The sequence below is a fragment of the Marmota monax genome, unplaced genomic scaffold, assembly GCF_021218885.2.
Source record: "Marmota monax isolate L192 unplaced genomic scaffold, Marmota_monax_Labrador192_F-V1.1 WCK01_AAM20220418_F8-fsc00097, whole genome shotgun sequence".
NCBI lineage: Eukaryota > Metazoa > Chordata > Mammalia > Rodentia > Sciuridae > Marmota > Marmota monax.
Genome location: NW_026694162.1, coordinates 453,676 through 597,854, shown reverse-complemented (window position 1 = coordinate 597,854; position 144,179 = coordinate 453,676).

The window sequence follows — 144,179 nt, the reverse complement described above, 5'->3', positions numbered from 1 at the left end:
TGACTCTGCCAATAAAATAAAGCTCTTGAAAATCAGCAAGGAAAGACAAGTAAGTCAATAGAAACTAAAGGGGACAATGCACATGAATGGTAGTTAATGAAATTAAAATTAAAATGATTAATAAATGCAGAAGTAGTTTCAATAACTTTCATATCCCCCAAGTAAAACGAATTGAGACAGTAACACAGGCCTCAGCAAGGTCATGTCCTCCTGTGTGCTCCCTCTGTCACCAGTGCATCAAACTTTAGGCAGCTGGTTGGTTGTCTTCCTTGCCTGTATGTTGTAGATTCTTTAAGGTCATAGATCACATTTATTTGTTGTTGTTCTTGTTTGTTTAGCCCTGACATCTTCTACAGGTACCTGATAAAAAGTGGAATATTTATTGAATTACTTTTGAATCAATTAACAAATGCCTTTTTTTCTGTCAATTTTATGAAACAAATGGAAAAAAAATGAAAGGTACAATTTCTTTAGAGAATGTTATTACACAAGAAAAGATCCACAATATTGCAAACTATGATGAATACATAAAAACCATGTAAAACATAAAATACCATATTTTAGGAAGCCAAAGTTATACTGCTACTTGTTCAGAGCTCTTCTGTATGATTAAATAACCATATTATTATGAGCACTTTTTTTTCCTCCATAGACTGTGAGGTCCTCAATAGCTAGATCTTACTAGTTTCCATATTATCAGTGTCAACTAAAACAACTACCAAATAATAGACATACATTTATATTTACTAAATTGAAATTAATTATATAAAAAGCTCTGAAGTTCAAGCAAGCCAACAAAAGCATTAATGCAATGTTTATTTAACTAGACAGCTCAATAGCATAGCAATTTTAAACAAATTTTATGATGAGAAATAGTTGCATGTCTCATGTATATCTGTATTATAAAATTTTAAGTTATTATACTGTATTATGAAGGAAATCATGACAATAAAAACATTCGTATGTGTTCAGTACAAATGCAAGCTTTTTAAAAAATATTTTTGATTCATAGTTGGTTGAATCCACTGATATAGAATAACAAACATTTATGTAACTATTAATATCATTGGACAGGTATTTTTAAGTACTTTATTATCTCCATATTACAAGTGAGGAAACTGAGTCAAAAGAGGCTCAGTAACTAGCCAAAGTTCATAGAGCTAGTTAAGTGGCAGAATTCATATTTGAATCTAGGGAATTTTACTCTGGAGTTCATACTCTTAAGTACTATACCACTTCCCTTCATAAAAAACTAAGCAGAAAGAAAATCTGATGGCAGGAATAGGTGGCATGTACACATTACACAAAGTTTTAAATTGGCTACATTAGACAAATTGTCAGTTAATAATATATATATATATATATATATATATACACACACACACACACACACACACACACACAAACACACACACAAAGAGATATGCCCACATTCATTCTTTCATGATTAATCAAGTCAAGACTGTACAATATGTTAGCAAGAGCAATAAATATGCTTTTTTTTTTCTGCGTGCATCATAGAGAGAGAGAAGGAGGAGAGGGTGTCTTGCTGTTTCCTGGGCTGGCCTCCGTTTCCTGGGCTCAAGCAACCCTCCTGCTTGTGCCTCCCTGTGCTGGAACTACAGGCTTGTGCCACCATGTCCAGCTTGGGGAACTTCTTAGCAATGAAGAATCTCAGGCCCAATCCCACTCCTCCTGAATCAGAATTTTCTCAAGTTTTACTGAAAGGTGGCATTGACATCACTTGTTTTCAAGCATAATAAATACTCATAGCAGAAAAAAGATAGTATCTCATTTCAGAGCAGAGGACAGATCTGTTTGCTGGCCAAACTAATAAAGATAGTCTTCTGAAGCAAAAAGTAAAGAAGATTTGCTAACAACTGTTTTAAATATTGGAGTTTTCTATGTCAGGAGTTCCTTGGTAGTGATGGAAACTCAGTGCATGTGCAATCTCCCCATGGGCCACGCAGTTTCCTTGTGGGACCTGAAGAGCAAGGGAGACCAATGGAAACAATCCTTATGCTGCTTGGTGTGTCACAAGGAGTAAGTTCTTTTGTGTCTGGATCACATCTTCATGACTCTTGCTAACATACATAAAACTGTAGGAGGCTCACTTATTAGTTTGCAGGTCTGCATTCTTGTTGACAAGTAGGTGATTTGTATGCATGTTAAAATTTGAGAAGCCCTCTGGCTACTTTATTTCAAATTAGTAGATAAATGAGTATGAGAGAGACACACTTGAATACAAACCCATATAGGCACTGTTTTAAAAAAGGCTTCCACATGTTTGGCATATCTGACAAAACAAAGTGGAAAAGCTCAGATTCTCCAAGTCAACTTGTTCAAGTGGGAGAAAAAAAATGATTTGAAAAGGAAGGAAGAAAAGGGATGAAGAAAGAAATAAAAGCAATATCTTATATTTCAACTTTGCCAATAAGCAAATTTCACAACTCAAAAACTATATGACCCATAATTTTCTGGATTCAGATACTTAGCACATGGTTCAAAGCTGGAATTGTGCCATAAGAGGTCCCATTCATGTACTGCATGCAGTCCCCATTCACAAGAATACACAATGATGGCCTTGTATACTTGCCTCATTTACATCTTCCTAGAAAAGATAGATTTGGACAAGATGAACAATTAATAAAGACAAATTTATTTTCATACCAAATTATTTAGTCTTGCAACACATTTTATTGTCTTGTTATAATTTATCCTAAAGAAGAAATCACCTGTCAAAATGCAATTTGAACCACCATTTGATTAAGATGTACATGCAAGTCTGAGGCTGTCCTTCCACCTTCATGGGATAGGTTTATACTCATACAACAATTGGGTCTTTTAGGTCTAGCCTCTTAATTCCACAGCTCTGATGAAATATTTTTTTTCTCAATGTGTTTTATTTCTCTAGAGTTTACATAATAAAAATAAAAGTTATGTTGATTATATCAAAGAATTCAATATAAAAATATTTGTCTTCATTTAAAAATACATCTTATTTTATTCTTCTGGTGCTAAAATATATGGGAAATTTTTAAAAAGCCTGATGCTGCCCAGCTCACACGGCCAAATAGCTATATCAGAATTTATTGACATGTAAACCAAGCATCAGAATTTTTTGTAAATGTTGTCTCAGTGATTCCAATATTGTTGTCATTAAAAACTACTCAGATACAAGCTTTTGAAGAACAAGTAATTGTCTGTTTTTTGTTATTGTTTGTTTTTTATTTTGTGTTATATTGTTTTTCTGTTTGTTTGGTCATTGCTTTTTTCTTGCTAATATGTCCCTTATCCCTATGATAGTGCTTAGCATTCAATAAGTACTTATGAACATAAATAGTGTGTTTTGAATTTATTACTTTAGAATCTTCTGAACTCATTAACTCCAACATCAGGAAGTAATGTTTATATATATGTGTATATATATATATATATATATATATATATATATATATATATATATATATATATATTTTGTAGATGGACACAATACCTTTATTTGATGTATTTATTTTTACATAATGCCAAGGATTGAACCCAGTGCCTCACACATGCTAGGCAAGTGCTCTACCCCTGAGCTACAACTACAGCCCTAGGAAGTCATATTTTTGAGGAAAATACACAAATAGAAATTAAAAAATACCCAGGACTGTTTCATTAGTAAAATCAAAAGGATTTTATAAAACTCTGAACTAGACAAAGTGTATGTATGTTCATTTGTAGACAAAAATCTGCTATCAAATTAAATAAGAAAACTAGAGGGTGAATATTTATTTAGATGAATTCAATGACTTTAAAGGAAATAAGTTTTCCCTATACAGCTATGTAAGTCTAATAACTACCTTTTAAAACTACACACACAAAAAAAACCCAGAAGAACATATTGTCCTTGTCCTCTGTCTCCTTTTTGTATCTCTCATTATTTTGATTTGTTTCTCAACTCTGTTGATGAGTTGTATTTTGTGTTTGTTTTGAAATAGGGTAAAATATTAACTAATGCATAGAACTTTAAAAGGAAGTGTCGAAAAATTACTTAAATTTTGTGAGAAACAAGCTTACCTGCCCAAACTCAAAAAGCAGACAAAGAGACATGAGGTATAGTAAAAAGCAAGGCTTTTTAGTGTGTGATCAGGTGTCTGGGAGAACAGGCACACCCAGAGCAGTTATAATCAGTATTTTATTCCCTAGTGTACAGGTCCCTCCCCTGGTCCCTCCCTGGCTGAAGTCTTCCTGAATATTGACCAGGTTTTACTGTCTCCAATTAGTTTATTGAAAGAAATGTACCTTTAGCTGTCTCCTGCTCCCTTTGTTCTCTGTGGCAAGAAAGCCTCCCTGGGTTGTGGGTACATTTTGTCACTCTATTTGTCTCTGTTGGTCAGGTCAGTCCCTTCCTTCTCACCTCCTGCTTTTCAAGGGGCTGTGGATTTTTACACTTCAGTGTCAAGTGCTTGTAACTTTCCATTCTAATCTCTGCTCCAGCTGTCTTTCTGACATCCCAATTTTACATTTAGGCTAAATACTGTGTTCTGAAAATGGACCACATGATTTTCTATTTCTCACAACTTGAAGGACAAATTTAGGAAGATTTATTGACTTTTCATCTATATTATACTTTATAGACCCCTAAATGTAACTTAGAATAATTAATTTTTCCAAATGTCATCATTACTAGTTTTACACTAGTGGGTTCTTCCTTCCTGCATCCCTTGGACACCTGGCCACTCCAGGGAAGTGAAGAATGATGGCCAGTAGAAGAGAAGGCTAGAAAACCATATTTTCCCTCAAGGATATGATAAAAGGAATGACCACATCTCTGGGAATGTAGGATATTCACTTCTTATGTCTCTTTCAAGTAATTCTTGAGATTCTCTTGAGACTTTTTTCTTTTCTTAACTTTTGTATGGATTTGGTTATTAGCAAAAGAATTGCCTGAAGGCCTATGTATCACATGAATGAAATCAAGTTAAGTCTACCAGTGTCTAAATGAACACTTCATCTGCCTCAAAAAGTGCTTAGAGTAAAAAATGCTTATCTAAGAAATGAAGTCGAAATTTAATGGTGCTAAAATTCAAATATCCAGCCTTAAATAATATATTTTAATATTTAATATGCAGTTGTTTGGGAAATGCATTTCAGGTGCACTTCAATGATAACCCCGTGAGGTCATCTGTCCCCATTCTCACCACTACTCTTGGCTGAGCCAAATAATCCCCACCTGCTGACCCAGTTCTGACTCAGACCTCAGGATGGATTTTGTTCCTAAACAAGGAAAATCCAGGCCAGGAGCTCAGGATACACCATAACAACAGCACAGCTGCAGTTCTATCCTAGCTGTGAACCCAATTTCCACAGCCAAGTTATTCTCTCAAAAGCAAGGCCAAGTAGCTCCATATAGGTTAAATTCTCTGTTGTCTAACATTCCTGAGTAAATCTCCTTTAATAAGCAACCAGCACTTCCCCACACCTGGAATTCCTTCTGTGAGATGAAGCTTCCCTCCCTAAGCCCAGTCACTTGACTGGCCTCTGTTTGCAAGGTTACCCTCATAATGTTTTTAAATGTATCATGTACAATTTTATAAATTTTCAATCCAAGTATTTTCATATGGCAACTTCCTTTATTTTTACTTTCATAAACTGCTGCATCAAAAAATAAGATTTAGGTGAATTCAGTTAAATATAGAAATATCCTCATTTCGAGATTCTCCCTCCTTGCCTTCTCTCTAGGGTGATATTTAAATTCTAGGTGTTAGGTGCAGGGAAGGCTGAACTAAGTTGTCTGCAGGGTGGGCTGAGCGAATGTTAGCTGCAGGATAACCCACACACTCAAACCCCCCTCTGTCTGGTCCTTTATCACCTGTTTGTTTCAAATCTGAACACTCAACCCTACTCAAGGCTGAACACTAGACCCTCACCAGTCTTGTGCAACCGAAACCCACATCTGACCCCTGCCCCATCTGCCTGAAGGCAGAAGATGACACCCTTAGCAACTATTGTATGATCCAATCACTGTATGCCAACAAGGCAGCTTGTAGACCCAAGACCCCATTAAATTTTGACAATAAAAACTCCTTCCTGCCAGGTCCCTCTCTGGATCTCTGTTTCTTCTCTTGCTTTTGCTCTCTCTTGCTCTCTCTTTCCTCCCCCACCCCCTCTCTCCTTTTTCTCCCTGCTGTAATAAAGACCTCTTGGTCGCTCCAGGTGTTGTGGTCAATTTCCTTTCACTAGGAGCTTTTGTAAAGACCTGGATTGTGGTGGGGAGCATTTTGGGGAAGAGTGTGAATTCTTCCATCACACTATTTTATAAATTTATTGATAGGACTAAATGAGATTAAGTCTATAAAACACTAGCAATATTTCTGGTACATGATAGCTATTCAAGATATTTTTCCTCTTAACTTTGGCTGTTATTAATTAATATTTACAGCTCCCCTCCACCCTGTTTTAGATTTCCTTCCATATACCTGATTCCACACATAAATAGGAAAATCCACCATTATATCTCACCACTCTGGAAGTACTCAAAATAAATCTATTATTTCCTACTCTGTCCCTTACTTCTTCCTCCTGAGAGGAGAAACTTCTATTATAAGGAAAACTGAATGGAGCCTCCCTCCTGTTGGCGTACATTTGTGGATGGGACAGGTCTCCGGGTTTTCTACCCTTCTCCTGGTTCCCTCAGATGTCACAGGACACTTGTATGACTTGTAACTCCGATTTCTAAATAATCATTTTCTTCCCAGCTTGGAGGGAATTGTACTTTTCAGAGAAGGTAAGACCAATTCAAGGAGGTGGAAAGTGGCTCCATGAGTAATTTCTGGGCTTTGGAAAAGTACCACCAAATGCCCATCTGTTAAAGACTTAGTTGCCACACTATAGCACTACTGGGAGGTGGTAGATTGACACTTTCAAAACTATTATTGCAAATAAACCTTTTCTCTTTTTAAGCTTATTTTCTCATGTATTTTGTTACACTAAGTTGCCTAACACACTATTCTATCTAGTCATTAATAATTATGATGCATTTAAACTCCAGATTCTAGTTAGGTCCCTTGTTCTGCTCAGCAAGTATGATTTATCACACCAAGTATTCTACATTATTATGAGTTTGCTTTTATTGTTAATTATTCATATCATATGTTCATGATAATCCAGAAATTGAATTACCAACTAAGAATTTAAAAGGAAAATCATAAAGAGAAAAGAATCTAAAAATAAATACTACTTATTTTTTTATTTTTTGTTCTTTCTTAGATATGCATGACAGTAGAGTGTATTTTGACATACATACATAAGTATATCATATTCTAATTAGGATCCCATTCTTGAAGTTGTACATGATGTTCAGTTTCACTGGTGGTGTATTCATATATGTACATAGGAAAGTTATGTCAGATTCATTCTACTGTCTTTTCCTATTTCTACACCCCTCCCTTCTCTTCATTCCTCTTTGTCTAATCCACTCATTTTCTTTTTATCTGCTAAAGATGCTGAGGAGTGCCTCCTGTGAAAAGATGAACTACAGTTTCTAATTCACAGAAGTGACAAAGTTCTAAGATAAGTCAGGCTGTTCCTGTCCAAAATTCCAATAAGGAGAATTTATAGCCTGACTAGTTTGCCCTGAGAACAGATTTCAGATAAACCTTCAAGAACAGATACAACAGAAAAAAGGAAAACAAAACGATGGCTGGAAAAATAGATGTTAGAGGCCTACAGAAGTAATGAAGCTGTTAAGTCAATGGTGAATGGAAGCCACAAAGTGTCAACAGAGCCCAGGGTGGGCCTGGTGCACACACAGAAAGAATCAGACTCTCCATACATGCACCCAGAGACCAGAAAAAAGGCAATGTCGTATATCCCCTTAGATGTTGAGGGGAAAGTGGGAGAGACTAAATGCTAAGAAATCATCAGGGGTACAGGGTATTGGAAAAGAGGGCTGGACTGGAAATCCAGAGACCTGACTCTTAAGACCTGACTCTGATGCTCCATCTGTGTGTAGATGAGAGTGGAGGGCTCATCTCTCCATCTCTACAATGAAAGGAGGTTGCCTTGATTATGTTTCAGGTTCTGTCAAGCGCTAGCATTCTGTAATTCCATGAAGAAATTGATAGCTTTAAATCTAAGTTATTAGAAGTTGATAGCTTTAAATCTAAGTTATTATCTTTGGTAATGGGGTGAAGAGAACCTTTAAATCTAAGTCATCTGCCTGAGTAAAATACACTGAGAGCTAAAAGTACACTGATAGGGCTTCCAAAATTCTCCCCTCTAATGCCAAACGACGGCTGTGAGCTCAGATCCTGTTTGAGTTGAGCATAGTTAAAGCAGGAGAAAGGTGCAATCGATGCCCCCCATCCCCCCCACACACAAAGAGAAAATAGTTGCCAAAGATATGGTTTATAATATATGCACATACCTTTCTTAAAAGAAAATATTTTCTATAAAAAGGGAATTTACACTTCTATATAGAGAACAGAAAAATAGGAGGAAGCGGAGGAAGTTGGCAGCGCCATAGTCAGTAACTGACACTACAGTACTAGTGAAAATTTGTATGAACTTCTGAAACAACTATGAAAAAAATTCTGTGGTCAGAGTCAGCCAGGTTGACTATAAAGGTGAGTTGTTTGTATATTTGTTTTTAACTCTTTCAGAAGTCTCAGAGTCTACTAAAAAATTTATACTGGATCACACTAGAATAGAGAAAATATTCCACTGTAACTCAAGTATATCCTACAATTGCTTAGAGATGGAACATAGTTTGCTTTTTCTGAGGTGAAAAGAATCTTCAGTCAAAATATCAGGAAATATCTATATGGAAGTTGTGCTAGGAATATTTGACTTAGCAACGTGCCCATGAAACACAGAAACAAAAGTAAACAAGCAAACACAATACCTTCTTGAAAGTTTCTCTCAAGAAACAGCAAAAGATACTTGTAATATCATTTGGCATGTCCTTGCTTCATGAATATGCATAGGTTTACCACTAAATCAAAACTAACTCTTTACTAATATTTTTGTTGCTGCTGTTTTTGTTTGTGGTACTGTAGATGGAATCCAGGGTGCATTCCACTGAGCTACATCCCCAGTCCTTTTTTTTATATTTTTTATCTTGAGACAGGGTCTCCCTAAGACCCTCACTAAGTGTCCAAGGCTGGTTTCAAACTGGCAATCCCCGTGCCTCAGCTTCCTGAGTCATTTGGATCACCGGTATGCACCACGACACCTAGCTGTACTATTTGAAAGCTCTCTGTTTTATGAGGCTGGGAATTTTTTTTTCCTGCAAAAGAGCTAAGCGATGACATGTGTATGTTATGTCCATGCTATTCAATGCATAGTTTTGAGGGATATTTTTAAAATGTCAATTCTTCTTTTTTGTCTTTCTCTGGCACATCCTATTTAGTATCTCAAAAAAGAAAAGAGAGAAAAAAAACCAAGTGATTAAAACCACATAGTGTTGAGTATCAGCTTCCTTTCTGGGCATGAGATTCTAAGCTTTCATAGTTAAAATGTCTTCAATTATTACTTCTTTTGCATAAATTACAAACCTACACAGTGTAATTGCTCTGTAATTAAGTTATGGGGCTAGAAAAGCATAGAAGAGCTAGTCCATGTGGCTGTATGTCGTACCATCCCTACTGATGGCTAAGCAGGAGTCACAGAGTCATCTAAACTTCTCTTGCATATCTTCATTGCTCCACAGTACATTTCCTAAGATTTATATAAAAACAGACACTTATATTTCACTTGATCAAGAGTTGAATATTTTTGATTATTTTTTCTGAGCCCACTGCCAACTTTCACGAACATGCTCATTTACTAGACATAATTATGTGTGATTTTCTTCTTTAATGAAAGATAAATAATTTGGCAGTCTTGCTTCAAGTCTTTTTCTATTTCAATGCAATTCATTGTTTGGTGGGGTGTCCTTTATTCTTGTATGAGTTAGGACACATACTCAAAGAGATTTCTTTAGATCAATTGTGTTGCTTTTCTGTATGGCACCGCTATTCATACCACAGGTTTATAAAAGACCATTAAAGGCTGATATTACATTACTTTCTCCTCATAATGATGTAGTTCTTTGTTTACAACTTACATAATTTGCTGTAGTGGCAAAGCTTCATCAAACTGGGACAAAAGAAAGAGAAAGTACATTTCTGAATCTCTAAACAGCACAAACAAGCTTTGACCAGCTCTTCTTTACATTGTATTTCTTTAAATTAATGCAGAAGCCACATTCTGATGCCTCAATGTAGGAAGAACAGTGATTTGTCGTTTCATCACACAACATGGCACATATGCTTGTTTACTTGATATTTTAAAAATTTTAAAACCCATGTAGGAGAAATGTAGGAACACCAAGGAATAATCCCAACCATAATCTCTCCATTAAATCTGGATTCAGACTTGATTCCACACAATGAAACATTTACATTTAGTTTCAGTAGATAAAGTTTGAACTAAAAGACAGAAATAAGCTGGTCCTCTTATCTTTTTTTTTTATCTACATGTCAGACCTGTCCGAAAAGAACTTTCTCTGGTCATAGTAGTCTGTTTTTACCTAATCCAATGTTAGTCACTAGTTTCAAGTGAGCACTTGAAATACAGCTGGCACTATTGAACTACTAAATTAACAACATTATTTACTTTTGATATTAATTTAAATTTAGATCACCATCTGTGGTTAGTGGCTACCTTATTGGACAACATAGCTTTATGCTAATCAGAGGGGTAGAAATAGGCAACTCTAAGGAGCCCCAAGCAGCTCTCTCTGTGTACATCACTCTGTGCATATACAATCTATAGCCTTCCCTGCTGCTATGTAGGGGAGGTATGTTATTGGAAAGAGAGGGAAGGATATCTCATCACCAGGAAATCAGGACCAACTTAATTTGGCCAACAAGCAACATTTTGGGAAATATTTCTATCTGCCCCACCTCACTCCACTATTAAATTTAAGTTATACTTGGGAATTTTCACTATTACTACATTGCTTCCTTATACCACCTCCTACTTTAAGCCTATACATTTAAATCACACTTGGACTAAAAATCACACTTGGTTACTAAAAAAGTAGGGTGGAATTCAGGAGTACCTCTGCAAAATTTTCTTCTATGTCAAAGGCAAAGAGAGATTTTCAAAATACAAGACATGCTCAAATCCAGCATCATAATAAAATCTATGCTAGGATGCCTCCTGTATAGAGTACCCCAAACATAATAGAACACTTCATTTCCCCTCAGACACACTCTTCTCCCTATCTTCTCCACCTCAGCATATACTAGCCCCATCCACCCAATCGCACAGGCCCAGAACAAGTTTAGTTTTGCTCTCCATCTTATTTCCACCAATAATTGTATTTCTAATCCATAAGCAAGTCTTTGTCAGTTCTATCTTCAGAATCTATATAGAATCAGGTGCTCCCCAACAAATCACTCCTTTCACTTGCCTACTGCAACACCCATCTAACCCTCTGTATCTATCCTTATGGTATTCTCTGCTCTCTGTAATCTCTTAAATGTACTTTATGGTGGGAATACACAAGTAAATATACCAATAGATCTTGAGATCTAAGCCCTGCTGTTTACCTTTCTTCATTTGGTTTTTTTTTGGTACTAGGGATTGAACTTAGGGGCACTTGACCACTGAGCCACATTTCCAACCCCATTTTGTATTTTATTTAGAGACAGGGTTTCATTGAGTGGCTTAGTGCCTCTCTTTTGCTGAAGTGGGCTTTGAACTCTGGATCCTCCTCCTTAGTCTTCTGAGCCACTAGAATTATAGTCATGCACCATCGTGCCCAGCCTGTCTACCTTTCTTAACTCATCTCAACTCATGTGCTATCCCAGCCCCTTTCATAGCCCCTGTACTGTTCCTCAAACATGAACTTGTTAGCTTCTTTTCACAGAGTGCAAAATCTTTCCCACATCTTTCCATAGCTCATTCCCTAACTTCAGTTTCCCCTAATCACTGTTACTTCATTATCTACCTTCTTAGAATAAGCAAGTATTCTTCCACATAGCATCATGTTATTACATGAAATTATATTATTTCACTACTTGACTTTCTGGGTTTGCTTCTTATATTTTTCCATAAAAATATTCTATGAAATAAAACTGTCATATATCTTAGATACAGTCTCATCTCAGTACCTAGAAAAGTACACAGAATTTAATAGTTACTCAAGGATTTGGTGATAGGCTTAATAAAAATCGAATGTGTCACTCACCCAAACATAAACACAGAGGGATCACAGGTGCAGGCAGAGACACATGCTACTGAGGCAAAGATACCACATAGATAATGCTCAGACATGCACACCACATGAAGAGACCCACTGTTTTACTCCTCAAACCTATCAGAGACTTCTCCTTTTTTGGTGGTATACCTCTGACGTGGGTAAAAGGGCTTTATACAGTATGGTTTTTACCTGTCTCCTCAACTTCCTCTCCAATCTCACTCCCCTGACCCCCGGCCTCTTCACACCACCTACCTTCTTTCTGTTCCTTGTATTCAACAGGTTCCTTACATTAAAATTTTTAGTATATCCCCTACTTAAAGGACTTTTCTCTTTCCTCTTATCCAACTTAATTCCCACTGACCCATTCATATATTAGAAAAAGAGTTCCTTCTCTATGAAACAATTTGCTGATCCTCCTGAAAATGCCAAATCTTTTTTTTTTTTTTTAAGCAGGAGACTCCTATCAGTGAATAAAGAGGTAAATAAATATCGATGATGTAGCTTACAATTATTGGGCCTCTGAGTACATCTGAGTATTGAAACTTTACTTGCTGCTGTGGCATTTGAAAATAATTAAAACTCATGTGTAGTTAGACATTATTCACATTCCCCCAACTGCTGGGGAAGCAGTCAGGGAGATGGAACGGACCAGCAGGCTCCGCATGCTTTCCATCACCATAATGATGACAGAGATGAAGTTGACATTGCAGAAGTTACCAGTGCTTCTATTTACCTACTGATATTTACTGTGTTCCCCCAGGACAGCCAGTAACATCATTTACTTCAGATAAGGTAGGTTTGACAATGCACTGAACATTAAAAGGAAAAGTGCCTGGATAAAATGGAAACAACCCTGTGTCCCAGCAAAGGGAGGAGATAGATGGGCTCTCCGTAAACGTGTGTTCATTAAACAGCAGGAGTGACGACTACAACAGGTTTGGCATGAAGTGCACTGTGATGTTTCCATGGGTGGATCTTCTAAATAAATGTAATAATATAGATTACCCAGAGTATCAATTACTTAAATAGTCATTAGTATATAACTTGAGAAATTAACCATCAGATCACTGAGGACCTAATGGCAGGTCACAGAACAAAATCCTACAGGTCCCCCTCCTCATTCAGTGGAGAACTCTGAGTGGATTCAGAGTTCTCTAAGAAGGTTGAGCATGAGGAACAATACTCACAATATTCAAAGTTTTCATAGGATTAATCTTCACTCAGACCCTGCTTTTCATTAATTGTATGAGACTCTGTGTACTTAAATGTGAAAATCTAAACGTCCACAAGTAAAAGGGTGCCAGCCTGTAGCCAAAGTGTCTGGCACAGAGCACAGGAAGGCCAGTACCATGTGACACACACTGATTCAGTTCATATCTATTCTGTCCTTAATTAACTGTGATTGAATCCACCTCACACCCATGAAGCATTTATTTCCATTTCTGTCATCAGCTTTACTTTTGAATTCTCCCATAGTGACAGCTCTACTGTCTTTTCTATAGCCAGATGGCTACATGTCCATTCATCCATGCCTCTCACTCAAACGTGGTTGTGTCTTCACTCATGAGCACACCAGCACTCAGTGCTCATCAGAAAACTGACACTGACATTCCCTGAGCATCTCATGAGTTGGGTACTTACAGCTTATCAGCAGTTTTCAAACAGAGCCAAACAATAATAGTATTAAAGTTCCCCTGCATAAAAAAGCACCATATCATATGTCCTATAAAATGTGATATGATAAAACAGATTAGATTTGCATTAACCATAACAAAACCTATACTGAATCTTAAAATGGCAATTCAAAGCTTAGTTTTGTAGAATATCTGGCTATTTAAAAATCCATAAGCTTCCTTTTCAAAACAATTAATTTCAGTTCTCTTTAACATAGAAATGGTTTATTTGATAAGTATTTATTGTAAAATTTTCTAGGTATATGGATTTAGCAGTGAAGAAGATCATTTCTGCTTTTAAGAATTTTACAGTGCAGTGTTAAGTATAGAAAATGTGAATATCTTCTTATATTGCAAATTAATGAGTATTCTTACAGGAGCAAATACAGGGCTTATGGAAATAAATGCAAGGCACTGGGCTCTGACCACACAATCACAAAATCATTGTTTGAAATCTAAAGTTTCAGGCTGGGGCTGTAACTCAGCGGCAGAGTGCTTGCCTAGCACGTGTGAGGCACTGGGTTCAATCCTCAGCACCATATAAAAAATAAACATATAAAATAAAGATATTCTGTCCATCTACAACTACAAAAAAACTTTTTTTAAAAAATTGTGAAGTTTCAACTGAGATCTGAACAAAGCCTATGAATTAAGCAGGCAATGGAGGGTAGCTGTGAAGGAATCAGACAGGAAAAGATCACAACAGAGGGAGCAATATGTCATCTTGCATCATTAGTATCAATATTAAACAATGTTCTAAAACCCTGGGAATCATCAGGATAAAAAGTAGATTAAAGAGACTCAAGATTGTCTTTTCCACATGGGAACAGAGATAAACATACACATAATGTTCTTCAGTGGGAACAACTGTCATGTAGGTGAGGTTTGTAGTGAGTTGAGGTTAATTTTGACTTGCTAGATCATATTTAGATTGCCTCCTGAGCAGAGCTAGACCAGGGAATATTAATATGTTATACTTCATATGTTGAATTTAGACCACAGATATTCAACAAGAACATAAAAACAAAATATGTATCACAGGCAGGGAAATGATTTTCCTCCAGACTCAAATAATTTGGCAAGTGAAATAGGGTCTACATCAAAGATAATTGAAGTGAAAGAAGATAAGTGTTAATTTGTTATAGTCTTTCTTCTTTACTGCATGTAAACACTTATTCCTTAAATCTACATTTATTTCCTATAAGATACTTGGATACGAACAAAGATTTTTAAATGAGCAAAATTGCCGCAGCCCGGCTGGCTGGGCAAACTAACCAGGGGGGTGACGAATAACTTGTGTACATTGATACAGCAGGAGTAGGAGCCATTTATTGTAGGACAGGAGCAGTATTTGTACATTCCACACAGCTTATCTAATTAGCATAAACTAGATACATCAGTCAACCAATAAGGAATCTCCACACTTAATGGCTCGCTGGTGTTACTTCACAAACCACTCCCTCTGGCATTTTGCCAGGCACCATCCAGACTTGTTTACAGACTTTAACATTAACCACTCCCTCTGGCAAAATGCCAGGCGCCATCCAGACTTGTTTACAGACTCTAACACAAAATAAAGTTGTTTTTCCAAGGGAAGAAGGGATGAGAAAAACAATAATTTTAATGCCCTCTGACAGTTTCTTTTAATAAAGGAGGACACAGGGAATGAGAACAAGCACTAAAGTAGCCCGATTGAGACAGAGAGGAGTATTTTCCAAAGTTTTTATTAGTGCATTGTAGTTTTACATAATAGTGAGATTCATTCTAACATAATCATATATTCATGGAATATTTGCTCCATTCCAGTCCCCAGTCCTTCCTCCCCCATCCCCCTGGACCCCTTCCTCTCCTATAGGGTCTCTATTCTATTTATTTGTTATTTAATTAGTGCTTTATAGATATGCATAAGGGTGGAATTCATTGTGGTATTTTCATACATGTATGTAGTATAATTTGATCAATTTCATTCTATAGTTCTTCAAGATACCAACGAGAGTTCACAGTTTGACTTTCTTAAATAATACTTGAAAATTTCCAGGGGACTAGCTGGGGATTACTTTGGGCCAGGAAAGATGATGGGCAAACACATAGAGGAATGAAAACACAGAATTTTGTGGATCACTCAAGCGTAATGGAAGAATTTAAACAGGATGATTCAGAGGGCAAACAGATGTACAAGTTCAGGTCCTCAATTTTTACCTTAGGGTATTTCAATACCTTTCTGAGGCAACATCATTTTGGGAAGGAAAGGAGAGTAAAAATTTAAGTCATGCTTAGAAGGTACAATTAACGCAGCTTGTTGAAAACGGGCAATGGTGAAAGTAAACTCTCGCCCACAATTCAGGACTCTCTCACACTCTGACAAGTAGAAATACATTCTTCAGAAAAATGGAATAATGTATTTAAAATAATTACTGCTGACATGTGGCTACTGTAAACAAAAAATTACTAGAGTCTTAAGTGGCTGTTAATTATATGGTGCTACTTCTCTTTAGAGAACTAAGAAGAGATGAAAACACACACACACCCTTACAGAATAAGAGATCTGTGTCAAGGTTGGAGGGACAACAAATTCTTTACACTGTTTAGAGATTTATAGGATTTTATGTACACTACTTGGTAAGTTATCATTTTAAATCTCAATAAATTAAATAGGAAAAAATTCTGAAAACACAAATGATTGCAAGTAAAGAAAATTGCTTAAAATAAAATGAACGTTCTTCACTGGCCGAAATCTAGTTAATAATTTTGGCTGAAGGCTGTAATGCTTAGCAATGGGAGGAGGTAGCTTAACATTTCTGCCAGGCAAAAAGAAACAATTCAGCAAGCAACAGGGAACTGAGACGCAGCTAAATAAACAACCGGACAGAAACACCACTGTGCAAGGACTTTTTATATCGCTAACCCAAGCTGGGTGGCTAGAAGTTGGAGAAAGAAGCGCTAAATATGTAACAGCCTGGGGCCTTGCTGGACCCAAATAGTAGTTATTTCTGAGTAGGTCAAGTAAGAGTCAATAAAAAAGAAAGCAGGCATAGTGTTCAGTTCATAGCAGGCTAATAATGCCCTTCTGGGATAAACTTGGGTTTTGAATAGCCAAAATCAAATACTTACATTTCAAATACTTTATTATAGACTACCAGTTTCAGATATATCATTCAGTAGCTAGAAAATTGATAAATTCTGCAAACCAGGATCATCTTTAATGTAGATTCCCTAGGCCAGTGTTTTTCAACATGGGTAGAAGACTCATTTACAAGAGAAATATGAAAGCTTATTAAAATACAGATTCCTGGAAACCACCTCAAACCTGCCAGTGAGAATTTATAAGAGAGAAGACTAGCCATTTAATTTTGTAAACAAATTTCACAGTGACTCTTCTGTCTTCTAAAGCAGAATAAATTATTTTTTATTTTTGTATTTTAAAATGCCATAGTTCCTGGGTGAAATGTGTATGCCCATACTCAAGTATTCATATAGATACAGATAAAGGTGAAAAGATAAATATGAATATGGATAGAGATAAATTGATATGGGATGGATGGATGGATAGATAGATAGATAAATAGATAGATAAACATGAGCTAGTGACATAACCAATTCCAGAACAAATTATTTTCTTCTTTGATAGAAAGCAAGGGTGTAATTGATACCATATTAAGGATAAGACTCTTTAAAAAGCAGTCTTTTGAGATAGAAGAAAGAGTGCATGTGTAACAATTAGACAATATGAAAAGTAGTTTATAATCAAGTGCCAAATTGGTGCAGAACATGCCTACCAAAATAAATCAAAAGGTGGATTTTTCCATAATTACTTCCATTGTAGGACCTCAAGACCCAGGCCCAGCATTAGGTGACCAAACCCCTAGGCCTCAAAGCTGCAAGACGCTTCCTCACCCAACCCCCATGTCAAAACCCCTCCAGCAGCACGTAGCACCTCAGGTGTTGCACAATGTTACCACAAGATGTTTCATGTAGATAACCCTAACGGGCCCCCTACCACAAGATGTTCCTCTTAGACAGCCCTACTGGTTAAACTTGAGAACTAGGTTTAAAAACAGAAACTGAAAAGACAGGATGTAATTTTAGGGTTTTTCCAAGAGCATAAAGTGAAAAAACAAGTTTACCCCCTAGGTGACCCAATGGCTGGATTCAGAGGAACCAATAGAAAGGCTGTTGCTGTGCTAAGCTAAGAACTAACCCGCTTGTTTCCTATAAAAAAAATCTGTACCCCAAAGCCCGGTGTGCCAGTTCACCGAAGCTCTGGCTGAGGTTTTGCTGTGCACCCGCAGGCACCTGTGTGAGAATAAACGCCTCCTGCTTTTTGCAGCCAGTGTCTCGTGTGGTTCATTCCGGGTTTGGGATCTGTGGATCTTTCACCATTTTTGAGGTTACCTGCGCCCCTTCCAGTAGTTAATATTTCTATTCAACCATCTGCCAGTAACTTATTATCATTTAATAAATCTTTTAAAAATCATACAGTAAAGCATTTATTGAACAGTTTGAAGTAGTATCATTCATAATTTTTTTTGAGAAGATAAATATTTTTTTTCCTCATGGGAGTAAAAGCAAGACAGCATTAAACAGACTTAGTAAAATTTTATAGTAAACAGCCTCTTTCTTCTCTTCAGACAACTATGAATCTATTTAGAGACACCTTGGTAAAAAAGTGTAATCAAAACACACTGTGCTTCATGTTTTTATAGGGTTTCTGATGGAGGGCACAGATAAATGAAGATAGGTATGTGGGAAATAGCTGTGAGCAATTAAACAATTCAGAATTTCATAGGCCCAGGAATATATGTGTGTTTTCAAATGCTGAAACCATAAACTCACTTAACTATTGTGAAATCTATCTCTGCAGACCATAAATCCAGGGTGAAATTGAACCTGAAGATCTATGTATTAAAATCTATGAAATAAGTTTGTAAAGACATATCATTAATTTACCAATCTGCTCTAACTTATATTGACAAATCATTCCCTTCAAATGGGCACTGTTGAGAGTAAAATGAATGAAAACTTCACTATAATCTAAAATGAATGAAAACTTCACTATTATCTACTATTTCTTCCACAAAATGTTCTAAGATCTGGCATATAGGTGTATGAAAACTTTTTATATTATCAACAGTATTTACTTATTTAATGCTTCTAGTAGAAGAACCAATTTTGATCTGGATTATTATGAGAGTTATTTAGAAATGACAAATTATAAATTTTGAAATTAAAAATTGCCTTAAAATAATTAAATAATCAGACTCATATCTTAGATATTAGAGTTGCTTCTAGACCTCAAACTTCTACCTACCAGAGAACCCTATTTCTGAAAAAGACTCAGATGCTGCTGTACATTATACTATTTAGAAATTACCCAACTTTGTACCCATGTGACGCTGCCAAGTTTCAGCTTGTGGAGTGAACACATTTTCTCCCTATATGTGACTACCAAGTACAAAATCATTCAAACAGCTGACCTCAGAGTCTGACTGTAAACAGGACAGCAAGTAAGAAGACTGGGACCAGTGCTCAATGCTTCCATTCAAACTTCCTTGAACAGCTGTAGAAGTTATGTTAGAATATGGCTATTTTCTTTAAGATTTGTTAAAATGAGAAGCTCAAAAAAAATGGATGACTTAGAAAATACTTGAACTCATGCTGCCCTCAGCAATTTGTATGTTGTTTGAATACAATATGAAATAACACCTTCTTAATTCTGAAAAAATGGAGAATTTTCCTCAGAGAGTATTTTTGGTTACCAGTGATAAATTACCCCTGTGAATGAATTATGAGAAAGAAACACCAATATTATGAGTCCAGGAAAGACTATTCATCTTTCTTTTTCACTAGTACATCTCCTTAAGAAAAAAAAAAGATAGTTACAAGCTAAGTGGGAAAAATCTACAACAAAAAAATTTTTTTCGTAAAGCTTTGTATCAAAAAGAAATCACATTCCAAAAAATGCACCCCGTAATTGGCCCACATTTTCTGTTTCCTTTTCTGTCCTTAAAAGATATTTGCATTTTTTACATAAAAATTGTTTAAGAAGTGGTATTAAACAATTGGTGTAGTATTAAGTTGTGCTCCATTCCTCTGCCAGGGGCTCAAAACATTTTGATGCATAGGCAAAGTCCACATCCAAATGCAGGTTTGCTTAAGTTCACTTTCATTGTAATGCAGCTCTTTATATTACTTCAGAGCTTTTATTAGGATACTGGATGTGGAAACTTTCTTTTCCTTCTTCTTTCTTCCTTTATTTTTTCTAGCAGATCTCAGGGCATATACGGAATGCTTTGTAGACCCAGAGCATACTGTGGAAGATGGCTTTTGCTGTTTTTGTATGGCTAAGCTGAAGCCCTTCTCTACAAGCACATCACCTGTCAGCATCAGGTTGCTGCACAGATTTTCAGTTCTATGTAGCTACCTTCATTTACTGCACCATTGGGATGTATTCAACCCATGGCATAACATGTTTTGCTCTTTCAAATACCTCTTCTTATTCTCATCCTAAAGGCTAAAATTTTTCATTCCGGGATATAGCACTGTCTTATTCTGAGGATTAGGTTGATTCAGTAGTTGTAGTTACTTGGTGATTATTATCCATATTTTTAAAATACATTTATTTATGTATGTATTTATAAATTTTATGTGGTGCTGAGGATAGAACCCAGTGCCTCACACGTGCCAGGCAAGTGCTCTACCACTGAGCCACATCTCCAGCTCCATATTATCCATATTTTTAAGTAGTATGTAAAATAGAGATTTGTAGCACACAGATTCAACTCTTAACAAGATCATCCAGATTTGAAGCAGGTGTTAAATTCATACCTGTCAAACAATGGCAGCTCCATTTTAAAATTCAATTCTTTTTGTTAGAAGACTTAACCCAATAAAATACACTTTATTACAGTTGGAAGATGAAATCCTGTCATAGTTATTTTGATGTCTTGATTTCTCAGGCACATGTCTTATGCCAGTACAATATGCCTCCCCACTAAAGATAACACCATGAGTTGTATCTTTGCATTTGTCCCTTTGAGGTGAGGGCCAGGATCTCTCCTCTTTCCCTCCCAGTGTTGCTAGCTCTCTCCAAAAGCTCTCTTCATAAATTTCTCCCCTCCTCTGAGTCTTTTAGGTCCTTGATGTTGATTGAAATTCCACTCATTCTCGACTACAACTGTCCATACTAAAATTAACTTTAGAGTATAATGCCTTTTGTCTTATTTCCCCAATCAAAACTGAAACCAATTAAATCTTTTGAAAACATTCTATTGTATTTCACTCAAAATGTCCACCAAATATTTAATTTCATAATATCCAGAAAGCTAATGACTTATGTCTCTATCTTAGAATGTCATAGTCTGAATCTTCATTAGTTTCCCTCTTAATATATTTTTATAATATTAAGACAAAAGGAAGTCAAAATAAGGAATTACGTTTTAAACTGAGTTATCCTCAACCTTACTTAATTGATTGAGCTGCCTGTCCAAATTCAGTCAAACCTTTCAAATCCTTCTTACTACTGTCAGCTTTGAGTAAGCCTTGCTTCATCTTATGCTTTGGCCTTCAGGATTCAACCATTTGAGTTTTGAACCTTTCTCATATGTTTTTCCAGTCATCATTTTTACCTGCTGTTTTAAGTCCAAATTCAATTGTTTTAGGGTCCACACTTGATTCTTCACTATGTTCATATTTTCTTGTTCATTGAAACGTTTTTCTGTATAATCAACATTACAGTTTTGCAAGCCTTTAACATTTTTTTCCCAGAATCTCATGGTATATAATGATAGCTATACCTTTTCAAAAGTGTTTAAAACCCAACTTCCTTACAGTCATTTATTATTGAGGACTGCAAAACAAGATACTAAAATCCTTAATTATATTACATTCATTTATAACACTTTAGCTGAAAAATTATAGTTGATCAATGAACTTTCACTTTTATTTTAATTTCATGTTAAACATATTACTTAATGTTATAGAAAACATTACAATGTAGTTCATCTGCTGTGAAAGACTGAATTGAGACATATTAATTTTAATATTCTCAGAAGAAAATATATTTATTGATATTTATGAAAGGACCAAGCACAAATGGGCTTTAAAAAAATTATTGTATAATGTCTATTTGGGAGGACTCATGTTTGTTTGGAGGGTTATTTTTTACTGTCTTTTTTGTTTTAGTTTTCTTTTTTCTTTTTTTTTTTAACTAAGTATTGAACATAGTGGCATTGTAACACTACCCATTTTATTTTGGATATAGGGTCTCACTAAGTTGCATAGCCCTCACTAAATTGCTGATGCTAACCTCAAAAGCTTCTCCAGTCACTGGGATTACAGGTGTATGCCACTATACCCTTCAGGGAACACATTCTTTATCAGCATTTTCATTATTATAATTTGACTTTAAAGTTATGCAGGAAATTAAATGAACATCTTTCTAAAATTTAATTTATCCTGAGTAACTTTATTTGTGAGCCTCAGAAAAGAGATGTATTAATAAAGACTCTTTTGCAATAAATCTTCATTATCCTCATATGCAAATATCACTGCTTGGTTTAGTTAGTTCACTTAGAAGATTAATGATAATAAATAAGCTCCATATCTCATAAAACTAACTGATACATCTATTTCCAGATTATTAGGTGAATGCAGCTATTATATGTCATGTTTTCATGAATTTCTTGATATACATATCAGCACTGTAAGTATAATGGCCTTATACATTTTGTAAATCAGTGAAGTTATGTGTAGGGACTGTAAACCATTAGGTATATTTTAAATGTGATGATGGTTGATTTATTTTTGTATCTACAGGAAGTCTCTGTTCCTTTTTATATTGTCAAAAAACAGGAACTACTAAAAAATATTCAGCATGTTGGCTCTGTGTGGGTAATGACACTGTGGCATTCAAGGGAGGGACTTAAACAGAAGGCCTTGGAGCAGAGTCAGATACATGTAAAGGCCTCACCCAATACCAGATCTCATTGCAATTTCTAGTAGTGTGTGACATGGAAGGTCACAGAAGAAAACTTCATAACAAATATTCCTATTCAGAAAACAGGCTTCTGAGTAATCTATTCCCAGAAATACCAAGCTAATTGAAAATAACATTACTAAATTTATAGGTTCCAGTACATTATTGCTATCTAATTGGTAGCTAAATATTTGTTTATTATAAATAAATATGATAATGGATGGTATCTGCAAACATGTTACAACCTTTATTTACTGAGTAGTTTCAGTTGCTTATTTTAAAATTTGAGCTATCCCCCAAGGAATCCAAATTAACACTTTAAGATGACATTCATTTTCTTTTCTGAGATTAAGTTCTGCTAACATGTTATAAAACATCTAAAAGAAAGAAAAAAATAAAGAAACATGGACTTAAGAAAATTAAATTGTCATGATTTGAAAAGGTTGAATATATATATATATATATATATATATATATATATATATATATATATGTTATACAAAGTTTCTATGATAATACTAAAACAGTTTACAGTGCTCCCTAAAGAAAAACATTGCTAATTAACTAAAACTATGATAATTCAAAACTCCACTTGCATAATTGATCCTAGAAATCATTTGCCATCTCCAAACAGTAAAACAATAGAAATGAGGTGGATTAAAAAAAAAGTAATGGATAAGGGTTAAATATAATCACAAAACAATTTCCCCATAAAGTAATTTACTTTGTTTAGTTCAATTAAAAAGTAATAGTTTTTTTTTTTTTTTAATGGCCATTGACCCTATTGTTTTATTCACAATACATTAAAAAGTTCTAGTCAGCTTACATGACTAGAAAACTATGGAACCTGGATTAAATGGCAAAAGCAAACCTTAAATAATTGTAGATGGTGTCTTCAAATTCATTTTTGGATATTTGCTCATCAGGTGTCTCCTCTCCAGGTCTTACCTGTAGCTGAAGAATCATGCCTATATTTGGACTGAGAAGATGTTTTAAAAGAAAAGAATACTTAAGAATGTAAAAAATCTGTAAAGGTCTAAAATTAAAAATTTTGCATTCATTAAAATGTATCTCCCTGCATCAAATTTATTTTTGCCCTATCCTAGGTACAAACCTTGTTTCCTTTCTGTTTACCATCCACCATGAACTATCATTTTATTTATTGAATCAGGAAAGTTTGGTTCACTCTATAACTCTTCTCACTTTATCTTCTACTACCATTATAAATAACACATTTTTCATCTATATTTTCCCAAATATCTGACCTTTATGCAAAAATGAAAGTCAAGAAAGTAAAATTAACTCAGTAGCAACACTGATATAAATCCCAGGCTGAGTTTTAGATTTAAGTGTCTCTCTTAACAGTGAGTACAGTACAGTCTATTAGCTTGCTCAGGTTAGAAGTGTTAAACTGAGCTACAAAGACTGCAAAAGGAGGCCAGAATTCACTTTAGAGAGTACTTTTCTTGTGCAGAAAAACTATAGAAAGGAAGATACCTCCATTTCTTTGCATGGACAACCTCCTCATTTTTCCATCAATAAGATAGAGAAAATAAACTGCAAAGTAGATTAAGTTGGTGTCATATATATATAGGGCTAGTGACCACTGCTCAGTACCTTACCATGATGCACTCCTGTGCTGGGAGCCATTAGCCAAGTAGGTATGACAATTTCCTTACCAGCGTACCCCATGTTGCTTAGTGGAAGGACTCGTGGAAATAGGACATTTTGCAGTGACATTGCATGTAGGTGACCTTGCTCAAGGACCAAGGCGGATCCGAGTTTAGGGCGTTCCAGGTTTAAGGTTATTCCTGCTGGGAATAGGGCGTATCCTGCTGCCTGAGTTCCCCTTGAGTTCTCACGGGATTCAGACAGTATTTTTTGGGAGACAGAAGCCCAGTGGGGGTGGATTTGGGCAGAGAACATGGATTTCCCCAGAACGTGATGGTAGACGGCTGGTGTGAGTTCGGGAATAAAGAGTTGCTGTTTGAATCTACAAGCTGTGTGGTGGCTCGTGATTTTGTGCCCAGCCAGACTGCGGCACTCCTGATTTCAACTCTTTGAGTATTTCTAAAGTAAACTCACACAAGATTTAAGCTGAGGATGTTATTTATTCACATGTCCTTCAAGTTTGAGAACAACAGAGACAGACATCACTGTCCATCTTCTATTTGATAAGCCTTGGTGACATTTTAATTACTTGAGCATTGGCTTTATCTATCTAGAATATCATCCCAGTGTGTTGTCTTTACATGGTGACAGCAACAGGAAAATAAGCTCACAGCCACAAAATCATCAGGGAGATCCAGACATGTTGCTTTGAAACTCAAAACAGAGCAAAAGACTGAAGCTACTTCCTTCTGCCTACCCATCTCTTTTTCTCTAATTATCCCTGTTTCTTTAACTGATTTCCCTTGTTTCTTTCTGATTCTCAATCCCTGATATATCCTGGCTCTCAGCTGGATGTCACCTAATCCCTAACAACATAGATGCTAGTCAATAAAAACTTATACTTCCCCTCCTGCATTTATTCACATATCAAAACAAAAAAGGAGAATATACTTAATGATCTAAAATGATTAAATTATAGGACTGACATTTTTGGAAAACAAGACTTGCCGTATTTTCTCTCAATGGTTCCTCATATATGACTTCCAATTCCAGTTCCTCTTATTAAGTAATAGAAAATAAATCCACAAACTGGAAAACCCATTTGTCTACTGATGTCTGAAACACAGGGCAGTTAATCTAAACACATCACAAAGCAATTCCATAAGGAGGCTAGAAGCAGCCAGTAAGACTCCTCGGCCAGAGCAGAGCTCCATTACTCCAAAGCCATCAAGAGCTTACACAGAAGTTGAGAGTCAAACTAAACATTTATTTAATTTTCTGGATCATATTGTTGAATACCTCACACTTTATTTCTCATTATATAGAAAATGGTACCTGAAATAATAGACATAATTTTTCAGATTTTTCATAGTTCTGGGGACTGAACCCAAGAGCACTCTACTGTTAAGCTATACCTCCAGCCCCTTTATTTGTTTGTTTGTTTGTTTGTTTATTTATTTTTAAGATCAGGTCTCATTAAATTGCTAAGGCTGACTTCAAACTTGCAATCCTCCTACCTCAGCCTCCTGAGTTCCTGGGATTACAGGTAGTGTCCACCATGCCTGCCCAATATTGCACTTAAACAACAACAACAAAAAAAAAATTGGAAATTTTTTTTTCTGATATTTTTTAGGATCAGAAACATTGTACAAGATGCAGAAGACCCATTATTTGCCTAAATTAAAAGAAGACAAAAATATAAATAGGTCTCTATAAAGTTCCAAATAGGACTCGAAGAAACAAGTATAATATTTGAATGTGATGTCCAGCTCCATTTTCCTGTGCCACAGGACTCTTAAAATAAGGTGAGCCCTGTGAGACATGTTTGTAATTAATGTAGAAAAACAAGAACTTTGTTCCCACAAGTTTACATTGTTTCTAGTGCAGTTATCTATAGGCTGAATGATACTGGACTAAACAAGTATCATTACTGAACCTCAACATCCTTGATGAAAAGGAGATGACAAAATCTGCCTGGTGATGTTACTAGGGAATTACTGACCCACTGAACGTAAACATAGTTGAGTGCTTTTAGGGTCATTTCTTTTTCTTTTTCTTTTTTTTTTTCAGCTTCAATTAGCAGGTGTGAAAATGTTTTCTTTTTTTAATTTGTTTTAATTAGTTACACATGACAGTACAATGACCTTGACATATCATACACTTGAATTAGATGGGATATAATATCTCATTTTTCTGAGTGTACAGGTTGCAGAATTACATTGGTCATGCATTCATATATATACACACAGTAATAATAATGTCTGTTTCATTCTACTATCCTTCCTAACTCCCCAACCCCTTCCCTCCCCTCCCATCACTTCTCTCTACCTAATCTAGGGTAATGCTATTCCTTTTATTTTCCTCAAATCTTCATACATGTATTTTGTATAACAATGAGGGTCTCCTTCCACCTTCCATGCAATTCTCTTTCTCCCTCTTTTTCCCTCCCACCGCTCTTCCCTATGTAGAGGTAATCTTCTTCCCATGCTCTTCCTCTCTTCCCCATTTTGAGTCACTCACCTTATATCAGAGAAGACATTCAGCATTTGTATTTTTGGGATTGGCTAACTTCACTTAGCATAATCTGCTCTAAAATGCAAATCATACAGTCTCATTTCAGAAAATGAAGGATAGCAAAGAAAATCTCATTACTCCTTGAAAACACCTGGACATTTTCTCCCAGCACTTTCTCCTCGTATCACTATCCAAAGCCATGCTTTATTCATTAAGCACATCCTAAGAAGCAGTGCCATGAACAGAAAGTGCAGAAGCTGGAAGCAGAAGGCCCAGAGTCGGGTTATCAGCTCTTTTAAGGAATTGAATAGCTGAAGCTCTATGACTCACAATTTCTTTACTAAGATATACAGGATAATATTAGCTACTTTACAGGCTTATCTATTAAGATTAAAAAAATATAAAAAGCCTACTAAAGAGTTCAGCATATATTTAATCGATAAACATAAGTTCATTTACATGACTATCCCCAAAGCTAGTTATGTCAAGACAAGGGAATTAATAGGTAAAACCATCCACCAATCAACTAGGAACCATGGTCAAGGCTTCAGAGCTTTCAAAGAAGACAGGGAGGTAGGGGTGTACATGTGTGTTTCTATCTACATGATATACACATGTACAAGTGTGTGCACCTGTGTGCTTTGATTTACATTTACTTGAGACGATACCAAAATAGCAGCACTTTCTAGAGTAGGACAGAAAAGGAAGGAAGCACCAGATAGATAACTTCAGAAGTTGGCCTTGGGAAAAGCTGAAGGCTACTTGAGTACTCTGTAGTCCTGCTAGACGTTTCTGTCACCAGTCAAGAAGGAGCTACCTTCTATGTTGAAAACTGCTGGGTCTTTTGCCCCTATGTCTCTGAGCAGTAGTCATTTCCATCCCACACCTTGGAGTCACCCTGCCAAGATAGCATGGTGAGATTTTGCAAGCTCTGAACCCAAAAGGTCACTTTTCAGCTAGATGTGTTCAGAGAGCAAGGTAATAAAATCAAGACTCTGCCAACAAAATTACCCCCTTACTTCCTGCTATTAAGATAGTTCTGCTTTACTCTGCAGGACATAAAGCGGATTTAGTTGAATAAATCCTGCTATTTATTACAGCCACCATTTACAACAGAAATACTTTCCACCCACCTGCTTAGGAAAATAGGTAATTTACTAGATCATCACTTATGGTCACAGAAACATCCTTTTAGTAGCTAGCCATGAACTCTGAGCAGCAGATTAAAAATATACAAAATGATGAAAATTTAGAAGTTGATAGTGCAAGGCATACCAACTTCTAAATTTCTAGTTTGTACCTTGAAAAATAACAAAAGTGTGGGAAGCTTTTAGAGGCAGCAAAGCAGGCTACAGACATAGAAGTAGAGGCTTCAGATATACCCATATAGAAAATTCAACTCCAGAGAAAGGCAAAGATCTGACCACAATTCACAGACAGGTTAAATTTACAGCTTTCATGTAAAGTTACTGAAATTAAGAGTAAATGCAGTCCTTTCAAATAAATACTACCATCTCTTTCATTCTCTTTCAGTCAAGTTCAAGATGAAACATAATATTTGAATACATTTAAGTCCCCTGACAGTTAAATGCATCTGTACCATTGTTGACAAAGCAAAATCATATATTTAAATGCTCTAAAGCAAGAGAGATCTGTATTCCTGCCATCTTTGAAAGTTTGTGTCTATAATTTTCCCTTTCAGAAGTGTGATTGTTTGAACCCATTCTGTTAAAAATAAAATAATTACTTTTTTAAAACCACATGAACATTTTAGACATTTTTTTGAAGAGTAATGGCCATTAGTTTGTTCCAACTTGAAAATTGCTTCATGAATATGAATACTTTTTTTTTAGAAATGAGTAAATGATCGAAAAAGTATTTAAATACTTTAGCTAATAACCTTGCATTTTCTAGTCTAGTTTCTCTTTAATTATAGGCTGTAAAAATCTCCCAGGACTTTTAGATAGATTTTACTTGTAGAATGCCAAATAGTCAAAGGATTTCTAGTCACCTGGGGATACAGAAAGGATACGCACAAGAAGGTATAAGCACAGTGGCCTATGAATTTGAATCTGGCTTCTAGTTACATTACCTTTGATGAACATTTGGCTTGAATAAATAACTTAGCTCCATGAAACTTAGTATAAACTTCTTCCCATGTTAGATTATAGGGCAGAAATGCAATATATTAAAAAAATAAATAAAAATATACTTACTGTATAAGTTTTTAAAATACAAAACAAAATTCCCAATGAAATGATCAGGTTTCATCCTCTACAGATAATTATTTTCAACAGTTTTAAAGTTCTGTACCTTTTTAAGCATATTATTATTATTATTATTACTATTTTACTTTTTAAACAAAAGTGAGATCTTAAAAGACATTTATTGTGAGGCAGCTCTCCTTTTACTTTAAGGCTACACTTATAAAATGGAATTAACCCATTATAGATGAGTATACCACAGTATTCCAATGTCCTGGGAATTCAATCACTACACTCACAAGAGATATTTGAGTTAATTCTTATTTCTTGTTATTATAAACAATGCTGTAATCAAAATTTGTCTAGACATTTCTTTCCACAATCACATCCACATGCTCATGTAGATACACATGCATGTACAAACACACACACAAAAATTTTCCCTTAGGAAAATCTCCCAGAAGTGCCAGTGCAGAATCAAACCATTCACACATTTCAGATTTTAATAGATTCTGTCCATCTGCCCTGAAAAAAATATGTAGCAATTTACAGTGCCACAGTGTGTGAGAGTACTTCTGTCTTGAAATTCTTACTTTTCTCCTTGCACTCCCTGTAGAAGCTATTACTGTTCTTGGCACATAATGAGCAGGCTGTATTTGCTTGAATGAGTGAGTAAAGCATCAATGTCAAATGAACAAATAGTTGATTTAAACAGTTATCAAATATATAAAGACACATGGATATGTACATGTATCTTTATAAATGGCATATTATGTACGTCAGACTCAACAAGCATTCCAAATAGATCTATTTACAATATTTGACATATGAAATTCTCCATGCTTCAATAAATTGTGATTGCTTAGTTAAGTATAATTTGTGGCTTCTGAGAAGAGGAGATGAAGTCATGCAATCCTTTGTGACATTTTCTAGAGTGTACACTTGTGTTTTAAAATCTTGAGATTTTAAAATGTAGCATCCCTATAATGATTTTTGATATGAGCTCTCAATTACACCAAAAGTAGAATTATTATGACTTGATATTTTGAAATGTAAACTTTCTCTTAAAGTTATGAGTTAGATTCTCTGATCACAAAGTATTCCTGAAAGTGAATTCTTGTCAGAAGGTCCTTGATACATAGCAAGGGGTTATAAGGATTTTAAGTTGTTGTGGACTAAGAGTATTTTGGGCTTTGAGAGAGCTGGAATTCCTTAAAATTGTAACCATGAGAGTTGCTCCACATTTTATTCAAGGGATACTTTGTTAAACTGTCACTAATAAAAAAATAAAAGTATATATATATATATATATATATATATATATATATATATATATATATATATATCAGAATTCCCCCAAAAGGAAAAAGATTATACTAGACAGGAAAACTCCTTACGATAAAGCAAATGTAGTTCAGAGAATAAATGAAAGATTCTTAGCAAATAATATTTTAATTCTCTGATTTCTTTAGATCCATTATTGCACTTTACAATTTTGTAATTGACACACATGAATAGAATCAAATTATTAGATCTTGAGCTGAATACTCAATGAAAACAGCACAACAATGTCAAACTTGTTAGTTTATTTGGACAACTGGGGTACGAGAGATGAAAGATTCAGAACCTAACAGCCAAGGTCATACTGAGCAAGAGAGTAAGGCATAGAAGTGGCTTAAATGCAAGTAAATATCGAAGAGGCAGAGGTCATGAAGACTCAGAGACTCAAGACAGATAAGTGACAGAAATGTGGCAGATAGATGGGAAAAGAACTAACATATATTGATTTTTCAAGATATACCAGGCACTACAGCAACATCTTTTCAGACAGCTCTTATTTCTCTTAATCCTCCCAACAGCCTCTGACAGTCATTTATACTGTTATTTATAGAAAAGGAAGTGAAACTCAGAGAATCTAAGTGACTTTCCCAAGGGTTACCCAGCTGATGAAAGTCAAGGTTAAAGTAACACAGAGGATGTTCTTTGAACTACCCCATGCTACAGCCCAGGGTAGCAACCCACATCAGAACCATCTATCTTAAAATAAAAAGGGAACCTGTCTCCAAAGTGAGCTTCTGAAACTCACCCCTGAGAGTAAGATGTGACAAATGGTTTCCTAAAATGGGATTAAGTTTAGTCTTGTAGTTTCTCTAAGTAATTTTCCAGGACCACATCCCTACACATTGCCTGGATTTTAATATAAACGCAGGTATCTGGGACCAACCCAGATATATTAAACCAAAATCCTGTGAGGTTGGGGGCCTAGGATTTCAAGTTTTAACAAACAATGCACAGAACTTTTAAACATGGATGCTTTAGAAATTGTGACTTAAAGACTCTAAGGTAACAGTAGTGGTATAATCTTACACCTAGCATATCCAGAGAAGCCTGGCATTTATACTCAGAGGAAAACAATTCAGTTTTCTAGTTTCTGATTATGATTGAAAATAATAATAAAATGAGAAAAATAGATTAAATTACATCCTCTATTGACACATTAAGTAGGATCAAGGGAAAAACAAATACGTATTACAAATCAGTTTCAAGAATTGTCAAATAACAAATGGCAGAATTACTGAACACTAATAACAGAAGTTTCCTTTTTGTTAAAGCAAATTAAAAGGATCAGAATTACAAACTATCCTATCTCAATAATACACGAGTTTTTGGTTGTTAGAGGCAAGATGGTATGGAAATAGTTAGAAGAGTATTTTCTAAAGTTACTGTTCCTCTAGTGTTTTCACAAACATTAGAACATGGATGCAGGTGATTGATGTTCTACCTTCAATTTAATTAGCAATGATGCCGAATGAATCAGGTAGACACCATGTAATGAAGCCAAAGAGACTAAGGGCCAAAAATATATTAGACTCAATTGGAAATTTTCTTCAAAATTCTCTCTTGAGGGAAAAGGGGACTTTTCATAGATAAATTATTGTTAGTACCTAGAATGAAATCTACTAATGTGAAGAAGAAAATAAATGTTATTCAGAAAACAAATTTCCTTTTCCTTCATTCCACATTCCTTTCAGAAAAAAATAATATTTTCATTGTATGTTTTTACATTTTTACAATATTTTGCAAGTACTAACTTGCATAATAATTTTCATCACACCTTGAATAATATTGTATTACTCATAACTTCCAGGTATGGTAGCATATATGAAGAGATATGTGACCCACAATTACATGGATAAGTTATGTAGTCATTTGGGTGAGTGTACTTAATTGTTTACTTTGTTTATGTAAGTTCCTGGCACTATTCAAACTATTTATATGAGTCATCTAATTCTCATCACAGTCTATGAGATATAAGTTTTATCAATATACTCATTTTACAAATAAGACCAAGGCCCAGAAAAGATAATGAACTTCCCCAAGTTATAGTGTATATAAGTACTAGAGCCACTATCCGATGCCAGGAAATTGCTCTGGGCCCAAAGATGTAAGCCCAAATGCAATGTATCTGGTATCCAAATCAACATAAATATCTCCAACAGGGGGCACTTAATGCCTCTAAGAAAATAAACTAAAATATGCGTGTAGCCAATGTTTTCAATAAAGAAACTTCCACCATAGAATATGGATTTCATCTTGATTCTAGCTAACTCAAAGTTTTGATTCTATGACTTTCACAGATTAGCTTCAAATCCTTCAAATCCAAGCTTAGTCATCAAGTATCGATTAGATCTTGGTCATGACAGTTCATTAGGCTAGGACTCATTATTCTAATCCTATATGTGAAGGAGGTGATGAATTGTTACCCAAAATGCTCTTTGTGCTCAGGTTATCTCAGAATTCTGTGTGGTGCTTGTTATACTACAGATTTTTAGGGCTTAGTCAAAAATGCAGTATTAAAATCTGATGGTAGGGGTCAGCATTTTAAATAGGCCACCCAGATGAACTTGTGAATACTGAACTTTGAGAAGTATTGGAATAGAAAACTATATTTCTAAGACACAATTATCAGGTGATCAAAACAAATTACAGCTTTTTCTCTCCATTTTAAGAAAAGAAAGAGATAATGATCTGATTCTATCAAAATGTAATGGATGATGATTTATAATCCTAACCCTACATATTATTGAAAAATCATAAAGCAAGAAAAGTCTTGGAGGCTGTTAGCTATTTACCTTTCATTAAGAGCAGCTTCATCAGTAATTTCTGCATTTGGAGCAGGATTCCTTTCCATCAGTCTCTTTCTGCAAAAATGTAATTGATGATCATCAGCAGAGTCCCATATATTTACAGTCCCATATAAATAATAAATTCTGCATTATAATCTTAAGGGAATATTGCTGTAAAATTGCTGTGTGTAAAAGAGTAATTTATTCTTACCTATAATTCATGCACTTTAATTAAACAGTGAACTTGAAACACTAGAGAACCATAAGGTTTCCAGGTGGTATCCTAATCAATTACAAGGAAAATTTTTTAAGATCCTTTTTTTGTCTCATAAAAGTAATTCCTTCACTATTTTTAACTCTAATATGACTGCACAAGTTATACTATCTGGAGATGAATTAGAATAAAGAGAGTTTCTGTATATCAGACAGAAATAAAATTCCTGAAGTACCTCTATATAATTAACACTAAATATACAAATAGGGATCAAGACCAACCTAGGCAACAGAGTGAGACACCATGAATGGATAAAGAAAATGTGGTACACATACTCAATGGAATATTACTCAGCCTTAAAGAAGAATAAAATTATGGCGTATGCCAGTAAATGGTTGGAGTTGAAGAATATAATACTAAGCAAAATAAGCTAATCCCACAAAAGCAAAGGCCAAATGTTTTGTCTAATATGTGGATGTTAATTCACAATAAGGCACTAGGGAAGAATAGCATTACCTTAGATTAGGTAGAGGGAAGTGACGGGAGGGGAGGGGGAAGAGTAGGAATAGGAAAGTGAGTAAAATGAAACAGACATTATTATTGTATGTATATAAGTGACTAGATACATGACCAATATGATTCTGCAACATGTACACTCAGAAAAAACGAGAAATTATATCCCATCTATGTATGATATATCAAAGTACATAAATGCATTCTACTCATGTATAACTAATTAAAACAAAAAGTTACAAATAAATAAATAACAAAAAACTGAATGATATTCTGAAACAGGTCATAACATGAATGAACCCTGAAGACATCATAGTAAGTGAATTATACCAGTCACAAAGAACAAGTTCTACATGATTCCACTCATGTGAGGTACATAGAGTAAATTAATAGTGACAAAGGAAAGAATAATGATTGACAGGGGATCAGGGTAAGAGGTAATGGTGAAGTATTGTTTTAGGAAATGAAGTCTCAGTTTTCCAAAATGAAAAGAGTTTTGATAGTAGTCTTTGAGCACAATAATATGAATTACCTATGATTAATAGCAATAATTATAATTTGGCAGTCTTAAGTTAATATTTTAAACAAGTTGCCCTACAGTTTTTAGTCACTGTGATCTCTTTAAACATAGGAACTGTGTGTCTCCTTTTACCCTCCCCAGCTGCTAAAACAGGCCCCAAAGTTCACTTGCTTAAGCTAAAAAATAAGCCATCTCCATGAAAGTTGTATTTTTTCCCCCTTAAGTGGAAGAGTGAGTGGAGTTATTTTATTTTTATTTTGTTTTTCTTTTCCCTTAGGAAGGAGGATAAGTGGGGTTTGAGTTATATGAGTGACATGACTTGAATCTGAACACTTATTTTAATTAAAAGCTAATTAAAGAAACTAAAATTTGGGGGCCAAATGCAGAGAAAACTGATATATATAAGGAATCTCTACACAGAAAAAAATAATTGTTCTTTCTAGAGAGAAGACCAAAATAAAAGGGTTCTAGGAATGAAGATAGATAAGATTGTTATATATGTGTGTGGATATTTTTAAATAATAATGGAAAAATTGATGACAATTTTGATATCTACTCCTCTTATGACTTAAGTAATCCACTTTAATCTGAGTAGTGTGACAGAAATGATTGTGCATAAAATTCACAGTTCAAAGGCAGCATAAAGTGACTATCCTGAAGACCATGAACTTCTATAAAATATTTTTAGCCTAAAAAGGATCAATCTAAACTATAAAAGTATCATTAATGTGAGAATGTTATATGGAATAGAAAAACATTAAGACACAAACCTGTGTATATTAATATTAAATTCTAAAAATTTTTTAGAATTATGCATAATTAGATCTATATTTTACGTCAAAAGTATTGAATTACAATAAAGCCATAATACTCATTAGAAACATAAAAGTCACTGTTTTCTTTTTCTGCTTTATAGTATTATTGGAGATTCTTGTGTGTTATGGTTTATTTACAAGGTATCCCTTAAAAGTTCAAGTGTGACATAATGCAAGAGGATTTACAAGTGAAATGATTGGGTTGTGAGAGCCTTAACCTAATTGTTTGTTAATCTATTCATAGGGATTAACTAGGTGGTGGGCAGGTAGAGTGTGGTTGGAGGTGTGTCTTTAGGGTTTATATTTTTGTCCTTGTTGAACTAAGCTGTCTCTCTCTCTGCTACCTAGTGCCTTGTCCCCAGCTGCTTTCCTGTGACACACATTTCTGCCATGATGTTCTGCCTCACCTCAGGCCCTGAGAAGCAGAGTCAGCCATCCATGGACTGAGACCTCTGAAATGTGAGCCAAAATAATTTTTCCTCCTTTATTTGTTCTTGTTAGTTCCTTTGGTCTCAGCAGAGTAAAAACAGTTGGCTGAAACATAGTGTATAGACATTTATCCTACCTTTATAACTAAGAGGATATCAAAGTAAAAAAAGGAACCAAACCTGTTTGCATATTTTAAAAAACTTTTTCTAATAGATTAAATAAATCCAGTGAAACTTGAAACACAGAGTCTTACAGACACACAGGAATGACCAGAGTTTGCTGTGTGCTCTCTGTGTCCCAACTCACAGGTCTTCTACTGAGAGCTTATAGAGATCTCCCTGGAGAAAACAATTATCCTAGTACCTGTGAAGCTGGGAGATGAAATTTCATCCTTTTGGAATCTCGATTTTCTTCTGACTCTAAAAAGAAACCTCAAGCAATTAAACAATTAAAAACCCAATCATTTTTTAGGGACTCCAATCTAAATTCAGATAGCAGGAAAGCGAGAGAAGAAGGTTGACAAACTCCCCAGGGCCTCAAACCCACACCCTCTCTTCTGGCCCTGCTTGATTCCTCAGAGCACTGATCCCTCCAGTGGCATTTCTCAGGCTTCCCAGTCAGGGAGCCTCCACTGGACTTGTTCTAGGTCAAGCCCTAAGGCAGGAACTGGAGGAAGATGGGGGGGCGGGGGAGGATTTCCTTTCTCTTCCTCTCTTTTAGGCCTGGGAAAAATACTCTCTCTCTCCCTTATCTAGTTTCATTTTTCACATAGCACTTAGGACTAATTATATTAATATTTGAGTAGTATTTAATTATTACTGATTATAGGTATAAGGTATGTGTGTGTGTGTGTGTGTGTGTGTATTTTTTCTATTGTCTGAGAATTGTCACTAAACCATCAAAGATGAGGACAAGGCAGCCAGACACCCTAAAGTGAGACTCTAAAGATGTCCTTGCAGGACAGATTAAAAGACAGAAAAACAACTTCATTGACCACTACCCTATTCCAAAGCTACCTGAGACAAGACTAGAAGTTTGAGATGGAATTCTTTGAAACAAAAGAAAGAAAGAAAAGATAAACACAGACAGCGATTATCTCATATCCTCCATTTTCTTCAAATAAGACAGAGGAAGTTTGTCCCACACCAAGAGAAGCTCTCATTGGAATGGGCTACAAAATGAGAGATTAGACTTTTCTTTCCAGGCAGAATGCTCACAAAACTGAAGAACTCCTGATGATCACAGAATTGATGTACAGGGAGAGAGTTCTTAGAAAAACATGACTTGTGTCCAAGATTCAAGAGCCGGATGTGAAGGCACATACTCTGCTTCTCACCTAGGGAAGTCAAAGTTTTGACTGGAGTTCTAAATTCTCATGCCACTAATACAGTCTTTGAAGTAGTACCCAAGCAGGTATATGAAAAAGGTTTAAAACAGAGTGAAAGAACAAAGTATCCCCCTTTATCAAGCATCTTAATCATCACTAGCATAATAAAGTACATGATGTTAGAACATCCAACAAGCAAGGTGAAGATGCATGTTTAGTTAATGAGTCTTCACGCTTCACCCAATGTTCTCTGTAAAGGGCAAGAAACTTGTGTGCCCTCTTCTCCCCCTGTATCGCTAGGATCTGAAATCTAGCCCAGCAAAAAGTTGGCTTTCAGTTAATATTTGAATACATAAATGAATACATGACCATTAAAGAAGAATGTAAGGAATTCCATACCAACAATAAAGAAATTACACCTTGACCTTGGGCATTTTATTTTTCTTTTTTATTGGTCCTCAGTGCTTATATTGTTAAAATAAAATGATTTATTAGAAATTGTGAATTTTAGTCAACCATACCTTTTGTTTGAATCATCAAAGAAGTTTGAGTCTCTCCCTCCCTCTCTCTTTCGCATCATATACACACAGAGTAATCAGTTGCCTATTTCCTTTCTTTTTCTTTGGCTGACTTTTTAATGGAATAATTGAATATTTTGGCTTCACATTATGAAAGCCAAGTGTGAAGTAATTAAAAAGATGATTTCAAATGGTATTTACATTTAGCAACACGCACCAACTTCGCCATATGTTTTCTACCCTTGTCAACTTGTTTATGTGGCATTTTATCTGCAGGCAACAGCTTTGTTCCTCATGGCTGGAGTCACATACTGTGAAAACAAACAGAATGAGAGAAACTCCTCAATGAACTCACCTGTGCTGAAGGCAGCTTCTTACTCTAAGCTCCTAGTGAATTAATTGTAAGAAGTGTCACAAGAAAAAAAAAGGATCTTCAAAGTCCTCTTTCCTGAGTTCTGAATGCAAGGCGTCCAAACTCCTATAGTAGGTAACTGGGGGGAAGCTTCTGCATACTTGTGTACACATGGGAGCTCACGCCACACCTGTGTGTGACTGTGTGTCACGAAAGATCCCTTCTGGAAATATCAATAGTTGTCTTTAGAATATTACAAGAGTAACGACATTCAGATATTCACTTATTGAGCTCCTGAAATGAATCAGGCAATATGCAGGTATCAAAGCAGATGTCTTTACCTAGAGATAATCAGTGAGCTCAAAATTGATGCATATGTATATTCAACATTGATGAATAAATATATTTATCATTGAACATATATACTCAATGTTGAACTCATGGATCTATATATATTAATATATTATTTTTTGACAATATATGATCTTGATGGATATAGATGTACATATACATGAATATATCCATTGTCTATCTATAATTTTCGTTAAATTGTTAATCTCATTAAGTTTTAAGAATCATCTGTGATGCAAAAAAAATTAAAAAGTTTAGGATCAAGAATCACAAAGATAAATATCATGTTCCCTTGACTAAATCTTCCACCTTAGTAAAGACACTGCTAAAGAATCTCTGGAGGTCGGGCATGGTGGTGCTCGTCTGTAATCCCAGTGGCTCAGGAGGCTGAGGCAGGAGAATTCTGAGTTCAAAGCCAGCCTCAGCAATATAGTGAGGCACTAAGCAACTCAGTGAGACCCTGTATCTGATAAAATACAAAATGGGGGGCTAGGTATTGGTTCAGTGGTGGAGTGCCACTGAGTTCAATCCACGGCCATCCCCACCCCCCCAAAAAAAAGAATCTCTGGGAAAAGAGCCTTTGTTCAGGAATTGCAGAATTGGATTTTATATGAATTGCTTGCTGCTTTCTCACTCACTTTGTGAACACCAATGATTCCTTAATCTTCCTAGTTTCAGACCCTTACTAGGAAATGGGAATGAGAATGCCTCTCCAGACTCGTGATGGTAAAGTGTCACCAGGCTCTGGCATGTTCTGGGGCTGGTACAGTGCTAGGCACAGAGTACACACACAATGTTAGCCAGTGTTAGTAGTTGTTGTTTTCATTGTCCTCAGCATATACTTTTTTAGTGATACAATATATATGGATTAAAATCTGTGCCATATATTGGTGTAAACTAAAATATGAATGACAATAACATTCATCTGGTTGTCAAGTGCTATTAAGAAACTTAAAATCATAGCTTTGGGAGAGAAACCAAAAGAAAACAGGATACTGTTACCAGATCAATGTTACACTTAAGTATTAATATACTTAATAAAGCAGATAGTGAAAATGATTCAAAATGTAGTGAATGGATCCTAACAGTGCTTTTTCCTTTGGTCCAAGCCTTCAAAATGGAGATGGTTATCTCCCTGGGGAACAGTTCTAAACCTTCTCTACCATCTTGTGTTATGTAGAAAGATACACTAAATGAACACTCTGTGTGAAACCTAATAATCCTAAATATTAAGCACTTAAAATTCAAGAATGTTTAATTGGTATGTTAAAAGTATAAAACAACCATTTTGCATAGTTAAACTTCAATTTTTCAGCATCCTGAATTCAACTATTCCTTTTTCTTTTCTGAAGTGGTGGACTGGTGTGGAAAGAGAACAGAGAATGAATGTAGAATATGAGGATAATGAAGTAAGGTTGGATAAAATTCTTAATGTTTCCTATTCCTGAGAGGTACTTATTTCAATCATGCACAGTAGTTTCTCTAGTGCTGAATTGGTTAGGAATTTTGATAATAAGCAACAGAAACTAAATCTGACTGCTTTAAACAAAAAAGAGTTTAAAATATATAAAATATAAAAAATATTTTAGTTAAAATATTTTGTAATAACTTCCAGACTCATAAAATAGATAACAAAAACAGTGAATTAGGCAGCTAGAATCATATCTAAAAACATTAGGACCAATGTGGTGAGGACCCCCTTGCTGTGGTCACTGGACCCTAGGCACAGGCCTGTACTGCCACCATCTTTCCTACAGGATCTTCTTGCTGCTGCCACTGTACATCATTGCCCTCAGATGCTGAGGGTGTTTTCTACTTCCAAGGCCCCCAAACAAATTCTCTCTTGTCTCTGTCTTTGTGTACAGGAAGCTCCAGATTCAATTGAAATTGTTGAGGGTCTATGTTTTTTTAGCCTCTATAGTAGGTTTTGCTTCCCAATACAACTTACTTATTGGAGAGAATGTCAATGAGAACAGTGTTTCAGAGACTTAATGCTAAAGAAAATGATAGATTTCCAATATATGGCCCATGAAATGTAACTTTCCAAGTTCTCTACTTGTGGAATGTGGTCTCATGACTTCAAAGTTAATTTCTTATATCTCTTCAGCTTTTATATTCCCAAGTCTCAGGCAGACCATTTTGGTAATTAGTATGCTCATGAAATTATCTAGTAAAATTCATAGATAATTATGCCTTTATTAAAGCTAATATGCCTTGACAAAGGTCACACATCAAAATACTAAAGATGATCCAGATTTGAAGTGCCAATATTGGTTCACTGAACTTAATACTAAAGACATTGTGTCCTTTTTGTGTTTTCCAAGGATAACCATTCATTATCCATTCAGATTGAATTGTTCTAGTGAACAACATGAAAATTATCTTACTTTAGTTACTCAGAGCAAACGGAAAAGCCAAATGGGACTCCCTATTGAATATTATAATGGAACCGATTCTAATAATATTCTTATAACTTGATAATGTTCATTGATAACTCAATTCAAAAATTACCTAACAAAGGTCAGCTGTGAAGAAAGGAATTCAAATGTATTTCTTTAGCATAACCAAAAGGACTTGTGCCAAAAACTGATTCATTGTTTTTAGTGTCTAAGTAATTGTATTTGCTTATCACTATATATCTAGTGTCTGATATGAAAGTTACAAAGAGGAAATGAGGTACTAACCATGGATAGATTTGTAGAATCATAACCACAACATGCAGTGGTATTAAAAGTCAATGGCTAGAGAAATGACTTCTTGTTTTTTCTGGCTATGGTACATTTTGAAATTTTCTCAGGTTTCTGATTTTGTCTCAAAGGATACTTTGCTCTGAAACTAAGAACCACGGAGCTAATTCAGACTAATTCTTAAGATTAAAAAAATAAAATGCTTCTCTTTCTCCTCCCCCCCCCAAATTTCTAAGGATAGTTTTAATTTCCTTTTCATAGAATATATATGTACACAGGTGAGAGTAAAGGCTGGCTGCCTTCTATAGGCAAAGGCATCCTTCATAGGATTCAACCAGCTCATTAAGGAATGGCATTGGGGTTAAGAGCAAAAGATTTCTAAGACTGTTGTGTACAATTTTTTTGTGGTGTGTGTGTGTGTGTATGTGTGTGTGTGTGTGTGTTTATGTACATGTTTACATATGGATGTCTATATATATTTCCTTTGTGAACTTAGGGTGTATACCAGGGGAGGTGAGACAGATGGAATTATGGGGATTCAGATTCTGAATCCAGATCCCTTCTACATCTAGATTTCTGCATCACAGATGCTATGCAGGAAGGCTATGCAACTCTGATGTTCCATTCCATGTTGACTAACTGATAATTTAACAAGCTGCTAGATGAGCAGGGTTTCCTAGCCACTCTCCCTATTCTTACAGCCATCCCTTAAAATGTTCATTTCAGTTCTGAAAAAAATAAGGTCAACAATGGAGCTTTGAGTTTCTGACTAACATAGGCTGGATGGCAGTGGGAAACAATTAATGAATTAATGACACTTAGGAGTCAGCGGTCTGAAAAATGCCTTCTAACCCTAAGGCTGTGTAATTCTAAAATCCAGCTGTTAGGAAAAAAGAACTGCAGTCATGCCAAATAGTCGACAGATGAAAGAGATAATGAAGACAAACATCTATGAAGGGGAGGAGCCTGAAGAACTACTCTCAGAATCAAGACTTCAGTTACTGTCACTTCAGTGACAGGTGGTGGCAAAAATGCTTGCCAGGGAGTTGCTAACCTCTCCCAGGTAAGTCAGCCTCTCTGACTTTTATGTATGTCTATTTGGCAATCTTCCTAATATAACTATTGAGAGGCTTCCTTTATATCTCCTCTATTAAACTTGAACAAAAAACAAAACTAAAAGGTATCAGTATAAATTTAACTCTCTTACTAAAGCAAATTTTTGAAGGAACACTATATCCTTAATTGTCTTTATAAATACTGGCACTACTTAATGAGCCCAGTGCAACACTGCAAGTTTTTATAAAATGACTTGAGAATAGAAATGTTGGAAAATAGAATCTATTTTAACATCTAAGTCCTCAGAATCAGTATATTGAATTATTTGAGGATTATCACCTTAAGAAAAAGTATAAAATTCCTGCTAATTCATTTCTTTCTGATTCTACTGGGTTTGTTTGTTTACATGTAAATGTTTTAGCTTTTTCTCTTTCCCACCCTCCCCATCAGATTTAGTAGGAGAGAAGGGCTAAAGAGCATCCTGGGTTCAGAATAAATTTCATCACACCAGGCAGCTGGAATCAAAGTCTTCCCCTCTTTCCCATCAGCCATTTCCTTCCCAACAAGTAACAGGAAATGAGAGAACCACTAAAGGGAAGCCACCATTCCTCCATAAGACTTATCAAGACAGCTTTGATGATTGTTGGTCCAAAACCCTGGGCTTCCTGGGAGTAAGAGTTGCTTCATACTTGCTTTGATGTTTAATGCAACATTCAAAATCTTTCCAAGTTTCATCTTTGAATTTTAATTTTTAATTTCTAACTGATGCTTTAATTTTTTCCCTATTCATTAGGCAACATTTTCTAACTGCAATTTCCTGTAATTTTTACCTCATTTAACATTATCACTTGAACCTACATTAGGATGTGGTTAGTTCCAAAGATTTCCCACAAAATAAAGTTCCATTGCCCTGCTCACCTAAGGAAACAAGTCATCTTAAAGAAATTAAGAAACATGAATGACAGAATCGCACACATGTAAACATGATGTGTCAGAATTAATAAAATAAATTGATAAAATTTATTGAAAAAAATAAAACTTGTAAACTCTTTTTCTCCCAAGCAAATTACAGAGTGGTGCTCTTTCCTCCCAGCATCTTCTGCACACTGCTACTTATTCCCCTATCCCAGTCTTCTCTGAAAGATGTCTATCGTCTCTTTTTGTTATTGGGTATTTCATGAATTTCCCCCAGGCTGTTCAAAAGAGCACCTGCAACTGCCTAGTTCTTTGCCATGTATACCTACTTTAACTCTGTGCTTGAAGTTGAAATTGCTAAGTGGGGATTAAGGCAGGAGTCTAGGAGAATTAAGAGAGCCTACATTATGTCAAGTTAATATAATTGAAGGTTAAATGCTAGCCCTAGGGTCAAATAAACCTCATAAATGGAAATAATTGAGAAATCTGGAATATGTGAAAGGAAAGAAATTAAACCTGCTGCCCTTGAGTTCTTTTAACCTAGATTTTGACATTTATGAAAATCAGTAGAGAAATAGATCAGGGATGGGTAGAATGAAAAAAAAATATACTTTGTAATCATAAAAATGGTGAACAAGAAGCAGCTTTCAAGACTCTCTTAAAAACAAGCAAGGTTTAATTGAGGCATCACTGTTCCCATTCCTGGGGACACCCACAATGCCATATCTGCCACATTGTGTATCCATTCTCTTCCCTTCTCTTCTGTACATTCTCCTTTATTTTCCCTGGATTTCCTCCTGGTTGCCACCTTAGTATGGAATCACAGTCAACTTGGTTTAATTCCAAACACAACTCATGGTCTAATCACTACTTCTTAACCCTTCTTTGCCTCAGATCCGCAAACATCTATCATGAAGACCAAATTTAAAAATTGATGTAAACCCCTAATTCCAGTGCCAGGACCAGAGTAAGGGGTGATGGAATTCTAGCATCGTCATCCCCATGAACAGCAGCAGCAGCAACAACCTTCCTTATTTGTTCTCTCTCCATAATATTTTATATTGTTCCTGAAAATAGTACTACCAGTTCCATTCATCAGGTACACACATACTTTAATGTAGAGTTATATTTACCTGCCACTAAACTATTTGGGACAATTGTATCTTAGAAGGGGAAGGGAGGAAGTGAAAAAATTGGAAACAACATACATGGAAAAAATATTAAAATATTTTCCACAGAATTAACTGGAAAATTAAGATTTATTTTACAAGAACCGTGCCATATTATGAAGGAAAAGAATCTCCTTTGCAAAAATAACTTCACTTTTCACTCTCTCCTTCCCTCTTTATCTCTCACATTTGCTTAACAATCTTAATGAAATATTGGCATCAACAATTTTTTTGAGAGAGAATTTTTTAATATTTATTTTTTAGTTTTCGGTGGACACAACATCTTTATTTTTATGTGGTGCTGAGGATAGAATCCAGTGCCCCGAGCATGCCAGGCGAGTGAGTTATTGCTTGAGCCACATCCCCAGCCCCAACATCAACAATTTTTCAGTAAGTACTCCACAGGACAATTTTTTGGGAAAACAAGAAAAGAGAATGGAGTTCCAGATTAATGTATATAGGAATTGAAGGAGAAATTTCAAACAGTGTTACCAAGAAGGTAGTAGATGCAAGAGTTTCTATCTATGATCCTTCAATTTTGTTTTCAGTGAAGCTCTTGTCACTATAGTCTTAATTTGGGGCAAACCCACAAAAGATTTGAATCTGCTGCTGTTTACCTGTGGCAGAACTGTATTGTAGTTTAATTACTTCTACTTCCCTGTGGTTATTTATTTCTCCTGAAGAAGCAGCATATTTAATTAGTGGCATAGTTAAGTTGTAATCTTTGACAGTAAATCACAAACTGTTTTGTACATCTTTAAAATGCAAACTTAAAAAGGAGAGGTTTTGATTCATTTTGACTATATATATGTATGGGCTGTGACTATTATATAGGCCTTTAACATCAAGCTATGGTAGGAGTCACTGGGAAATCCAGTAGAAAATACAATAGAAGGCTACCTTGGGTCATTTTCTCTCACTGACACAATCAACTCCCTAGTGGAGTTCAGATTTTAGTCAATGGTAAGAGGCTACTCTGAAGGGACCTATGAATAATAATATGTCACTTACAAAGAGGAAGAAGGGGATCATTATAGTAGCTTCATTCATAATGGCTAAGACTAAGAATCAACCAAGACATCATTCAATAGATGAATGGATAAGCATATGTGGTACATCTATATAATGGAATATTACTTAGTGGTAACCAGAAATAAATTCTGAAGATATTAGATATTCCACATGAATTCATAAAATCTCATAAGAGAATCTTAAAGAAATATTGATAAATGAAAAGAAGCCAATCTGAAAAAAATCAAATATCATGATTCAAACTATATGGCACTCTGTAAAATGCAAAAATATAAAGACCTTAACAACATCAAGGGTGGCCAGAGGTTCACAGAATGAATTGAAGAATGAATCAAGAGAGCACAGGAGGTTTTTAGGGCAGTGAAAGAATCACACCATATGCTATTGTAATGGTAGAATCATGCAATGATACATTTGTCAAAACTCAGAATGTATAACATAAAGGTGAATCCTGATATTAACTATAGATTTTCATTATTAAAAAAATGTCAATATTGGGTCTTCAATTATAATAAACATATAACACTAAAGCAAAATGTTTATTTAAGGGGGAAAGTAAGGGATAGTATAAAAGAGTCTATGGAGCTCTCTGCACTTTCTAATAGATTTTTTTTTTATAAACTGAAAGAAGAAAAGGTTTATTTTTACTCAGTTTTTTAGTGGTTTTAGTCCATGATCATTTTATTTTATTGATTCTGGGTTTTTAGTGAGGGAGAGCATCCTGGTGGAGAGGGAATGGCAAAGCAAAGCTGCTTTCTTTATGGCAGCTAGAGAGCAGAGGGAGAGAAAGAATAAGAGTCCAAGGATAAGCTATAATTTTCATGACATGCCCAGAGTAACTTACTTCCTCCACCTAGGTCACACATCCTAAAGTTTCCACTATCTCTCCATAGAACCACTAGCTGAAGACCAAAACTTTGACATATGAGCTTTTAGGGACATTCCAGATTCAAATTATTACATTCTGCCTCTAGCCCCCAAAGGCTCATGCCCATCTCACAATTAAAAATGCATTTATTCTATTTCCAAGAGTCCCCATAATACTAACAGTTCCTGCATTGCTCAAAAATGCAGCTCTAAAATATCTGAGACACAAGGTAAAGTCTTAGCTATTTGCCCCTATAAAAACTTAAAAAAGCAAGACAAATATTCCCAACATACAATGATATAGAGATGATAAACAGTTAACATTCCAGTTCCAAAATGGAAGTTAGGCGAAATAGAAGAGGGATGGAACTGAAGTAGGACTGAAACCCAGCAGATAAGCATTACATCTTGAGAGAAGATGGGAGGGGAGGGGAGGGGAGGGGGGATAGTAGAGGATAGGAAAGGCAGCAGAATACAACAGACACTAGTATGGCAGTATGTAAAAACGTGGATGTGTAACCGATGTGATTCTGCAAACTGTACACGGAGTAAAAATGGGAGTTCATAACCCACTTGAATCAAATGTATGAAATATGATATGTGAAGAGCTTTGTAATGTTTTGAACAACTAATAAAGAAGAAGAAGAAGAAGAAGAAGAAGAAGAAGAAGAAGAAGAAGAAGGAGAAGGAGAAGGAGAAGGAGAAGGAGAAGGAGAAGGAGAAGGAGAAGGAGAAGGAGAAGGAGAAGAAGAAGAAGAAAAAGCATTACATCTTGTAGCTCCATGTCTGGCCTCCAGAGCACACATTGATGTAATGTGACCTCCAAAAGGTTTGGGTAGTCCATACCTATCGTCTTGCCAAATGCATTTCACATGGCTACTCCCTTGGATTGGTTCTGCTCATCGTCTGTGGCTTTCCTTACTAGATATTCCACAATCTTTGCATTTCTACCTTTCTAGGATTGCCCATACAGCATCAGCTTCATATATTTCCCTCTCAGGACTGTGTGAAAGGACTCGGATCCTATTATACATTGCCTGCCTGCCTAGGCTTTCTTTTGAAATCTTGGTGGAAACTTCTTTTTTTTTTTAATTTTTATTGTTGGTTGTTCAAAACATTACATAGTTCTTGATATATCATATTTCACACCTTGATTCAAGTGGGTTATGAACTCCCATTTTTACCCCGTATACTGATTGCAGAATCACATCAGTTACACATCCATTGATTTACATATTGCCATACTAGTGTCTGTTGTATTCTGCTGCCTTTCCTATCCTCTACTATCCCCCCTCCCCTCCCCTCCCCTCCCCTCTTCTCTCTCTACCCCATCTACTGTAATTCATTTCTCCCCCTTGTATTTTTTTCCCTTTCACCTCACTTCCTCTTGTATGTGATTTTGTATAACCCTGAGGGTCTCCTTCCATTTCAATGCAATTTCCCTTCTCTCTCCCTTTCCCTCCCACCTCTCAACTCTTACACTCTTCCTGCCTGCAAAACCAACATCATAGGAACAACATCATGGTCTGCCATCTGCTACAAGCTCAAGCAGTTGCCAGGCCCAACTGGGCCACAGCTGCATCAGCCTCTGAAGGCCTGAATGGCTGAGTGTAGTGAAAAGAATCCTGGGAGACAACTTCCCAGGTGACCCTATGTGAGCTGTGTGCCCAGAAGGTATCTCCTGAAAAAGTCTTTAAAGTGAGTTTATACTATACTCCTGAGCCTGGGATGGGTGGAGTCTGACCAATTCCTGACATGTCTTCAAAGCATCTTTCCTATTGTCAAAAGTAGAGGGCTTCTTTTTAATAGTACTAATCTCTATTAACAGCCACACACACCTCGGCCAGAACTTCAAATACTCTACTAGTCAAACTGCATGCAAGTTCTTAAAATCTTAACTCTGTTTCTGTTCCCATTTTTCATTGCAAATCTAGCCAAAAGCAGCCAGCATTGACCATGTACAGCCTGAATGTTGTATGGCCTTGAAATATCCTCCATGAGATTAATTTGCCTGTCACCTTTAGATTCAGCCTTCTACAAAGGCACAGTGAATGGGCAAAATGTATACAAATTTTTTGTCAGAATATTAGCTTCTAGTCTAGTTCTCTCTTCTAGTTAGTCGTGTCCTTATTTTTACCTGAAATATCATCAGAACAACCTCTTCTGCCTGCATTATCAGCAGCATTCTGGTCTTCTGATTTTACATCACCATCATTCATTAAACTCTGCTTATAACAATTTAAGGATTCTCTAACCTGCGTTTCCAAACCTTTCCAAGTTTCTCCCACAAACCAATTCCAAATTTTTCTAAATGACATTCTCAGTTATGGTCACATCAATGACTCAAGTTATTAGTACCAGTTTTATGTGTTAGTCAGTTTTCTGTTGCTATAACAAAATACCTGAGAAAATCAACTTAAGGGAGGAAAGATTTATTTTGACTCACAATTTCAGAGGTCTCAGTCCAAAGTGACTGGCTATGTTGTTTCTGGATCTGTGGTGAGGCAGTACATCATGGCAGAGAGGCTTTGACAGAGGAAAACTGCTTAAATTATGGCAGTCAGGAAGAGAAGAAGGAGCTGGGGACAAGATATACCCTCAAAGAAATTCTCCCAGTGGGCTACTTTCTAAAACTGGGCCCCACCTGCTAAGTATCTACCATCTCCCAATAGCTCTATACCTGAGGACTAATCTTTCACCACATGAACTTTGGGAGGATAGTCCAGATTTAAATTGTAATTATTTTCTAAAAAAATAATTTATTTATTTTAATTAGGTATATATGACAGCAGAATGCATTTTGATTCATTGTACAAAATTGCAATGGTTGTATATAATGTAGTGTCACACCATACGTGCAGTCATACATGTATCTAGGGAAATAATGTCCATCTTATTCAACCATCTTTCCTGCCCCAATGCATTCTCCTTACCCTCCCTCCCCTTTGCCCAGTCAAAATTCCTCCATTTTTCCTATGCCTCCCCACTCCCAGTTATCAGCCTCCACTTATCAAAGAGAACTTTCAGGCTTTGGTTTTTTGGGATTCACTTACTTCACTGAGCATGATATTCTCTGTTCTAAAATATAAAGTCTATTATATAATTCTTTTTGTTGTTAATGAAGGAACTGGATAGTGACAAATAAGTGGTGAGCAGAAGGGAAATACAAAGGATAATTTAAAAATCTATAAAAATGCCTCTAAAATACATGTTTCCCCCCAGAACCCAAGTTTCTTCATGAAAGGTGCTGTAATATATAAGTAATGTGACTATTTGTTTTAACAACCCTGGGAAAGCCAATTAAGTTTCATCATTTCTCTGCTGGCAGATAAAAATCTGAGGTAATATTTTAGCATACTGTCAGCGTTAGAGTGAAAAAGCTAGCAATAACCAGAATTGCTGAAACTTTAAAATGTTTATTTATTTACAGTTAAAAATAAACATGCTGATTATTTTTCTCTTCTCTAAAAATTAGTTAAATTAGTAATCAAGGAAAATTTTCTAAAGTGAACATATCCAAAAGCATATAGTAATCAAGTTCAGAAGAAGATTTAAAATGAATTTTTAATTCATAATATAGCACCTTCTTGACTAGAAGAGCAAAAATAAAATGTAAATCTGTAATTTAAAAAATGCTGGAAACCTTTAGAATAGAATTCAGTCTCCCACTTCATAGGTCAGAGTTCTTTCTACCACATCATGAGTGGAAATATAAGGCTGGAATGGTGTACAAGCTTGTAAAAGCAAATCAGATTAGCAAGTCCTTAATTGCACAGAAAAATAACATTTTGAAAAAAACATTTATAAAACCTGAGAACTCAGGATTGACTGAAGTGGAGATAAAGTCAGACTTGACAGGCACACAGTGATAATATCACTAAATACTTAAAACTTCAAATAAAAGCGGAAGATACAGAAAAACAACTTGAAATAGATGCCAGTGTCTTTCACCCAGGAGGAAATCGAGGTGCTCATAAAAGATAGGAATCACAATTTTTCTAAGCATTGAAAAAAGTACTCTAGAGTATATGTAGGAAACTTTCAAAATGAAGTTGAATCAAGAGAAATAATAACTTTTAGAAAATGAGAAGTATCCAACAGACATATTAAGAAAGATCTTTTAAAAAATATTTATTGGTGCATATTAATTATACAGAATAGGGTCTCACTGTGATGCTTTTGGGCTTGAATATAATATAATTTCATTCCCTAGTATTTTCCCTTGTGACAAGTTCTTTTACGGTCCCCCACATCCTCCTCCTCCACCCTAATGATCTCCCTTCTATTTTCATGAAATCTTTTTTTCTTTTTCCTCCTTTCTTCTCTCTACCTTCCACATATAAAAGAACATACTGCTCTTATCTTTCTGAGTCTGTCTTATTTTGCTTAACATAAGGTTTTCGGGTCCATCCATTTTTCCACAAATTACGTAATTTCCTCCTTCTTTATGGATAAATACAACACCATTGAGTATATACACCATATGTTCTTCATCTCTTTATATGTTAACAGACACCTAGTCTGGCTCCATAATTTGTGTATTGTGACTTATCAACATGAATATGTATGTGTTTCATTCTTTTGAATAGATACCAAAGAGTGGTACACCTGGATCATACAAGAAAACATAAAAGATGCTTTTTTAACCAACAGATTGGAGGGATAATTTTCAAATAGAAAAAATAAGAATCATCCCCCACAATATAAAGGATGTACTATCATATAACTATAGTCCAGAAAAAAGGAAAATTTCAGGTCCAGAATAAAGCCTAATCAGGAGATGGTCAGAATTACCAATTTTGTTCTAGATATAAAGGTGGGGTGGGCATGGATATGCCTTACATAACATAATGTAAGATGACACATATGTCAATTGCCCAAACTAAAGAATGGCCTCTCCTTTATTTTGCATCTGTCACTAAAAGTTAAAAATCAAGTTAACTTAATTTACAATAGAACAATAGAAAAAAAGCATGGGCAGAACTAAAACAGTGTTCCCGCTTTCCTTAAGTACCACTCTCATTCTATCAAAGAATAAAACAATATGAAATCTAGAAGTCAACCCCTTTAAATCCCAAGGAACTAAGTCACCTGGAATCTATGGAAAGACAAGCTGCTTCAAGGCAGAGTGACTCAGCACTGGATTATCAGAGGCACAGCCCAGGAAGAAAAAAGTTAGGTTTGCCTTCTACGCAGGTAGAATTTTTCAGTCAAAATTTTAGTCACTTGGGAGAACATAGAACCCTATCCCCCGGAGAATAAGAGACTTCACAGTTACTTGGAAACTTCTCCCCAAACATCAAAGGGTGCTCACTAGAAAGGCTTCCTTGTGGTGCTGATTTGCAAAGCAGAGCAAACTCTACTGAGAAAAAGCATGAGGCCTGGCCTGGAACCTTGTTCCCTTAGGAATAAACACCTTAAGAACTGAAGGAAGATCAGTAAAATTATCTCCTAGAGTACATGTGAAGACTCACCACAGCTGGGACATGGGAACAAAAAGCCATTTCCTCTGTACCTGGGGAAAGAAAGGAATCTGTCATGAGCCCAGATCTTCCAGAGGGGCAAGATCACTAGGAAAGCTCTACTACCAAGACCTGGGACACAGATCCTGCCTGAGAATGAGGATGAAGTAGGATAACAGCCAACACAACCCACCCCCTGGAAAACAGGCTGACAAGTAGGATCCAAGCTTGCAGGATCAGGAGTAACCAAAGGAGACAAAATATTGATAAGAGGCTCTATCTGAGGCAGTAGGCTCATGGGGAAGTCAAAGATAAGAGGGTCCCGTGGGTAACTATAGCAAAAACAAAACTCCAAGAGAAGTAATAAGTAAGTTTAGCAAGGCTACAAGAGGTAACTTATATATAAAAAAATAAAATGACTTTTATTTCCAAATATTTGCAGTGAATAGTTACAAATTAAAATTCTTTGAAGTATAATTTTAAAACACTATCAAAAAGCTTGAATCAACTCTAAATCAAAATATGCCTAAAACACTAATTAAAGAAAGCAGAGAATACCTGAATAAATATGGTTTGGGAGACTCAACATTAAGATTTCAATTCTCTCCATTTTTTTTTTTTATAAATTCAATGCAAAACCAATGAAAATCTAGTGGGATTTTTTTGGGGGAGGGATTTAAAAAACTGATTCTAAAATTTGCTTGAGAAAAGCAAGTAATCTAGAATAACAAAACAAGTGTGAAAGCAAATAGTAATATTGGGGGAAACAAAACAACATGATTTCCAGACCTTATTTGAATTGTACTAATCAAGAAAGTATATTACTGGTGAAAAGACTGACACATCAATCCAAATGAACATGGGGGAAAAAAATCATCATGACTTCCAGTTAGGCAACAAGTTCTTAGGACATAAAAAGTGTGAATTATATGAGAAAAAAATGGACAAATTAGACTTTATCAGCATAAAAGATTATTTCCTTCGACATGTACCCTTAAGAAAATAAAAAAATGCATCACAGATTGAGAGGAAATATTTGAAATACTCAAATCTGGTAAAGGATTTTTATACAGACCAACTAAAGAACTCTGAATATTCAATAATGAATAAGCAAACCATTCAACCATAAATAGTCCAAAAATCTGAACAAATTCTTGACTAAAGAAGATACATGGCTAACAAATATAAGTATAAAAATATGTTTAATAATATTAGTCATTAAAAAGTTTGGGGATATAGCTCAGTTGGTAGAATGCTTGCCGCACATGCACAAGTCCCTGGGTTCAGTCCCCAGCCCCACACACTAATCATCATCATCATCATCATCATCATTAAAAAATGCAATTAAGCCGGGCCCAGTGGCCCACACCTGTAACCCCAACCACTCCAGAGGCTAAGGCAGGAGGATATGAGTACAAAGCTAGTCTTAACAACTTGGTGAGGACATAAGCAACTCAGCAAGACCCTGCCTTTAAATAAAATATTAAAAAGGGCTGGAGATGTGGCTCAGTAGTTAATGGCCTATTACCTGGCCCCCTCAAAAAAACAAAGCAATCATAAAAATCACAAGATTTCTTTACAAACATATTAGAATGGTTAAAATGAAAAACATCGATAATACTACAGGCAGGGAATATGGGGAGCATCTTAATCATTTGTCCCTGGGGAGACTGAATATTGCAGTCACTTTGGAAAATAACTTCACCGGTTTCTTTTAAAGTTAAACATACATCTGATATATGACCCAACAATCAGTCTCTAGATGTTTACTGAGGTGCAATAAAATATATTCATTCTTAACCTGGGTCTGAATTTTCTAAAAATTTTATCTAAAACCATCATAATGAGGAAACAGCACATATTCTTAACTGGTGAATGAATAAACAGACTACAATTTATCCATATAATGAACTCAACTGAGCAATTAAAATGAATGAATTAGTGATGCTCAGAACATGGTCAAATCAAAGACTCCCTACTGTACAAATTTTATTTCTCGGAAACTCTGGAAAAACCCTAACTATAAGGACTGAGAACAGATGGGTAGTTGTCAGGAGCTGGGGGAGCAGGGAATTCGTCTACAAGATGTCAACAGAGTTTCTTTTTACTTGATGAAACTATTCTAAATATTGATTTCAATGGTTGTTTTACAATTGTATGCATTTGTCAACAACTCATGGAAATGTACACTGAAATGGTTCATTTTGCTGTCAGTTTTACCAATTTTTTTTATAGTGCTAGGAATAAAACACAAGGCCTTCTATATATCAGCAAGCACTCTTTTGTTGTTGTTGTTACTTATTTTACCACTAAGTTATTTATATCTGGATCAGTTTTATCACAATTATTTTTTAAAATGTCTCAACTTATTAATACAAAAGAATCAAAGGGATCACTAAAAACTGTAATAGCCTCTGTCTCAGGATGCTATTGTTGAATATTGAAAGAATAAATAGGATACTTAACACAATTTTGCACAAAAGTTAGTCTTCACAGCCCAAATCAGAAATTATCAGTTAGGACCAAAACTATGGAATTTGGCTGAATGAATAATTTTATGCCAAACAAAACAGCTGAGATGGACACTGTATTTTGCTTAATTCTACGAGCATGTATTTGATACAATTACCCACCAAAACTAGAAAAAGGAAAGTCTTTAGAACCATGTACAGTGCCCTGAGCTCATCCTCCTCTGTGTTGGTCAGACCAGGCACTTAAGAGTCTCCCTTCCAAGAAGGATCCTCGGATTTACCTTGATCTTTTTGAGGATAAAAGAGGCCTGCTGGAATATAACGTTAAAAAATTTAGAAGTAAATATGTTGAAATAATAAAAATGGCCCCCAAAATTTAATTTATTAATCAATGAAGGAACAAAAATATGATTAAGCTGGCTTCAGTGTTTAAAGAACAGGATTTTATATAGTCCGTCAGGGAAGCTGGCATAAAAACATAAAAGTGGTTAATGTACTACAGCATAATAAAAGCTTGACCTTTGGGGAAATCTTTCCAACAAAACACAAATCTATAATTTGACATGTAACTTCACAGCTTCTGGGTTCTCATTAAGTCACAAATAGCAATGTTAAAAATGCTCAGAACAGCTGTGACTCAGTGATTCTCTCCTCTCAGCCAGGACTCATTTTGATGCTTCTACCTGGACCCCTGCTAGGGGCAAAATGATTCAGTAGTCTTTAGGAGAGTCAAAGCCATTGAGTGGCTTTTAGCCTGCATCCCCATACACTGGGTATGGTGGGGTGGTGACAGGGTATTAAAAACAGGTGATGTTTGGGAGAGATGAAGAGAACCAGGACTTTACCATGTCTATGGTTCTCACGTGGCAATATTTTCGTGCTGTTTCTTAATTCCCTTCTTTTACTCACTGTACCTTTAGCACAGAGCAGAAAATTCCCATTTTTTTTAATTCCTCCAAAGTGCACACAATCACCTGGCCTCAGGAAGCCCTTAGAATATAGGCTGCACTTGTGAGCTGAGTAGTCAAGAGAATCATAAATCAATCCCTACTAGTATTTGGGAAAATTTAATGATTGCTAGCCCATACAGTACACATTAAAAGGGTAAAAAATTATTCCTAAAAGGAAAGAATGCTAGTCCAATAAATAAGTCATTAAAACTGTATTTTTGCCTTATTGTGTTCAGATGAACTAATTTAGAGACATGCTAAACTTTATATGTAATGCTCACTAAAGAATATAGAAAGTAACCATAATACTCCTAATTAATTTAATTAATTTAATATTAATTAAATTAATTAATACGATTTTATTAGGAGTGTGACTGAGTCTCAAGAAAGAATAAGCCATTGTTTAATGAATTACATTGCTAACATATAGAAAAAATTGATTTATTCCTAACCATGATTAAGTGGTTTTGTTACTATTTCCAATTCCCTTCTGATTCAACATCATTAAAAATCAATTTCTATATTATTTAGACAATATTATTGTTTAACATATTGATATGAGAAATTTGAAGAATAGGTAAAATCTCAGAAGAAAGGAGAGATGAGTTACAGTAGGAAAGAGTCTGTCTGGAGGAGCTCTAATATCTAAAATTTGAGGAGAGGTATAAAAGCCAGAAAAGGAAACAGCCACTTTAAAGATGTGGTCAACTTTTTTTTTTTCAATTGAAATCACTACTAAAATAAGTATTTAATGGTGTTTATTGCATTTAACATGGAAATCATCAAATTTTCTACATAAAAAAGTCTATCATGTAGACTTATCAGAGTATGAGTAGTAGGGTGGGTGGGAGAAATCCAGACCTTCTGCTGAGATTTATTGGTGAGAAAAAATAGGCATGATAAAATTTATAGAAAAACACATTATTACTGTGGAAAGTATAATGACCTGGGAAATACTGGGTGTCAAGAGGCAGTTATACCTAAGAATGTATGGTGGTTCTAGTATGCTATATTTTTTGGATTATTTCAACAACACTGCATTCTGAGTATAGGATTATCAGATAAAGCAGATGGTTACACTGATAGTGGTTGGGATTTTCTCCAAGACAAGTAATTAAGATAGTTTAGGTCACTTTCCAAAATAAGACTGAGATTATAGACTACTGAGTCAAGCTCAGTGGAGAGGAAAGAAATAAAAAGTGAGAGATATATAAAGGTAAAATAGGAGTAGAAAGAAAATCCCCAAAAATGAAAGTTCACTATCAGGACAGGATTTTTTCAAGAAATCTGGAAGGTAACCAATGAGTGGAAAGTCTGAAATTTTTATTTAAAAGGGAAGAATATAATCTGTCTGATAGCAAATTTGAAGAATGTGGCTCTGATTTTAAGAATTAGGTAGGAGGAACAAGGCAAAGGGCAAGAGTTCTGAGTGTTTATTAGTACTTCCATCAACTATTTTGCATGAACTGACTTGGATATGGTTCATGAATAGGTCAACCACAGCAAGGGTAAATCTCAACATGATATGCACTAAGAAGAAGTATTAAAGTGTTGGAAGGCATTACATGTTTAGGTAGCTAATTTGTGACCAGATGACTTGTGTTACATATGTATTCTGGATGAAATGAAAAGCAAGTCAAGGGGCCATGTTTGTGGCTCAGTGCTAGAGCACTTGCCTAGCATGCATGAGGCACTGGGTTTGATCCCTGGCACCACATAAAAATAAAAGCAAATAAAGATATTGCGTCCATCTATAACTTAAATAAAATATATTTTTAAAAAGCAAGTAATTTTTTAAATTATTTTTAAATTATTTTAGTTAAAAATATATATTGAGTGTCCTACATAATTATATCTCAAAGTTCTTAAAATCAAACACTATCAACATAGTAAACTGTGTAACCACAAAGAACAAATAATATTGACTTTGGAGGTAGAATTGAGTAAATTCTACAACTAAAAGATACAGACTAGCTAAATAATTAAAAAAAAACAAACCAATAGGAGACTGTATATAAGAAACCCTCTTAATTAGTAATGACACACAGAGATTAAAAGTGAAAGGATCAAATTTGGCAATTCAAGCAAATGGAATCCTGAAGTGAGCAGGAATAGCTAAACTGACAAAAACATACTTTAAGAAAAAAAAAAAAAAACTAAGAACAAAGAAGGTCATTGTATAATGATCAAGAGAGAAATTCATGAAGAAAATATAATTGCAAATCTGTATACATCTAATATCAGAGCACCCATTTTCATATAACCAATACTAGTAGATCTAAAGGGAGAGAAAGTCTCCAACATAGCAATAGTGACAATAATGAAGCATTCGAATTCACCTATCGATAGGTCATCCAGACAAAATATGAACACAGAAACCTCAGAGTAAAAATATACTTTAGATCTAATGGACTTTAAAGATACTTAAAAGAAAAACATTCTACCCAACAGCTGCAAAATGCATTATTTTCATCGGCACATGAAACCTTTTCTAGAAATATACTACACATTAGTCCACGAAACAAGTTCTCTCTCTCATCCTGTATAAAAATCAACTTAAACCAGATGAAAGACCTTAACATAAGTTCTGGAACTCTGCTAGAGGAAAATATAAGGATGACACTTTAAGACCTTGATATAGAAATGATTCTGTGAATAAGACTCCAAAAAGATAGAAAGATGATGTCTTTCTTCTATTACATTATCTCTAAAGTATTCTTTCCAATTTTCTCCCTGGAGAAAAATCTTTATTAATCAGAAACACAAAGGAAAGTTGTCTAACAACTTTCAGCAATGATCAGCAAGAATATGGCCAATATTAAGAAGTAAAGATTAGCAATTTTTATAGATATTATATTAAGATTACATAGAAGGGTATAGAGAAACAAAACTTTAGTGTATGAATATTCTAGGAACATGTGGCAGTACATTTTGTTGTAGTTGACTAGTATGTATAGGATGAGAAATAGTATGAAGATTCTTGTATCAACTCTGATTCTTTAACAAAAATGTCATAATTTTCAAAAATATTCTTTTAAATGTAAAATTTTAAAAGATGGGTCTTCTTACTTAGTCATAAATTGAAGCCCCTGTTAAAAAAAGACATCCCAGTATGAACAAAAGCAGCTTATTTGAATAAGTGTACATACAACATGCCAAATTTCTACTCTGAACGTCAGAATTTTTTGGATATACTATATATATCCTATCATTCTCATTGTTATATGTCTAAACCTCATCCACTACAGTTTCTGGTAAGGAAGCTAGAGAAGGATTTTGTTTTAAATTAAAAAAAAAAAAACACCTCTAATTCAGCCATAACTCCTAGGTGTCTTACATCATATTTGCTTATGGTCAGTGATTCCCCATTTTGCATTGGGTACAGTCTCTGCCCAATTACCCACACTAATGGAGGAGAGCAGTGGTGCAGATAATCTCCAAGAGCAGATGACACAAATGCATTTCATATTTTGCCTTTGGAAAGGCATGCACGATTATTTTTGTGGAAGATGTACCCTCATATTTATTACTGGCTTAGGCTATGGCTAAAAGCACTGTGCATATTCTTAGATGGACATCCAGAGCAGTGAAAAACCTCATCCTTTAGCAAACAGGGCAGTGAAGAGCAGCTGGTTCAGTAGGCAAGAGGTGGTCAGTAGCAAAACTACACCAAGAACAGTTAAAAATGAGAATTACTTTATTTGGTTTATTAAATTTTGCTTTTACTTGCCTAACTTCAATATCCTATTTTACATTTTCCTTTCTGTGTATCATATGATCTAGACAAATTGAAATATGCTTTCATTCACTCATTCATTCATTTAAGAAAAGTATTTTGTGCACTATCTGCAATCATTATTGTAGACCAAAATATAGAATAACTAACAAATCAAAACCCTTAATATTGCTTTCAACATTCCTTTTCTAAAATGTTGCTCTTTGATTGAAATTCCCTTGCCTTCTGGTCTGGACACTTTGAGGTACTCCTTTCTTCTTTTCAAACCATTTGGGTGTCCATGTGGTTATGGAGACATTGCTCCCCTAAGACATGGAGCAGTCCATTATGTGCCTTAGACCACACAAACCAAAGTGAGTGCCAGGCCTTTTGCAGAGAAACCTCAGACTCCTTGGCTCTACTCTACTCTGGATTCTGAGGAGCAGTGTAAACACAGAATCTGCTGCAAGTTCAATGTTATCATGAAAAGAGGCCAAAGGTGATCCACAAAGAGCAAAGCTGAAGGAAAGACCCAGAAAAACAGCCTGGGGTTGTCTGTCACTTATGCATTCAAAGACCATAACTGATAAGTTCTCATGCCTGGAAAAACATTACTGATATTTGAAAGCACATCTTCAAAGTATTTTTAATCCATGAAATAGTGCACTGGGTATTCCAAACAAAAGGTACCCCAGACCCAGGATTAAAATTTGAATATGAGCCCCGTTTAGTAGCACAATGTTGTATCCTTGACCAGAAGCAATGTGAAATTTGGTTTCTTTCCACTGAAGTTTTCTGAGTATTTGCATGAACATCTCTTAGACATTGCTTTAATATTATATCTATGCTTATTTTCTTCTACTCTGTAGTCCTTTAATTGAATCAGCTCTGCTGAATTTCATTTGTTTTCTTTTCCAGATTGCCTGGATAATTTTACATTTTAATGTCAATGTCTCTGACACTAGATTCTCCACCCAATATAATGTCATTAGAGTACCAAAATAGCTCATTGTTTGTATAAAATCTTAATATAAGATCAATACTAAAATAGAGGTCATTAAAAAGAAAACCTCTCAGTAAATTACATATCAGAGTTTACTCATTTAAATATTTCATTTTCACTCTAGGTCTCCTGCAATTGAATCTAAATGGAGAAGAATGGTCAAGACTATTGATATTCTTGAAATCAGGAAAGTTGGATTCAAGGGCTAAATTCATCATTTATTAGCTGTGTGATTTAGAGTAAAACATTTACCAATCTGAGCCTCATGTAACCCAACAAAAAAACAGAGATAAAATCTGAACTACCAGATTATTTTATAAACTTTAAAACATCTTACAGTTTTAATGCTTTCATATTCTTATTCAATAATATATACTAGATACTCAAGAACCCTTGTCAATATGCAAGCCATCAGATATACACAAATAAATGTTGTTGATTTATCCATTAAAGAGGAAAGCAAGTAGGGAAAAATGACAATTCTGAGAGACATAACATGGAAAATATCTTAATGTGAAGCAGACTACTAGCTATTGGTACATTTAAAAATTTTTGTTGGTTTTTTTTTTCTTATAAGGTGCACAGGTAGACCATAGTTCTAAGCCTCACTTAGACAAGTGTGACTACAGAACAGAGTAATATAATATGGAAGGATATTGAAAGTGACATGTATAGCACTTCCAGGCCAAATACATTAAGTACACACACTCTCTCCAACTACCTTTGCCTGTTGAACTGCCAAAGGCAAATAGCATGGGGAACAGCAGGACCTGCCACAATTTAGAGGGAACATAAACACCTGATTCAGTCTATGAAAAACAGACACCCTCTTCCTGAAAAATCTGGTTCAAATAGTACTTGAGGTATAAAATGTTTATATTATGTTTAAACTATTAAATATTAATGTCAACATGTTATTTAAGCCTACACTATCTTAACTCAGAATAATGTGACCTTTTTTTTTTCTCTACTTAACTATAACTTCCTTCTCAATTTTCTGGTTCTTTAAGTTCTTAATTCTTAAATTTCAAAAAGCACTTAAGTTGTCCTTGAACAGCTTCTCTATTTACTCCATCCTCTTCTTCAGTGATTGTAGGATTTTTGTTGTACTCTGAGTTGGAAATCCCTTCAATTTCATGGATTTAAATACTATCTCCATGATGATAATTCATCTTTAGTTAATTTTAACTGGTACATAAAAACATAAAGTTTTACGTATTTATGGATACTGTGTAATGTTTCAGTACATGTATACATATAATGTTTATATCAGGTTACATATATATGTATATATAACTTCTTTTCAACCTTCCCTCTCTTCTACTCTCTCCAGATCCTGGTAGCGACCATTCCATTCTCTATTTCTATGAGATCTCCAATGCATATTTTTGGAAAAGACTTTTCCCATGGCATCCAGATTCAATTATCTAACTGCATGCTTGCCATGCTACCTGGATAACTCTCAGTAATCTCAAACTTAACAGACTCCAAACTGAGCTCCTCTTGTTCTTTCCCAAACCTCTGCCTCTCTCTCTTGCCATCTCAATTACTAATGCCAAAATTTCTTACCCCTTATCTTTTTTTTTTTTTCTATCAAGTAGGTTCATTATCATAAGTGCCCTCAGAGAACAAAATGAAGTAACAAGGAACAAAGCATCTGAAATTAATTTACACATACATATACTATGAATGATAACAAAATAAAAGAAATTACAAAAGATCCATATATATATAACGTATAGATGAATTTATATAATACTTTGATAACTGGCATATTCTAAAAATCTAGAATTAGTATTTAAGATAATTAATTAAGTTTTTTGCCATTATACATAATCTCCTAATAAAATTATAGAGCAAACTTTAGCTTGAGTGAAGTTAGGCAAGTTATTTATACTGTGAAAGTTAACTAAAAAATAACTTTTCAATTAAGACCAAAAAGCATGAGGGTTAGCATTTATTTTCAGAATCTAAGGAAGGTCTATGATTTCAGCAGGAAAGAGCTATAGTGACACTAGGAAAAAGGGGAGCATTTGATCAGCATTGGTGGGTAGCAGGAGAATTTGTCTCTGCAGTTGTCTGGGTGCTGCTGCCTGTTTCACTCTCCCTTGAAGGTCAGTCTGGTTCTGGCCTAGGCCCAACATCTGAGTTTCAGCTCACAGCAGGCTTAGGAGAACAGTGCAGGCTGGAACATCTAATCCCACCCTGGCTTGCCCTAAAATGGCCCCAAATTTGCTTGGCTCTTGAATCTGCTGCAGGATTAACTCCCTGAAGCTGTTTTCCAGAAAATTATAGAAGAGCAATGCTGCATTTGCTTCAGTTTTGATTGGGGTTTTATCACATTATTTTTTTTTTTTTTTTTTTTTTTAAATTTTTTATTGTGGGTTGTTCAAAACATTACAAATTCCTTGACATATCATATTCCACACTTTGATTCAAGTGGGTTATGAACTCCCACCTTCACCCCATACACAGATTGCAGAATCACATCAGTTACACATCCATTGATTTACAAATTGCCATACTAGTGTCTGTTGTGCTCCGCTGCCTTTCCCATCATCCACCCTCCCCCCTCCCCACCTCTCCCCTCCCCTCCCCTCCTCTCTCTCTACCCCTCCACTGTATAACCCTGAGGGTCTCCTTCCATTACCGTGCAATTTACCTTCTCTCTCCCTTTCCCTCCCACCTCTCATCCCTGTTAAATGTTAATCTTCTTCTCCTGTTCTTCGTCCCTACTCTGTTCTTAGTTACTTTCCTTATATCAAAGAAGACATTTGGCATTTGTTTTTTAGGGATTGGCTAGCTTCACTTAGCATAATCTGCTCTAATGCCATCCATTTCCCTGTAAATTCTATGATTTTGTCATTTTTTAATGCAGAGTAATACTCCATTGTGTATAAATGCCACATTTTTTTTATCCATTCGTCTATTGAAGGGCATCTAGGTTGGTTCCACAGTCTTGCTATTGTGAACTGTGCTGCTATGAACATCGATGTAGCAGTGTCCCTGTAGCATGCTCTTTTTAGGTCTTTAGGGAATAGACCAAGAAGGGGAATAGCTGGGTCAAATGGTGGCTCCATTCCCAGCTTTCCAAGAAATCTCCATACTGCTTTCCAAATTGGCTGCACCAATCTGCAGTCCCACCAGCAATGTACAAGTGTACCCTTTTCCCCACATCCTCGCCAGCACTTGTTGTTGTTTGACTTCCTAATGGCTGCCAATCTTACTGGAGTGAGATGGTATCTTAGGGTGGTTTTGATTTGCATTTCTCTGACAGCTAGAGATGTTGAGCATTTTTTCATGTACTTGTTGATTGACTGTATGTCCTCCTCTGTGAAGTGTCTGTTCAGGTCCTTGGCCCATTTGTTGATTGGGTTGTTTGTTCTCTTATTGTCTAATTTTTTGAGTTCTTTGTATACTCTGGATATTAGGGCTCTATCTGAAGTGTGAGGAGTAAAGATTTGTTCCCAGGATGTAGGCTCCCTATTTACCTCTCTTATTGTTTCTTTTGCTGAGAAAAAACTTCTTAGTTTGAGTAAGTCCCATTTGTTGATTCTAGTTATTAACTTTTGTGCTATGGGTGTCCTATTGAGGAATTTGGAGCCCGACCCCACCGACTGTAGATCGTAGCCAACTTTTTCTTCTATCAGACGGCGCGTCTCTGATTTGATATCAAGTTCCTTGATCCATTTTGAATTCACTTTTGTGCATGGCGAGAGAAAGGGATTCAGTTTCATTTTGTTGCATATGGATTTCCAGTTTTCCCAGCACCATTTGTTGAAGATGCTATCCTTCCTCCATTGCATGCTTTTAGCCCCTTTATCAAATATAAGATAGTTGTAGTTTTGTGGATTGGTTTCTGTGTCCTCTATTCTGTACCATTGGTCCACACGCCTGTTTTGGTACCAGTACCATGCTGTTTTTGTTACTATTGCTCTGTAGTATAGATTGAAGTCTGGTATCGCTATACCGCCTGATTCACACTTCTTGCTTAGCATTGTTTTTGCTATTCTGGGTCTTTTATTTTTCCATATGAATTTCATGATTGCTTTCTCTATTTCTACAAGAAATTCCATTGGGATTTTGATTGGCATTGCATTAAACCTATAGAGAACTTTTGGTAATATCGCCATTTTGATGATGTTAGTTCTGCCTATCCATGAACAGGGTATATTTTTCCATCTTCTAAGATCTTCTTCTATTTCTCTCTTTAGGGTTCTGTAGTTTTCATTGTATAAGTCTTTCACCTCTTTTGTTAGGTTGATTCCCAAGTATTTTATTTTTTTTGAAGATATTTTGAATGGAGTGGTTGTCCTCATTTCCATTTCAGAGGATTTGTCGCTGATATACAGGAATGCCTTTGATTTATGCGTGTTGATTTTAAATCCTGCCACTTTGCTGAATTCATTTATTAGCTCTAATAGTTTCTTTGTAGAGCCTTTTGGGTCTGCTAGATATAGAATCATATCGTCTGCAAATAGTGATAATTTAATTTCTTCTTTTCCTATTTTTATGCCTTTAATTTCTTTCGTCTGTCTAATTGCTCTGGCCAGTGTTTCGAGAACTATGTTGAAGAGAAGTGGAGAGAGAGGTCATCCCTGTCTTGTTCCAGATTTTAGAGGGAATGCCTTCAGTTTTTCTCCATTCAGAATAATGCTAGCCTGAGGCTTAGCATAGATTGCTTTTACAATATTGAGGTATGTTCCTGTTATCCCTAGTTTTTCTAGAGTTTTGAACATAAAGGGATGCTGTACTTTGTCAAATGCTTTTTCCGCATCTATCGAGATGATCATATGGTTCTTATTTTTAAGTCTATTGATGTGGTGAATAACATTTATTGATTTCCGTATATTGAACCAGCCTTGCATCCCAGGGATGAATCCTACTTGATCATGGTGTACAATTTTTTTTATATGTTTTTGTATCCGATTCGCCAGAATTTTATTGAGGATTTTTGCATCTAGGTTCATTAGAGATATTGGTCTGTAGTTTTCTTTCTTTGAAGTGTCTTTGTCTGGTTTAGGTATCAGGGTGATGTTGGCCTCATAGAATGAATTTGGAAGTTCTCCCTCCTTTTCTATTTCCTGAAGTAGCTTGAAAAGTATTGGTATTAGTTCTTCTTTAAAGGTTTTGTAAAATTCTGCTGTATACCCATCGGGACCTGGGCTTTTCTTAGTTGGTAGTCTTTTGATGGTTTCTTCTATCTCCTCAATTGATATTGGTCTGTTTAGGTTTTCTATATCCTCCTGACTCAATCTGGGCAGATCATATGACTTAAGAAATTTATCTATGCCTTCACTATCTTCTAATTTATTGGAGTATAAGGATTCAAAATAGTTTTTGATTATCTTCTGTATTTCTGAAGTGTCTGTTGTGATATTGCCTTTTTCATCCCGTATGCTAGTAATTTGAGTTCTCTCTCTTCTTCTCTTCACTAGCATCGCTAAGGGTCTGTCGATTTTGTTTATTTTTTCAAAGAACCAACTTTTAGTTTTGTCAATTTTTTCAATTGTTTCTTTTGTTTCGATTTCATTAATTTCAGCTCTGATTTTAATTATTTCTTGCCTTCTACTTCTTTTGCTGTTGTTTTGCTCTTCTTTTTCAAGGATTTTGAGATGAAGTATGAGATCATTTATTTGTTGGTTTTTTCTTTTTTTAAGGAATGAACTCCAAGCAATGAATTTTCCTCTTAGAACTGCTTTCAATGTGTCCCATAGATTCCGATATGTTGTGTCTGTGTTTTCATTTATCTCTAAGAATTTTTTAATTTCCTCCTTGATGTCTTCTATAACCCATTGATCATTCAGTAACCTATTGTTCATTCTCCAATTGATGTATGCTTTTTCCTTCCTTCTTTTATCGTTGATTTTCAGTTTCATTCCATTATGATCAGATAAGATGCATGGTAATATCTCTACTCCTTTATATTGTCTAAGAGTTGCCCTGTGACATAATATATGATCTATTTTTGAGAAGGATCCATGTGCTGCTGAGAAAAAAGTGTAACTGCTTGATGTTGGGTGGTATACTCTATATATGTCAATTAGGTCTAGGTTATTAATAGTGTTATTGAGTTCTTTAGTTTCCTTATTCAACTTTTGTTTGGAAGATCTGTCCAGTGGCGAGAGAGGTGTGTTGAAGTCTCCCATGATTATGGTGTGGTGGTCTATTAGACTCTTGAACTTGAGAAGAGTTTGTTTGACGAACATAGCTGCACCATTGTTTGGGGCATAAATATTTATGATTGTTATGTCTTGTTGGTGTATGGTTCCCTTAAGCAGTATGTAGTGTCCCTCTTTATCTCTTTTGATTAACTTTGGCTTGAAATCTATTTTATTTGATATGAGTATGGACACGCCTGCTTGTTTCCGAAGTCCATATGAGTGATATGATTTTTCCCAACCTTTCACCTTCAGCCTATGTATGTCTTTTCCTATCAAATGCGTCTCCTGTAGGCAGCATATTGTTGGGTCTTGTTTTGTGATCCATTCTACTAGCCTGTGTCTCTTGATTGGTGAGTTTAAGCCATTAACATTTAGGGTTATTATTGAGATATGGGTTGTTCTTCCAGCTATATTTGTTTATTTCTGTTACTAAACATTGTTTGTTTTCCTCTTTGATTGTTCCCCCCCCCCCTTTACTGTCCTACCTCCCACTGTTGGTTTTCATTGTTATTTTCCATTTCCTCTTCCTGTAATACTTTGGCTAGGATGTTTTGAAGAGATGGTTTTCTAGCTGCGAATTCTTTAAACTTTTGTTTATCGTGGAAGGTTTTAATTTCATTCTCCATCCTGAAGCTTAATTTCGCTGGATACACAATTCTTGGTTGGAACCCATTATCTTTCAGTGTTTGAAATATGTTATTCCAGGATCTTCTAGCTTTCAGAGTCTGTGTTGAAAGATCAGCTGTTATCCTGATTGGCTTGCCCCTAAATGTAATCTGCTTCCTTTCTCTTGTAGCCTTTAAAATTCTTTCCTTATTCTGTATGTTGGGCATCTTCATTATAATGTGTCTAGGTGTGGATCTCTTATGATTTTGCACATTCGGCGTCCTGTAGGCTTCTAGGATTTGGGATTCTGTCTCATTCTTCAAGTCTGGGAAGTTTTCTCTCATTATTTCATTGAATAGACTGCTCATTCCTTCGGTTTGGAGCTCTGTACCTTCCTGTATCCCAATGACTCTTAAGTTTGGTCTCTTAATGTTATCCCATATTTCTTGGATGTTCTGCTCATGGTTTCTTAACAGTCTTGCTGAGCTGTCTATGTTCTTTTCCAGTTGAAATACTTTGTCTTCATTGTCTGATGTTCTATCTTCTAAGTGTTCTACTCTGTTGGTAGTATTCTCCATTGAGTTTTTAAGTTGGTTTATTGCTTCCTGCATTTCTAGGATTTCTGATTGCTTGTTTTTTATAACCTCTATCTCCCTGTATAGTTGATCCTTTGCTTCCTGGATTTGTTTGCGTAATTCGTTGTCGAAGTGATCTTTCATTGTCTGATTTTGCTGTTTAATGTCTTCCTTGATACTCCAGATCATCTGAAGCATGTATATCCTGAATTCTTTATCTGACATTCCATCTGCTGCAGCTGTTACCTCTTCTAAAGTTGCGTTGACCTGCATTGCTTGTGGTCCTTTCTTTCCTTGTCTTTTCATACTGCTTGCGTATCTTTCCTGCAGGTGCGGGCGGCGGCTCTGCTCTCTCCTTATTCCAATTGGGGTGTCGTGGCTACCACGCCGGCAGGTCACTGGGCCTGTTCTGGGAGTTGGTGGCGGCTCTGTTCTGCCCCTACTCCAATTGGGGTGTCGTGTCTGTCGTACCAGCAGGCCACTGGGCCTGTCCTGCTGGTCGGTCGCAGATCTGCCCACCTTTCGGGCACGAGTGGAGGCTCTGCTTTGCCCCTACTCCAATTGGGGTGTCGTGACTACCCCGCCTGCAGGATGCTGGGTCTGTTCCTGGCAAGGGAGGCGACTCTGCTCTGTCCCTACTCCAATTAGGGTGGTGTTTGTACCCCGCCGGCAGGCTCCTGGGCCTGATCCGCCGGTCTGTTGTAGGTCTGCCTACCTTGAAGGCGCTGGCGGCGGATCTGCCCTGCCCCTCCTACCACGCCTGCGGACCCCTGGGCCTGATCTGCAGGTTGATCACTGGTCTGCTCACCCTGCGGGCACGGGTGGCGGTTCCGCTCCACCCCCACTCCAATTGGGGTCACGTGACCACCACACCGGCAGGGCCTGATCCGGGCGTGGGATAAGGATCTGCTCTGCCCCTACTCGAGTTGGGGTGACGTGTGTACCACACTGGCAGGCCACTGGGCCTGACCCGCCAGGCTGTCACAGGTCTGTTTACCTTGCAAGCGCGAAGGGCGGCTCTGCCCTGCCCCTCCTACCACGCCCATGTACTACTGGGTCGTGGGTCTGCCCACCTGGCGGGTGTGGGTGGCGGCTCCGCTCCACCCCCTCTCCAATTGGGGTCACGCGGTCACCACGCTGGCGAGCCGCTGGGCCTGCTCCGGGGGCTGGCGGCGGCCCGGCTCCTTCCCTCCGGCTCGAGGACAAATTGAGGAGACTCGGGTGACTGAGCCTCACCCCCCTTACCAGAAGACCAACTGCTTATGTCACCGCTGGTATTGATGAAGATCTCTCCTCCACCGCTTTCTGCTGACATCAGATCTCTGCCATGTTGGTATCCTATGCGAATGGCAGCATTTCGTTCCCCTTGCCAGGCAACCCAAGCAATGGGTGAGTCCTGACCTGCCCTCAGCAGGACCCGGACCGAGACACAGTTTCCGCGGGCTCCTAGCCCCGGTCCAGGGAAGTTCCGGGAGCCGGAACTCGGCCGCTCCGTGCTCGGTGTAAGCTCCTATAAGTGTAGGCTCCAAGAAGCAGCCCCCGCGGGCTCAGTTCCGGGAGCCGGAATTCGGCCGCTTAGTGTTTGGTGTATGCTCTGATAGTAGCAGGGTCCAAGAAGCAGCCTCCGCGGGCTCCGCAGCCCTGAGCCCCCTTATCTTAATTTTCAGTTTTAGTTTCCAAGTACATGCACAATTTAACTATTACCTTTTACATCCATCATTACCAACTTCAGACTTTGCCATCTTATTATCTATCTGCTCTCAATATCACAGTCCCAAACAATCCTCTGTTTTGCATTTCCCTTCCATCCAAAGAAAAAGCCACAGACATCTAACATTCTTCACATCTGTATTTGATAAGGTAAGTCTTACCATTTTCCTTTTACTAATTGCTCCAGTATCATTTGTCTTCTTGCAATTCCTCAGGCATTCCAGGTATATTTTCACCACAGATAACTTTCTACTTTGTGCTTACTTTTCTTTGTGACTGATCTGCTTTTCCTAAGATAGCCTCTTGGCATATTCCCTTATCTTCTTCAGGTTTTACTCAGAAGTCACCTCCTTAGTAAGATTTTAACAATCCACTGTATCTAAAATTATCATTCCTCAACAATTCTTATTGATCTTCCTATTTTGTTTTTTTTCTGTTTGTCAGTTCTCACTAGATATCATTTTATACATTTTATTTATTGTCTGCTTTCTGTACTGGAATATAAGTTATAGGATGATATATTTTTGTTCCCATTGTTAACTGCTACAACTTCAGATCATAGGATATTATCTAGCAATGCAATAAATATTTTTTCCAGTGGATAAATGTATGAATGATTAAGTATTTTATTGATATTTCATCTGTACTGATCTGATAACTTAAATAGAGCCTAGCCAGTTAAAGAATAGCAGGTAGATACTATTCTTAAAATACATGAATGAAAAGGGCAACAAGCAATAGATGGTCTTGTTCCGATTTTGAGGTTCTGTTTCAGGAGTGATGAGAGAAGATGCTAAAAACATTAAGCAGAGTCTAGGTTATGAGGACATTTTGTCCCATGCAAATTTCTACAGTTGATGGAGAGCACTGGCTTTCAGGTAGTGGAGTGAAATAGCAAGATTTGCACTTTAGAAAAACTTCTCTGACAGTCTGATGGAGGATGATATAGGATGCAAGGCCAAGTTAGGGAGAATAAGAAATTATTTCTGTGGTTCTGGATAAGCATGAAATAAGAGAGTGAGAAACAATTGAAATATATCATGAGGTAGAAATAACTACTTGGTAAGCAAAACAATGTGAAAATGTGAGATATAAAACTGAGTTCAAGATAATGGTTTGGGATGACATCAACCTTATACATACTCTCAGGTTTCCTCACCTACTTATTTCTCTCTCTTACTTCACTGGTTGTCCACCTAGGACATCCTGCCTTCCTGAATGGCTACCAAGAGCCAATATGATGCAACTTAGGAGTTAGCTCATTGTTTTAGTCAGGTTTCCCCCCCCCGGACCAAAAGTCCTGACAATAAAAATCAGGGCAGGAAACGTTTGTTTGGGGCTCATGGTTTCAGAGTTTCAGCCCATGTTTGTCGGACTCCATAGCTCCAACTTGGAGGTAAAGTAGAACATCATGACAGAAGGGAATGGTGGAGAAAAATAGCTCAGGACATGGTAATCAGGAAGAATGGTGTGCTCTGTTCCGCAGGGACAAAATATATACTACAAAGACATGCCCCAGTGACCCACCTACTCCAGCTACACCTTACCTGCCTACAGTTGCCACCCAGTTAATCCCTATCAGTGAATTAATCCACTGATTAGATTACAACTCTCATAATCTGATCATTTCACCACTGAATGATCTTGCATTGTCTCACACATGAGCATTTGGGGGACACCTCATATCAAAACTATAACACTCCTCCTGGTGTGAATACTGAGGATTGGATGCCTTCTATGGAAGGCATCAGGTAAATAAATTCTTCCTCCATTCTCTTTCCTATAGACTATTTCAAGACATGATTTCAACTTCACAATGGTCAGAGAAACTCTACATCCCAAGAAAATACTTCTTGTGAAAGACTTTACATTTCCTCTTTAGTTTTTTCCTAAAGTTGGAACAGGAAACTACATGACACTGCATCATATCTCAGGACTTACATCTTCCCTTGCTTCACATTTCTTCTGTCCTCTTCCTATCTATCCCAGTCTTCCACTTCTCAAATAAATTGTTTTCACTTTAATCATTTTCCCAGGATCCATAACATCCATGTCAAGATAAATTTAAATTGGAGATTGAGTGAATGGTGTGTTTCCATTTAAGTTTAAGGGGGAGATTGATAAATTTTACATTAGTATCATAAGGCATAAATTATAAAGCCACACCACATACAAGTAAATACTGTCTGAATGAGAGACATGGGTTTTGAAATTGTTAGCATAAATAAAAAGAAAAAGCATAAGAAGAAAAAATGTCTACAGAATACAAATCTGTAGGAACTGGGCAGAGTTTCATAAGAAATTACTTGAAATAGAAAAGAAAGAAATTTAAAAATGGTTCAATGGAAGCTTGGGGAAGAGAGTAACAACAGGGCAGATATGGCTGAGACGACAAATACAATGAGGACTGTAAAGTGACAGAATTTGCAATTAGTCTATTAAGGATGATATTGGTGGAAGTTCTTGCAGTGGAATGGAAGTGTCAGAAAGCAAACTGCAGTAGGTTAAGTAGTGTCAGGGAGGTTGCGAAGTAGAAAAGATTATAAATTCCTTTTATAAAAGACATTACTTGGAAGGGAAAGAGGTCACTGGCATTTTCACCCTAGAGAGAAATATCACTGCCAGCATGCCTTTCTGAATGACACCAAACAGCAATGCCATTTAAAAATTATGCAAAGCTTATTAGAGATACCATCTTTCTATCGCCATTGCTAATGTTAAAACCAGTGATTTTGTTAGCTAGAAGACATTGCAAATCACATATAAGCATTACACTGGCATTATTGGATATGTTAATACTTTTGAAACTGAGTAATATGAAATTAGTCATTCCCTTTTCTTTTCCACCAGAAGATAAAATTCATCCTGGAACACATTAGGACTATGATATGTTAAAAAAAAAAATCTGGAAGAATTTCTCCCTTCATCACCAGAGCAAAAATATCTTTTTGACTGAGCTACAACAAATATTTATAGAAAATGACAAGAGAGACTTTCCTTAAATTCCCAAGCCATACAGGTATATATAGTAACAAATGCAGGTCCAACAGTAGTCATAACATAAATATATGGTCCACAAAGACTCCATACTTAAAGTCTAACCATTGAATGATTTATTCAGGAAGATTAAGAAGTTTCTACTGTCATTTAAAATGTTCTAAGAAGGTGATTGTTCTGGCTTTAATGAGAATAGTAATGTAAGATAAACAAAATCAGATGATGATCTAAAAAATGGGATCTGTATATATCTGGGAAATTTTTTTCTTTAGTATCATATGATTGTGGGTTCATCAAAAGGTTGGAATTCATGTCTGCATCCATATTACTCATAATTTGACAGCCATGTTAATAAAAATACATGGCCTTTAAGTTTCCAGATATTTTCCTTTCATATCTAACTGATATAACCTCTATCAAACTAGATCATAAGGAATGAAACATCCTTGGATTTTCCTCTCCACATATTTCTGGGAATTCTCACAGAAATTGCTAAACATTCCATAAATGTAAGTGGGCTTTTCTTTATCTGTTCAGCCTATTGTCTCACTGCAGATTTCTATTCATGGTTTCTCTCTCTTGACCACACATCAGCCATCATGGACTACCAACTATTCCCTCTGCACTACTTTACCCAAATTTAGTCATAGGTCTCTGCCTAAATTTTAACCAGTCCAAATAAGACCAGCTGTAATGTTTAAACTCTCCTAATGCTTCAATCTAAGAGAAGAGTGAAACTTTCAAAAAGAAGAACTGTTTAATTAGAAATAAGATATAAGCAGAATCTACAAGCCATGATGTCTCCCAAATGTCCTATTTCAAACCCCTGGGTAGACTTATGTCCAAACCTGGGACAATGACTCAATGTGCCTCCCATCCCAGCATCTAGACTCTCAACCACTCTCAACCACTCTGAGGCCCTCACAGAGGAAATACACTTTTTTTCTAAAATTACATTATTTAGAGAGGCGATTCAAACACCTTTATACAACTTCATTTTCTTGAAATTGCCAATTTCTTTGCTTCAATATGCATACTCAAAAGGTCTAATAAGATTTTTTTTCCCTAAAAATAAAGAAAGTTTGCCCACAAAGATGAACCATATCTCCAGCCTTATTATTATTATTATTATTATTATTATTATTAGGAAATGAGGTCAAATTTCAGCTACAACAGTCATTATGACATATATAAAATTTATTTTTTCAGTTTTATCAAACAACAAAGTCAACATATTAGACATCAAGCAATGAGGGACCATGACTCCTGAGAGATGGAGAACAAATGAAGCGGTCCCTCTAATTGCAGCAGCTTATTTCCTGGGAAATGTTTCCAGGATGCCGCACTAGGAAAGGAACAAGGATAGAGCCCAGTGCCCCCTCTGAATTAGAAAACATAGCTGGAGGCCAGGGAAGTCAATGGGGGTGGCAGTTCCCAAGGAAGGTACTAGTACTAGTCTAAACCACTTAGTTTGGTAAGTAAACTCTGTATGATTTGGTCCAATAATCTAATCCAGTTTAATCCATTCAGGAATGTTCCCTCAAAATTACCTTTGGGGCAAACCAAACTACTCATAGTTTTCTGAACATGTCTACCTTTGCCTTCCATTGTGAAAATGTTTCACCCTGCCTGTCTCTGGAATAGCTTGCTGCTGTTCCTGTGGTGAACACTTAATGACTAATTCGTGATTTCAAGCACTACTACCACAGCAAAGCCTCTTTTTATGTCCTGACTCTACTTCATTTGGAACAAAAACATTCCTTCCACTGGTCCCTGCTATACTTTGGTAGACTGAATAATAACCCCCCCCAATGTTTATATCTAAATTAGCATAAACTGTGAACAGGTTACTTCACATAGTAAAAGGGAAGATGTCATTTAAGGATCTTCATATAGGAAGATGAACCTTCATTATCCATGCGTTTCTGATATTCTTACAAGAGCCCCCTTATTAGAGAGGCAGAAGTATCAAAGTCAGAAAAGGCAACATAATAATGGAAGCAGAGAGGGAGGGTGCAAAGAGGTGTACAGAGAGAGAGAGAGAGAGAGAGAGAGAAGGAGGGAGAGAGGGAAGGAGGGAGAGAGAGGAGATGCAACAGTGCCAACTTTGAAGATGGAAAGTGAGGCTCAGAGCCAAGGAATGTAACTTCTAGAAGCTAAAAGAGACTAGGAAACAGAGCTTCTATTAGACCTCTAAAAAGAATCTAGCCCTTCAACATCTTGATTTTGGCATTTAACATCTTCAAAGCTAGAAGAGAATAAATCTGTGTTGTGTGAAGTCACTGTATCTGTGTTTATTTGTTACAGAAAAACGAGAATTTGAATAAAACGGGCTGTTCTTTCTCTCACAATTTCTATAGTGCATTAATGTACTTTGTTGTCTCTATACCTCTCATTGCTGGTGCAATGTAAACTTTTTGAGCAGCTTTATCCCAGACATATTAATTTCTAATTTCTTAATGCTTAGTACAATACCTTTGTATACAGTAGGTGTGTATTAAATAGTTATTTACTTAATGGGTGTGTTAAGAAATAAATAAATGTTTGTCAATATCTCTAATATTCAACCCAATTTTTCAATCCCAAGCTCCCACTCTAGTATTAGTGACTGAATGCCTTGAACAACTAATGAATTCTCATTTTAACTTGAAAATGAAGTTTGACCTTCATATATTTATTTCCAAGCTGTATTTGGGTTATTTTTCAAAGATAGGTCCAAATGAAAAAGAATTGAGGAACTAAAGAATATTGAAGTATTTTTAAATACCTGTAGAAAAAGTAAATTCTGGTTTTCGTTTCAGGAATCAGGAAATATAAGGGAAGCTAGAAATCTGTGCTGATTCCATCTGAGTGGAAAGCCAGTGTCTGAGAATAGGAACCTGGAGTTTGAGCTGGGGGCTGGATTGGGCAGCTTCCCAGCATTGTCTGTCCTCAGATGGATACTTCACCCCAAATCCTCACTACCAGTTTCAGCCATCAGTTTTTGCCTGCATGACATTGACGCTGCCCTATTAATTTGGGAGCTACCACCAGTGTCTTATTAGCCTTCATATCTGGATCCAGGGCCTTAGCAAGAGGTTATGCTTTCCTGGCAATCCATTTTGGATAAGTGAATGCATTTGTCTGAGAAAATATTATAATTCTTACAATTAAGTTTAAAACATGATAAAAAGATTTATCTATGATATCTGTTATGACTGGAATATTACAGATTGGTCTGTGAGTTTCAACAGCGTGTAAAAAACATTTTGATGAGAAATGACTGAGTTCCCAACAGACTACTTGAATATCATACTGCATATAACTCAAATAGAGTTTTAATTTCTAAGTAAATAAATAGATGTATCATTTCAAGTAAACAGCTTTGGAAAATGCATATGTTTTTAATTCATCAGAGGATGAAAAATTGAGCAGAATAAAATTAAAATCTGATTTTTATTTACAACCTAAGAAAGTTATAGTGATTTTAGGACTAGAAAAATATGAGTATCTCATACTCTCTTTCCCTGGCAATGAACCAAAGAACCACTCTTTTCCAACCTGCACCCTAAAAGGGAAACAAAGTCTCTTTTGCCAACAACAATAAGAAAACAGCTTCAGTGATTTCTCTCCCCTAGCATCTCTTATTTAGCATCAGCCTCTTTTCTTCCCTATAATGCCAGACAAATTAAATGATCAGGGCTACTACTTGTTATTGAACATCCAAAGGGATTAAATTTCAAATATTCAGCCATAGATTGATGCTGCTGGAAGAAAAACTGGAAGCCAATAAACTGCTAGATTGAGTTTATGGCTCCATATGTAACGTCATCTAAAAGAGGATGCGACAGTTTGCAAAACAAGCAGGCTCTCGGCAGCACAAGCGCTTGGCTCAGGCATTTAAACAAGAATGATGAAACTAAGTTTTTTTTTATTTTTTTTATTTTTTCCTGCAGCGCTTCTAACCCTGTGATAGCGGAGCAGCTGCATAGGCTTTCTCCTACTGAGACCCAACAAGTAAACCCAGAGCAAAGTGACCCAGCTAAGGAGGAAATCCATCCAGCGACGGTTAGCCCAAGAAAATCAACAATGAAATTACATGACGTTTGGAGTAAACATTATAGATTTGCTTAAACAAAACAAATCAGTCTGATATTTCAAGTTACCCAGTAGTTCTAACTCAGTGGAAAAAAAGGAAAAGAGAAGGGGCTGGAGGTTTGTCTTCCCTCAGATTATATGTAGGTATTTGGAATGAGACAAGGCATTTGCCTGTTTAAAAAGTTGTAGATCGAGAGAGAGAGAGAGAGAGAGAGAGAGAGAGAGAGAGAGCGAGATAGATAGATAGATAGTGCAATTTTAAATATTTTTATAAAACAGTTACCTTTTCCATCATAGTTTCAGAAACTAGTTTTGTTTTCTCCATCCTGCCATTTTTTTGTTCCATTTTTTGTTTGTTTGGTTTTTGCAGGAGGGTTGGGGGATGCTACCAGGGATTGAACTCAGGGCACTTAAACACTAAGTCACCTCCCTGGCCATTTTGTGTGTGTGTGTGTGTGTGTGTGTGTGTGTGTTTATTAAGTGTCAGGGTCTCACTGAGTTGCTGAGACTGGCTTTGAACTCGAGATCCTTCTGTCTCAGCCTCCCTAACTGTTAGATCACAGTGCCCAGCCCTTTGTCCTTTCTTAGTAATTCTGTGACAAAGCTTATGTTCTTCATTCTCTCCCTTTTCGTTTCTCCTTTACCACTTGCACTATAGATAACAGGTACATACTATTTCCAGATCTACCTTGCAATGATTAAAGCACATAAAGTATCATTCAACCTGATTTTCACATATTTGCACTAAAATGTTTTATAGAGAAATAACTACATGATTTATATGAGTAGATTTTAAGCCACAGGCCATGCATTAAAAAAAAACAATTTCCAAACATTTCAGTATAAAAACAATTTTGACGGGGCAAAACCACTTTTCGTCCCTTGTGATACTACCCACATGGATTCCACTCTGCTCCTAATGGGCTAGCTCTTGCTATTTCTTACACAATGGGAAACAGAATACAATACTTTTTGCAGGGTATTTTAGTGAAGAGAGCAGAACCAATGGGAAACAAGTGACCTCTATCCTTGAGGTTTTAATCGGCCTTCCTTTCTCCCTCCTTCACTTCACTGTACAGCTGAGAGTGGGAACCATTCCACTGCAAATGTCCTGTGCCAAGATCAAGGTGGTGCAACATCGTCACCCCTTCTACACAACGTCAGGACACCCTGTACCTGTTCAGAGAGCAACGGCAATTTCAACATTTTCTCTTTTTTCTGCTCGATTAGTCATGCCATCTCATCTCCTTTCAGTGTACTAATTAATCTCATTAAATTATAAATAACACATGCTTATTTTTGTGTATTTTAGAAAGGATGAAGTAAATAAAACTTTAAGCTGTTATCTTTCTGTATCTCTTCTGATTTAGACTATTTACTTTCTCTCATTCCCCTTATTTCTTCCCTCTCATTTGGACTGCTTTCCACAAACATCCTGAGGGTATTTTTATTCCTATGTTCTATTCTAAATTTTAAGTTCTTATAGTTTTGGGCTAGGTAGAATTACAAGTAGCTTAGAAAATATTTTTAGATTTAAAGACAGACAGACACACACACACATACACATATCTCTAAGAAACTAATTTTATATAAAAAGTGATATATACTTTAAGAAGTTTTAGTATTAAAACTGCTTTAGATATTTACTGGGAACCATTAGTTTATAAACTATATCATAACATCAACAAAGGGACAAATTAAACTAATACTTACTAAAAATAAGCCACTCATGATAGAGAGGTTAATAGCAGATAAGCCTTTATTGCATCCCACTAAATATTTTCATTTTGACAAGTCTTTGTATTTTCCTAATGCCTGTCTTTCTTTTCTCTTTTTCCTGTTTTTTGTTTTCACTTCTCACTACTTTGCAATCTATAGTCCTATTTTAACATAATAATTTTTATTACAGAACTGTGTTCTCGGAGATACACATCCTCACTTGTTCTGTGTATACATGAAGTACTTGCAACAGTAAATCCTCAAAATTTTCTTAGCCCACTCTAGGGATCAATGTAATATCTTCTTTTGATATACTCGTGTTCACATGAACCATACTTACCTCATTCTACATTTATAAACAGGATAAAATTTCTTATTCTTTTTTGATTTTTCCCCGCAAAGACTAATGAATGAATGAATGAATGCAATACTTGAATCTTGAGGAAACATTGACCGAATTACAGATTTTCTACAAAGCAATGAGAAATGTCAGGAGACTTAAATGCTAATGCTGAGTCTACCCCTAACCAGCTAGATGACATTAGGAAAGTCACTCACCACGATAGGGTCAGAGTGTCCTGAAATAATAAATAAGAGGATTTTAAAATCTGGTTCCTAAGTCCACAATCAGCTATCACAGATCTTAAGTCTTTTCTATTTTCTTGATTGTTTAGGCTTTCATTTTAAATCAACTGTATTAAAGTGTTCCCAAAAAATAAAAATATGAGAATTTTAAGGGTTATATTCAGTGAATTTTAACAGATATGTACACATATGACTAACATCCAAAGTACAAAACATTTTAACTTCTCAGAAAGCCTCTTTGTGGTCTTTTTCATTCAATGTCCACCCTCACTTTTAGCTGCAATCAATTGTCGACCTAATTTCCACACTTTCTAGAATAGCATATATCTGGATTCATACAGTGTGTCCTCCTGTGCTATCTGGCTTTATACTTAGCTTAATGTTTCTGAGATATAGACCTATTATTTTAATATCAGAAGATTATTTCTTTTCATTAATGAACTTTATTTTATTTTATGGATTTACCAGATTCTGTTCCTGTAATCATCTGTTGGTGGACATTGGAGTTATTTCCAGTATTTAGAAATTTGGGATAAAACTCATGTGAACATTTATGTACAAAGGAAGTATTGTACCATTTTTTGGAAATATGTTTTCATTGCTGTTGAATAAATGCCTAAGAGTACAATTTCTGAGTCATGTGATAAGAAATTATGATAAATATGATATGGGCATGTTTAACATTTAATCAAACTCCCAGTATTCTAAAAGAAATGCATCATTTTAGCTCAAAACTGCAGTGTAAGTGCTCTTATATTTATATTTTGGACCTGTATTGAGTTAATTTTTGCAAGTGGCATGAAAAGAGGGGCTTAGCTGATTTTTTTTTTTTGCATCTGAGTATGCTATTGTTGCAGCACCATTTGTTAAAATATTTTTTTTCTAGTGAATTTTCTTGGTACCTTGTTCAATTGGCCATATGGGACAGAAATGTGAGGGCTGATTTTTAATTTTATTCCATTGGTTTGTATGGTTATCCTTATGCTAGTTCCATACTGTTTTGACTAATATAGCTTTATAATGAATTAATAGGCTTATGTCATGAATTTGCTAAATTTTGTTAATATAGTAATTTTTTGTAAATATTTTAGGACATTTTACATGTAGAATTATGTCATCATCAAATAAACAGAATTTCATCCACTCTTTTAAATATACTGTATACCTTTTGTTTCTTTTTATTTCCTGGCTAGAATCTCTGGCACAGTGTGAAGCAAAAGCAAAGAGGGAGCCCCGCATGGTGTGGATCACCTGTAATCCCAGAGGCTTGGGAAGCTGATGCAGGGGAATCAGAGTTTGAGGCCAGTCTTAGCAAATTAGCGAGACCCTGTCTCTAAATAAAAATTAAAAATGGGCTAGGTATGTAGCTCAGTGGTAAAGTACTCCTGGGTTAGATCTCCAGCACACACACACACACAAAAGTTAACAAATAATAGAGAGAGTAGCAATTGGGTAAGCCACATGGGACTTGAGGACCACTTCTGATATTAGACAAGACAGTACAGGGACAGAAGTGAGGGAAATACTTTGTGAAGGTACTGATAGATTTCAGGAAAGTAAGTTAACAATGAACTTTTCTTCATGCTTACTCAGCACAATTCTAAACTGTCTGTAATATACTTCTCCCTGACTGCTGTAACATATGGGCTATACTCCACAATTTCAGAAAGTATTTTCCCATAGAAACAGTACCATGAGTATGTGATTACGTTCCCACAACAATACAAGAAAACCATCTGTAACTCATGAAAATGGCATAATGAAGCCTTCAAGTTTGCTGGAATTAAGCTGTTTGGCATTAAATGCCATCTCTTGCTCTTGCAAACCACACAGCCTTGGATGAGTTGCTTTCTATTCTCAGTTTCCTCATCTATGCTATTGGGAAAGTTGAATACCTACCTTAGAGCACTGTTGTGAATGTTGAATGGGAATTGCACAAAGTGGCTAATGCATTGCCTGGTATGAATTTTTATACATACAATTGTGTTATCTTCAAATAAATGTAGTTTTCCTTCCTTCTTTCCAAATCGTAGGCCTTTTATTTCTTTATCTTACCTGGCTAGAATCTCTGATACATTATTACACCAATACTTTTTCAGTTACAATTTTACTTTCACTTATGTACCCTCCAAAGTATTGCTTGTGCTAATTGAGTGAAACCTAGCCATGGGTTTTTACACTTAATCAATTGTGGATTTCAGAGTGCAACACCAGGACCACATTCATTAAAATGGTGGCCACATTATTGGCAGCAGTTTGGGATCAAGCTAGAACTTTTGGAGTACCAGCACTTTGTTGATTTTTGTTGTGTATTCTAGATGATGTAATGCTTCTCTAGGCATTTCCTGGTTTCAGTGCTCTAACTATTCATACAAATACATCCAAATTCAACTACATTGTTACTTAAATCTCTACAATGAGAATGTGAGAAGCATTCACAGAAAATTTTTACTGAGTCAAAATACATGGCAGATTCTCTCTTGCTCATATCCTATCCTATATATATTCTTTAAATTATGTTTTATCAACTTGATGTGATCCATGAATGTATTGCATGTATGTATCATCAACCAAGAGAAAAATAATTTCTTCACTCTAAAAAAGAATTCTCACAAAGCTGGTACTGCATATGTGGCTTAGTTGTGGGTTTTTTCTCTCACTCTTTTTTTGTTTTATTTATATTTCAGTTTCCAGCAGCTACAAAACTGTATTCAAAATATCCAATGTGTTAAATCTTCTACAAAGACCAGCTGTCTTCCCAACTGCAGTTTTTAAAATTAAGCTGCTTGGATTGGAGGACAGCAAAGGGAAAAAAAATGGGGATGGGGAGGTTGGAAGAGTACATAGGAAGGTGAAAGGATTTGTGTCTATTATAAGAAAGCTGCTAAATAGTTCAAAACACTGCAGTATATAAATATAAAAATGTTTCCACTGTTATTTGTCTAAGAGTGATGGAAAAAATAAGCATTAAATAAGCATCAGTAATTATGCATATGAGCCTAGACATACTTTCCCAAATAAACCTTAAATTATATGCTAATAAGTATTTTTCTTATGTAAATAATAAAAATATTTTCCATAAAAAATGTCATGAGAAAAAAATTTTAGATAAAAATGTTACTGAAATTATTTTAAGAAGTAATATAAAATATCATAAGGACTATGGTAGTTTTTATACAGGAATGTTTGAAGCAATCCTAATGGACTTGGGATAGGATTGAGTCGCATGTCATATAACTGGGATAGATATTAAATCTCAGCCATCAGTTTTCTAATACAAATCTCATTTCACCCTTAATTATATCTAGTCTCCTGGTACCATGATTATAAAAATTCAAGGAGAAAAATATTTAAGAATAACTTGTCATTCATCAAAGGATTCTATTCCCTTTGGTTCAATGTGACCAGCACAATGATTTCTATTCACTACCTTGCTGGATGAAATACCCAAGGCTTGTCCCCATCTCCTCTCTACCTTAATAAGAAATGGTGAAGTCACCCTGTGCCCAACAACCCTGCCCTTTCTGCCTACTCTTACAAGGGTAACTATTAATGCTGGTGTGTTAAAGTCTAATTCTAAGTTTCTTACAAACATCACCTTTAGAATATAGTGAATTTTTAGGAAATATGTTAATAATGGCAGTTTTGCTAAAAATTAAAGAAATGTAATTTTTGTTCTGTGTGTATGTGTGTGTGAGAGAAGAGAAAGTTTGGGGGAGACCTAGAGGGAGATAGAGAGAGGAAGAATTAGGGTACAAAGAGAGATGAATTTACACAAAATATTGGGACACAATTAAGTACTCTATTGTCTTTTCCAACCAATAAATTTAAATGGGTGAGGTCACAGTGTAACTGGTTTCTGCTTCATGAGGAAGGCTTTATTTAGACACCTATAGACAGAATGACATTATTCAGATGCAGCCCTGCCATTCGTATTTTTGTCTGCTAAAAACAAGCTGGCTTTTTCCAACACCTGAAGACCCCAACTCTTGTATAGTTGGTCACAAAATTTTCTGCAGTCCTTAAGCAGTGGAAAATATTATCATGTATACATGGCCCATGATATCTGGATGCCTGATTACCTCTCATACGTCTATTTTCTCTATTATGTTTAGCTTCGCTACCACAAGGATTCCTGTTTTATGGCTACACAGCTCTACATAATAAAGACAAGAAGGCTTGATAATGCTGTTGACCCAGGCAGTTGAGCCAGCAAGTCTCCTTTGTCTAAAATCTTCACACTCTTCAGAATAAAGCAATTAAATTACAAGCAAGAACAGGGTGTGGTGATGCACACCTAGAATACCAGAGACTCAGGAGGATTGCAAGTTCTGGGCCAGCCTCAGTAATTTAATGAGACCCTAAGCATCTTAGGGGAATCCTGTTTCAAAATAAACAATAAAAAGGACTGGGTATGTACTCCATGTCAACTGCCCCCTGGGTTCAATCCACAGTTACAACAACAACAAAAAAATACAAGCAAGAAATTTTCTTACATAAAAACTCTTCTTTGCAGTATCACCTGTATCCTCTCCTTCCATACAAGGAAGGGTGAACAGAGGCAAATCTTCTTCTACCCTGTGAGTGAGGATGAGGGATACAAACATGGTAAAAGATATTTAGAGACAGAGAACTTGTATCATACATCCTGAACCTAACTTGTTCCCCATTTGTCCCTGGAAACAGAGCACAAAAGTTGCTCAGAATAACTCATTGTAGTCAAGAGTCTTCTCAATGTACTTTTGTGTATATGGAAATACACACACACACACATGTTTTATTTTAATATCAACAAAGTATAAGGATTTGTTCACCCTATCTGACATAATCTTGTGTTTATATTGGTCTTTGTAAATCCAGTATTCCTCGCCATTTAAATGGCCAGAATACACATAGTCATCCCAAATAAATAAGGAATAGATTGCTATACACCCTTAACTATGTGTTGTTCATCAGACCAGGGAATGATCTTAAACAAAACTGCAAATAATAGTACAGAATGCTATTTTATAAATACATACAATTTATACACAATCTGCATATATTTAATTGCATCACAAAAATGGTTACATCTTCAATAATTCTTACTTCTCATCCAGACTTCATAATACTCACTGTATCCCTGCCTACCAACATTTCCCTTAATTTCATTGAATATTTTTTTAATGAATGATGACATTATCTGACTTCCTCCCATTGACTTTGTTAATTAGAACTAATAATCATGTAACTAATTAATATTTTCAAGGTGTGGCAGGTACTGTATGAATCTTAAAGGCTTCTGGATAACTTCCTATCAAAAATCCTCAGAGTTCAGCAGCTTCCATTTGTAAATTTCCCTCAAGATTACTTGCTTGGTAATGGTTCTCTGCTAATTGGAACATCATATGGGAGGCCCTATTTAGCATTAATTTTTGTTTTACTTTGACTTCTTGTTGTACCTCAAGATCAAAAAAGTGATTTCAAGGCTGGGCACAGTAACACACACCTGTAATCCCAGCAACTCAGGATTCACTTAGCATAAGGAGGCTTGAGGCAGGAGGATTGCAAGTTCAAAACCAGCCTCAGAAACTTAGTGAGTTCCTAAGCAATTTAGTGAGACTCTGTCTCAAAATAAAAAATAAAAAGGCTGTGGGTGGCTCAGTGGTTAAAAACCTCTGGGTTCAATCTATGGAAATAATAATAATAATAATAATAATAATAACAATGTAATATTTTATTCTTTTATTTATATATGACAGCAGAATGCATTGTAATTCCTTTTTAAATTTTTATTATTAGTTGTTCAAAACATTACATAGTTCTTGACATATCATATTTCATACATTGATTCAAGTGGGTTATGAACTCCCATTTTTACCCCATATACAGATTGCAGAATCACATCAGTTACACATCCACGTTTTTACATACTGCTGTACTAGTGTCTGTTGTATTCTGCTACCCTTTCTATCCTCTACTATCCCCCCTCCCCTCCCCTCCCCTCCCATCTTCTCTCTCTACCCCATCTACTGTAATTCATTTCTCTCCCTTGTGTTTTTTTCCTTTCCCCTCACTTCCTCTTATATGTAATTTTATATAACACTGAGGGTCTCCTTCCATTTCCATGCAATTTCCCTTCTCTCTCCCTTTCCCTCCCACCTCTCATCCCTGTTTAATGTTAATCTTCTTCTCATGCTCTTCCTCCCTGCTCTGTTCTTAGTTGCTCTCCTTATATCAAAGAAGACATTTGGCATTTGTTTTTTAGGGATTGGCTAGCTTCACTTAGCATAATCTGCTCTAATGCCATCCACTTCCCTGCAAATGCCATGATTTTGTCATTTTTTAGTGCTGAGTAATACTCCATTATGTATAAATGCCACATTTTTTATCTTATTACACATACACAGCACAATTTTTCATATCTCTGCTTGTATACAAAGTATATTCATTCCAATTTGTGTCTTCATACATGTACTTTGGATAATAATGATCATCACTTTCCACCATCATTTCTAACCCCATGCCCCCTCCCTTCCCCTCCCATCCCTCTGCCTTATCTAGAGTTCATCTATTCCTCCCATGCTCCTCCTCCCTATCCCACTATGAATCAGCCTCCTTATATCAAAGAAAACATTTGGCATTTGTTTTTTTGGGATTTGCTAACTTCGCTTAGCATTATCTTCACTAACTCCATCCATTTACCTGCAAATGGCATGATTTTATTCTCTTTTATTGCTGAGTAATATATCATTGTGTATATATGTCACTTTTTTATCCATTTATCTATTGAAGGGCATCTAGGTTGGCTCTACAGTTTAGCTATTGTGAATTGAGCTGCTATAAACATTGATGTGTCCGTGTCCCTGTAGTATGCTGTTTTAAAGTCCTCTGGGTATAGACCAAGGAGAGGGATAGCTGGGTCAAATGGTAGTTCCATTCTCAATTTTCCAAGAAATCTCCTTACTGATTTCCATATTGGCTGCACCAATTTGCAGTCCTACCAGCAGTGTATGAGTGTGCCTTTTCCCCCACATCCTCGCCAACACTTATTGTTGTTTGCATGCATAAAAGCTGCCACTCTGACTGGAGTGAAATGAAATCTTAGAGTGGTTTTGATTTGCATTTTTCTAATTGCTGATGATGATGAATATTTTTTTCATATATTTGTTGATTGGTTTATAGTCTCTTCTGAGAAGTGTCTCTTCAGGTCTTTGGCCCATTTATTGATTGGGTTATTTGTTTTTTTGGTGCTTAGCTTTTTGAGTTCTTCATATACCCTAGAGATTAGTGCTCTATCTGATGTGTGAGGGGTAAAAACTTGCTCCCAAGATGTAGGCTCTCTATTCACCTCACTGATGTTTTTTTTGTTTTTTTTTTTGTTTTGTTTTTTTGTTTTTTTTTTTAACTGAGAAGAATCTTTTTTAGTTTGAGTACATCCCATTTATTGATTCTTGATTTTAATTCTTGTGCCAAAGTAGTCTTATTAAGGAAATTGGGGCCTAATCCCACGTGATGGAGATTAGGGCCTACTTTCTCTTCTATTAGACAAAGGGTCTCTGGTTTTATTCCAAAGTCCTTGATCCACTTTGATTCGAGTTTTCTGTTGGGTGAGAGATAGGGATTTAATTTCATTTTATTGCATATGGATTTCCAGTTTTCCCAGCAGCATTTGTTGAAGATGCTATCTTTTCCCCAGTGCATGTTTTTGACACCTTTATCTAATATAATTGTAATTTTGTGGGTTAGTCTGTGTGTCCTTTATTATGTACCATTGGTCTACTGGCCTGTTTGGGTGCCAATACCATGCTGTTTTTGTTACTATTGCTCTGTAGTATAGTTTAAGGTCTGGTATAGCAATACCACCTGCTTCCCTCTTCCTGCTAAGGATTGCTTTAGCTATTCTGGGTCTCCTATTTTTGCAGATGAATTCCATAATTGCTTTTTCTATTTCTATGATGCATGCCATTGGAATTTTGATCAGAATTGCATTAAATTCATATAGTGCTTTTGGTAGTATGGTCATTTTGATAATATTAATTCTGCCTATCCAAGAACAAGGTAGATCTTTCCATCTTCTAAGGTATTCTTTGAGTTTTTTCTTTAGGGTTCTGTAGATTTCATTGTATAGATCTTTCACCTCTTTCTTTAAGTTGTTTCCCAAGTATCTCTCTCTCTCTCTCTCTCTCTCTCTCTCTCTCTCTCTCTCTCTCTCTCTCTCTCTCTTTGAGGCTATTGTAAATGGGGTAGTTTTACTCATTTCCTTCCCAGAGGATTTATCACTGGTATGCATAAATGCCTTTGATTTATGGTTTTTGGTTTTATACCCTGCTACTTTGCTGAATTCATTTACTAGTTCTAGTAGTTCTGGAGGAGGCTTTTGGGTCTTCTAGGTCTAGAATCATATCATCAGCAAATAGTGCCAATTTAAGTTCTTATTTCCTATGTGTATCCCTTTAATTTCTTCCATCTCTCTGATTGCTCTGGCTGGTGTTTCAAGAACTATATTAAATAGAAGTGGTAAAAGAGGGCATCTCTGTATTGTTCAAGTTTTTAGAGGGAATGCTTTCAATTTTTCTCCATTTAGAATGATGTTGGCCTGGGGCTAAGCATAGATAGCCTTTATGATGTTGAGATATGTTCCTGATATCCCTAGTTTTTCTAGTTTTTTGAACATAAAGAGGTGCTGTATTCTCCACTATTGTCATGTATGTAAGAAATATTTTTTTTAAAAAAAAAACAGAGGTGATGTATTTTGTCAAATGCTTTTTCTGTGTTTATTGAGATGATCATATGATTCTTATCTTTGAGTCTATTGATGTGATGAATTACATGTATTGATTTTCTTACATTGCACCAACCTTGCATCCCTGGGATGAATCCCACTTGATCTTGGTTCATGATCTTTTTGATATGTTTTTGTATTCAATTTGCCAGAATTATATTCAGAATTTTTGCATCTATGTACATTAGAGATATTGGTCTGAAGTTTTCTTTCTTTTATGTGTTTTTGCCTGGTTTTGGAATCAGGGTGATAATGGCCTCATAGAATGAGTTTAGAAGTGCTCCCTCTTTTTCTATTTCCTCAAATAAATTGTAGATAACTGGTATTAGTTCTTCTTTAAAGGTCTTGTAGAACTTGGCTGTGTATCTGTCTGGTCCTGGGCTTTTCTTGATTCATTGACTTTTGATGGCATCTGCTATTTAGTCACTTAAATTGATCTGTTTATATTGTGTATATTATCCTGATTTAATTTGTGCAAATTATAGGACTTTAGAAATTTATTGATGCCTTCAATATTTTTTCTTATTGGACTACAAGTTTTCAAAATAATTTCTAATTATCTTCTGTATTTATGTAGTGTTTGTTGTGATATTTCCTTTTTCATCATGTATGTTAGTGATTTGAGTTTTTTTCTCTGCTTCTCTTCATTAGCATGACTAATGGTCTGTCAATTTTATTTATTTTTTTAAAGAACCAACTTTTTGTTCTGTCAATTTTTTTAAGTATTTCTTTTGTTTCAATTTCATTGATTTCAGCTCTGATTTTAATTATTCCCTGTCTTCTGCTGCTTTTGGTGTTAATTTGTTCTTTTTCTAGGGCTTTGAATGTAAAATCATTTATTTGTTGACTTTTCCTTCTTTTAAGGAATGAGCTCCATGCAATGAACTTTCATCTTAGAACTGCTTTCATAGTGTCCCAGAAATTTTGATATGTTGTATCTGTGTCCTCATTCACCTCTAAAAATGTTTTAATCTCCTCCTTGATGTCTTCTGGAATCCATTGTTCATTCAGTAGCATATTATTTAGTCTCCAGGTGTTGGAGTGGATTTTATTTCTTATTTTATTATTGATTTCTAATTTCATTTTTTTATGATCTTATAGAATGGAGGCTAGAATCTCTAAATTTTTATATTGCTAAAAGTTGCTTTGTGGCATAGTATATGGTCTATATTAGAGAAGGATCCATGTGCTGTTGAGAAGAAAGTGTATTCACTTGTTGAAGGTTGAAATATTCTATATATGTCAGTTAAGTCTAAGTTATTGATTGTATTATTGAATTCTAGAGTTTCTTTGTTCAGCTTTTGTTTGGAAGATCTATCTAGTGATGAAAGAGGTATTAAAGTCACCCAAAATTATTGTGTTGTGGTCTATTTGACTCTTGAAATTGAGAAGAGTTTATTTGATGAATGTAGATGTTCCATTGTTTGGGGAATATATATTTATTATTGTTAAGTCTTGTTGGTGTATTGTTCCCTTGGGCAGTATATAGTGTCCTTCTTTATCCTTTTTTGATTGATTTTAATTTGAAGTCTATTTGATATGAGGATGGAAACTCCTGCTTGCTTGTGCAGTCCATGTGAGTGGTATGATTTTTCCCAAACCTTCATCTTCAGTCTGTGGATGTCTGTTTCTATGAGATGAGTCTCTTGGAGGCAGCATATTGTTTGTTTGTTTTTTATCCAATCTGCTAGTCTATGTCTTTTGATTGGTGAGCTTAAGCCATTAACATTCAGGGTTATTATTGAAATATGATTTGTATTCCTAGCTATTTTTGTTTATTTTTGGTATTTAACATGACTTGGTTTCTCCTCTGATTGGATTTTTCTTTAGTGTAATCCCTCCCTGTACTCATCTCATTATTGTTTTTTTATTTCCTCTTCTTGGAATATTTTGCTGAGGATGTTCTGTAGTGCAAGCTTTCTACTTGTAAATTCTTTTAACTTTTGTGTATCATGGAAGGTTTTTTTTTTCATCATCAAAACTAAAACTTATTTTTGCTGGATATAAGATTCTTGGCTGGCGTCCATTTTCTTTCAGAGCTTGGTATATGTTGTTCCACGATCTCATGGCTTTGAGGGTCTGGGTTGAAAAATCTGCTGAGATACGAATTGTTCTCCCCCTATATGTAATCTGATTCCTCTCTCTTGCAGATTTTAAGATTCTATCCTTATTCTGTATGCTAGACATTTTCATTATAATGTGACTTGGTGTAGATCTGTTGTAATTTTGTACATTTGGTATCCTATAAGCCGTTTTTTATTTGGTTTTCCGATTCATTCTTCATGCTTGGAAAATGTTCTGTTACTATCTCATTGAAGAGATTGTGCATTCCTTTGGTTTGAAACTCTGTGCCTTCCTCTATCCCAATAACTCTTAGCTTTGGTCTTTTGATGCTGTCCCATAATTTTTGGATGTTCTGTTCATGGTTTCTAACTATCTTCACTGTGTGATCAACCTTATTTTCCAGACTGTATACTTTGTCTTCATTATCTGACATTCTTTCTTCCAAGTGATCTAGTCTGTTGGTTATGCTTTCTATTGAGTTTTTGACTTATTGTATCCTTCATTTCAAGGATTTCTGACTTTTTTTTCAGGTCTATCTCTCTCTTGAAGTAATCTTATGCTACCTGTATTTGCTCTCTTATCTCATTGTAGGAGTGATAATTTTTTGCCTATATTTGCTCATTTAGGTCATTCTTTAATTCACAGATCATTTTAATTATGAACCTTCTGAACTCCTCCTCTGACATTTCATCAACTTTGCTGTCGGTGGCTTCTGTTATTACAGTGTCCTGGTTTGTTTGGGGCACTTTCCTTCCTTGATTTTTTTTTTTTTTTTCATGTTGTCTATGTGTCTTCTTTTTTTTGCAGCGTGGATCTGAGCTATTACAGTTTCTTCCCTATATTCTTGTAGTACCTCACCTTGATGTTGGGTTTCCAGACTCTGCTGATGTCTCTCAATGGATGCCACTGCATCCTGGATCTGGGACCTGCATAAGATGGACTGGGTAGATCTAGGCCACTGGAGTTGACCTCCCGTGGTAGTCTGCTGGTCAGAGGAGGAAACCTTGCACCAGAAGCTAGGCTCTGGTGAGTGTCTGCTCCACTGGGAAAGGGCTGGACCAGGCCCGCTCTGTACCCAGGCCCGCAGAGGCTGGTGTGAGTGTATCTGGGCCACTGGGCTTGATCTCCCATGGTAACCTGCTGGTAGGAAAGGGCAGTCTTGTGCCAAAGGCTAGGCTTTGGCGGTCTCTCCCCTATCAGGGGAATGGTGGAACAAGCCTGATGTGTGCCTGGGCCCTGCAGAGGCCGGTGTGGGTGGATCTATTCACTGGGATTGACCTCCCCCAGAAGTTTGCTGGTCGGAAGGGGTGGTCTTGCACCAAAGGCTAAGCAAGCTCTGGTGGTCTCTGCCTGCCAGGGGAGGGGTGGACCAACATGTTGTGTGCCTGGGCCCTGCTGAGGCCGGTGTGGGTGGATCTAGGCCACCTGGCTTGACCTCCCACAGTAGTCTGCTGATCAGAAGGGGCTGTCCTGCACCAGAGGTTAGACTCTGGTGGTTGTCTGCCTTGCTGGGGGAGGGGTGGACCAGGCCTACTGAGAGCCTGGGTCCTGTGTGGGTTGTTGTTAATAAAGTAATTTCAAAACAGAGATGTTGTTATTTCTCCACTGTAAAACCTCCTAAATAAAGGATAATTAATTCCATTCTTTTATTGTTAAAGAAATCATTTGTGTTTGCTGTATATATGTATGTATGTATTTGTGTGTGTGTGTATATATATATATATATATATATATATATTTAAACAGAAAGCCTTTGTTTTTGTAACTCCCAAGAAAATATTTGATTCAAACAAATATTTGCTAGTTTTGAAAAGAATATTTTTAATATGAGATTTAACCATAGGACTGCACTGAAAGTTCAAATGGAGAAAAAAGGAATGAAATTGGTAGAATGTAGGATTCTTAGATGATGCAAACAGACTAAAGAATAATATAAAAGGATTAGCAATCATTGAGTCAGTTTTTAATTAAAAATAAAAATTCATGAGATCCTGTGCAAGCTTAAAGTGCAGAAGGCTAATATTTGTTCATAAAACCATCTCAATGAAAGTTGAATTGAGGATATTAAACTATTAGACTACTTATGAGAGAGAGAAAAGGAGTTCATTTAATTCTTTAATAAATGGAACTGGAACAATATTCTCTGAAAGAGAAGAAATGTACAATAAATGCCTTATAAAAGACACATTGGGCACTGAGATGCAAGATTAACAAATAAACTTTGCAGGATGATTTTCATTAGAATGAAAGGGGTTTGTTTGTTTGTTTGTTTGTAGATGTTAACTTTTTAAAGATATGATTTTTCATTCTCTCACTACATTTCCTAGCTATCAAGCCGAGTTTGTATTTCTAATACCTTTCAGGTATGTTCCTTCCTTAATCCCACAGGTGTCATTCTAATGTAAACTCTATCATCATATCTTTGAATTCTAATTGTTGTCTCTTAACTGATATATCTACTTTTAATTTTTCTCCATATAATAATTTCTGACTATACTATCTCCAGAGTAGAACCTCTTTGGCAATGCACTTGCTTTTTTTTTTTTTTTTTTTTTTTTTTTTATAAAACACTTCAGTAGCTAGAGAAGAAAAAGAAAAAGAATGGTGAGAAGTCAGAGATTTCATGAAAATCAGAGATCAGTAGAGGAAATGGACTAAGCATGGGAGGCAGGGAGAGAAGAGGGAAGTTCTGGGAAGTGAAATTGACCAAAATATATTGTTGTACTGTTTGTATGTACAAATATAACAACAAATCCCATCATGTGGACAACTATAGTGTACATTAAAAAATTAGGAATAAACCCACTTCAATGACTTTTTGAATTCTACCAAATACATTATGAAACTCACCTTAGTGCTAAGAGTCTCAGTGAACTGATAACAAAGTTTCCTATACTTTATGCTATGGCAGAGCTGGGCTGCCCATCCAGACCTGCTCACATCTTGTGTTCTCAGGCTTCCTAGATTTGCTCACTTAATTTCCTCACCATGGAATGCTATTTTTATCTCCCTGATTCCTATCTGAATTTGAATCATATTTTACAGCCTTCTCAGCTCAAATGTCATCTCCTCCTTAGACATTTTTCTTCATACTTCTTCAGTGCAAAAATAGCTCTGTCTCTTAAACTACAAACCTCATTTTAGCAGAAATCAAAGTTTTAAGTTGTAATTGGCCAAGAACATAGAATTTGCCTGGCCCTGGCATTTTAACTACTTTATTTCATCTACTACTAGAGCTGTCACATAGTAACACAGTGAATCATTCTTGAATGAACCGGTGGTGACTTCATGAGGTACCATACTTTACACACGTGCAATGGCAGCTATTGAGCTTACAACATAATTGTCAAATTTTACTGATATTCTTCAATATGAGTGACAAATTTAACAAATTATGCATAACAAATGCTTAGCATAGTGCCTAGTACATAGTAAAGTGCTTAAAATATTAGTTGTTATTTTAGCATCAGTAACACTTGTTTTAGTGGTATTCAAATATTCATGTGCTAAAGCTTGTGTCTATCTTCATATATTTTGCTTATGCCCCCTCACTAGATTTAAAATGTATTTGTATACAAAAAAACCTAAAGGAAAACATTGAGAAAGTCAGTAAAATGGGTTAATGTTGGACTCTGATAAGAACAGAAATCACAGGTCTAATTTCTGGTTTAAAAGGGACTCCATTGTTCACCTGCTTTCCTAAACAGGGGTGTCATGTTAGTCAATCTGATGGGTTAAACTGAAAAGTCATATATGCCCCCTGTTCTCTTCATCACTCTTCTCATGATTTCTCTTTCCTGATTGTAATTGTTTTGATATTTGTAGTCCAACGTTTTCTGATCTGGCACTTCAAAGTACAGTTCAAGAATTTCTCTTGTGTCAAGTAGATGTGAACTGTTTGGAAAGTCTTTCTTCGTATCTTATTGGCCAAAAAAAGTTATTTTCTTATTTGAATCATACTTTCTTTCAGTGAATAGACTGGTCAATCCCCAAAATTTAAAAAAAAAAAAAAAAACATGATTCAAAGTTTACAACTTTCAAAAAGGAAAGCTTTTTTTTTTTTTTTTCCAATGAAAGTTAACTACTATAGAAGTGGTGGCGTGGGGGAGTGCAAGAAGTCAGCACTGAAGAAATGGAATAGAATTAGAAGACAGCAGGGTGGTAGTCGATGAGGAACAAGCTCTACTTAGGCTCCTGGCTCAAAGACATTGCTAAGTAGCAGTTCTCTGGATTAAGATTGGGGGGTTTTATGATTTTATCTGCTTTATACAATCTCTTCATAGGGATTATGTCTTTATGGAACATAGTGAATGTGATATTGCTTCAATTAGTTCGTTTTTCTTGTAATAATCCAATCTGCTCACTTTCAAAAGAGGAAAGAGATTATTGTATGAAAACTCTTAATAAAGGGTGAAGCCCATGCAGAAATGTTTCTTTAGGCCAGAGTGTCTCTAATACAGCAAATTTGCATCTAAAATGTCAACTTGAAACAGTTGTTAATAGAGAGCAGGTAATGTTTACCCAGCTCAGTTTTATTTGCTCTCAAATATTTATTTCAATTTTCTGATTAATCTGATAGCTTTGAACAATGACTTTGTCTTTGTCACATGAGTGTGCACCTGGGTAGGGTATACTTCATTCATGGAATACAGATAATTGAGTAATAACAACCAGTGAACCAAGCAGCTGTCAAAGAACACGTTTTAAATGAAAATGTCACATATCAATTTTGGTAAAAAAGAATTAAGCCTCATTTGTATAGGACTTTGGAGAAATTAGAAATTGTGTCTATTATAGACTAAATGTTTTTCTTCCCCTATATTCATATGCTCAATACAAAATTCCCAATGTGATGCTATCTGGAGATGGGGCCTATGGGATGCAAATAAGTCATGAGGGTGGAGTCTTCCTCAACAGAATTAGTGTCCTTATAAGAGGATAAAGATTCTAGAACTTTTTCTCTATGCCACATGAGAACAGAATCTCAAATACATAATGAACTCACATAGTTCAAAAGCAAAATAACAAATAACCCAATATAAAAAATGGACCAAGGACTTGAAGTGACATTTCATCAAAGAAAACATAAAATGGTCAATGACTGTATGAAAACATGCTCAACATTACTGATCATCAGACAAGTGCAAACCAAAACCAAAATGAGATATCACTTCATACCTGTTTGGATGACTGTTATAAAAAATACAAGAGATTAACAGGTACTAGTAAGGGTGTGAAGAAAGGAAACCCTTGCTCACTGTTGGTGGGAATATACGTTAGTATGCCCATTATGGAGAATAGTATGGAGGTTCCTCAAAACATTAAAAATGGAACCACTATCTGATCAAGAAATTCCTCTATTCTTTTTATGGATATTACAGTATTATTCACAAAATCTAAGATATGGAAATATTTGAAGTGTCCACAAATAAATGAATGGATAAAGAAATTGTGAGCTATGTATATAGGTTATCTCAATTGAATACAATGCATATAGAGTGGAATAATATTCATCTTAATAGAGAAAGAGATCCTACCATTTGTAATGCCATGGATGAACCCAAAAGATGTTTTGCTAGTTAAGTGAAATGAGACAAAAAGAAAAATACCATGTGATCTCTTCTGTATGTGAAATCTTATGGAAAAAAAATAGCCAAATGCCACAAAATAGAAGTAGATGTCATTTGTGTGTGTGTGCATGTTTGTGTGTGTGCAAGCACATGAGTGTGCAGAGTGTTCAATCTAGGACAAAGAGCACAAAGTTGCAGTTATAATAGGATGAATAATTTCAGATATCTAAAGTACAGTATGAGACAAATAGTTTATAATATTTTATTGTATGCTTGAAATTTGCTGGAACAGTAGTTCTAGGTGTTCTTACCATAACAAAAAGAAAAATGTAACTATGTGAAGTGAGGTGTTAATTGACTTGATGGTAGTGATCATTTTACTATATATGTGTATATGAAAACAGCATGTTGTACACCTCAAATATATACAATGAAAATATATCAAAGAAATTGGAAATCATTCACTCCTCAATTATCTTTTCTGACAAGACTGCCAAATGTTCCTGTTGCCTCAACCCTCAGAGATGTGCAGATGTTGCTATGTTGAGTCGGATTTTGAAATGTTCCAATAAATTATTCTAATAAATTGTCTTTCCTCTAATGCTAACCAAAAATAGATGAGATTTTGAATGCAATATTTCCAATCCAAGATTTATTTGGAGAAAAGTAATAGCTTTCTTGTATACCAGCAAAATATGATTTTTATGGATCCCATTCCTAAATAAACAAAATTGATTTTAGAAAGAAGTATCCTAGGATAAATCCAGCAAGTACATAAAAAATAAAATTATAAAACTTTATTATCCATAATAGTATACCATATATGTGTATGAAAAACAAAATGTGAATTTTCCATTCTTTATAAAATAAACCATGATACTGATGCAATCCCAAATGTAATTTCAATGAGTTACAATTAAACAGATTAAGTTCATTTTAAATATCATGTAAGGAAATAACATGTGCTAGGAGAGTTGAAAGTCTTTTTAAAAAAACAATTATAGATCACTTGAAATATGCGATATCAATATATATAAAGTTGTTAAACTTTAGAAGTGATCTTGACATTAAAATATGTAAATATGTTGATGAAAAACAATGGAAAGTTAAGAGGCAGACCACTATATTCAAGAACTAATTTTGTGATACATGTAGTATTACCAGATAATAAAATAGGGTTTCAATAAATGATATTTTTAAAATTTGGAATAAATAAATTATATGCTATCAAAATACACACCCAAAAACCAATTCCAGATAATCAAAATCATAATGTAACTTTAAATCTATATTTCAAAAAATATTTAAATTTAGGAAGGTACATGTATGATGTTGGTTAGATAGTAATTTCCTCCATAAGATCAAACATAAGCACCATGAGAACAAATACAAAAAACAAAGCGAAATCCAGAATCCGTAATGAGAAAGGTTGAAATATGTTTTCTATGTAAAAAAAACTTTAAAATGAAATATGTATCCTAAGCAAAATAAGAGAGACACATCTCAAAAGTGCAAGTTTGATACAGACTGAGAATTGAATGGCAGGCTTAGGGCAGTGAATTTTCATCTGTAAGCAACTGAGAACTATAAAAGGTTTTTGACAAGGAGAGTAAAATGATCAAAGATGCCTTTTAACAATGGAATGTGTTGAGCCATATAAAGAATGAATTAGAGCTGCAGTGTCAGGCCAGGTGGGGAGCAGAGTGCTGTGCACACAGCTGTTCAGTTTGGAGACAAGAAGATCAATTATGAAGCAGTTATAACACCCAGGCAAAAAACAGCCAGGGCCCTTTGGTAACTATGGAAAAGTCAGAATCATATTTGAGAATCTGGAAAAGGTAGAGAACTATTTAAGGAATGCAACCCTTATTTTTTTAATCTATTTTTTCCAAGTTGCCTCATATGAAATTTAGGTTAGGCATTGTCACCCTTGATCCAGTCAGAAATAATCAGGGTCAATGCATAAAACAGAAGTGGTTATGAGTGAAGTAGATGTAGGACAGGTTTAGCTCTCAGCATGCTCAGTTGCTCAATCCCTGTACATTCAAAAAAATTTAGAAAATGGCCTATCTTCATGACTGAGCACTGGCCAGCTCCTGGGAAATGACCTCTAAACATAATATATTTTGCAGGATAAAGTAGTTTTGTATCCCTGATGCCATGCAGTACCAATTTGATAAAATATTTTGTGTTAACAACATCACTTATAGTGAATGTCTGTTTTTATCCTAGGAAGCTGAAGTCTAAGTAGACAAGGAGAGTAACATGGGTGCTGCCCATGCAACTGTCACTCAATAAAACCTCTGGGTACCACAACCTGAGGGAGCTTCCCTGGTTGGCATTACTTTGCATGTGTTGTCACTCCTTGGGCTTGGTGAATTAAGCATGTCCCATGAAATCCCACTGGAAGGGGACAACTTGAAGATTGTGCCTAGTTTTTCCTGGAATTCACCCCAGCTTCTTCATTTTGCTGATTTTTCTCTGTGATCTTTCCCGATAGTGATCTATAGTTGCCCCTATGAAGAGTTATTCTCTGATAAATAATGGTTTTATTTTCTAGTATGGGTAAGGAAGGAAGTTAAAGAATCTGAGTCATAAGAAATAGAAGAGCACGGTAATTTAAAAAAAGAAGGCCAAAGAAGAATGGTTAGATGGCTAGACAAATGGATAGATAGATTAGAGTAGACAGATGAGGAGGGAAGGAGAGAGAATGACTTGCTCAATGTGAATAAAAAATAAAATTAGGTGCTTGCATTAGAATATTTGAAAATCAGGGATAATTATGAAGAAAACATTTTAAATAGAATGATGAAAAATATTGTTAAGGGGTTTTAGAATCAATAACATGTGTCACCTTGAGTGTAGACTATTAACACAACTTAGCTGAACAAAGGAAAGAGCCCAAAGTTTGAGCATAGGAATAGGTTTTCATTTTTTGTGTTTTTAAGAAGAGGTGAGTTCAATACAAGATGTTTGTTATTGTTTAGATGAGAGGTGTCCCCCAGAAGTTCACATGTGAGAATGTGCAAGAATATCCTGAGGTAAAATGGTTAAATTATGATACCTGTAACGTAACCAGTAATGGATTAACGAGGAGGTGACTATAGGCAGCTAATATGGCTGAAGGAGATGGGTCATTGGGTGTGTGTCTTTGGGGTTTCTATTTTTGTCCCTGGTGAGTTGAGTTGTCTCTATGCTCCCTGATTGCCATGCCCTGAGCTATTCCCCACTCAACACCCTTTTGCCATCATGTTTTACTGCACCTCAGGCCCAAAGCAATGGAGTCAATCATCTATGGACTGAAACCTCTAAAACTGTGAACACCAAAGAAATATTTTCTTCTCTAAATTTGTTCTTGTCAGGTCTTTTTGTACAGAGGGGAAAAATCTGACTAAAACAATGTATATTCAATATCTGCTTTGTCCTTTATTGTCTGTGTAACTCATACTCATATAATTTTATCTGGGACCCCATTATCTGTAATAAAAGGGACTGATCCTATTAATATTTGTTCCCTCGGGGGTTATTTTGAAGATCAGCTAGATAAGTCATTTGTGAAGAGGTTTTGAAAATCTAAATGTTTTTTTTTTACTTATTTTACTTATTTTTAAGGTATAAAAGGGAATATAATTAGGCAAAAGAACAGAAAGAAACTCTAGTGTACTTATTCTTTCTGGTTTTAGTTAATACATATTTAATGAATGTATGCAGTAATATATGAAGAATGTATCAATATGGTATATAGCTCTCTCTACCATTGCTTGTAAATTCCTAGAGTTATTGAAGGAACTATTGAGTGGCTGTTGATCTTTTTCATCTTATATAACTATATTAATATATAGAGAATGAGTCAATTGAGGCTGGGAATGAACCTCAAATATCACCCTCCTGTGTTGGGGGAGCTACCATTTAATCCAGTATAGAGAGTATATACCAGAAAAAAAAAAAGATTAAAACAAGATTCTATATCATTATTTTCTAAGAAATTGCAAAAACTTCAGTTTTACTTGCCTTCTGGTTAATGTATTTTGCACAAAATCAGATCCAGGACATTAAAAATAATTATGTTGTATAGGAAATATGTTTTTAAAACACATACCAAGAAGCTTAAAAACTTCTTTTTTTGTGTGAAAACAACTGAACCAGCTAGCTTATAATTGAGTTTTTATTTTTTATTTCCAAGATTCTTCTCGTAGCTGTATGAAAGATGTCATCTATGAAATGCCTGCTCCCATAAACATGAAATCTGTAACCTCCTGAACTCTGGGGAACAATGCTCCACTCAATAGAAAAGCAATATCAGAATCAGGATCCATCATGTGAACTCAAGGAGAAAACACTCTTAACACTCAGAAGTTAGTCACTCATATATAGCCTTATTAAATAGATTGGCCCTTTTCAAACCTACCTTAATTGTGAAAAGCTTTTCTTTAGTTCACAGTAAAACAATGAAAATACTAAAGGGTCTTAAATCTGCCATGTTGTTTTAAGTAAGGAAGATGGTGTGAGTGAGTCTGGCAGGATATACAGATGAAAACCTAGTAAACAGGGATATGCACAGACAGCACCACAATAGAGCACTGCATTATATGTCATACCACTGCACTGCCTCCTCCATACATTTGGATACAGTCTCAGAGTTGAATGGCCCTTAAAAAGACAAGTGTTAAAGAGACATTGTCATAATAACAAAAATAGAGCTGCCAACATCTGTGGATTCAAGAACCAGCTAGATAGCACAAGAATAAGTGCAAGGTCAAAACATATTTCTTTTGGCTCTCATACTATGCATAAAAAGTGTTCATTCTGAGAAAATAAATACTGGACACATTTAAAAATTCTTTCTAGATCTTAAAAGGTAAAGTTTCAAAAACAAATCTGAGAAAAATAACTAGCTTTAACAAATACATCGACTGTTACATACTTAATATTAATGACTGATTATTCAAAACTGATACATAGATTAAATTTTGCTAATGCTTAAATGTCTCATACAAAATGTTGGTTTTAAGAATCAAATGGTGATTCATTTCAACAATCATTTTTATTCATAAGAGAGAGACAAAAGATACGATGGTGGTCTGCGATAATTTTAAATATCATTATTACTTTTGAAGTCTCCCAGCATATATTTATGATATATTACCATAGAAACTCATAATTGTTCAGGTAGTGCTTATGCAAACTCAACCAAATAATTCTAAAATAGAGAGGAGTCTCAAAAAAAGGGCATATTTTTAAATCATGAATAGAGTTTTGGCATAAACCAACTACAGATTATAAATTGGATACAGCACCTGCCTATAGCTTGATGATTTTAGAGAATTGCTAACATGTTGAAGAACAATTATTACATAGATATCAGCTAACAAGTATTTGGTAATATTAAAATCTATACATCTATTTTTAATCAATCTCTTCTTTCTTTCTCCCTCCCTCCCTCCATTCAACTCTCCCTTTCCTAACTTCTTCTAAACAGTGAAACAGAAACATATCAAATGAAAATATTTGATATTAGATAGCAAGGGCAAAATAACATTAAAATTGTTAATTGATACTTTCTAATGCCCTTTGTGTTGTTAAATAACGTTTGAGCATTTTTGTTCTTTTGTGCTGTGCTAGAAATGAAACTCTGGGCTTCACACATGATAAGCATGTGCTCTACCACTGAGCTGTATCCCCAACCCAATTAGTTTTGATTGTTTTTAAGTATAATAGATTTGGAGTATCTGTCAATTAAATGCATATTTTGATTATCTTTTAAAAGCATGGTTTTATTTAAACTTTATAAATAATCCTCATGATTCCAGTCAACTGATAAATACTGGAATATTTTCTAAACCATGCTTTCAACAACTTAGGGCACTTATTATTTATATCTGATAAGATACTCACTAAATCTCTAAATATTGCCTCTCAGTTTATGAATATCTCTATGTTCCTGTCAAAACAAAACCTAAATTACTGTGTGCATATGAAGGAGAATAGCAACATGAGTACACAGAAATGATTGGATTTTGAAGTCTGTAATAATTATTCTGCTCCTTCTCCACTATGTCTTACTAGAACCAATATGCTAAAAAGCATATTATTTGCTTTTTTGTCAATTAATTCAGATTAGCTTTTTCCTCCTCAGAACCACTGTTTTCTGGAAGATATACAAATTTGGTTCTCAACCATCTTGTATTAGCCTCTTGGAAGGGTATTACTAAGGAGTTCTGGTGGCAGTAGCCATACTTCCAAATACCTTATGGACAAAGTTGTGCCCAATTATCATTGGTTCAAGGAATTCCTTGCTTCTTTTTGTATTTTAACTGCATTGCCAATTAGTACCTTCAGTGAGGAAATGATAAAAATCATTCAATCACAACGGATATAATGAATTATTTCAGCAAATGTGGAGAGGATAGTTAAATATCCTCCAATAGTTTCCTGATTTGCTCCGCAACAGAGTTGCTTCTAAGAAGCCACTGCATATGCAGAGAAGATAGTTCCAGCTGCCTTTGCAGACAGGTAAGGTCATGTGACTAGTTTTCACACTTAGGAGTGGTTTATACCAATACTAAGATAGAAGAGGTTTGCACAACTCCTAAGATGGAAACTTTCTTTTTTTAATTATCTCTCTCTTTTTTATTGATTTTTTTTAAATAAACAACAGCACATTGCATTACAATTCTTATTATACATATACAGCCCAACTTTTTATATCTCTTGTTGTATATAAAGTATGCTGACACCAATTCATGTCTTCATACATGTACTTTGGATAATGATGTCTATCACACTCCACCATCCTTGCCAATCCCCTTCCATCTCCCATTCCTTCCCACCCCACTGCCTTATCTAGAATTCATCTATTCCTCCCATACTCCCCCCTCTCTATACTACTATGAGTCAGCTTCATTATATCAGAGAAAACATTTGACATTTGTATTTCTGGGATTGGCTAACTTTACTTAGCATTATCTTCTCCAATGCCATCCATTTACCTACAAATGCCATGATTTTATTCTCTTTTATTGCTGACTAAAATTCCATTCTGTATATATGCCACATTTTTTTATCCATTCACCCACTGAAGGGCATCTAAGTTGGCTTCACTGTTTAGCTATTGTGAATTGTGCTGCTATAAACATTGATGTTTCCGTGTCCCTTAGTATGCTGTTTTTAAGTCCTTTGAGTATAGACCAAGAAGAGGGATAGCTGGGTCAAATGCTGGTTCCATTCCCAGATTTCCAAGGAATCTCCATACTGCTTTCCATATTGGCTGCACCAATTTGAGTCCTACCAGCAGTGTATGAGTATACCTTTTTCCCATATCCTTTCGAATACTTATTGTTCTTTGTCTTCATAATAGCTGCCATTCTGACTGGAGTGAGATGATATCTTAGAGTAGTTTTGATTTGCATTTCTCTAAATGCTAGAGATGATGAACATTTTTTATATATTTTTTGATTGATGGTATATCCTCTTCTGAGAAGGATCTGTTCAGGTCCTTGGCCCATTTATTGATTGGATTTTTTGTGGTTTCTTTGGTGCTTAGCTTTTGGAGTTCCTTATATACCCTAGAGATTAGTGCTCTATCTGATATGTGAGGGGTAAAAATTTGCTCCCAGGATGTAGGCTCTCTCTTCACCTCACTGATTGTTTCTTTTGCTGAGAAGAAACTTTTTAGTTTGATTTCATCCCATTTATTGATTCTTGGTTTTAATACTTGTGCTATAGGAGTCTTATTAAGGAAGTTGGGGCCTAATCCCACATGATGAATATTATGGCCTACTTTTTCTTCTATTAGACACAAAATCTCTGGTTAATTCTTATGTCCTTGATCCACTCTGAATTCAATTGTGTGCATGATGAAAGAAAGGGGTTTAATTTCATTTTGTTGCATATGGATTTCTGGTTTTCCCAGCACCATTTGTTGAAGAGGCTATCTTTTCTCCAGTGCATGTTTTTGACACCTTTGTCTAATATAAGACAATTGTAATTTTGTGGGTTAGTCTCTGTGTCCTCTACTCTGTACCATTGGTCTACTGGTCTGTTTTGGTGACAATACCATGCTGTTTTTGTTACTATTGCTCTGTAGTATAGATTAAGGTCTGGTATAGTGATGCTGTTGAGAGCCACAGCCGAAGGGGCCCCAGCAAACTTCCAGCTGCCAGCAAACTTCCAGCTGCTGGCTGATGATTGGCTCACAGCGGCCCCAGCAACATCTAGCTGATTGGCTCCTCTGCGGTGATGCTCATTGGACTGTTTCCCTGCCCTTTCAGACCACGGAGCTGCTCATTGGGGGACTTTTTTGGCTCCGCCCACGTGACCCAGCCAATCGGCCTCAAGAGCAGGAGGATTGTGGGAGGTGGAGAGAAGCTTGTGTGGGAGAGAGAGGCTTGTGGAAAGCCGGTGGTGGCAGTTGGGGCTCTGAGGGTTTTTCCTGAGAGGCTGTTTTGTTTGGCGTGTGTGGTTCTAAAAATAAAGTTAGTTTCTTTTGACAAGTGGCTCCTGATTGTGCCCAGCCAGACTGCGGCATGATGCCACCTGCTTCACTCTTCCTGTAAAGGATTGCTTTAGCTATTTTGGATCTCTTATTTTTCCAGATAAATTTCATGATTGCTTTTTCTATTTCTATAAGGCATGCCATTGAAATTTTGATTGTATTTGTATTGAATCTGTATACTGCTTTTGGTATTTTAGTCATTTTGATAATATTAATTCTGCCTATCCAAGAGCAAGGTAGATCTTTCCAACTTCTAAGGTCTTCTTTCATATCTTTCTTTAGGGTTCTGTAGTTTTAACTGTATAGATCTTTCACCTCTTTCTTTAAGTTGATTCCCAAGTATCTTTTTTTTGAGATGATTATAAATGGGGTAGTTTTCCTCATTTCCTTCTCAGAGGATTTGTCACTGATATACAGAAATGTCTTTTAGAGCTGAAATCAATGAAATTGAAACAATTGAAAAAATTGACAAAACAAAAGTTTGTTCTTTGAAAAAATAATTAAATTGATGACCCTTAGCTGCTCTAACAAAAAAGGAGAGAGAAAGCTCAAATTACTAGCATACACCCTGAAAAAGTAATATCACAACAGACACTACAGAAATACAGAAAATAATTAGAAATTATTTTTAAAACTTATACTCCAATAAAATAAAAGACATTGAAGACATCAACAAATTTCTTAAGTCATACAATTTGCCCAGATTGAATCTGGAAGATATACACAATTTAAACAGACCAATATCAAGTGATGAAATAAAAGATACCATCAGAAGCTTACCAACCAAGAAAAGTCCAGGACTGGATGGATACACAGCCAAGCTCTACTAGACCTTTAAAGAAGAACTAATACCAGTACTCTAAAATTTATTTGAGGAAATCAAATACAAAAACATATCAAAAAGATTGTGTACCATGATCAAGTGGGATTCATCCCAGGAATGCAAGGTTGGTTCAACATAAGGAAATTGATAAATGTAATTCATCACATCAATAGACTCAAAGATAAGAATCATATGATCATCTCAAAATAGGTGCAGAAAAATCATTTAACAAAATACAGAACCTTTACATGTTCAAAACACTAAAATGGAAATTTTTTAAAGAAATGGTTGTACCTGTTCAATATGCTTTTCTACCTTTTTCTGCCAAGAATATTGATGAGAAGAGTGACTTTGGAAGAAGAGCTGCTAAAGATGACAGAGCCATTTTTAGCGTGGCTCCCTTAATGACTAAAAGACTAAGGGCCACCTGTCATGTCACAATGGATGATTAAATGACATTGAGTTAAGTTTAAGTTGCTGAATGTCCCATGTCTTTTCATTATTGCAACTGACATTGCATTCACTACAACATCAAGAAAGTAAGTTGTTAAAAGCAATGCATGAACACCGAACACTGAATGCTGACAAGAATGTGTAGCAACAGGATCTCTCATCACGGCTGGTGGGAGTCCAAAATGGTACAGCAATTTGGGAAACAATTTGGCAGTTTTTTGCAAAACTAAAAATTCTCTCTCCATATGATCCTACAATTGCACTTTTGTATTTACTCAAATGAGTTGAAAACTTACATCCATGCAAAAACCTGCGCATAGATGTTTATAGCAGCTTTACTCATATTTGACAAAACTTGAAAACAACCAAATGTCAAGAGTTTTAATGGCTACCATTTATTTATCCACTCACCTACTAAAGGACATCCTCACTGGTCCCAGGTAGCACTGTAATATATCCAAGCAACAGAATATTACTCAACAATAAAAGAAAATCTGCTATCGTGCCACAGAAAGACATGGAAGAACCATAAATGGATTTTGCTAAGGCAAAGAAGATGATACGAAAATTGTGTATTACTTTTCATTCCAACTATATGATATTCTGGGAAGAAAAAAATTATAGAGACAGTAAAACACTTTGTGGTTACTAGGGCTTTCAGGAGAAGGAGGGAGGGATGAACAGGTAGAGAATAAGGGCAGTGAAAATATAGTGTATGATACTGTACATTTATCAAAATTCATAGAACCATTCATCACAATGAGTGTCCACTGATGTAAACCATGGACCCTGGGTAATGATAAAGCAATGATATTGGGTTATCAGTTGTTAAAAACTGACTTTTCTAATAAATGATGTAAATTATAGAGGAGAGTGTGTGGCGGAAGTGGTATGAGGTATGTGGGATTTTTCACTACCTTCTGCTCAGTTTTTCTGTAAATATTATTTCTCCAGAAGAGTTTTTTAATTCTTTCAAATTTTATGCTTCTTTTCAGCTACAGTTACACACAACACATACACAAATGACTGGCTCTCTGAGAAGGCAAGGAAGATTATATCTATGAAACTTAGATGGACAGAAATAATTGATGAAAATAGAACAAGGCAAACAGGAAGAGAGAAAACAGAAGCATCTGTGAGAGAACAGTGAGAGTACACAATATATTTAGGTTTGGTTAGAAGAAAAGATTTAGACCAAGATGTCCACTGCAAATACTTCATCCTGGTTACTGTCTCTCCTTATTTGTGAGAGTAGAAAACTCCTTAGCAGTACTAGACCCAAAAAGATCATTATATTTCCCATGATTTTTTCGATTATAATCACTCCAGCCCTATACCTTCTGTATAAACCAATAGCAGAAATAATTCTTACCAAAGCAACATTTAAGTAATATCTGCCATACTGTGCTACAGATAATTCAGATTGATTACATAATTTTTATAATCTTGTTTCACAGGTAAGTTAAACAACTTGCTTGCCTGAAAATTTTCTGTAAGTTTCTGAACTTGAATTTAAACCCTAGTGACGTAATTCCAGATTATAGATTCTGGATATCCATAGATTACCAACAGTACTGACTGAACTTGTGGGAAAGACTTTTGATTAGCGACCTAATTCTTCCAGCATACATAACCCCCTAGAAACCCTGAGTTTGAGTTCACCAACCTTCCTATCACTCATTGTCTTTCTCATATGATGTTAACTACTTTTGTCCTTTCTCTCAAAGACACATTACCTAAATCCACAACATTCATACCTGTGTTATTTATTATATTTGAATGATGGGAATTTTAACTAAGCAGACCTGATTACCAATGCCTGTTTAAACCAAGCCTTACAAACAATCCCCCATGATTATCATGTCAACAGATGGCCCTTGGTCTCCCTCCCACCTCACTAGACCTACAGCAGATGTTCCAGCATTTCTTACAGATGCCATTCTGCTGGTTATTGCACCTTCACCTGGATATTTTGGACTCCAGTTTAAGGTATAGCAGACAAGTAATGTGAAGAAAGTGGAATCATAACTTTCACAGGTTACAGCTTTTATGGATTCAAATTGGATTGCAAAATTGTCTGAGCAGCACTGAGGAGCTCCTAATGAGGCTCCGTATGACACAGAAATGCTTATGAAAGACAAGTGAGCAGAGTTTACTTCCTTGAATTAATCAGTCTAAATGGAAAGAAGACTTTGTTAACTCTCGACCCACATTTTTAGATGCACATTCAGTCTGTTGTTTCCATGGGTTGCTTCAGCCTTGCTCCAAGCATGGAATTGGTTCCAGATGATGTATGAGTTTTGCTTTTTGTTTTTAGATTAGTAGTTTTATGTTCAGTTAGTTTTCAAACATTAGAGGTGGATTTTTGTCTTTTTAAAATAATTGTCTTTTGTTAAAATAAGAGACCAGAGTGCTTGAAATAGACAAGTTGTTTTCTCTGAAGTGCATCAGAAAAAATTTTGCCTGAGATGCTCTCTCTCTCTCTCTCTCTCTCTCTCTCTCTCTCTCTCTCAAACACACACACACACACCTCATATATATGATTTTTACTGAAAGGACTTACACTGAAGTTATCATGAATCTTCAGAATCATTCAAAGCTACAGTTACAATTGCATACTCAGTTTGAAACAGAAAGGATGAGGACATACAGCTACATACATGTGCATTTCACAAGGAATAGGTGACATCTACCTTTAAGTGAGAAATCAAAGACATCATAAAGTTTAGGTTACTTTCTATGTTTCTAATCACAGGAACAGTTTCCTAGCATTGGAGACTCACAGGATTAAGTACCATTGTTCCCAGTGTGCATGATAATATTCATGGAGGATATTATACCAGTCACCATGTATGTGAATTGAACAGTTACAATGTGCTGACACCATTGAGCGCCTGATTAGTAGTTTCCTAAGAGGATATTAGACTGAGGAAAATATGGGTACAAAATAGTGACAAAAAAAAAATCCTGAAGATTGAGTGAAATCAGAAGTATAGTCCTAATTTAATCAAATAATCAGAATAAACAGAATTTGAAATTTTAGCAAATACCTTCATTTGACATAGAATTTCCTCCAGAACAAATGCTAAGTAAGAGAAACCAACTTTGATATTGTCCTGCAATAGATTGACAGAGGGCAATTTATGCTAACTTTTAAAATGCCATTATTGTTTTCTGTGTCTGCTTACCACACGCGTTATACAACTGAGTGAATTCTTAGCCCTGGACTCCTATAGATTAGTTACTCCCTGATTTATTGGACCACTCTGTAAAGACTACATGTATTTAAGATGAAGAGTTAGGAAGGGGTTTTCCTGCTTGTTTTCTTCTTTGTTTATTTATGTCATGAGGGAGGTATGCTATTAACATAGACTAGACATAATTGTGTATATCTACAACGTCAGAGTTCACTAAATAACAACAAATTCATAAGCTACATCATTTTCATTGGCTCTAATTCACTGAGTACTCATGATTCACTTGGTGTAGGGACTGTAGTAATAATAGGTTCATTTATTCCATTCTAATCTCAATTAGCTATAGCTATAGTACTTAAATTATACATCATACTTCATATAATGGCATACAGAAGGTTAACAGTGGCCACCAGGTTTAAACAGGCAGAACTGAAAGCAAAGGCACAGACATGACAAGGTACAAAATCACTGATGGTGGTCAGATAAAATACAACCACTACAAGAACTTGATGGAGACAGAACAGTTCAAGGCACATAGTTGCTCAAAGCAGACATTTTCAAGGTGAGGAAGGGTGCAGATGGCAGGCAGTTCCCAAGTGGGCCATTCAAGTAGGCAATCAAGCTTACTTGAAGCCCCTGGGCCACAGTAGGTGTTCACTGCCTGTGGACCTTGTGAAACATTCACCAGATGGTCTGATTAGGTGACTACTGGGTATGTACTGCTGTACCATCATCTTGGGCACTTTTCTTTTGAATTCCATTGAGAGGGTTGCATCATTTGGTGGTCTGATGTGCCTGAGAAACTCATGGGCCTGATTTCTCTGATATGGGTTTGGTGTGCTGTTGCCTCCATCTGCTTCTGATTTAACTTGATAAGTTTACAGGTGGTCATGTTTGGAGGGAAGAGTACTAAGGATTGAACTCAGGGGCACTTGACCACTGAGCCACATCCCCAGCCCTATTTTGTATTTTACTTAGAAACAGGGATTCACTGAGTTGCATCTCACATTTGCTGACACTGGCTTTGAACTCGCCATCCTCCTGTCTCAGTCTCTAGAGCCATTTAAAGTACAGGTATGTGCCACAATACCCAGCTATGTGGTCAATTTTAATTGGCAAAATTAATTCTTTAATCAGTTTGTGCCTTATGATTGTGATGTGAAGCTGGGGGTTACTCTTTTCAATAAGTTTTGTATGTCCAATATATAGGGATTATCTATTCTCCCAGATAAATTCTGCCTTAGCACTGTATTAAAACTGAAGTAACTCCTAGCAAACTTTATAACTCAGGGTGAGGCACAAATGGAAGCTACTGTTTTACACATCATGGACATGGACATCAGAGCAGGACACAGCCTGCTCTCCACAATTTTTATTTAATCTTATTTTCTGGGTATGTAAATATTATATAATTTTATTAATGAGAAAATTAATAATAGTTACAGAAACAAGTGTTATTAGAGATTTTCAGTTCAGAAAATAAATATAAATTAATACATGCTACAGAATTAAAACAAGTTATAGAGAAACATCATAAGTGTGAATCACGCTCAGTTTTCTTTAACAGGTTAATTTATTCAACCACTTCAGAAGTTATAAAATTATGGCCAATGCATGTGAGTTTAGCAAGTATGTGAGATCCCTAAAAATGTCTGACAAAAACAATCTGAAGCACATTTCCTCCCTAAATAGAGGAAATATTGTCTTTTCTCAAGGAGGACTATAAACCTACTTCTATTTTTTAAAAAAATGAAACATCACTGATTTACATATGACTATAATAAAACTGAGTTGATTTCCAAAGAAATAAATGTAACATCATTTTTTTTTCAGGATTTTCAAAAGAAGATTAAATGTTGTACCTCTTTTTGTGCATACATGCTAATATTGTGTATAATGTATAAATAATGACTTTTTAGTATTTTCTGGTTTTCTGGTTTTGCTTATTAATAACAGTGATTTCCACTCATAATTTGAAAGAGCAACACCTTGAAGAATTATAATAAAGGCATAGTTTCTAGTCCAATGCACAGATATTCTAAGCAAGCACACTCAATATACATAATTTCTGTATAAATTGTATATCTGCAGCACTGCAGAAATGGCAAAGACCCAGGTTTCTGATTCCTTGCTTCACTGCCTTTAATGTAAGTCATCTACCAAAGTAATGAGGTAGACGACAGAAAATTTAATATTAATTTTGTGTGGCCCACTCAAACCTTTTTCTCACAAAAAAATGTTTTTGTGGTTTCACTTAAACTAATACCACCTCATGAATGATATCACTCTTTGAGTTTATGTACATGAAACTAGCCTACTGCAGTAGAAAAATCAAAACTTGCGCTATCCAATGTTAACCTTAGCCTAGAGCAAAACAATAAAGGCACTGCCTGGTAAAGCCAACCTGCTTATATGAAATGCAGCACTTGGTTTTCTTCTCTACAATTGATTTTTATTGTATTCCTTAGTCAAGGATTCTCAGTAAATTTAAAGATTATCTGCAACACATATTATTAGAAGAAAGCAATGTCATGTATAAAGGTTGTTTTGAACTATTTCTGTACATGTAACTTGCAGTGTAATATGAACAGGAAAAAGAAGTCCATTTTCATTTGCATTGCTGATCACAGGCAAAAAGAATGATGACAGAGGTGATTTCAGTAGCAGCATAAATACACTAATCGTAATGGAAAATATGGATACAAAATTAATTATGAAATTAGAAATCGGGTTTTTTTTTCCTCTCATAAGTACCTGTGCCCTTGACTCTTCCATTGTTTGCCAAGTGTCTTGTGTGCTTGTCACACTTAATCTCCCCTCTTTTTCCCCGTGTAGAAGTTTCATGTGTGAGAGCAGTAACAGAAGCTGTGACAGTCAAAAGAAATCTCATTGTCTCCTCTTAATATAATGATTTTATATCTTGTCTGTTACAGCGTAAGATTGAGCACAACCCTTAATGAATTGTCTCTTCTCCAGAAGGCAATGTCTGCTATGCTGACACCTCAGCAAATAGCTTCTGGTACATTAATGTTTCTTTAACCCTGAACTCAAAAAAGCAAACTTCTAATCTGAAAATGACCTACTCCCCCGGGGACCTGTGGTCTCTTTGGAGACACTGAGTGGTTCTCTGGGCCAGAGCTCAAACCAGTGCAACCCCTGTGCCCTCTCCAACCTGTCACTCATTATTTTCTAGGAAAAATTGATTGAGAATAAAATTAGGTTTTAGAAAGTTCTATTATTAATTTAATAATCTAGAAGTGTTATTATTTCTTCCCTCTAATACCATCCAACATAGTGCCATTCCCAAGTTACTGCAGTTCATTAGCTGAATAAAAGCAGCTCAGCTGGTATAAATTTTTTTAGATAAGTTCACCTTTCTCAAGGAGCAAATGAAAAGGGCAAAGCATGACAATTTCTCATTTTATAATGGGAAATTTATTCAAGACTTTTTTTCCCCATTTATCACAGAAGACACATTACAATTAAATGCCTTCATTTGCACATAAGTAGCTTGCAAACCCAGTTTTTAAAAATTCCCCAGGTATTTACAGTATGTTTCTCTCTAGCTATTTTATGTTTCATTTTTACTGTCTTCACCTATTGAACAGTCTGACTCAGAACCTACTTTAAGAGTATCAGTAATAACAAGAGGGCTGGTGAAGAATGATTTTCATTAAGTCCTGCATAGGTAAGCAAAACCAAAATGAGAGAAGAATCCAGGTCATAAAAAGCAATACATGTTTTCTCCACCCTGTTTATTCACATGCTGATTGATTGAACACTCATTTTTATGACAGTATTAATGAAAAATTAGAAATTAAACATTATAGGACAGAGATCTATTTCTAAATGATCTTCTGTGTCTTTTGTAGAAAATCATACGTTCATTTCCTTAGAACTAAAAAATCTGATATGGAGGCCTGTGTATCCACACCCCATCACATGTCTCCTTTCATTTATATAGATGTTGTTGGGTTGCTCCTGAAATTAAATGGAAGTTGTCGTTATATTTTTCATTATGTTAATAGTCATTATCTTTGCAGTTGCTGGCCTATTTCTTTTTAAATTCATTTCCTTTATGGCATAAATATTTCAGTTTTACCATTCAGTTTGCCAAGTTGAATTACATGTACCAATTACTGTGCAATATAAAGATGGAGGCTGGGGACTTGGAAATGTGGGTTCTGGTGCAGGTCTCTTTGACCTTGGAAGAGACTAACAATTTCTCTGGGCTCCCATCTTCTGAAAAGCTCTGTGTAAATATGGATATTATTGTTATGGTAATTATGTATTTATCAATAAAGCTAAGTAGTTGGACTAAATGATCTGTGTAGATTATTTTCATTTCAAAATCTGTGACAATTACTCAGAAATAAATAGTACGATTTTTGTTATTTCAATTAATTCCAAACAACTACCTTAAATAAATTGCTAAATAGACAGTGTGTTCCACATTGCAGAGAATATTCAGAATATTAATATTCAACATGAATACAGAATCTGATTTGAATTTCTTCTTGATTATAAGAAGATGAAGGTTATTTCCATAGGTCATTAGAAAGGTAATTTTCCCTAGATTTTCGATAAAGGCATGAATTTTACCCATGTTTTGAACTATCGGTCAACTTCCTAAAGGTAATGAGTAGAAAAATTAATTTTTTAAAAGAAAATCTTTAAATTCTTAATTGTACAAAGTTAAAGTTTTTCTTGCCAGTGTTTGTCTATATTTCTCCATAAACCTGGCACCATCTGATTGGTGTTTTGCAAACTTTTTACAACTTTTTATTAAAAAATAAAACAAGATACATTTAAGAATGTTGACCAAATATCTATAAACAGACACACCCCAAATTTTCAGTCCAGTGTCCTCAGGATCCTTTCCAAAGTTCATGAATATATAATTGAATTAGTAATAATGAAAAAAAAGAATTTCATAGAGAAAAACATTCATTTAAAATTCACATGAAATTCTTTTACAGTGCCTTGTGTTTATTTGTACTCTCGGTGAAGGAAATAAGAGAGATGTGCCTCACCTTCACATTAAGTTAAGCTATGAAAGTTTCAGATAACTATTTAGATCTCAATCTGTGTTCTCTATTCTCTAATGTCTGACTCTCTTCTGAGAAAACCAAAGCAGCTAGGAATTTGCATCTGACTCTCAAAGGAGAAAATCTTCAGAGCAAGATGTAAATTGACTAGCTTGCTTCTTTCTTCCTTCCTTCCTTCCTTCCTTCCTTCCTTCCTTCCTTCCTTCCTTCCTTTCTCTCTTTCTCTCTTTCTTTCTTTTGTTTTTTGTTTGTTTGTAATAGGGATTAAACCCAAGGGTGCTTACCCAATGAGCCACATCTCCAGTCCTTTTTATTTTCTATTTAGAAATAGGATCTCTCTAAGTTGCTTAAAGACTCACTAAGTTGTTGAGGCTAGCTTCAAACCTGAGATCTTCCTGCCTCAGCCTCCTGAGCTGCTGGGATTACAAGTGTGAGTCACCAAGCCTGATGACTAGTTTCTTTCATGATAAAATCCAAGAGCGTGTGGTCTGCATTGGGATCAGTGTGTTACAGCATTAAGATCAGTTCTAAATTTATCCAAGGAAGCTGTGTGAATTTCCCTTGGGAGAGATAGTGAAAATCCAAGGATATTTTAAGTAACATGGAAAGTAAAACAGTAAAAGATCTCAGAAGAAACAATCCAGTTGTATACCATCAAACACTAAGAGCTGAGGAACTAAGAAAAGATAACACCAGGAACAAAGCACAGCACTAGCCTCCTTGTCAGGTCCTCTGCAAGAAACCTATGAAAATCCTGTGAAAATACCCCAGAAGAGAGTCAGGTTTAAGTTTCAGCACCCAATCAGGAACTTTAGCTTTTACTATCTTTATCTTTGAAACAAAATTATGTAGTTTCATTAATATCTTAAATTTCACATTCTAAAAGCTGAAACTATGTTCACAACTTAAAGTGATGTTAAAATGGATGCATTATCTAAAAGAGCAGAAAAGTCATGACCAGCTAGAGTTTCCATATAGAGGCAAGGGACTTTATTCCACTGAACAAAGTTTAAAGACGAAGGAAAATAAAAATTATATTTTGAGTGTTTGTGAGTAGTTCTTGGATAGGGTCCTACCAACTAGCCTAATTCTTTATTTTTATTTATTTATTTATTTATTTATTTATTTATTTATTTATTTATTTATTTATTTATTCTTTCCTGGAGATTTAACTCAGAGGCGCTTTACCACTTAGGCATATTCCCAGCCTTTTCTGTTTTTTATTTTGAGACAGGGTCTCACGAAGTTGCTTAGGGCCTTGCTAAATTGCTGAAGCTGGCCCTGAATTTGTAATCCTACTATCTCAGCCTCCTGAGCCACTGGGATCATAGGTGTGTGCCACCACATCTGGCTCCCACTAGCCCAACTCGTAATCAACCCCTCTCAATATACGTCCGAAGAAACTCCACTTCTACAAAAGATGATATGAAAACTATATTGTATTTCCAAGCATTGTGACTACCCAAAGTTAAACCAAATCTGTCCCTATATAATGGCTCACTATGTAAAATGTCACTGACCTACAATTTCTAATCAAATTTAATAATCTCAGTAGTTAAATTTAAATTGATGTTTCTAGACAAGCATAGAGCCTCTGGGAGTTTGAAGCCAGAAAAGTTTCCCAAGACTTAGAAGTAGACAATACCTCATTTATAAGTATGTTTGCTTCCAGCAGAATCAGATATGTAAGGAATAACTTTTTGCAAGACAAGGGTTCAGACTCTTTGGAATACAGAGTAAAAATATGGATTTGTGGCAAAAAGATACGTCTATATTACACATGTAGAGTTAAGAATTCAGAAACAAAACAAAACCAAAATAAGAAAAATTCAGAGATTACTTAAAATAAAGATTTGTAGGCTTTACTTGTCTTTACTAATTTCAACTGTTATATTCTTATTTCCATTTTAATAAGAATAGGAGCCATCAGAACTGAAATCCAAGGATATTTTAAGTAACAAAAGGAATCTACTCAGAAAACGAACACACACACTATACTTCTGACTTATATTTAGTTTCCTCAGATATTTTTAGGAACACATTTAAAAAGTGCTTAAGATTGATGAGAAAATAAGGCTTGTTATATAGTGTTTAATTGCAATATACACATTGAAAATGTTTCCCAGAAAGCATCAATTACATAGATTTTCACTCACTGAACTTGAATTAGTGATATTAAACAACTGACAGAATGAATGGTCTTAGAATTTGACTTTGTATGCAAAAAAAGTTAAACAATATATTTTAGTTGATTTTAAGCATTAAAGAAGTTTGAGAGGCCTTTGCACAAAATAAGATGTTTTATATTAAAGATCATTACTGAGGCATTACTTTTTCCATTTAAATTCTATCTTAATTTGATTTCTATATTTTTTTCCAAAGAACAGTTATAAATTTAACAAAGAAAACGTGGTACAAAGAAAAATTCAAGAGATCGAAGCAGATGAAATCACAACCAGTGTTAGGATTTCTTTGAAAACAAATAGTGACTCAGTAGTAGAGAGCTTGCCTCACATGTGTGAGGCACTGGGTTCAATCCTCAGCACCACATAAAAATAGGTAAATAAATAAAAAGTATGGTGTCCATCTACAACTAAGAAAATATTTTAAAAAAACAAATTCTCCAAAAATAATATATTCATTTAGGAGTTTGATTAAGCGTGATACAACTTAGAGCAAGTTAAGATTCAAAAACTTATAATAATAGATTTAGAAGCCAAAATTGCACTAATTACTTTATGTGTTAACTTAGACGTTTTAGATATAATCTAACTTGCAAACTCAATGAAGAGAAAGTGAAGACCAGCAACTGGGGGACATGTTAACTACATAAACATCATAAATGTTACCAAAAACAATTACCAAAATTGATTTAGCTCCATTTACTAGATAAACTGCTGCATACACAAACACACATGCATGTAAAGGCTCATATTACATGCATAAACATATGGGTACACTAGAAAAGGAATTGTCTATATTAATATTCATACTTATGTAGAGAAAGTGCTTCTTCAGTATTCATATATTTCAGGTTTAGCAGAAATACTTCATTTCTTCATTTAATATCGCCCCATATTTATTTGAATTCCATATTTATTTGAAGGAAATAGTATACATGTGGTTTTAATTCATTGACACTTAACTAATCAAAAGGTTATTGGCAATATTCTTCTAGATACATAAAGATCTGAGAATTTTCTATGTCTTTATTAATTTTTTTATAATTAGAAGTTACATTTTGACATAAGACAGCAAACTTAAAAGATTTACACTCAAATCTACAAAGCAATAAGGCAGTTCAAATGCAACAATCTATTTTCTAAGGCACAATTGCAGTTAAAGAACTTACTTGCTATTAGATTAACTGAGGACAATGTATATTTTAAAAGGTTGGAACAGATATTGAAACTATAGATTTAATGACTTACCAAAGATGTTACAATCTGCTTGGTAAATAACATGCATTTTAACTTGGTAAAATATTTGGGTATGATGTGCACTGATGGGCTTGCAGCCCCTGTGGAGACATTGCAATCTGTTGTGCAACATTGACTTGGTATTTGCAAGGAAGTTATTTTTCCCCTCTCCTTTTAAAAAATGTTAATTTTACAAAGTTGAAGAGCCCTGAAACCAAACACTAAGTACATTAAAATAATGATTCTGTTTATAACTTTCATCCATGAATCTCTAAATAACATTCAAATGCATCTGCTTTCTAAAGGATATAAAGGTGATTCCACTATTTTATGCTTATTAAGTTGCAATAGCAATCATCAAAGGCTACAGGGAAACAGCCTAGCTGACTTTGCTAAGTCATTAAGTTATTATTTCTGGTGCAGAATATGTTTAAGACTAATTTCCCTGCAACAAACTTAATCCATCTTTCAGAATATGTGAACTCTGAGGTCACAGACTGGTACCTTACATGTCAAATTCACTCTCAAACATAATTTCTGTGGCCTCCATGATACAATGAAGTAGTTGGTTGCCAGCATTTAGAATTTGGGGAATTTTGTACAAAACAATTTAGATTTCCATTTGTTAAAAATATTAACTGCCTGCAATATGAGTTTGCATTCTTTTAGGACAATAAACAGTAAAAACTGACACCAATTACTAATCTTCCTAAAGTCATTTATTCTCCAGTACACTGCAGTCACCACCATTTCCTATTGTTTTACAATAATAATGGAGAGTATCAGCTATTGTTCATGACAAAGCTTCATCATTGTCCTTTTTACCTTACATCTTCCTGCTTTAGGCCTTGTTTTTCTACCTCTCTCTTATGAGAGAGATTTGAAAACTTTTTACTTAATGATTCAGTCTCTTCCCTTGTAAACCACACAACCTTATGTTAAGTCTTAATGTTTGCTCTACTCATTCATCAGGTTTTTAACACTGGCTGAAATGCATTATCATATATCTTACAATATGTACTTTATCTTTCTTGTAGTGGACTATAAGCCCTAGGATAAGTAGAATTATGCCTTATGAGTTACTTTTAGCCCAAACTTTTAAAGTTTTCCCAAAGCATATTTGATTCTAAATAAATGCTTTGATTATAGTACTATTGGGGTGTTATTAATAGTAAATTCAATATCTACTTCAATCAATATATCTACTAATTTCACTATAGGCTTGCATTGATGTGAATGTCCATATCTCCTAGAAATATGGGGACTTCAGAAAAGGTGGACTACGGTGAGGTGATGCTCACCTGATAATTAAAATATACTAGGTAGAAGTTGACACTCTAAAATAATGAGAAAATTTGGAATGCCTCAAAGAAAGATTGATGCTCTGTAGCCTTAGACATTTACATAGAAAACCTGACCAATTAGATTTCCACATAATATCATTTTCCTAGTTACTGAAATGGACTTATCCTCCTCTCTGTCTATAAACACACCATATGATGTCAAAGTCTTAAAGTCATTAAGCAATGGGTAATATGGGATTATGATACCTGATGCTTAGAAAACAAACCAAACCAAACAAAAACCAAAGGGCATAAATGGGATCCCAACAAGCATTCTGTTTCTCAGCAAGACAGAACATTCTGCCATAAAACAGGGAAGCACAGTCTATATAGACTATGAATTGACTGACCTGAGGAAGTGGAACTCAAAGGTTGTGATGTTGGTTTGAAGCAGGTACTCAGCACACTAACAAGACATGGAGGTGAGAGATCCATGGAAAAGCTGAGATAATAAACTTACCACACATCTGGCTAATGACTAAACAATACATGAATGTGAAAGATTCGAGACAGCCCAGTAAAAGTGAAAGCCAAGGAAATTTTGAGAAGTTTCAGAGACTTTTCATGTATTCCTGAATGCAAAGATAGCCTGGGTGGTAAAAAGAAAGTGCATTGTAGGATTAATGTGTCTAAGCATTGGTAACTTCTGCTCATATTAGTGGCTGTGTACCACACCACACAGATGCAGGGGATATATCTAGGGAAGCAGAGGAAAAATATTAGCAGGAATATCAATGGTTATACACCAATAGGGAGAAAGAATCTGTCATGTATGTCAGAGCAAATTAAAATAAAACAATAGCAAATAAAAAAAAGACAAGCAGAATCCAAAGTTGCTATAACATACTATTAATAGTATTTAGCTTTAATCCAAAAAGTAATAAATGTGATCCATACCCACCTTCAAAAAACAAGGGGGTCAGTAGAAACTGGTCTGATCTCTGCTTTCTCATTTCAGTGCAACTACTTTGGGTGGTCAACACAAATGTTGAGTTTAGCATACGGAATTCAAAGCAATTATTCTAACTATGCTCAAAGAACATGCTATCATTGAGCCAACAAATACATCTAATAGAAAAAAAATAGAAACAGTCATATGTGAGGCACTGGGTTCGATCCTCAGCACGATGTAGAAATAAAATAAAGGTCTTGTGTCCAGTCACAACTAAAACATAATTTTTTTTTTAAATTATACGCCTAAATAACTCAGGGATTGGAGAAGAAGTTATAAATATATTTAAATATATTAAAATAATAATACAAGTACTAAAGGTTTAAATAGTTCTTCTAATAAGAGGACTAAAATACTAGTCAATAATATAAGCTTATAACTGAAGATTTTAGAGAAAGAAGAACAAATTAATCCTAGGTAAGTATAATAAATAAAATAAGTCCTAGTAGATTTCAATGAATTTTTTAAAAAGATAAAATCCTTAAAACTTGAAGTTATTTATTTATGAAAATAAACAAAATTGATAAAGAACCTGACTTATGGAGGAAGGAAGAAAGAAAGGAAATAAATAAATCACATTGTCAATATTAGAAATGAAGTAAGGGAAACATATAGAGATATTTCCTGCATATAGAAAATTATAAAGTACTGCTGAGAGAAAATGAAGAATATTTATATTAATAAAAATATATACCATTTTAATTGGTCAGAAATTTTAATAGTGTTAATATGATCATTTCTTCTAAGTTGATACTTAGATTTAGTAATCTCAAACATCATCCAGCTAGATTTCTATACAAATTGAAAATCAGATAATAAATGTATGTGAAAATGAAAGGATCAAATATAATCCAAAATAATTTTGAAAAAGAAAAGAAAAATTGTATAATTACACTGAATCTAAAACAATTATAAACTTACATTAATCCAAATACCATTATATTGGCTTAAGAATAGATGTATAGAGATCCTCCTCTGTCAACTACTTTGGGTGGTCAACACAGATGTTGAGTTTATCATACAGAATTCAAAGCAGTTATTCTAACTATGCTCAAAAAATATGCTATCATTGAGCCAACAAATACATCTAAAAGAAAAAAAAGAAACTGTAGAAACAGTGATATATGAGGCACTGGGTTTGATCCTTAGCACCAGGCCCAGGTCTATCCCGCCACCAGCAGACCCCTGCTGGATCTCAGGTCTGGCTCAGGACCGCCATCACTGACCTACAAGAAGCCAGGCCCAGGGTAGGCCCAGGCCCACCCCACCCCCAACTGGGAGCCCAGGCTTAACCCACCTCTATCTTGGGTCACTGCAGCCATCGCCATAGCATTCCCCACACAGTAGCCTCTACCTTGCAACAAGAGACAGGGCCTAGAAGCAGCTTTATCTAGGAGCAGTCATCCCAAAGCTAGCATAAGGCACACCTGTTCAACCCCATCTTCTGAAAGATGTTGCATCCATCTTGGGGCACTTCCACTGCTATCCAGAGTTACCTCTACCACCACATTTAGTTGTAATAGCATTCATCGTGGGTCACTGGCAGGGTCAGGAAGGCCAGCACCAAGGTGAAGTACATATAATCTGCACAGATACTACAAGATTATAGGGAAAAAACTGTAATACCTCAGATCCACACTGCAAGAAAGAAAGACACACAGACAACATGAAGAAACAAGGGAGCAAAGTGCCCCAAACAGACCAGGATACTACAATAACAGAACCTATGGACAGCGCAGTTGATGAAATGTCAGAAGGAGTTCAGAAGGTTCATAATTAAAAAGATCTATGAATTAAGGAATTACCTAAAGGAGCAAACAAAGGCAAAAATTGATCACTCCAACAAACAGATAAGACAATAAAACAGGCAACCATTAATGACACCAATAAAGAGATAAGGGAGCAAATACAGTCATCTATTGATCAAACTGACATAGATATAAGGGAGAAAATACAGGTAGAAAAAAATTACTTCAAGAAGGGGATAGAGATTCTAAAAAAATAAAAATCAGAAATACTTGAAATAAAGGATACAATAAACCAAATTAAAAACTCCATAGAAAGCATGACCAACAGAGTAGATCACTTGGAAGACAGAAGAATGTCAGATAATGAAGACAAAGTAAACAATCTGGAAAATAAAATTGGCCATACAGTGAAGATGGTAAGGAACCATGATCAGAACATTCAAGAATTATGGGACAGCATCCAAACACCAAATCGAAGAGTTACTGTGATATTGGAAGCACAGAGTTTCAAACCAAAGGAATGCACAATCTCTTCAATGAGATCATGTCAGAAAATTTCCCAAACATGAAGAATGGATTAGAAAATCAAATACAAAAGGCTTATAAGATACCAAATGTACAAAATTATAACAGATCTACAACAGGTACATCATAATGAAAATGTCTAGCATACAGAATAAGGATAGGATGTTAAAGGCTGCAAGAGACAGGATCAGATCATATATAGAGGGAGACCAATTTATATCTCAACAGATTTTTCAACCCAGACCCTAAAAGCCAGGAGATCCTGAAATAGCATATACCAAACTCTGAAATAAAATGGATGACAACCAAGAATCTTATATTTAGCAAAATTAAGCTTTAGTTTTGATGATGAAATAAAAACCTTCCATGATAAACAAAAGATAAAAGAATTTACAACTACAAAGTCTGTAGTACACTATGAAGGCAGTAAGAAGAGGAAAGTTCATTGCATGGAGTTCATTCCTTAAAAGAAGAAAAAGTCAACAAATAAATGACTTAACGTTACACCTCAAAGCCCTAGAAAAAGGAGAACAAATCAACACTAAAAGCAGCAGAAGAAAGGGAATAATTAAAATCAGAGCTGAAATCAGTGAAATTGAAACAAAAGAAATAATTGAAAAAATTGACAAAACAAAAAGTTGATTCTTTGAAAAATTAAATAAAATTGAGAAACCCTTAGCCATGTTAATGAAGGGAAGGAGAGAAAAAACACAAATCACTAACATACATGATGAAAAAGAAAACAACATAACAGATACTACATAAATACAGAAGATGATTAGAAATTATTTTTGAAAACTTGAACTCCAATAAAATACAAAATATCAAAGGCATCAAACAAATTTCTAGAGTCATGTAATTTGCCCAAATTAAATCAGGATGATATACATAATTTAAACAGATCAATTCCAAGCAACGAAATAGAACATTCCATCAGAAGCCTACCAACTAAGAAAAGCCCAGGTCAAGATGGATGCTGAGTTGTATGAGATATTTAAAGAGGAACTAACACCAATACTATTCAATTTATTTCAGGAAAGAGAAAAAGAGGGAGCACTTCCAAACTCATTTTATGAAGCCAGTATCACCCTGACTCCAAAAAGCAGACAAAGACACATCAAAGAAAGAAAACTTCAGACCAATATCTCTAATGCACATAGATGCAAAAATTCCCAATAAAATTCTGGCAAATTGAATTTAAAAATTAAAAAAAAACAGTGCACCACTATCAAGTGGGGTTCATCTCAAGGATGAAATATTGGTTCAACATACAAAAATCAATAAATGCAATTCATCACATCAATAGACTTAGGATAAGAGTCATACGATCATTTCAATAGATGCAGAGAAAGCATTTGAGAAAACTCAGGACCCCTTCATGTTCAAAACACTAGAAAAAGTTGTGATAACAGAAACTTATCTCAACATTGTAAAAGCTATCTATGCTAAGCCCAAGGACAACATCATTCTAAATGGAGAAAAATTTAAAGCATTCCCTCTAAAAACTGGAACAAGACAGGGATGCCCTCTTTCACCATTTGTATTTAACATAGTTCTTGAAACATAGACTAGAGCAATTAGACAGACAAAAGAAATTAAAGGGATATGAATAGAAAAAGAAGAACTCAAATTAGCACTATTTGCTGACGATATGATTCTATACCTAGAAGATCCAAAAAAATACCATCAGAAAACTTCTAGAACTAGTAAATGAATTCATCAAAGTAGCAGGATATAAAATCAACATCCATAAATCAAAGGCATTACTGTATATCATTGACAAATTACTCTGAAAGGGAAATAAGAAAAACTACCCCATTTACAATAGCCTTAAAAAATAAATAAAATACTTGGGAATCAACTTAATGAAAGAGGTGAAAGTCCTTTACAAAGAAAACTACAGAATGCTAAAGAAAGAAATTAAAGAAGACCTTGAAAAATAGAAAGATCTCCCTTTTTCTTGGATAGGCAGAATTAATATTGTCAAAATGACATACTATCAAAAGCATTATATAGATTTTAATTCCAATCAAAATCCCAATGGCATTCCTTATATAAACAGAAAAAGCAATAATGAAGTTTATCTGGACAAATAAGAGACCCAGAATATTTAAAGCAATCCTTAGCAAGAAGAGTAAAGCAGGTGCCATCACTATACCAGACGTTAACTACACTACAGAGAAATAGTAACAAAAGCAGTAAGGTATTGGCACCAAAATAGACTGGTAGACCTATGGTACAGAATAAAGGACACGGAGACAAACCCACATAACTACAGTTATCTTATATTTGACAAAAGCATCAAAAACATATATTGGAAAAAAGATAGCCTCTTCAGTAAATGGTGTTGGGAAAACTGGAAATCCATATGTAACAAAATAAAATTATACCCCTATCTCTTACCGTGCACAAAAACATCAACTCAAAGTGGATGAAGGACCTAGTAATTAAACCAGAGACCCTGGGCCTATGAGAAAAAAAAAAGTAGGCCCAAATGTCCATCATGCCAGATTAGGCCCTAACTTTCTTAATAATATTCCTATAGCATAAGTATTAAAATCAAGAATCAATAAATGTGATGGTTCCAAACTCAAAACCTCCTTCTCAGCAAAAGAAACAATTAGTGAGGTGAATGGAAAACATACAGCTTAGGAGAACATTTTTACCACTTACACATCAGATAGAGCACTTATCTATAGGATATATGAAGAAATCAAAAATTTTAACACTAAAAAACAAATAACCCAATCAATAAACAGGCCAAGGAACTGAACAGACACTTCTCAGAAGACAATATACAATCAACCAACAAATATATGAAAAAAATGTTCATTATTGCTAGCAATTAGAGAAATGCAAATCAAAAGGACTCCACCATTTCGTCTCACTCCAGTCAGAATGGCAGCTATCAAGAAAATACAAACAACAATAAATGTTGGTGAGGATGTGGGGAAAAAGTCAAACTCACACATTGCTGGTAGGAATGCAAATTGGTTCAGCCAATCTGGAAAGCAGTATGGAGATTCCTTGGAAAACTTGGAATGGAACCATCATTTGACCCAGCTATCCCACTCCTTGGTGTATATCCAAAGGATTTAAAAACAGCATACTACAGGGACACAGTCACATCAATGTTTATAGCAGCACAATTCACAATAGCTAAACTGTGTAACTAATGTAGATGCCCTTCATAGATGGATAAAGAAAATGTGATATATATACACAATGAAATATTATTCAGGATTAAGAGATAATAAAATCATGGCATTTGCAGGTAAATGGATGGAGTTGGAGAATATAAGGCTAAGTAAAGTTAGACAATCCCAAAAAACAGAATTCCAAATGATTTCTCTGATTTCAGGATGCTGATTTATAATGGGGTTGGGGGTGGTGGGCATGGGAGGATTAGATGAACTCTAGGACAAAGGGGAAGGCAGGGAAGGAAGGGAGAATGGGGGTAGGAAAATGGTGGAATGAGATGAACATCATTATCCTAAGTACATGTATGAAGACATGAATGGCATGACTCTACTTTGTGTACAACCAGAGATATGAAAAATTGTGCTCTATATGTGTAACATGAATTGTCATGCATTCTGCTGTCCATATATAACAGATTAGATTTTTTAAAAATAAAAAAAAAAATTCTTTGTAAAGGACTGGTGAAAAAATCTTTTTGATAACACTAAATGACCAAACAAAAACAAAGAGAAAAAAAATTTAAAATGCATGAAAGAAAATTGAAAAAATATTTGAAAAATTGAAAAAAAAATCTGAAAACAAATAAATTCATTGGTCAATCAAGTTTGAGTAAAATCAAGAATGAGTCAAAACCACAGAACTACACTTAGTGCTTATGTTTGAGAACTGCCTTCTGCTATGGTTTGGAAGTGGTTTTCTCCCAAAGGTTCATGTATTGGTGATTTCCACCCCATTGTCATGGTGTTGAGGTGATGAAAACTTTAAGTGGTAGGGCTTGGGAGAAGGTGGTTAAGTATTGGGGGTGCTTCTTCAGAAGGAATAAGGCAGTTCTCCTTGAGAGTGAATTGCTGCAGTGGAACCAACTTGATCCTTGAATCATTCTCTGTCTTCTTGACTCTTCAGGTAACCATCATAGCATCTCCTCCCACCATGGTGTCATATACCATATTTACCATGAAACCTTCATGAAAGAGCAAACAGACCAGGCTTCCAAATCTTGGACTTCCAGATTCCAAAGTGTGCACTTAAGAAAACATCTTAAAATATATATTTAAAAAGAGTAGGTGTATAAATCAATGAAAAGAAATAAAGAGTTCATAAGAAGACCTACATATACATAGTTAATTAAGTTTCAAAAAAGATACCAAGGTAATTCAATGGGAAGTAATAGTATTTCCAATGGATGGTGCTGGAACAATTAGATATTTATGTATAACAATGAAAAAAAAAATAAAACTAACTTCAATTTGAACATCAGGGCAGGCATACACAGAAATTTTCTAAAAATGGTTTCAAAAACTGTAACAAAACTAGACTAAAATTTTTTTAGGAGAAAAGATAGTTGGAAATTGTAACTGGTTATATGAGTATATATCAAATAATATATAAAATGAAGGAATTATTAAATTTGAACTTCATAAAATTTAAAACTTTTTGATCTTGAAAGAACAAAACAACATGAAAAGATAAACTAAAGATTAAATAAATATTTTCAAATAATTAATTCAATAGAGCAGTTATAATGAGAAAATAAATAGGACACATACAATATGCGAATACAAAGACAATCTCATTTAAAAAGAGGAATAATGAACCTGGCACAGTGGTGCATGCCTGTAATTCCAGCAACTGGGGAAGTTGAGGCAGGAAGCTTGCAAGTTCAAGGCCAACCTCAATACCTTAGCAAGGCCCCAATCAACTTAGCAAGACCCTGTCTCTAAATAAATAAATAAATAAATAGGACAGAGAATGTAGCTCAATGGTAAAATGCCCTGGGATCAATCCCTAGTACCAAAACACAAAAACAACAAATGATTCGAATTCACACTTTACTAAAAATATATACAAATAGCAAAAAAGTACATGCAAATATGATTAACACTATTAGTCATTTGGGAAATGAGAATTAAACCAAAATGAGACATTACTACTCTACTAGAAGAAGTAAAATTCATAAGAATAACAACATTCAGTGTTGGCAAAAATGTTAAAAATTGTATTAACTATAAAATAATGTTTGGAGTGCAAAATTGTTCAACAACTTTGGGAAACATTCTAGAATTTTGCTTCAATTTAAAAATAACCCTAACACACAGTCCAACAATTCCACTCTTGGTTGTCTTTCCAATAGAAATATAAACATTCTCTACACAAAGTCTTATATTTGAGTATTTATGGGAAAAATTCATAATAGCTAATTAAATTTCTGACAAGTGAATAGATAAATAAACTGTAGGATGAACAATGTAATACTACTAACACATAAGAAATATTGACCTATCCATCCATTTAAGAACAAAAAAGAATCTCAAAAACACACTAAGTGAAAGAAATTAGACATTAAAAACTTTGTATTATATTTATACAATTTATTTTAATTTTTTTAATATTTAGTTTTTAGTTATAAGTGGACATAATATCTTCATTTTATTTTTATGATTTAGGATCGAACCCAGTGCCTCCCATGTGGTGGGCCAGCACTGTACCTCTGAGCCAAAACCCCAGCCCCATATTTATACAATTTATATGTAATTTCTAGAAAAACCAAAATTATAGTGATAGATGACAAATCAGTGGTGGCCTGAGGGGGTCAGGAGTGTGAGGTAAGATTAACTGCAAATAAATGACAGAGGTTTTTATGTTGATACAAATATTTGAAATATGGGTTGAGGTAATAGTTGCGTAACTATATAAATTCACCAAAATTCTCTGAACTATATACCCCTCTCTTCATATTGATATATTTGGTACACACAGAGATGAGTAAGAACATGCAAGAATTGATGGGAGTGTTGTCCAACTTGAATTGTGTGTTCAGCATCTGTTCTTTTCACTATGAAATTTATCTCATCCATGAAAATCTGGACCATTTAATAATGCGATGGAAAGAGAACCCAAAGAAGTAGACAAACACAATCAGTAAACACAAAAGTCATTAAAAGAGAGTAACAAACCACAACATAGAAAAAGAAGATCAAATAGACCAATATTAAGTTCTTTAAACTTTCCAAAGTACTTTTTCACTCTCCCTAGTCATCCATGAAATCTCTTGATAGCCTAAAGTCATTTGAATCATTCACAAATATTCTATCACTGAAAGTGCTGATTTTGAAATTAATGCAGGAAAAAAATTATCAACTTCAAATATCAACCAATATTTTGGTATTATAAAAATACTAACTGATTTTACCAGTTTTTAACTAAGTGTAAACTGGAATAACATATTTAAAATACTTATTACAGTCAAAATATTAGCACCCTTAATATGTCAGGAACAAAAAAAAAATCAATGAGAAAAAATATTAACAATCCCAACTAAAACTTTAGAAAATATACCCAAACAATACTCAACAACAACAACAACAAAAATCTCTCCAAACACATGAAAAGACATTTCTCTTGAGTAATCAAAGTGTAATAAAAATATAATTCCATGAAACTGAAACTGAGATAGTTATTTTACATTTACTATTATCTATAGGTTTTTTTTTTTTTTTTTTTTTAAGAAAAAGTACATTTAGGTGGGCATTGAGTTTTTGCTTGTGTAGTTTCTAGAAGAAAAACTAAGTGAACACCATTTACAAAAGTGAAAGGCAGAGCTGGGGCTGGGGCTCAGCAGTAGTGTACTTGCCTGGCATGTGTGAGGCATTGGGTTTAATTCTCAGCACTACATATAAATAAATAACATAAACATCTATCAACCATATATATATGTATATATATATATATATATATATGTATATATATATATATATATATATTTTTTTTTTTAAATAAAAAGCAGAGCTTAGGAACAGCAACAGAAAAAAACATCTTCATCATGGGAACACTGGGAGCCATTGCCACATTAAGAACAAGGAAAATAAGAAATTGCCAAAGCCACCAGGGAAGACAAAGGGCAGAGGTATGACACAGGCAAGATAAAAGGCATTGTAGCTTTTATTCCATAGCCACTGGCAACCAGCAGGGAGAAAGAAAAGGGGATAAATTCCTTCACATCATTTTGCTCCTCCTACTGATATCAGGGGGACTCTCCTTTGGTTAAACTCCACTAGATGCCAGACGGGAAAGGAGGTCCACACACAGGCCAGAATCCTCTGGTACATGAGGTTGTAGAACAAGGAAGAAAGCGGATGCTGAGGACAGGATGAGATAACCCACATAGGCACTCCTGCAGGGATATTGGTGTAGTTTTCAAAATCTTTCCTAAGGTAATCTGACAATTTATGTTGAGTCTCAAAAATACTATTTTCTTTTTTCCTAATATTTCTATTTTTAGGAACTTATCCTAAGGAGATGCTTAGAATATATCCAAAAGGCTGTATATAATTATGTTTATTGCAGATTTATTATGAACTATTTGAAATAATATTCATTAACTAAAAATCATATGATAAAATATCAATAAATATCCACATCTATAAAATATAATGACATGGAAAACTACTTATAAAAATTAATTTTAAGAAGCAGAAAATCATCTACACATTATATTAGCACCCTTTTGACAGGAACTTTGTTCACTCCTATGTTTCTGTCATCTAAAATAGTGCCTATAAATACATTGTAATATGCAAATATATATGCATAAGGAAAAATTAAAGAGCAAATATCAAAATGCTAACAGGGGCTCTCTTTGGATGGTAGAATTGCCTGTGACGTTGAATGGCTACTTTTATTTTACTTTAATTTTTTTTTCCTTTTATGATGAAAAAATCATTTAAAAATCACTTCTAATTTGTATAGCATTATTACAGGGACTTTATAAAAGCCTACCAAATTCTGAGAGTCTGGGGTATTTCATTCCATAGAGGTCAATCAACACCAGTGGGATATCCCCTAGGCAAGTCTAAAAATGAAAATTAAAATCTCAGAAAAAATAATAAAAACCTAACTCGCTTCTATCAGCAATGGAAGCAACTATATTTTCACTCTTTTGATAATTATAATTCCAATTATTTTCTGGGGCTGTACTGAGTTATCTTTTGTGATGATAGCAGTCTTAGTCTTGAGACTCTTCACTGTAAAAAGTATAAAATAGTTCATAATGACGGGAGTGAACTACCTTTTTGAGCAGTTAAGGCTGTTAATGGAACCATTATAAATACTCTCAAGGATAAAGGTTAAAAACAAGAATGCTAAGGGATTGTAAAATTCAATCACAAATGCTTTGTTTTACAGATACATAAAATGAAGCTTAGCAGCATTCGAATTTACCTTATTCTCCAGGTTCAGATGGGACAAGAACCAGTCAGGTGAGTCCTGGTTCAGTGTGCTAGTATTGTGGGTATGTAAATGCATTCTGCTCTCATATATACCTAATTAAAATGAATAAATTATTTTTAAAAATTCTACAGAAAAGGGAAAAGAGAAACAATACTCATAGAAGATGAGTTAATAAATGGAGGAATGAATAAAAAGGAAAAAAAAAAAAAACAAAGCAAGTTTCCATAAGAGTTTAAATCTCCAAACTTGTCAATCTGATCAAAACAAAGGAGTTATGCAATAATGAAAAAACTAATTTAAAATGACCATTTAGAATTAACTTGCTCTATGTATAGGGTCTAAAACAAATAATGTTTCTTCTTTAGATTACTAATTTCAAGCTATTCTTTAATGAGGTCTGAAATTTAGCTTTAGAGAAAGTTCTTTCTTTCTAATAATGCCCTTCCTTGGATTCTTTCTTGCAGCCATGCAATTCACTTTCTCTTGTAGTTACTCTTGACCATACATTAAAAATTGTTATATTAAAATTTTCCTGTTTAAAGCACTGCATAATTTAAGCTAGTTTCAAACTGTTTAAACTAGTTCCAAACAGTTCTTGGGACTTTTTTATTTCCTTGAAGGTCCCTGAGGAATCAAGAGGAAGATGTATCAATGGAGGTCCACTCAGCAGAAAGAAATCACTCAGTGATTTCAACAGGGGAATTTTATTATAACAACTTACTAGGAGAGGGTATCCCCATATCTGAGTTGGGTCACAATCACTGGACCAAGAGGAAGCATCTGTAGATGTTTCACACATATGCTTCAGCTAGTAGATACACTGCTGAGCAATGGTGCAGCTGTTGGGCCAGCAACAAGAGAAGCTTTCATGCTCCAGCACCATCTACTGAGAAAACTTAACCTTGTTTGTGCTCACTACAAAGACAGGTTTATAAAGGAATCTCAACCAATTTTGCAGAGCAGGTAAAGGGTAACTTGGGAGCTGAGGTGCAATGAATTGATAAATGAAAAGCAGGCCTATCAGATCAGGTTCTGGGTCCCCAATCAACCAGAGCAGTTCTGTACTTCCATGTTTAATAAATGGTAGTTCTCGGCAAAATTTATTTGAAAGGCAAACAACAATGAAAATAAATCAGAAAGAAGAAAATTTTGATAATATAAAAATTATAAATATTAAAAAAGTACTAACAAAATAAAAATATTAATGAACAGTCCAGACGGAAGAAGCAAAAAGGGATAAGAAAGGGGGCTACAGAAAGCAGAACTAAAATTATTTATTTTTAAGTTATTGAAAAAAACAGAAGTATTAATTGCCATATGACAAATTAGTTGAGTATTTTAATAAATTTGATTAGTTTATAGAAATCAAGCAAATAAAAAAGAAGATTTTTTTTAAGTTATATAAGAAGGGAAATAATCATTATCTGGTTCTTAGTTTAGCAGTGAAAAATATTTATGTAATCAAGATAAACGCTGATTGTGCTACAATTCTATCAAATTATTAGAAAGAGAGGAAATGAGAAAGATGTTAGGAGATAAATCCTACTGAATCAATCAGACTGAAGATTTATTGCATAATTCCAAAGAGAACTGGATAGATGCTTAAGTTTTTCTTTGTTTTAGAAAGATAGAAGCAAACACCATAAGATATAGACAAAGAGTTGCAAATCCTCCCAGGGAACTATTGGTAAAGAATTCTGAGTAAGGTAAGGTACTATTTGCATTAAAAATATTTAAGCTTTATTTGATTTTTAAATTATGCAAAGGTTTGAATTTGATAGGGACAGGCCCAAATATGACATCTACAATGCAAAAGTCATAGCAAAACCACCAAAAGAATATCTCTAAAAATATCAACAGTGATTCCTTCTGGGTAGGTAGCGTAATTCCACACATCTTAAACTATTTAGCTTTTTATTGCTTCCAAATTTTCTAAAATGAGTATTATCTGAAAAAAGAAAATGCATAATAGACATAGTAAGCAAAGGGTTAAGTAAAGTCCTTAGCTACATATGAAGGGAGACATGAAGAGTAAACTGAAATGAGACCAGGAGTGCTGTACCATCAGGCAAGCAATATTTATTAAGTGACCAGTGTGAGGCTAGAAATGGAGGTAATAAATAAAAAATGAATAAAACATTGCCCAGTCCTCTGAGGCACTTAAAATTAAATGGAAGACAAAATAAACAGAGGAAATAAAATTTAGTTATTAAGTTTCATTTTAATGGCAAATGAAATAATAATTAAATCTCAGTTGACAAGAAGTTTAGAAGTTCAATAATTCAAATTCGATTGAAAATACAAGAATAATTCACTCTATTCATGCTTTTACTATCAAAGGTAGTTACACAGTTGTAAATAGCTATCAAGTAAAATTACAAAGATTATTATAAGGTCAATAAGGATATTTTGTTCCATTTACTAACTGCAATATTGAACAGGATTTCTCCTTCAAGGCTCATCTCATGGAATCACAGTATATCTGATACCAGTAGCAACGATGAGCTTTCATTCTTCTGTAGCATGTACCACTTTCTTGAACTGGTTTTCAAATATCACGTCAAAGAAGAGCACTTGTCCATCAGATCTGCCTTTTAACTCAGATACCAATTAACCAACAGAACAATGAAGCTTAAACATCAGAGCTCTTCCTTGTGTGGGCCTCTTCTAGCATATCTACTCTATATGTTTTAGTAGAATTTGCAAAAGTGGGATACTTTTATCAAAATTAATTAAGAGTGCCATCTCTTTCCATTCCAATTGACCCTTCAACATACTTCTACTTACATAAACTCTGATTTGTAGTATCTATGAAGTAGCTGATCTGGGAACAATAGGGTTCAATTTGTGTAGGTTTATACACATGGATTACAATCATGTCTAGCATATTTGAGCTATTACTAGCTGTCCTAGTGAAGATCTGGCCCCCACGGTCACTTCCACAGCTCACTGCATTAACTCACTCATTGCTGAGACACAAAGACCCAGAGCAGAACTCTCATGGAAGGCAGGCCGTGGGAAATCCCTCCACATCTTATAGCTTGCAATAAAAGAGACTTCTGATCAAACTTTCACTCCATATTTGACAGCAGTAGTACAATTAGCTGGTTTTACATGAGATTTATGAGGCTGAAAGAAAATTATAAAATAATGTAAAAGCGAATTTTAATAAAAATGGAAATATATCTCTAAATTCTATAAAAATATTATTAAATCATTGTCACCAGGAATGGTAATCAAAATTTAAAGCAAAACAAACAAACAAATAACAACAACAACCAAAAAAACCCAAATGTTCAAAAGAAAGCATATAGGCAATTTTTTGTTTAGAATATCATGATTTTCCTCAGGATTTATGCCTTTTCTGGTATTTGTCTCCTTTATAAAATTTGTAATTGGTTGTGATTTATTTTATTATTCTAAATAAATGGTCACTTTCATACCTAATTTTGTATTTCTACTTAGTGAGACCCTTTCTCAAATTAAAAAATTAATAAAAAGGGCTGTGGATGTAGCTTAGTGGTTAAGCACCCTTGGGTTCAATCCATAATTTAAAAAGAGAAAAAGAGAGAGATTTCATAAAAGTAGGGCCACCCTGGATTATTATTTTAAAACATTTATTATGACATATTCTATAATTCTTATAAAACATGTTTTATATAGTTAAACTCTGGGTAGATCACCTTCTTATAAAATTAATGGACCTATTTTTTTCCTCTTTTGAATCCTTAGGCAATGAATTCGGATTCTCAAACATTGTAATAAAATATATCCAAGAAATTGACAATTGAAGTGATAAATCAAAAGAAATTGGTTAGAACATATTCTATACAAAAATCCTGGATAGAAACTTCCTACTGTCCCTATCCTTCATCACACTTTCACTTACATCAACCTTCAATAGTAGATAAAGAGAAAAACAGAAGTGACAGACCCCTAAATAAAAACTACTACACAAATGAACAGACCACAACAGAAAATTCTGGGGGTGGAGGGTGGGGATTAAAAGAATATGCATTAAAAGTAGGTATATATAACTAATTAAAACAAATTAAAAAAATAGAAAGGTTAAAAAAGTATGCAAATGACCTACAATCTTTCTAAGAAATATCTTAGAAAATAAAAAAATCAAAGAAATCAATTTCTATCATCTGAGTCAAAATTATAAGCATCTTATTTATTTGGTGAAAAGATACAAGTATTACAAGACTTCAGTTCAGACAAGACATTAAAACTGGACAAGACATTAAAACTGGGTGGCAGAAATGGAGAAGAAAAACCATTCTATAAGAGGAGCCGCTTTTAATGGATTATACAACAGAATAAAGACAATTTAAAAGATAGATACATTGTAAATGATCTTGAGGAAGTAAAAATGGAAGGAAAGGATACAGCTACAAAGAAATAGAGGCAGAGATGAAGTTCAAGATCTGCCTCAACCCTCAACCCCCAATCCCCACCCATGACTCCTGATAATCACTATTCTAATGTCTTCTATCAGTTTGACCATTTTAGATTTTGCACAAAATAGAGATTATGGAGTTTTTGTCTTTCATTGTCTGGCTTATAGTATTTAGCATAATGCCCTTCAGGCTTATCTATGTTGTCACAAATGACAGGATTTCCTTCATTCTATGACTGAATAATATTGCACTGTGTATATATATAAATTTTTCTTTATCCATTCATCTACTGCTGGACATTTAGACTGCTTTCATATCTTGGCTATTGTGAGTAATGCTCAGAGAATATGGAGGTGAACACATCTCTGCAATATATTATCTTTAATTCCTTCGGATATATACCTAGAATTAAGATTGCTGTGCCATATGGAATTATACTTTTAATTTTTTTAGGACTTTTCATACTGTTTTCTATAATTGCTGTATTAATTTGACCTTCCCACCAACACAATTAAAAGGTTTCCTTTCCTCCATCAACACTGTTATCTTATGTTGTTTTGCTAAAGATCATTCTAACTGGGGAAGATAGTCTTTCACTATAGTTTTTGATTTTCATTGCTCTGATAATCAGTGACAATGAATTTTTTTTTATAAACCTGTTGTAGGTTTGAATATCTCCTTTTGAAAAATATGTATTCAGGTAGGGTCTTCTGTCCACTTTTAACTGGACTATTGGTTATTTTGCTATTGAATTGTTTTGACTTTCTTATATATTTAGATATTAGCCTCTTATCAGATGCATGGTTTGCAAATATTTTCTGGTTTTATTGGTTTAAAAATTTTCATTTTTCTTCCTGTCCTTGAAACTTTAAAGAGACTATCTGAATTTGGGGACATCAAATATTAATAATGGTTATTCCTGGATAGTGAAAATTAATGTTAGATCATATATTCTTATTTTCCTGCATTGCCTAAGAAATTTTATAAAAGCAATAAAAAATTAATAATAAAAAATAATCAACTAAGCATATATTCAAACACTTTTTCTGATGTTAAACCCCAAAACCACATTCAGGTAATAATATTTTATTTCATGTTTCACAACTACACAAAACTATAAATGTTTTGACAATATACATCTACCTAATTTCATTCCAACTATTGAAAATAAAAGCACATTTGGGAGATACTGATATTGGAACTTAAGCCCCTATGTCAAAATTTACGATTATCAATAGTTTAACTTCATAATATTTTAAACTCATTTTTTCAAAGCAAATATATATTTCATATTTAATTATAAAATTTATTAAGAACTATAAAACATCAGAGAAGTTTTGTTCACTTTCAAAAAGGAAGCAAATCATATATGGATTGAAAGAAAATGAATATTTCTAATAGATACCAGAAAAGTATTTCATATGATATTTGCCTTTGTTAATGCTAACATAAAATATTCATTTTCTCACCTGGCTAATATTTGTCTTTCAATTAACATATCAGGAATCACCTCTTCCAAAAAGGGCTCTTGAAATCCCTGGGTTGGTCTCCAAGTGATTGTGTCCTTATGCTACCCTACTGATATCTCTCTAAACCAATATCACTCATTATATCAGAAATTATTTGGTAGGCTCAGGTTCCCCAAGTGTGGCCCACAGGCAAGAAGTGTTACCATCATCTGGGAACTTTATGAAAATTCATGTTCTCAGACTCCATTCCAGACATACTAAATCAGGACATCTGTGGGCAGAGCTCAGCACTCTGCTTTAGTAAGCCTCCCAGGTAATTCTGGTGCATAGTAGTTTGAGAGAACTAGTTTACTGTTTTTCCAGTAGAAGTTAAGCTCTGTAAGGACAGGAAATTGCGTCATTTATTTCTGTATCCCTGAATTCTAACACCATGCCTGCCTCGCAATAATATTCCTTGGTGGCTCATTCTAACAGAGATATAGCCTACAAATTATGAAAGGCATAGCTAACCCATCTTGTGTTGTCATTACATTTCAGGCATTGTTTTAAGCATCTCAAATATGTTTATTTACTTGTTTAACAATATTCTGATGGGACAGGTACAATTTAGAGTGTCCTTTCTTACACATTAAGAAACAAGGCACAGAACTACAAGGAAACTTTCCAAAGATATACAATTAGCAATTAGCAAAGCTAAGATAAGGTTTCAGCCTATATTCAGAGCCTATATAACCATGAAATTATACAAACTCACAATAAGTGGAAATATTCAGAATTATTACTTGAGATAATGTTTCCTCTTCAGTGATTTGTATTTATCTGTATTCGTTGTCTCACATATTGGTAAATGTGTGATACTTTGGCCTTATAAAGAACATTTTGTTTGTAGACTTTTATTGACAATAGATGGGACTCTTAAAGTCAGGTGCCTTTGAATTACCATAAATAATAAAATAGGTGTGGGTTTACTCCTAGTCATTTTAGAGATGTCTCTGAACAATTTCCTAATAAAGATTGAGCTCTACTGTCTGATTTACTACAAAACCCATTTTGAGATTTGGGCTCACGTTAAAATCCTTCTACAAATGCTAAAAATTTGTTAAAATATTTTGAATTTCTTATTAATTATTATGGAATAAATCAGAACTCAAATCAATAGCTTAACAAAGCAAATGTGTTCCTTAGCAGTTCCTTTAACATTAACTGCCGAGATAAAGTAAATATGAGTGCCTTTATAATTTGAATTAATTGAAAGTTAAACTGTTAGCTGTAATTTAGTAATATTTAAGAGAAGGAGACATTAAATTACCAAAACTAAAGATGGCTATTTTTATAATGTCACTTCACCTTAATGTACACATGACTATAATAGATCACTTTTCTGCAGTAAAGTTAGAACAAAATGTTCTCAGGCTGCTGAAGAGCTGCAGTTTGATTTTTTCTACTGAATTTTACTTAGGGCCATGCCTAATGCTAGGATTCTACATAGGCTAAAATTTCTATGCGTAAAATTATGTCAATTTATTTTAATTTTGAAAAAAAATTGCCATTACCTTCCATTTCTTAAAAATGACAAAATCCCAACAGATTAAACCATTCAAAATCTATTGCTAGAATATCTCAGAGCACAACAAAGATTTCGTTGACTAATTTAAATTACCACAAGGCTGATTATCATTTTTATCTTCATTATGTGAGCTGACTGAAGCACTTCTTAATTCCATCATTCCTTTTGGTATTCTGGCAAAACAGCCAGCCTGCAGGTGCTTTCACTCTGGGTTCTGGAATGCTGCCTGATCTCCATCTTTGCAAGTTGACACTGCAGCCAGAAAACAGATTAGATTATGCTGATGCTGAACTGTGGAAACACTCACTGCTCAATCCAGTAATCCTGGAACAATACAAACTGTCTATCAACAGCAGCCTGGCAGCTTTGTAGCTGAGGGTCAGTTTGAAGTTAGTTTGATTCCATCACATTATAAAGAATTGGCCATGTAAAAAAATTAGTCAAGTGAAGACGGTGTGGAAAAAGGATTTCAAAAGGCAAAAATTGTTCACAATATAAGGAAAAAGAAAGTGGCCAAAAAGTATATAAAAATTGATTTTCTTCATTGAGCTAGCATATCTTAGCTGAATACTTAAAAAGGATAAAGACCTCTAAAGACCTGTTGCCATACTTGTCTATTATTAATTGTCACAGGAAGGATCATGGAAATATTAAAAAATGAATCTCCAGTTGATTTCTGTGGCAACATATGGCAATATTCTATGCATGAAGAGAAGCCACTCTATTCTTATTTCTGACAGGTTTACTCCGTGGTTCACAAATCATCTGTCAGAGGCATGGAGACAGAAACAGAGGATGTGAACTGAATCATTCAAAAATAAGTGTATTAGTCCTCATCTGCTATTATATTCTTGAATTTCTTATTGGGCTTCTCATTACTGTGAGGAGAAATTAGCCCTTAGAGAAAATCCTTTGGATATTGTCTGTGTTTCTTAGACATGTAACAGAAACACCTAGATGCCTAACATTCAGGGGGTAGTGAATTTGATCTCCAGGACAGAAAAAAAGTTAAAAAGTAAGGGTAAATTTCAGATACAATTGACATAGAGGTTAAAAAAAAGTGCAATCGATGTCTTAAGAGCCCGATTTCCTATACTATCAGATAAATTTAGCAAGAAGTTCAATCAAGTCTAATCCAGAAAAAAAAAGTTAGTGAGAGTAAATGTGCTTATAGCCTTTCTTTTTAAATCTTAGGGTGTTAATGGGTTTATCCCATTGAGTATTTATTACCCAATAAAGAATTATTTACATGCACTAACTATATTTACACAAAAATTAATATAAATAATTTAATAATAATAATAATTAAGTGCTCAGAATATGACAACACTCTAGTGGAAATATAAACACATTATTGCATTGAATCTCCATAATCCAAAATTATGAGAACAACACAACTATCTCTTTATTAACATTTGTATGTGAAATGATAATGGTAACTGCAGCAATAATAAGCAAAGTAGCATTCATTTATTGGGTTCCAAATCCCAAACCATTGATCTCTGTTTCTTTTCTTGGAAAGTTCTATGGTTCATTATAATGTCTAGACAAAATTAAATTAGACCAGGTTCTCATGAAAGGGAAGAAACAGCAGGAACCCCATAAGTATCTCTGAGGCTTCTCTTCTGTCTTGGAAAGGACTTTTCCATATCCTGCTTCAAACTGTTATGTAAGATAGCAGACACTTGTACTCAATTCTACATCCCTACTTCCCATGTGTTTTGTAATCAAAGCCAAACACTGGATATCACATTTTCTTAGAGTCTTACTAACATAGAACAGCACAAATATATGATATACATACAAAAATTATAAGTCCATATATAAAAAGTTTCTGAGTTTATCCAATAATTCAGTGATTTTTTTACTTTGTTCTTTTCCTTTGATAGTGCATAATTGAATGAAGTACACTATAAAATATTTCCCCACCAATAGTACCTTGTATCCAAACCAGAGCTAGTTCAGCAGTTAATATTGCTACAGATGTCTAGCCCATGTTAAAACCCACTCCTCATGCTCTCCTAGTGATACATCCTAGGTGTCCAAAATGTCCACTGTAATACATGGTTTTAGTATTTCAAAGACAAAATGAATCATTCTAGATATGTAGTCTGCTAAATCATGATAGTTGTTTTTAACTATTTTAAATACTACCACAAGAAAAAGGAATTAGGGTGTTATTGTATGATTCTAAGAAACAGAATTAAGATAATGTGTGAAGTTAGATGGAAACAACCTCAACAAAGCTGTTCAATATGGTAGTTAATTAAGCAGAGTTACTCAACAATGAAGCTAAGATAGGCACTAGATAACCACTTCTCAAAGGAAAGCCAGGAAGCCAAGCAGCAGTTAACCTTGAATTTAAACTCCTTGACTTCCCCCAGCACCTCACAGTGTCTCAGGCAGTTAATGCCAAATAAACACTTTCTGATGGAATGAATATAAATAGAAACATTAAATATGCACACATGTCAGTTATCATTTATGTTTTCAGCATAATAAGTAAATGATAGACTTTTAAACTAGGGGTTCCCAGAATTTTGTGTGAGAAATAGCACATAAAGGTAATTCATAAAACATCAGACAACAAATAGGAGAGATAGTCATCTCTTTAAGAAATGGAAACACAGATCACTATTTCTTAATGTTGTACACTCTCTGGGATATATTTAGGTAATCATTTTAATAAAAACAAAGGAGAGCTTTGGATTTGATTTGAAACTCCTTTGAGAGCCTCAGGCAAAAAAAAATCATATATAAACTACATACTAGATGAACTTTTCTTACAATGTTCTATCTGACTCTCTAGTTTCACTCTGTCAGGCCTGTAATGTGCTACAAGAGAAGGAGATAAAAAAGAGGCAGGCTCACTCCTAGGGGGAGAAAAAGCTTTTAGAACTTTAGGGTGATAAGTTTTATGAAGTGTCATGAAAGTTAAAATTCTTCTTTGACATTAAAGGATTATGGACTATGAACTACCTCCACCATGGGGAAAGAATGAGTTCTAATGTAGAGAGAAACAGCTTAGGAAGATCTTCACTTGCTCATACTGCAGAGAATCATTGGCCCCAAGACCTGCCTCAGTTTCTGTAGACTTGCTTCACGGTTTTTGACATCCACACTGTTGCTGAATGAGAGTGACCTGCAGAGTTCACTCCCGCTTGCCTTGCTTCTCTTGCTCAGGGGATTTTCTGATAATAGGGTAGCTACATACAAGCTGCCATGTACATCTGTCTCTCCATGAAAGCACATCCAGAAAAGCCACAGGGAAACAGCTCTCTCTTGTCATGCTTTTAAGAGATTTGGAAAGGTCTCTAGAAAGGATTGTGCCAGCCCTTTGAAGATTTTTTTTTAAATCCCATTGACATTCATAAGAATCTTTCCAGTATGGATAGAAGCCCTCATCAGCCTTACTTTGCCTTGATCTGTGAAGATGCAACTGAAAACACCAATTACATTATTTCAACATGTTTGGAAGTGAGGATCATGCAGTACATAGTCCCTAGTTTTTGTTATGATTATTGTTTTGTTTTTTTCAACCATGGATATTTTATGTAATTATATTGGAGTATATAAAATACATTAAAACTTTTAAAAAACTGAGTTTCTTCTGAATGATTTTAATGACTAATGTAGTCATGTTGGAACTATTACCATTTCATAGCCACAGAAAACAAACAACAAAAACAAGCAAGTGACCGACTTATTACATCTTAATCAAAAATCAGGAGAGAGTGTAGATAAAGTTTAACCGAAGGGAATAGTCAGGAGAATTAAGAGTTCTGAATTTCAAGTGCCATCTGCTTGCCCTGAGAGCAAAAATCTAAGGCCTAAACATATGTAAAATCACTATATTAGTTAAAGGCCCAACTGTTGGCAAACAGAACAAATAATGAATCATTTGAGCACTTAAAAAAGAAAACCATTTTCATGGGCCCTGTCTAAAAGTACTAAAATACACTCTCTGGGATATTATTTAAGAATATGCATTTTTTAAAGTGGTTATGTTATCTGGATTCAGAAACCAAATCAAGTGGATTCTGTGGTTTGTTGCTCCCTCCAATAGAGGCAACCATCCCACATCTACCCTCATCCTTGGATGTAGCCTAATGAGTCAGTGCTGTGAGGGAACAACAACTTCAGGTACAGGCTTCAATTCTGGGTAACTCTCAAGGCATAGCAGCTGTAGAGCTCCCCATGATGTTGGATGCTTCTCTCCTTTCTTTACAGGTGTTCCTACCAGAAACATTCCCCAATAAATTTCCTATAAGTAATTCTTTCTACTAGAATCACTTTCATTAAGAAACTCATTCTATAATAGCTTTTCCTTAAGTATTCTTTGATTGCAGACCCTAAAATATGCAGTGGCTAATGCTAGAGCAAGGTGAGAAAGGTGTAGGCACAGAGTGGAGAAAGGGTGAGGTTTAGAAATCTCAAGGAACAATGAAAATGTAAGCTAGTTAGTAGGGCATCAGAGAGGAAAGTGGCCTGCACTGCGCATATTGTCTGAAGAATTCTTCCCAAGCAGAGGAGGTCAGTCTTGCATGGACTATTGGAGTTGGAGAAGGAAAAGAAGTAAATCCCATTAGGACTACAAGAATGAAAGTAAAAAATAAAAATTATTCTAAAGCCCAAAGTGATGGGAATGTCTATATAGGGAATGGTGCAACAGCAGCTCAAAGTAGGGAATCAGCCATTGTGAGATAAGGTGTATGTAGAGTACTCAGCGCTAGAGGTAAAAGCAGGAACAAGACTGGCTAGGTATAGTGGGAGTTACCAGATAAGGAAATATGTTGAGAACATATGACCTAAGTTTGTCACTGTTGGAAAAGAGACTTCCAAGTAGGGTTTTTAATTAAAATTAGAGATGTTGGTATGAATTCAAAACATCAAGATATATACATGAATATGGGTGTAAAAAGAGGTGTAAATTGCAGGAGACATACTCACCCACATTATAGACATGCATACACACATATTGTATGTATATTTTCTAGCTCTGTCCAATGAGAGAAGATGATAGCTATGGTACCACAATAACTATTTAAAAGCCACGTATTGGCTTCAAAATTCCATTCTCTAACTTAGAGAATTACTTAGAGAAATGACTAATTCTAGGGCTGGGGCAGATAAAATAGAAGATTAGGCTGGAACACCATTTTGATTCAGAATAAGGAAGTGCTCAAAAGAACACAGAAACCAGCTTGAAGGGGTTCTACTAGCCAACTTAGGAAAAATTGATCATAAACATGAAGAATGATTGTAAAAAAAACTAAAATCAGTGAATAAAATAGGAGTTGCTGTGCACATATTGATACAAATTAATTAATTAAAAATTGAAAGTATAGTTAAAATTAGGATATTAATTGGGGCTCAAAGTGTCTCCTACAGACCACTAATAATAACAAAAGTGAAAACAGTAAATTTATAGTAGAGAAGCTACTCGAGTATCGAGTTAGTTAACTAGCAATGACAAAATTAAAATAATAAAATAAAACATTCACTACTTCATTCTATAAGGCTAGCCAGCATTAGTCTGATACCAAAACTAGATAAGGAGGAGGAGGAGGAGGAGGAGAAAGGAATAAAGGAAAGAAGGAAAGAAGAAAGAAAGGTATAAAGAGAGGAGGGGATGGAAGGCAATTATAAGCCTACATCTTTAATAAACATAAATACAAAAATCCTCAAAGAACATCAGCAAACTAAATGCAACATCATATTAAAAACAATTATTCACCATGATCACGAGGGATTCACCCCAGGGATGTGAGACACTTCAATATATGCAAATCAGTAAATATGCTACACCACACCAGCAGAATGAAGGATAAAAACCATGTGATCATTTCAATAGATGAAAAAAAGGCATTTAATAAATTTCAACATCTCTTCATGATAAAAGTGCTGAACAAATTAGGTATAGAAGGAAGAACATATCTCAACACGATAAAGCACATGAGCCAATTACTAACATTATAATGAACAGGGAAGGCCTGAAAGCTCTCTAAGATGTGGGTCATTAATGCCCATTTCTATGACTTTTATTCAACATAGTGCTGAAAGTCCTAACAGAACAATTGGGCTCGAAAAAGAACTAAAGAACATTCATATCGTAGATTAAGTCAAATTGTCACTGGTTTTAGTGACATGATTTTAAATATAGAAAACCTGAAAAACTCCACAAAAAATTCAAACTAATAAATGAATTCAGCAAAGTTTCAGGATTCAAAATGAACATACAAATATTAGTAGTATAGTTGTATGCCTAATAAAAAACTTTTGAAATAGAAATCAGGAAAGCAATATTATTTAAATAGCTACAAAAAATAAAACACCTAGGAATAATTTCAACCAAAGAGGCAAAATATCTCTGCAATGAAAAAAAAATTGATGAAAGTAATTGAAGAAGACACAAAAACTTGAAAAGACATCAAGTGTTGACAGATTAGAAGGAGTATTGTTAAAATGCCCATTCTGCCCAAAGTGTTTTACAGATTCAATACAATCTGCAACAAAATACAATAACTTTCTTCACAGAACTAGAAAAAAAAGAGGAAAAAAATTTATACACTTTATATAGAACCATAAAATTTTCTAAATAGCCAAAGACCTCTTGAGGAAAAGATATTACACTACCTGACTTCAAAATGTACTGCAGAGCTATGGTATGGAATGGCATAAAAATTGACACATGCACAATGGAATGGAATAGAAAGCCTAAAAGTAAACCTACACATACACAGCCAACCAATTTTTGACAATGGTGCTAAGAACATCCATTGAAGAAAGTACAATCTTTTCACGAAATGGTGCTGGGAGAATTGAATGTTCCCATTCAAAAGAATGAAACCAGACCCCTATCTCTCAGCAGTTATAAAAGTCAACTGAAAATGGATTAAAAACTTAGATGTAAGATATGAAACTACTAGAAGGTAATAGAAAGGAAACACTTCAGGACATTGAAATAGGCATGGATTTTTTTTGGACAAGACACCAAAACACAGGAAACAAATGCAAAAATAGACAAATGGGTGTACATTTAAACTGCAGAGCAAAGGAAATAATTGTCAAGAATTAACTTGGAAGAAAGTATTTGAAAACTATACATTTAAGAAGTGGTTGATATCTAGGATATATAAGAAATTCTAAAGATCAAATAATCTGACTAAAAATAGTCAATAGCTCTTCACAAATATTTATCAAAAGAAGACATAACAAATAGGTCAACAGGTACATGCTCAGCACCACTAACCATCAAGGAAAAATAAATCAAAACCAGAATGAGATATCATACCTCAACCCAGTAAGAAAGACTGTTATCAAAACAACTAAAGAAAAATATTGGTGAGGATGTGCAGAAAAGAGAACTTTTGCATACTGTTGGTGAAAATATTGGTTATTATAGTCATTATGGAAAACTGTATAGATGTTCTTCAAAAAATTGAAAATGGAACTAACATATGATCCAGCACTCCTAATTTCACTATTAGGTATGTGGGTATATATCCAATGGAAATAAAATCAGTATGTTGGAAAGACATCTGTATACCGATATTCAATATCCAGGGCTATGTACTTGCTAGGCAAACACTCAACTGTGATCGTACATATTTATTGCAGTACTATTCACAATAGCCTAGAAACAGAAACCATTTTAACTAAGTATCTATTAACTGACAAATTGATAAAGAAAATGTGGTACATAAACATATTGGAGTACTATTCAACCATTAAAAAGACTGAAATCCTGTCATTTGCAACAACATGGCTTGA